We start from the raw sequence: 122,631 nt of genomic DNA, 5'->3' as shown, positions 1-122,631 counted from the left end.
ATACCCTTAAGGCTACTTTCACACTAGCGTTCGATCGGATCCGTTCTGAACGGATCCGATCATATTAATGCAGACGGAGGCTCCGTTCAGAACGGATCCGTCTGCATTATATTGGCCAAAAAAAGCTAAGTGTGAAATAGCCTGAGCGGATCCGTCCAGACTTTCACATTGAAAGTCAATGGGGGACGGATCCGCTTGAAGATTGAGCCATATTGTGGCATCTTCAAACGGATCCGTCCCCATTGACTTACATTGTAAGTCTGGACGGATCCGCACGGATCCGCACGCCTCCGCACGGCCAGGCGGACACCCGAACGCTGCAAGCAGCGTTCAGCTGTCCGCCTGTCCGTGCGGAGGCGAGCGGAGCGGAGGCTGAACGCCGCCAGACTGATGCAGTCTGAGCAGATCCGCTCCATTCAGACTGCATCAGGGCTGGACGGCTGCGTTCGGGTCCGCTCGTGAGCCCCTTCAAACGGAGCTCACGAGCGGACACCCGAACGCTAGTGTGAAAGCAGCCTTAGTCAGGCAAGAAGGAAAAGGCAGCGGTTCAGGATAAGAATGCAAGATCTGGCCTGCCCCAGGACTTCTCCCCAGACGACAGTGACGCACTACAAGGGTCGTCCTTGTCTGGTTTATCATCTGAAGATGAGTCTGTATCCAACACCTTTTTTCCTTCAGAAGATACAGACAAATTGCTGAAGGTTATAAGATCCACCATGAACATTGAGGATGTTAAGGAGGATAAATCTGTAGCAGACTCGTTGTTCGAGGGGTTACAGGAAAGGAAGGGCCGCTACTTTCCCGTACATAGCAGCATTCTGTCTTTGATTCAGAGAAAATGGAGGAAGCCAGGCAGGAAAGTATTTGCCTCTAAAGCTTTTAAACGAAAATATCCGTTTGAAGAAGCGGCCTCTTGGGGGAAAGCTCCTAAAATTGATGTGGCCATCTCTAAGGTGTCTAGGAAATCTCTCCCTTTTGAAGATACGGGCATGCTTAAAGAGCCCTTAGATAAAAAGGCGGAAGGCTTCCTTAGGGGTGCCTGGGAGGCCTCTACCTTGTCCTTTTGTCCCACTGTAGCAGCTACAGTTACGGCTAGGACTTTATCTCTCTGGTTACAGCAGCTAGAGGAGCAGTTAAAAGAAAGAGCCCCTAGGGATCAGATATTATCCTCGTTGCCAACGTTACAAAAAGCGGCTGACTTTCTAACAGATGCATCGGTTGATTCCATTAAGCTTAACGCACAGTCAGCCTCCCTCACCAATTCTGCGCGTAGGGCTCTTTGGTTAAAAAGTTGGAATGGGGTGATCTAGCCTCCAAACAGAGGTTATGTAATATCCCCTGTCAGGGAGAATTTTTGTTTGGGCCAGAGTTAGACGATCTGTTAGAAAAGGCAGCCGATAGAAAGAAAAGGTTTCCAGTCCCTAATCCTGCTGCTCTCTTTGGTTCCCGGAACAGGCAGTCCTTTCATCCCTATAGAAATTATGCAGGCAGAAGGCAGATCAGGAATAAGGATCAGAGGTTCCGATCCAGAAATTTTGGGGGCAAGGGATTCCTGTTCGGAAATCCTTAATCTACCAATAAGAAACAGCCCCAACAATGACGCCAGGTCAGAGGTGGGAGGAAGGCTAAAATTCTTTCAGGAAGCCTGGGGAAGGATTGCAGGGCCTTGGGTTCTAGATATTATTCGTTCAGGTCTAAAACCAGAATTCCATTCTTTGCCTCCGCAAAGATTCACCATTACAGAAAGCTTTTGTGTAAAAGGTCAGTTTCCCATAATAAAAGAAGGTTCAGACCTGATCAAGAAAAATGTTTTGATTCCTGTTCCTCCGGAAGAACAATTCAAAGGGTTTTTCTCCCACCTGTTTCTGGTTCCAAAACCAGATGGTACTCACAGGACGATCATAAATCTCAGGGATTTGAACAAATTTCTGGTGTTCAAAAAGTTCAAGATGGAAACAATGAGGAATACGATACAGCTTCTTTTTCCTCATTGTTTCATGGCGGTGTTGGATTTAAAAGACGCTTACTTCCATATACCAATGCACCAGCGGTTTCAAAAATTCCTGAGAGTGGCGATTCAGATGGATGGTCAGATTCGGCAATTTCAGTTACAGGCATTGCCCTTTGGCCTGACTATGGCCCCAAGAATATTTACGAAAGTGGTAGCGGAGATGATGTCGTTCATAAGAATCAGAGACATCTTGATAGTTCCATATTTGGACGACTTTCTGATTATAGCGGGTTCCAGGCTGGATTGCGAAAGGAATGTTCAGACTGTCATTCAGACCTTTCAAGAACTGGGTTGGATAGTGAATTACAAAAAGTCCAAATTAAAACCAGTCAGGATTCAGCGGTTCCTTGGCCTGATTTTAAACTCAGAGACTCAAAGTGTATCTCCCAGAAGAAAAAATTATACAAATCTGTAATCAAGTCAGATCCCTCTCTTCCACATCCCTGACTCTTCGAAAGGCCATGTCAGTCCTAGGATCCCTTACCTCCTGTATTCCGGCGGTAGAGTGGGCCCAACTTCATTCCCGTCAGTTACAGTCGGAGATCCTGACGGCTTTCAAAAAACACAAGGGGATGTTGAATGTCAGGATAAAAATTTCAGACACAACCAGAAGGAGTCTATCTTGGTGGCTGGACAGGGACAATCTAGTTCAGGGGGTTCCATGGTCCTACCCAGATCCTATGGTCCTGACCACAGATGCGAGCCCTTGGGGGTGGGGTGCCCACATTCGACAATACAATTTTCAGGGTCTTTGGTCCCCAGTCCAAAAATCATACTCTTCCAACCGGAAAGAGTTGGTAGCTGTAAGACTGGCTGTAAAAGCAGCTCTGCCACTATTAGGCACAGGCCATGTGAGAATTCTTTCGGACAATCAGACGACTGTGGCATATGTGAACCATCAAGGGGGGACAAGGTCAGCGTCCCTACGGTGGGAAGCAGAAAAATTATTAGCACTGCTAGAGAAACAAGTCAGACATGTATCGGCCCTCCACATAAAAGGGAAGGAGAATATTCAAGCAGATTTTCTCAGCAGACATCCATTAAAGCAAGGGGAATAGTCCCTGAACTCCTCAGTATTTTCCAGGATCAGTGCGTCATGGGGCATGCCAGTCATAGATCTCTTCAGTACAAGCCAGAACAAGAAGGTGGAAGTCTTTTGTTCCCTAAATCCAACAGAATCCCCATATGGGGTGGATGCTTTTCTACTGAAGTGGGATTTTCCCCTAGCATATGCCTTTCCCCCCTTCCAGTTGATTCCAGCAGTCCTGAGAAAGATCAAAGAGGACAGGGCAAGGGTCATCCTTATTGCCCCCTTTTGGCCCAAGAGGGCATGGTTTACCCTGCTCCGGACGATGTCAGTCTCAGAACCATGGATTCTGCTGGTCCTGCCAGATCTGTTGTCCCAAGGTCAAGTTTTTCATCAGGCGGTCAATGGTCTCCATCTGACTGCATGAAATTTGAACGGAGCCCATTGATTAAAACAGGTTTCTCCCAGGACCTTATTACGCTCTTGCTTAAAAGTAGAAAACCTGTTACCATTTCCATCTATGCCAGAACTTGGAAGAAATTTATTGAATTCAGTAAACTGAGCCCAGGGCATTTACCCTTGTCTGTCCCTATTTTCCAGGTTCTTGAATTTTTACAGAAAGGTCTTTCCCTAGGTCTTGCTAAGAGTACCCTTAAGGTACAGGTCTCTGCCCTGTCGGTTCTATTCGAGCATAACTTTGCCTCCAATCCATGGATCATTAGATTCTTCAAAGCGGTAGATAGGATGACGCCAGTTTCATCCCCTAGAGTTCCCCCGTGGGATCTTAATGTTGTACTTAACTCCTTAACCAAAGTACCCTTGGAGCCTATCGATTCTGTAAGCGTAAAGCTTCTTACTTTCAAGCTTGTTTTGCTAGTGGCCCTCACTACGGCTAGAAGGATAAGCGAGTTACAGGCAATTTCCATTAACCCCCCCCCTTTCACTACAATTCTGGAGGATAGAGTTATTATATTGCCTTATCCAGCCTTTTTACCCAAGGTGTCGTCTAAATTTCATAGGTCTCAGGAGATTATTCTTCCCTCCTTCTGTGACCATCCCAAAAACTCTGGAGAATTGACATTTCATACTCTAGATGTGCGGAGATGCCTAATTCAGTATCTCAAAATTACAAAGACATGGAGAAAGTCTTCTGCTTTATTCATCCTCTTTTCAGGACCAAATAAAGGGAAGAAGGCTACCAAAAGTACCCTGTCTAGGTGGCTTAGACTGGGCATTATACAATCTTACCTGGAGGAGGGCCTGTCTCCTCCAGTCTCGGTGAAGGCTCACTCTACTCGCTCTGTTTCCACTTCTTGGGCAGAAAGGTCAGGGGCCTCTATTGAGCAAATTTGTAGAGCAGCCACGTGGTCTTCTCCCTCTACTTTTTTCCATCACTACTGTTTGGATCTGCACTCTTCTTCTGATCTTTCTTTCGGTTTTGAAAGCGGTGGTCCCTCCCTAGGAAGGGTTCTTCCTCTGTAATTCTCTCTATGGTGCTGTCGTGGGGAGGGGAAAAATGATGATTACACTTACCGGTAATCGGATTTTCCAGACCCCACGACAGCACCCTTCCTAATTCCCTCCCTTGGTGGTGGTTTAAAAAAAAAAAAGAATAATTTTAATTTTCAAGATTTTTATTGTTTATGTGAATATATGCTGTTCAGCTCAGCCTGATTAATGGTGTAGGAGTCCCTCTCTTGCTCTGTAATCCACTGAATAGGAGGAGAGGCTCCACCCTTTTATTTCTGTAAGTTTCCTGTCCCTGGGGGTGGATCCCTCTCTCTATGGTGCTGTCGTGGGGTCTGGAAAATCCGATTACCGGTAAGTGTAATCATCATTATCAGAAAGTCGTGGATAAATAAATACATTCAAAGGTTATTACCACATAAAGTGACACTTGTCAGATTTGCAAAACTAGTCTGTGTCCTAAAGGGATTTTTTATGTTTTTTTTTTCTATTGATAGCCTTGGCTTAGCATCGGTTATTGATATCTGTTTGGTGGGGGTCCGACTCCAGCAACACTGCTAGTAAGGCTACTTTCACACTGGCATTTCTGGGTCTGCTTGTGTCATCCGTTTCAGGGCTCTCACAAGCGGCCCAAAACGGCTCAGTTCAGCCACAATGCATTCTGAATGGATAAGGATCCGTCCAAAATGCATCAGTTTGGCTGCATTTGGTCTCCGTTCCGCTTTTGAGACTGACATCAAAACGCTGCTTGCAGCGTTTTGGTGTCCGCCTGATGAAACGGAGCCAAACGGATCCATCCCGACTTAGGCTACTTTCACACTTGAGTTCGGAGCAGATCCGTCTGGTGTCTGCACAGACGGATCCGCTCCTATAATGCAGACGATGGGATTATATTTCAGAAAAAAATATTTCAGACAAAAAAAGTCTGAAAGTTAGTCAGACGGATCCGTCCAGACTTTGCATTAAAAGTCAATAGGGGACGGATCCGTTTGAAATTGCACCATATTGTGTTAATGTCAAACGGATCCGTCCCTATTGACTTGCATTGTAAGTCTGGACGGATCAGTTTGGCTCCGCACGGCCAGGCGGACACCCGAACGCTGCAAGCAGTGTTCGGGTGTCCGCCTGCTGAGCGGAGCGGAGGACAGACGGTGCCAGACTGATGCATTCTGAATGGATCCGCATCCACTCAGAATGCATTAGGGCTGTACGGATCCGTTCGGGGCCGCTTGTGAGAGCCTTCAAACGGAACTCACAAGCGGAGCCCTGAACGCTAGTGTGAAAGTAGCCTAACAATTTAAATCAATGAGGACGGATCCGTTTTCACTGACACAATATGGTGCAATTAAAGGCGGATCCGTCCCCCATTGACTTTCAATAATGCAAACGGATCCGTTCTGAACAGATACAAGCGTTTGCATTATCGGTGCGGATCCGTCAGTGCAGATACAAGACTGATCCGTACCGAATGCCAGTGTGAAAGTAGTTTTAGCTGTTCGTTAGTAGCTCAAACCTTGGAAATAAGTACTGTGGGGCTACATGGCCCCATCCACTACCTAGTGAATGAAGCTGGTTACCGCTGTGCTGCTCAAATTGAAATGACTGGAAGTAAGGGTACTTTCACACTTGCGGCAGAGGATTCCGGCAGGCAGTTCCGTCGCCAAAACTGCCCGCCGGATCCGGGGATACGGACCCAAACTGATGGCATTTGTCAGACGAATCAGGATCTTCATCCGTATGACAAATGCATTGAAATGCCGGATCCGTCTCTCCGGTGTCATCCAGTAAAAGCGGATCCGGCATTTTATTTTTTTCAAATTTTTTTTTTGGTCTGAGCATACGCAGACCGCAATGCTGGATCTGTTTTGCCGGAACATTCTGGGCTGGATCCGGCATTAACGCATTTCAATGGGAGAAAATGCTCTGAAAAAAGTGTTCCGGAATTTTTGACAAAGATAAAACCGCAGCATGCTGCGGTATTATCTCCGTCCTGAAAAGTCAAAAAGACTGAACGGAAGACATCCTGATGCATCCTGAACGGATTTCTCTCCATTTAGAATGCATGGGGATAAAACTGATCAGTTCTTTTCCGGTATTGAGCCCCTGTGACGGAACTTAATGCCGGAAATATCCCTGTCCTGGGAATTTGGAGGTCACATCCATATATTTAAAGGCTATGTACACTTTTGGAGGCAATTTTTGTTTGATTGCAGTTTACTGTATTTTTCGCCCTATTAGACACTGGCCCATAAGACGCATATAGGTTTTAGAGGAGGACAATAAGAAAAAAATGTTTTTCAGTAGACCTCAGATCAGCAATCATACCCCCAATATTAATCAGGCCTCAGCTCACAGCCCCAATCAGATTCCCAATATTAAGATCTCAGTACAGACTTCAGCTCAGACGCCAATGTGAATGACCCCCCAATCAGACCTCAGATCAAAGCCCAATATAAAAAAGACCCCCGATCAGACCTCAGATGAGATCCCCATGCCTCATATCAGCCCCCAGCCATCTGTGATTAGCCCCCAGCCATCTGTGATTAGCCCCCAGCCATCTGTGATTAGCCCCCAGCCATCTGTGATTAGCCCCCAGCCATCTGTGATTAGCCCCCAGCCATCTGTGATTAGCCCCCAGCCATCTGTGATTAGCCCCCAGCCATCTGTGATTAGCCCCCAGCCATCTGTGATTAGCCCCCAGCCATCTGTGATTAGCCCCCAGCCATCTGTGATTAGCCCCCAGCCATCTGTGATTAGCCCCCAGCCATCTGTGATTAGCCCCCAGCCATCTGTGATTAGCCCCCAGCCATCTGTGATTAGCCCCCAGCCATCTGTGATTAGCCCCCAGCCATCTGTGATTAGCCCCCAGCCATCTGTGATTAGCCCCCAGCCATCTGTGATTAGCCCCCAGCCATCTGTGATTAGCCCCCAGCCATCTGTGATCAGCCCCCAGCCATCTGTGATCAGCCCCCAGCCTCAGATCACAAAATGAAAAAAAAACCACTTACTTCTCCTGCTCCAGATGCCGCTGCTCCACTCCTCCAGTGCTCTTCTTCCTCCTGCTGTGCTGTGAACTGGCGCGCACAGCGTGAGGTCACAGAGCGCCCTCACGCTGTGCACAGCCGACAGCCGAGGACCAGGAAGCGGTGAATACAGAGTCCTAACCGCTTCCTGGTCCTCTGGTACTAATGAGCGCTTCCATAATGGAAGCGCTCATTAGTATTTACTCCATTAGACCCAGGGACATTTTTCCCCCCACTTTTTCCCCCACTTTCCCCCACTCATATTTTCAATTGGCCTTTATTAAAAATATTGAGCCGTTCTGTCACAAAGGGTTAACTGTGTGACAGGTACTTTCACTTATACTTTGCCCAGTCATCTAATAAACCTTATCTCTAAACTACTGAGGTAATAAACACTTATCAAAGCTCAATCCTTATCTTACTGAAGAATGTGGCTTAAATGAGTGTTTATAATGTCAGAGAGCAGAGATAAGGAGCCATCAGCTCCCCAACTGACTGGGAAAGAGAGAAATTTCAGAGGTAGCTACTACAGCATCTTAGCTATGTACAGAAAAAAAGTACTCCGTATTTTTAATAAAGACCAATTGAAAAAAAAAGTTTTTTTAGCTACAAAATGAGTACAATGCAATAATAAAAAAAAAAATGCCCCCAAAGTTGTACATAGCCTTTAACTCTTGTCCTGTTCCTCGGGCCATTTCTGGATGGGTTGCAGTTGGTTTGTATAGGTTTAGATTAGTGAATTGTGTCAAAATAACATCCACAGGAATGGCAGAGCTGATGGCTTCCCAGCAGAACACTTTTATTTTTTTTTTTCTTTCCAGCTTTGTGACAAACTTGACCATCACACGATGTTATAGAAAAGGTGACTCATCAGATTACTTACTTCCATTGCTTATCCCCTTCCAGCAAAAAGCAGTTTGGACCAAATGCCAAAGCTCCTTTTTTCAAATTTGACTTGTCACTTTATCTGGTAATAATTCTCGAACACTGATCCAAGCAATTCTAAGACTGTTTTCTCAAGACACATCGTAATTAACCACCTCAGCTCCCCTAGCTTAAACCCCCTTAATGACCAGACCACTTTTTACAATTCTGCACTACACTACTTTCACGGTTTATTGCTCGGTCATACAACTTACAACCCAAATGAATTTTACCTCCTTTTCTTCTCACTAATAGAGCTTTCATTTGGTGGTATTGCATTGCTGCTGACATTTTAACTTTTTTTTGTTATTAATCGAAATTTATCAAAATTATTGCAAAAAAATGTAATTTTTCACTTTCAGTTGTAAAGTTTTTCACAATAAAACTACATTTCTATATACATTTTTCTCAAAATTTATTGTTCTACATGTCTTTGATAAAAAAAATTGCAATAAGTGTATATTTATTGGTTTGCGCAAAAGTTATAGCGTTTACAAACTATGGTGCAAAAATGTGAATTTCCGCATTTTGAAGCAGCTCTGACTTTCTGAGCACCTGTCATGTTTCCTGAGGTTCTACAATTCCCAGACAGTAGAAACACCCCACAAATGACCCCATTTCAGAAAGTAGACACCCTAAGGTATTCGCTGATGGGCATAGTGAGTTAATAGAAGTTGTAAATTTTTGTCACAAGTTAGCGGAAAAAGATTTTTTTTTTTTCTTACAAATTCTCATATTCCACTAACTTGTGACAAAAAATAAAAACTTCCATGAACTCGCTATGGCCATCACGAAATACCTTGGGGTGTCTTCTTTCCAAAATGGGGTCACTTGTGGGGTATTTATACTTCCCTGGCATTTTAGGGGCCCTAATGCATGAGAAGTAGTTTGAAATCCAAATGTGTAAAAAATTCCCTGTGAAATCCTAAAGGTGCTCTTTAGAATTTGGGCCCCTTTGCCCACCTAGGCTGCAAGAGTGTCACATGTGGTATCGCCATACTCAGGAGAAGTAGGGCAATGTGTTTTGGGGTGTATTTTTACATATACCCATGCTGGGTGATAGAAATATCTCTCTAAATGTCAACTTTTCCAAAAAATTTTATACAAAGTTGTCATTTTAAAGAGATATTTCTCTCACCCAGCATGGGTATATGTAAAAAGACACCCCAAAACACATTGCCCAACTTCTCCTGAGTACGGCGATACCACATGTGTGACACTTTTTTGCAGCCTAGGTGGGCAAAGGGGCCCAAATTCTAAAGAGCACCTTTAGGATTTCACAGGGCATTTTTTACACATTTGGATTTCAAACTACTTCTCACGCATTAGGGCCCCTAAAATGCCAGGGCAGTATCAATTCCCCACAAGTGACCCCATTTTGGAAAGAAGACACCCCAAGGTATTCCGTGAGGGGCATGGCGAGTTCCTAGAATTTATATTTTTTTGGCACAAGTTAGCGGAAAATGTTTTTTGTTTTTTTTTTTCCTTACAAAGTCTCATATTCCACTAACTTGTGACAAGAAAATAAAATTTTACATGAACTCGCCATGCCCCTCACGAAATACCTTGCGGTGTCTTCTTTCCAAAATGGGGTCACTTGTGGGGTATTTATACTGCCCTGGCATTTTAGGGCAGTATAGAAGTAGTGAGAAGTAGTTTGAAATCGAAATGTGTAAAAAATGCCCTGTGAAATCCTAAAGGTGCTCTTTAGAATTTGGGCCCCTTTGCCCACCTAGGCTGCAAAAAAGTGTCACACATGTGGTTTTGCCGTACTCAGAAGAAGTAGGACAATGTGTTTTGGGGTGTATTTTTACATATCCCCATGCTGGGTGAGAGAAATATCTCTCTAAAAGTCAACTTTTCCCATTTTTTTTTATACAAAGTTGTCATTTTAGAGAGATATTTCTCTCACACAGCATGGATATATGTAAAAAGACACCCCAAAACACATTCCCCAACTTCTCCTGAGTACGGCAATACCACGTGTGACACTTTTTTGCAGCCTAGGGGCGCAAAGGGGCCCAAATTCCTTTTAGGAGGGCATTTTGATTCCAGACTTCTTCTAAGCTTTAGGGCCCCTAAAATGCCAGGGCAGTATAAATTCCCCACATGTGACCCCATTTTGGAAAGAAGACACCCCAAGGTTGTCTCACAAAGTCTCCCTTTCCGCTAACTTGGGACAAAAAGTTCAATCTTTCATGGACTCAATATGCCCCTCAGCGAATACCTTGGGGTGTCTTCTTTCCAAAATGGGGTCATTTGTGGGGTGTTTGTACTGCCCTGGCATTTGAGGGTCTCCGCAATCATTACATGTATGGCCATCATTAGGAGTTTCTGCTATTCTTCTTATATTTAGCATACAGGTAATGAAAGAAAAAATTAACGGCACAGATTTCTTCATTCGCATCGATCAATGTGGATGAAAAAATCTCTGCCAAAAAAAGAAAAAGGAGGGGAAAGGCATCTGCCAGGACATAGGAGATCCGCCCAACATCCAAACCCACTCTGCTCGTATGCCCTGGCAAACCCGATTTCGCCATTCACATCAATCGATGTGGATGAATAAATCATTGCCGGGATTTTTATTTTATTTTATATACAAAGTGTTTGCCAAAGCATATGAACACCGCCCCTCAGCTCATAAGCCTCGGCAAACGTATCTTTTTTGCTGCAGAGGAGAAATCTCGTCTTGCAGCACCGCATACACCGACTTTTGTGTAATCTGACAGCAGCGCAATGCTTCGGTCAGGATGCACATCAGTGCTGCAGCTGGTTCATCGGTTGGTCCACCTAGAAGGTAAAAAAAACAAAAAAGAAACAGGCCGCAATGCAATAAATTTATTAACATTAACTTTATATAACATTTGAACAGAACATTAACTTTTATAAACTTTATTGAACTTTTGGAACAGAACATTAACTTTTTTGCTTACCGGTGATTTTTTTATTTATTTTTTGCTTTTTTTACTTTTATAGGACAAACCTCTCCTTCCCCATGGGACAATGTGCAAAGCGCAAATCGCCCAGAGATGTAGCGGAGTACATTATACACTTTGTCCCAGGTGAAAGGAGAGGTTTACAGCAGCTGTGAGTGAAAGGGCCCTAAGAGCCCTGTGTGCCTGTCCTGTGTGACGCAATCCCTATGCTAATAGTGTACCTGTGTGCGGTACTTCCGTAAACACTCCCCTAAGCATAGGGCAGGGTGGTCAGGGCAGTCAGGACAGAAATAGCGGATGTCACGCCTTATTCCACTCCTTCTACAGACACGACATTTTTTTCGGGGAGGCAGTTGGTTTGAGGTACCAGCAACGACTTTGGGGAAATGTCGCTCGTGTAGAAGGCTCACTACACTGGTGGTTGGGGCCATGGAACCTCCTGGATACAGGAGGTTCTCGATGATCTCTTCCTGAAATTTGAGGAAAGATCTTGTTCTCCCAGCCTTACTGTAGAGAACAAAACTATTATACAGTGCCAATTGAATTAAATATACAGACACCTTCTTATACCAGCGTCTGGTCCTGCGGGAAAGTAAATAAGGAGCCAACATCTGGTCATTGAAGTCCACCCCTCCCATGAGCGAATTATAGTTGTGGACACAGAGGGGCTTTTCAATGACTCCAGTTGCTCGTTCAATTTCGATTGTTGTGTCTGCGTTAATGGAGGAGAGCATGTAAACGTCACACTTGTCTCTCTATTTCACCGCAAGCAGTTCTTCGTTACACAAGGCAGCCCTCTCCCCCCTTGCAAGATGGGTGGTAACGAGCCGTTGGGGGAAGCCCCGGCGACTAGGTCGCGCGGTGCCACAGCAGCCAATCTGTTCTAAAAACAAATGCCTGAAGAGGGGCACACTTGTGTAAAAACTGTCCACATAAAGATGGTACTCCTTGCCAAATAAGGGTGACACCAAGTCCCAGACTGTCTTCCCACTGCTCCCCAGGTAGTCAGGGCAAACGACCGGCTCCAGGGTCTGATCTTTACCCTCATAGACTCGAAATTTGTGCGTATAGCCTGTGGCCCTTTCACAGAGCTTATACAATTTAACCCCATACCGGGTTAAATTGCTTGGGATGTATTGTTTGAATCCAAGGCGCCCGGTAAAATGTATAAGGGACTCGTCTATGCAGATGTTTTGCTCAGGGGTATACAAATCTGCAAATTTGGTGTTAAAGTGGTCTATGGGGGCCGAATTTTGTGGAGCTGGTCAAAAGCTGGGTGGCCTCTGGGACAAGAGGTGCTGTTGTCACTAAAGTGCAGGAAACGCAGGATGGTCTCAAATCGTGTCCTGGACATGGCAGCAGAGAACATGGGCATGTGATGAATTGGGTTTGTGGACCAATATGACCGCATATCATGCTTTTTTGTCAGGCCCATGTTGAGGAGAAGGCCCAGAAAAGTTTTAAAGGGGAAAATTGGACGGGTTTCCACCGGAAAGACTGGGCATAAAAGCTTCCCGGGTTGGCGGCTATAAATTGAGTGGCATACCGATATGTTTCTGCCACGACTATGTCCAAGAGCTCCGCAGTCAAGAACAGCTCAAAAAACCCCAGTGCTGATCCGATCTGAGCTGTCTAAACCCGAACTCCAGACTGGGCGCTGAAAGGGAGAACTACTGGTGCGGCTGAAGTTGGGGGCTGCCATTCGGGGTTTGCCAGCACCTCAGGGACTCTAGGGGCTCTACGGGCCTGTCTGTGCGGTGGCTGCGACGGGGGAACTCATGCACGTGCCACCGTACCAGCTTCAACTGCCCTTCTGGTGCTCGCCACTTCACCATGTTGTACGGCAGTGCTGGTACTAGGTCCAGGATGGGCTGCGCTGCTGGTGTATGCCTCACCAAGTAATCCGACAGCGCCAGCCCCACTCTGCTGCCCTTGAAACGGATCCTGCGCAACCTGTGGTGTAGCAACATGGGGCCGGGTATGCCTGGTGATATCAGGGACCTCAACCTCCTCGTCCGAACTTTGGGTCAGACTGCCACTGCTTTCTACAGGTTCATATTCTGACCCGCTGGATTCGTCAGATGAGGGTTCCCATTCCTCATCCGACTGGGTCAGAAGCCTATAGGCCTCTTCAGAAGAATACCCCTTGTTTGACATTTAGACTACTAAATTTAGGGGGTATTCCCTGAGACTACCCAAGAAAAAAAGCAAGCCTGTCTTACAACTGGGAGGCTAGCGAAGTACCGGAGGCTGCTGCGATTGATAAAAAATATCAAAACAGATTTTTTTATCGCCGCAGCGCTTGTAAAGTGATTGTGCAGTGATCAAAAAATATATATTTTTTGTCACTGTGGCGAGGCGGACGTGAGTGAACGCACGTGTGGGCAACCGATCATGCCTGATCGGGCAAACACTGCGTTTTGGGTGGAGGGTGAACTAAGGTGACACTAATACTATTATAGATCTGACTGTGATCAGTTTTGATCACTTACAGATACTATAGAAGTACAAATGCTGATTAGCGATACGCGAATCAGTGACTGCGGTGCGGTGCGGTGGGCTGGGCGCTAAACGATCGCTAACTACCTAACCAAGGGGCCTAAACTATCCTAAAACCTAACAGTCAATACCAGTGAGAAAAAAATTTGACAGTTTACACTGATCACTTTTTTCCCTTTCACTAGGTGATTGACAGGGGCGATCAAGGGGTTAATTGGGGTGATCTGGGGGCTAAGTGTGCTGTTTGGTGTACTCACTGTGATGTCTGCTCCTCTGCTGGAACCAACCGACCAAAAGGACCAGCAGAGAAGCCATTTAACACCTTATATTTATAAATATAAGGTGTTATATGGCTTGTGATTCGTTTTTTTGAAAAATCATCAGCCTGCCAGCGATGATCATTGGCTGGCAGGCTGATGATGTAATACCCCTCTGACTTTTGCCGGCCCGCGATGCGCATGCGAGGGCCGGCTTTGAGCGTCATCTCGCGTCATCTGCGTTAGGCGGTCCGGAGGCGGTTAAAGGACCTGCTGAGATCATTTCAGTAATCGTCTTGTTAACTCAGGTGAGAATGTTGATGAGCACAAGGCTGGAGATCATTATGTCAGGCTGATTGGGTTAAAATGGCAGACTTGACCTATTAAAAGGAGGGTGATGCTTGAAATCATTGTTCTTCCATTGTTAACCATGGTGACCTGCAAAGAAACGCGTGCAGCCATCATTGCATTGCATAAAAACGGCTTCACAGGCAAGGATATTGTGGCTACTAAGATTGCACCTCAATCAACAATTTATAGGATCATCAAGAACTTCAAGGAAAGAGGCTCAATTCTTGTTAAGAAGGCTTCAGGGCGTCCAAGAAAGTCCAGCAAGCGCCAGGATCGTCTCCTAAAGAGGATTCAGCTGCGGGATGGGAGTGCCACCAGTGCAGAGCTTGCTCAGGAATGGCAGCAGGCAGGTGTGAGAGCATCTGCACGCACAGTGAGGCGAAGACTTTTGGAAGATGGCCTGGTGTCAAGAAGTGAAGGAGAGAAGCCAATTCTCTCCAAAAAAAACATCAGGGACAGATTGATCTTCTGCAGAAAATATGGTGAATGGACTGCTGAGGACTGGGGCAAAGTCATATTCTCTGATGAAGCCTCTTTCCGAATGTTTGGGGCATCAGGAAAAAGGCTTGTCCGGAGAAGAAAAGGTGAGCGCTACCATCAGTCCTGTGTCATGCCAACAGTAAAGCATCCTGAGACCATTCATGTGTGGGGTTGCTTCTTATCCAAGGGAGTGGGCTCACTCACAATTTTGCCAGAAAACACAGCCATGAATAAAGAATGGTACCAAAACACCCTCCAACAGCAACTTCTTCCAACAATCCAACAACAGTTTGGCGAAGAACAATGCATTTTGCAGCACGATGGAGCACCATGCCATAAGGCAAAAGTGATAATTAAGTGGCTCGGGGACCAAAACGTAGACATTTTGGGTCCATGGCCTGGAAACTCCCCAGATCTTAATCCCATTGAGAACTTGTGGTCAATCCTCAAGAGGCGGGTGGACAAACAAACCCACTAATTCTGACAAACTCCAAGAAGTGATTATGAAAGAATGGGTTGCTATCAGTCAGGAATTGGCCCAGAAGTTGATTGAGAGCATGCCCAGTCGAATTGCAGAGGTCCTGAATAAGAAGGGCCAACACTGCAAATACTGACTCTTTGCATAAATGTCATGTAATTGTCGATAAAAGCCTTTGAAAAATATGAAGTGCGTGTAATTATATTTCACTACATCACAGAAACAACTGAAACAAAGAACTAAAAGCAGTTTAGCAGAAAACTTTGTGAAAACTAATATTTGTGTCATTCTCAAAACTTTTGGCCACAACTGTAAGGGGGGGACACGATTAACCTATACAAATATATAAATGTGCCATACAAAAAATACAATGAAAAACTTCCATGTAAAATGCCCTCAAAAGACAAGGGGGCACTGCCTCTGATTGGAGAGGAAAAGTTCAGTCTCCGGAAGCATCAAAGCTTCTTTGCTGTAAGAACGGTGAAGCTGTGGAATAGACTTCCTCAGGATGTGGTCACAGCAGGAACAGTGGACAGTTTTAAAAAGGGTTTAGATTAATTCTTAAAAGTAAACATTAATGCTTATGAAAACGTGTAGAAATCTGAGTCTCAATTCCTTCTGGGATTCGCGTCCCCACCTATCCCTTGGTTGAACTTGATGGTTTTTTCAACCATATTAACTATGTAACTATGTTAATCAGTAACTTATGTGCAACCCAAAATGGCACCATTGAAAACTACAACTTGCCAAGCAAAAAACAAGCCCTCACACGGCTATATAAACGAAAAAAAAGAAAGTTCTAGCTCTTGGATCAGATGCGAACTAAAAATATGGTCGTTTGAATGGGGCCTTAAAGGCATATTTATGCTAGCCAACTATTGTCAGGATTTGTTTATTTCTGAGCCATCGTAATGATAATTGGTTGTTACTAATGCAGAAAATCAACAATAAGACCATACTGTATCATTGAGCATCAATTGTTATGCCGTAAAAATAATTGCTGATAAATGTTAATGCTGCTCTAAGTGACATTGATACAAAGCATTGCTGCCTAGTACACAGCTAGGTCCTGGAGTTCAGAGGTGTAGACTGTGCTCTATTAACCCCTAAGGGTCCATTCACAGGTCCGCAAATGGGTCTGCATCCGTTTCGCAAGTTTGCGTAACAGGTGTGGACCCATTCATTTTCTATGGGGACGGAATGGATGCGGACAGCACACAGTGTGCTGTCCTCATCCGCATTTGCGGAGCGCGGCCCCGATCTTCGGGTCCGCAGCTCTGCAAAAGATAGAACATGTCCTATTCTTGTCCGCAGCTGCGAACAAGAATAGGCCTTTCTTTAGGGGTGTCGGGCGTGTGTTTTGCGGATCCGCAACACACCACGGACACGTGAATGGAGCCTTAGTGACTAGCCTGTTTGGGGCTATACTGACCAAGCGATTTTTTTCATTTTATCATCATCATCACGTTCCAAGAGCTATAACTTTTTTTTATTTTTCCGTCTATGTAGTCATATGGGGGCCTGTGTTTTTGCAGGACAAGTTTTAGTTTTCAATGGCACCATTTTGGGGTACACATAACTTACTGATGAACTTTTATTAACTCTCTCGGGGTGGGGGTGGGGAGTCGGGGAAAAAAACAGCAATACTACCACCGAGTTTTTATGTTATAAATTTTGCGGAGGTAATTTTTCAACATAAATAATATGATAACTTTATTCTCTGGGTCAGTACAATAACATGTATTTACTACTGTTACACAATAAAAACCCGTTTTTGCATCGTGCAACCCATAACTTTTTTATTTTTCTCCCTACAAGCTGTGTGAGAACTTGATTTTTGCAGATGACTTCTAGTTTTCATTGGTATAATTTGGGGTTTTGATCACTTTTGTTATTTTTGTTTGGTGACAAGTAAGCAAAAAGCAGCAATTCAGTCTTTTTTTTTTAACGGTGTTTACTAGGCTCTGACCTGCCTTCGCTGGCATAGTCACACCATGATCTCATTTGGGAGTGCCTATGGGATACAATGGGAGTCCACTCCCTGTGTAACTGCTTACATGCGGTGGGCTCCATTGCCCGCCTCAAGTAAGGGATTAAACAGCGCTCCTGCTGGTCTGGGCTGTTAGATCAAGGGTGTGGCTCTCATGCAAGAGCTGAGCTCCTGCTCTCTGCTGCACGGGTAGACCCGTTTAAGTGCTTAGACTGGGCCCCGTGAAAAGGCATATGGGTAGTCACTAAGGGGTTAAGATACAGGGCACATCATACTGGACCAGAATATAAAATCTGTATTAAAGATGGGCGAACCAGGTTCGGTCTGAAGTTTGAAATTTTTCGGATTACAGATGAACCAAAGCCATTTCAGGTTTGTTTTTGATGAATCCAGTAAAACAGTGCGTAGCTCCATTTTACTGCACAGGTTTGCAGGGAAAAAAGCACTACGGAGGAAGAAGGGTGCTCACATGGCCCAGAGAGGAAGTGGGGGGAGGGCTTGTCCTGATTGGCTTCCAGGCCAACAGACAGCCTGGATGAGCAAATCAGTGGTGCAATAGGCAGGGAGGTGCCCTACCAGAATGAGTGGAACGTCATTTTGTGTCGGGCTGTGAACGAGTGTAAGCCATGTACCAGGGTGGGCTCCCCAGGATACAGTGAAGTCACGAACGAGGAAAGCAACCCCAACACCAGCTTTTGCCAAAACAGAATTTTACTTAAATGTGGCAATAAACACAACCACAAATGCTGGGAACATACAATAAATTTACATACACCCAGCCCGAAGGCTGAGACCCTTGTGCTGCACAGCATGGCGCCCTCCGATGGATGAAGGAGGAAAGTGAAGTAATTTAACTGTAACTGCCACACCTTACCTGTTATTACCCTAAAAACAAGAACTACTGTATGGGTGTGTGTTATGGGCTATCCTGTGGTGGAGCACAACAGCTTACAATCTTACCAAGTTCTACAGTATTCCCCCTCCCATAACTGGTCCTGTAGCACGTGCCTGAGTATTCCTCCTGAGCAAACAACGCCAGCCTTTGTGAGAATTTTATCAGCTCTCCAATGTGAAATGTCACTTTAAGTTATGGAGTCCTTGAAATGAACAGTAGTAACACTTGTGGCCTGACACAAACAGAAACCCTAACTAACTACTGGCCTGGTCTCAGTCTCTAGGCGCCAACACTGTGATGAGGTGCGTGCACGATCTTACCGACCTGGGTCTGCTTTGCATCCACTGATGACTCTGAACAGAACAAATGTCTCTCCAACAAGCATGCGGTACCGCAGTGTATGTTGCTTTGTTCCTCTGCTCTCATCAGCATTCCTGGCAGTAATTCTCCTTCCTCTGGACAGAATCAGGGTCTTGGACACGATCAGCTTCACTTAGCTGCAGCTCTCATATGAGGAATGCTCTCATACCTGGATTCTCAGATTCTCTGCTCACATGGTTCCTTAGTTTCACCTCCCTCTAAGATGGCTGCTCTCTTCTTCTCTTCTTACCAGACTCTGTGTAAAGCCCACCTCTCTCATGAATATGGAGATATATGTTCAGTCTGTAGCTGTGTTTAGGAAACAGCGGCATCTTGTGGCCAAACAGCAGAATGTCAGTCCAGAACATTTAATTTAATCTACACAAACAGTGTTCATACAAGGAGAGCTGTTTCCCCACCTCACATGAGGGTGGTTGGGTCTTGCTAGTGTCTGCCAGAAAAAGGATCTGAGGGAGTCAGGGACAGTGGAAACTCAATCTCAAACCAAACTCAAACTAAAGCTTATATTCTACTGCCAGGGAAAGTAAAAGGAAAGGACAGAAGTACAAAGAAGAAGAATTGTGTGTGTAGAATAGGGACAGGCAGGGAAAGCTGTCAGCCAGGGAGTGAGAAGTGAGGAGATGAGGCTGGCTTTGCCTCCAGGGACAGCTGCAGTTGATGCAAACCCCCAAAAGCAGCTACCTGAAAGGACATTACTTTTGCATAACTTTTTTTACATTAGTTTTACATTTTCCCCCCATTTTAACAGAATTTTTTGGGGGGAGGGGGGTGGAACAAGCACAAAACGGTACAACATGTATTCTCCTACTCCTCTTTCTGGCAGCAAGGCCGCATCCACGGGAAGTACGGTGTCTTTCACATCAACCTTTCCTCTTCTCCCGCTCAGACTCCTCCATCGGCAGCCATCAGTAACAGAATGCGTTGCCTGGAAACAAGTCTGCACACCCAGCAATCCAATGGTGTGCAAGCTTAATTCCTACCTGGCCAAATTGCTGGCGGTGCAGTTGCTGCCATACAATTTAATTCTGCTGCCTTTAGGGAGCTAATGGCGTGCGGTCATCCTCGCTGGAAGATACCTAGTCTGCATTATTTCTCCCAAAAAATCATCCCTGTCTTGTACTCTTTCTCGGCCTGGGTGAGAGTAGTTACAACGGCAAGCAGTTGCTAAAGTTAGTCAAGCAGAAAACATCCTGCTGTCACGAGGTTGTCACGACCTATCACTAACTGTTGTGCCTGGGGTCAGAAGTAGTGTTGGGCGCGAATATTCAAATCGCTAAATATTAATCGCGAATATTGGCACTTTGAGAATTTGTGAATATTTAGAATATAGTGATATATATTTGTAATTTTGAATATTCTAGATTTTCTTTTCATCGGTAACCTCCCTTCTTGCTTGTGGACCAATGAGAAGGCTGCAATGTCTTTGTTTGAGCTTAGTAACATCCCTAGCAACCAATAGGAAAGTTGCCTACCCCTTACTATATAAGAACCTCCCCAGCAGCCATTTTCTACATTTTTTTTTTTTTTTTAAGTTCTGAGAGAGACAGCAGTGTCATTGCTGTGCTATGTGCTTTCCACACTACATTAGATAGATAGTTAGCTTATATATATATATAATACAGATAGTTAGTGGGAGGTTATATCCTGATATAGTGTAGCTGTTGCAGTGAAGTGTGTTAGGTAGTGTGATAGGTTCTGCTGTCTATAAATACACGTATTGCGCCAAAATATTCGCATCATTAGTGGCGATTAGTGCAATCGCGAATATATTGGCGCACTCTAACTGCATATAAAGCCATTTTTAATGTTCTGCCGTGCCAACCATTTTCTCCAGTCTCGGGAAACTTTTAGCAGCTTGGAAAATGTAGCAAAAGTGACCCACGCCTGTTTTTTCTTGCGCATTATGCAAATATTACATTGCAGATTTTTCGCGATCAACAAAATAGTCTTGAATTCTCAAATATATGACAAATATTCGTGAAATATCGCAAATTCGAATATAGCCCCTGCCGCTGATCACTAGTCAGAAGGTCGCAGCGGGTGGCCTCTCACTCTGTTTCATGAGATCGCTCCATGACCTAGTGGTGGGAATGTATTCCAGTCCAGGCTTTCCTGCTTAGGTTTGCGATCCTTTTTGTCCCATTTAGGAATCTGTAGCTTTTCCTTTCAGCTGTTCTCTGTCAGCCATTCCCAGCTACTATATATTCTCCCTTTCTGCTTCCCTTGTTGCCAGATATAAACCTTCTATTCTGACCTCTGGTGGAGTTGGAGTTGCTGTGGAGGTGTTGGAACTGGAGCTGTTGGATCTCCGGTTCACTCCTGTGTGTTGTATCCCTTTGGGGATAGCTTGTGGTGTAAGCCAGGGACGAGGTACGTGATCGACGTACGGGTTAGCAGCCCGTCTAGGGACGTCAGGGCAGCCAGGTGCCAGTGCTAGGTGAGTTAGGGGTCACCACTGTTCCCTCTCCCTAGTGAAAGGGTACTCTCCTTCCCTCCCCTCTGCGCCGCATGTCTGTTACCTGCCATATCAGACGTGATACCCGCTGGCTGTCACCCACCGACTCTAACTGGGCAAGGTGGTCAGCAATAATAGGTGCAACATCCTGGCCTCCCTGAACCTGGGGGAAATAACCTATGCTCCCTGAACGGCACAAGTTATCAACCTAAAAAGGTACACTGGCTTGTGCAAGGTGCTGGAGACTGTCCAAGCATCTCAGCCATTCTTACGCGGTGAGTCTCCTGGACTTGCAAAACGGACTGCTGCTACACCGCTAAGGCCCCTTTCACACGGGCGAGTATTCCGCGCGGATGTGATGCGCGAGTTGAACGCATTGCACCCGCACTGAATACCGACCCATTCATTTCTATGGGGCTGTTCACATGAGCGGTGATTTTCACGCATCACTTATGCGTTGCGTGAAAATCGCAGCATGCTCCTCTTTGTGCGTTGCGGTGCGATAATCCACGCAACGCAGGCCCCATAGAAGTGGATGGGGTTGCGTGAAAATCGCAAGCATCCGCAAGCAAGTGCGGATGCGGTGCGATTTTCACGCACGGTTGCTAGGAGACGATCGGGATGGAGACCGATCATTATTATTTTCCCTTATAACATGGTTATAAGGGGAAATAATAGCATTCTGAATACAGAATGCATAGTAAAATTGCGCTGGAAGGGTTAAAAAAATATAATAATATTTAACTCACCTTAGTCCACTTGCTCGCGCAGCCCGGCATCTCCTTCTGTCTTCATCTGAGCTTTGTGCAGTAACAAGGACCTTTGGTGATGTCAGTCATCACATGATCCATCACCATGGTAAAAGATCATGTGATGGATCATGTGATGACCGGAGTGACGTCATCACAGGTCCTGTTCATGTATTTAATGCTCACCCCAGGTCCTGTTCAGCAAAGGAGCCAGAAGGAGATGCCGGCTACGCGAGCAAGTGGATTAAGGTGAGTTAAATTTTTTATTTTTTTTTATAACCCTTCCAGCGCAATTTTACTATGCATTCTGTATTCAGAATGCTATTATTTTCCCTTATAACCATGTTATAAGGGAAAATAATACAATCTACAGAACACTGATCCCAAGCCTGAACTTCTGTGAAGAAGTTCGGGTTTGGGTACCAAACATGCGTGATTTTTCTCACGCGAGTGCAAAACGCATTACAATGTTTTGCACTAGCGCAGAAAAATCGCGGGTGTTCCCGCAACGCACCCGCACATTTTTCCGCAACGCCCGTGTGAAAGAGGCCTTAATGTAGTTCCTGATCCTAGCACAGCCACTGCTGTGTCACCTGCGATGCTAGGGAAGCTTGTCTCCATCACAGCCTGCTATTGGCTAATCCCCCTCCTGCCTGTCGCCGGATGGTTTGATCCACACAACGGGGAGATGCAGCGGCGGCCATGTGGGGATTAGGGGCAATGCGGGTTCCAGGGAGCAGGTTAAGTATGATCTATAGTATATGAGGGGCCGGGGCATTGGGGGAAATGTTTTAGACATTAGATAACCCCTTTAATGCTGTCAAACGTGCGTTTACATATAGCTATGTATGTCAGGGTCACTCAGACATCCTTTACTATTGCTGTCATTGTGTTAGACAACTTGGGGAGGGTGGAGAGCAAAATAAAAATAAAAAAAATCATAAAAAATAAACGAAAAGAGATTTTTTTTTTTTTTTCCCCCTCAAGTATGTTATATACCAATCAATTAGAGCAACTTTGGTTCAGTCTGAATCGATTCGGGTCCGAACCGAACTTTTTCAAAAATTCTGCAAACCTGAACCAAACCAAATCTTGAGTGGTTTGCTCATCTCTACATACCTTCCCCCAAATAATTATACATATAGAGGCACATTTATTAAGACTGGCGTTTTAGACGCCAGTCTTAATAAGCCCTGTACCTGGCAGTGGATCCACTGGAGTTATGTAGAAGTGCCGGCCTCTGCATAACTTCAGCGGATCCTTCACCACTTCTAAATGTAAGACAGCTTCCTAGATGTCTTACACTTAGACCATTTTCTACGCCTAAAACAGGAGTAGAAAATAGTAAATGAGACGGGCCTGCCTGCCGTCCCCTTGCCTGCCCACGCCATGCCCACTTTTTTTAGACCTGGCGTGAGCGGGGAGAAGTCGCAGATCTTTGCGCTGCATTCTGCTCCGGAAATACGCCTAATTTGGGCGCATTTCGGTTTGATAAATGGGGGGTCATTTATCATACCGAAATGCACCCAAATTAGGCAGTCCGGAGCAGAATGCAGCGCAAAGGTCCTATGCGCCACAATCTGCGAGTATGGCAGAATTATTTAGTCAATATACCCCATAGGACCTTTGCGCTGCATTCTGCTCCGGACCGCCTAATTTGGGTGCATTTCGGTCAATATGGGGGTATATTTACTAAATAATTCTGCCATACTCTGTCTGGATGACACAACCATTCAGTTACTGATCACACCACCAAATAGTAACTAAATAACATCCCCATTCTGTCACTATATAATAATTATGGTGAAATCCAACGGACAATAAGAAGGCATTGAGCCAGATATTTTCTCATGTATGACCACTTGATGTCCCTATATTGACATCACAAGTAGCAAGTCAAACTGTTCTATGTTATGTAGAAATACCCCAAGTGTAAGCGGATAGGGTTTGTGACGTTTTCCTTGAGTTCGTCCAGGGGATGTAGATTGTTAGCGTACACTTTCTGTTCTAAGTTTCTCTATAGATAAAAATTGCATGTGGACAAGTCTGGGGAACGTGGTGGCCATAACCCCTTGCTCAAAGTTCGCTCCTCGGTAAACAGTTCATTAAACTGTGTCAGTGAGTTCCATGAGGTGTGCCTTGTTGCCCCATCTTGTTGGATAAAGCAGGACATTTCTTTCTTGTGCAGCATCACTGTTAACCACTTAAGGACCACAGGTTTATACCCCCCTAGTGTCCAGGCCCTTTTTTTTACAAATCGGCACTTCACAACTTTAACGGTTTATTGCTCGGTCATGCAACTTGGACCCAAATGAATTTTACCTCCTTTTCTTCTCACAAACACAACTTTCTTTTGGTGGTATTTCATTGCTGCTGAAATTTTTCATTTTTCTGATATTAATCAAAATAGACCGCAATTTTCTCAAAAAAAGTGTATTTTTAACTTTTTCTGGTAAAATTGTTCAAATATAATTACATTTCTATACAAGTTTGTGTCAGAATTTATTGTGCTACATGTCTTTGATAAAAAAAATCCAATAAGTGTATATTTATTGGTTTGCACAAAAGTTATAGCGTTTACAAACTATGGTACAAAAATGTGAATTTCTGCATTTTGAAGCAGCTCTGACTTTCTGAGCACCTGTCATGATTCTTGAGGTGCTAGAATGCCAGGATAGTATAAATACCCCCCAAATGACCCCATTTTAGAAAGAAGACACCCCAAAGTATTCGCGGAGGGGCATGGTGATTTCATGTATGATTTAATTTTTTTTCACAAGTTAGCGGAAAATGACATTTTCTGAGGAAAAAAATAAATAAATAAAGTTTCCATTTCTGCTAACTTCTGGCAGAAAAAATAATAATCTTCCACGGACTCACTATGCCCCTCAGTGAATACCTTGGGGTGTCTACTTTCTGAAATGGGGTCAGTTGTGGGGTGTTTGTACTGCCCTGGCATTTGAGGGTCTCCGCAATCATTACATGTATGGCCAGCATTAGGAGTTTCTGCTATTCTCCTTATATTGAGCATACAGGTAATGAGATTTTTTTTTTTCCGTTCAGCCTCTGGACTGAAAGAAAAAAATGAACGGCACAGATTTCTTCATTCGCATCGATCAATGTGGATGAAAAAATCTCTGCCAAAAAAGGACATAGGAGTGCTTGAAAAGTAAAGCTGCGATTGCTAATAAAGATCCAAAAAGCTCAAAAGTGATCTTTATAGCGGCGCAGCGATTTTACGAATATTCTGTCACTGCGGTGGGGCGGACTGAACGCAAGTGTGCGCACAAGATCAGGCCTGATCGGGCGAACACTGCGTTTTTTGTAGAGCCTAAGGTGACCCTAATGTACTGATATAGATCTGATTGCGATCAGTCTTGATCACCTACAGATACTATATAGTACTAGTGCTGATTAGCGACAGCGATGACGCTAATCGGCAACTAATCAGCGACTGCGGTGGGCTGGGCGCTAACTACCTAACAAGTAGCTAACTAACTGGCGGTGATAAGGGACCCTTAGGCCCCATTCACACGTCCGCAATTCTGTTCCGCATTTTGCGGAACGGAATTGCGGACCCATTTATTTCTATGGGGACAGACTTTGTCCCGCTCGGATCTGGAATTGCGGATCCGCACTTCCGTTCCGCAAAAATATAGAACATGTCCTATTCTTGTCCGCTTGTCCGGACAAGAAAAGGCATTTTCTATATAGTTCTGGCAATGTGCGGATCTGCAAAATGCGGAAAGCACATTGCCGGTGTCCGTGTTTCCGCAAAACACACAGACGTCTGAATGGAGCCTTACAGGGGGGTGATCAATGACAGAGGGGTGACAGGGGGGTGATCAGAGAGTCTATATGGGGTGATCAGGGGTTAATAAGTGACGGGGGGGGTGTAGTGTAGTGTAGTGTGGTGTAGTGTAGTGGTGATTGGTGCTACTTACAGAGCTGCCTGTGTTCTCTGGTGGTGGATCCAAACAAAAGGGACCACCAGAGGACCAGGTAGCAGGTATATAAGACGCTGTTAACAAAACAGCGTCTAATATACCTTTCTGATGCGATTTTTTAAACATCTACAGCCTGCCAGCCAATGATCAGCGCTGGCAGGCTGTAGTTTAACTTCAGAGCTGCGCGCTGCTGTGAGTGCGCGTTCACGCGATATCTCGGGTCTCACGAGATGACCCCAATAGGCGTCATTGAGACCTGAGAGCGCCGCCGTCCTGACACCTATCGGCGTTAGTGTGACGGGAAGTGGTTAAAGAGTATCAGCCAACATAATTGGACATGCCCAAAGATGCATAGACGTGAACAGGGACCACTTTCAGCATCTTTTGTGACTTGTGGGTAATTAAAAGAAAAACTATCTACTTGCTCGTTCATCTTGTCATACTATCACTGGAGGTGGGCTACGTTTTCATGGGCCACCCTGTAGAATTGTGGAAAACATGCATCATCCATGTGTTTGATTAGTGATTTCCATCAGTGATTCTGTACACATAGTAATGCCAACCGGTGCATCAGATAACGACTGTTGTACTCTTCACATGTGTACAGTCATGTTAGTTTTAAGACTAACACAAAGTTTGGTTTTCAAGTTTGCTGTTTCAGTGTTATTCAATCTTTTTTGTCATGTTTCTGTATTTCATAAGTTTTATTGACCAAAAAAATCAAGTTTATGTAGACTCAGTATTTCTAGTCTTGACCCTTCTTTTTCAAAACTTCTGCATTTCACCTTGGCATGCTGGATATCAGCTTTTGCACCAAATCCTGACTGATGGCAACTGAATCTTGTCCAATCAGTGCAGGGGTGAACACAAACAACAGAGGGCCCCAGAATGTACCCCCCCCCCCCCAGTACAGACATAAACATATACGTGCAAATAGAATATATCTTGTTAATGAAAAGACTCTTAGGACAAATCTGTGTGTGTGTGCCCACAGTGTTCCTATGTCTTGACGCAGCTGCATCAAGACATTCTGTGCGGGGCAAGAAGAAAAGGAGGAGGCAGCGCCGCCAGCATGGAGTCCGTGGCAGAGACATAGGGAAGTGTGTTGAGCGAACTTGTGTTTTAAGTTCGGCGTCTAAAGTTCGGGTTCGGATTATCAAAGTATCCCGTTATGGATTCCGCTACCACGGACCATAACGGAATTTAGAATCCATAACGGGATAATTCGATAACCTGAACCCGAACTTTAGATGCCGAACTTAAAACACAAGTTCGCTCAACACTAATAGGGAGGCACACTAAGGACGTAGGTAACACTACCACATTATCAGCACTAGTGTTATCTGTAGTTTTACATAGGACTGCAGGTAACACTACTACAATTTCTGTACTCAGATAACCATCACTGTGTTATCTGTGGTGTTACATAGGACTGCAGGGGACATCTACTATATTTTCTGTACTCAGAGAATTATCACTGTATAGGGGGACCCACTGAGACTTTATCGCCCAAGGGCCCACATGAGCCTGAAGCCGGCACGGTGCGATGTGGGTGGGGCTGTGTGTGGGTGTGGCTTGAGGGTGGGCGGGGACACAGGGGCCCCATAATCTCCTATTGCCCGGGGGCCCCATGAGTTGTCAGTCCGCCCCTGTGGACATGGCAAAACAGGTGCACACATATATGCTTTCAGCTACCACATATAGCAGTATTACTGTATTTCTGTATGGAATTCTATTGCTAGCTATGTATTACTACCTGCCATAGTGATGTGTCAGCAGATCCCGCAGGGGGAGAGGGTGTGATCAGGGGCATCAAAGATCGTGGAGACCCTTCAGATGCTGTGGTCCATATTGAACATTGCAGCTGGGATTTGGCTGAGCGGGCTTCATCTTTACCTCATTGTCCTCCTAAGCCCATTTAAAGGTGCTGCACTGATGCTAGTAGTAACAGCAGACAGAGGGGGCCCCCGCCACCTTCCTCCTCTTGCGCTAGTTGCAGCGCAGTGGTAGCGGCATCACAAATATATCTATGTAGTTCATGGTTTAGAATAGCCCCCTCCCACGCTGGGCGCCTGTGCAGCGGAATCAGTGCATGGCATTTATCACTATTTCAGAGTTTTTGTTTGTCCACCTGCTTTTTGAGGATTGACCACAGGTTCTCAATGGGATTGAGATCTGGGGAGTGTCCTGGCCATGGACCTAATATTTCAATGTTTTATTCCCCAAGACACTTAGTTACCTCTGTCACTGGATTGCGCTGTGTATATACAGTTGAGAAGAGGGCATATTCAACATTTACGGTAACATTTCTTATTATTTAGGAACATGTAGAATATTTTTGCATTATTTTTACTTTCTTTGGAAATTAGTTTCTCTTCCTCAGTCTTTTTTGCTATTTCGCTTTGTTTTATTTTTTTACAAATTTTGTATCAAAAATATTGAATGCCTTGTCACTGCCTTCTTGTTTTAGTAGTTTAACCCTTTTGCTGCCATGGATGTTTAAACATTTTGCACCTCTGGTAGCCAGGACAATTTTCAAAATTTAGACATGTACAAATAAAACCTATATTAAGAAATAAAAAGTTATACTAACCACCAATACCCATATATTTTTTTTAAAGTAGATACTCGGCACAATGTCAAAATGCTATTCAGAACTTTATACTCAGACACTTTCAAGCAATTTTTTGTCAAAAGAACTTTTTTTAAAAAAAGTTGATTATTACTGGGTAAAAGCACGCCTCAAGCAAAAAGTTATATGGGCTACACCTCCTAAAAATAAAAGTTCAGAAGCAGTAGTTATATACAAATTTGGACGCAAATTCAAATTTGCGACTAAAATGCGTATGCAGCCTATGATAAATAAAATATAATCTACAAAAAAACTGTAAGACGTGACATACCAAACATGTCTACACTCAATGCTGCATGTGGTAAAGAAATACAAAAATTGCAAAAATCCATTGTCCATTCCCAATACAAACTGTAATCCTAATTAGAAATGATACATTGATTAACCTAATATAATGCAGTAACTAAGGCCACTTTCAGATGGGTATAATATGGATGCTTTATGGCTCGCGTATTATGGACAGAAGATCTGAACCATCTGTTCGAACGTTAGGGCGTCATGACTCATGAAAAAGCTCATCTCTTACACATGTCCGAAAAGGGGCTGAATACTGTTAAAAAAAACAAAAACTATGGTAATTGAAAATTATTATTTATGGCAACGTCAGAAATATACAGGGAGTGCAGAATTATTAGGCAAGTTGTATTTTTGAGGATTAATTTTATTATTGAACAACCACCATGTTCTCAATGAACCCAAAAAACTCATTAATATCAAAGCTGAATATTTTTGGAAGTAGTTTTTAGTTTTAGCTATTTTAGGGGGATATCTGTGTGTGCAGGTGACTATTACTGTGCATAATTATTAGGCAACTTAACAAAAAACAAATATATACCCATTTCAATTATTTATTTTTACCAGTGAAACCAATATAACATCTCAACATTCACAAATATACACTTCTGACATTCAAAAACAAAACAAAAACAAATCAGTGACCAATATAGCCACCTTTCTTTGCAAGGACACTCAAAAGCCTGCCATCCATGGATTCTGTCAGTGTTTTGATCTGTTCACCATCAACATTGCGTGCAGCAGCAACCACAGCCTCCCAGACACTGTTCAGAGAGGTGTACTGTTTTCCCTCCTTGTAAATCTCACATTTGATGATGGACCACAGGTTCTCAATGGGGTTCAGATCAGGTGAACAAGGAGGCCATGTCATTAGATTTTCTTCTTTTATACCCTTTCTTGCCAGCCACGCTGTGTTTTTCTTGAAGGATGCAGACTTCTTCCTGTACCACTGCTTGAAGAAGGTGTCTTCCAGAAACTGGCAGTAGGACTGGGAGTTGAGCTTGACTCCATCCTCAACCCAAAAAGGCCCCACAAGCTCATCTTTGAGGATACCAGCCCAAACCAGTACTCCACCTCCACCTTGCTGGCGTCTGAGTCAGACTGGAGCTCTCTGCCCTTTACCAATCCAGCCACGGGCCCATCCATCTGGCCCATCAAGACTCACTCTCATTTCATCAGTCCATAAAACCTTAGAAAAATCAGTCTTGAAATATTTCTTGGCCCAGTCTTGACGTTTCAGCTTGTGTGTCTTGTTCAGTGGTGGTCGTCTTTCAGCCTTTCTTACCTTGGCCATGTCTCTGAGTATTGCACACCTTGTGCTTTTGGGCACTCCAGTGATGTTGCAGCTCTGAAATATGGCCAAACTGGTGGCAAGTGGCATCTTGGCAGCTGCACGCTTGACTTTTCTCAGTTCATGGGCAGTTATTTTGCGCCTTGGTTTTTCCACACGCTTCATGCGACCCTGTTGACTATTTTGAATGAAACGCTTGATTGTTCGATGATCACGCTTCAGAAGCTTAGCAATTTTAAGAGTGCTGCATCCCTCTGCAAGATATCTCACTATTTGTGACTTTTCTGAGCCTGTCAAGTCCTTCTTTTGACCCATTTTGCCAAAGGAAAGGAAGTTGCCTAATAATTATGCACACCTGATATAGGGTGTTGATGTCATTAGACCACACCCCTTCTCATTACAGAGATGCACATCACCTCATATGCTTAATTGGTAGTAGGCTTTCTAGCCTATACAGCTTGGAGTAAGACAACATGCATAAAGAGGATGATGTGGTCAAAATACTCATTTGCCTAATAATTCTGCACTCCCTGTATTAGATTCCTCTCTATGTATAAACTGTTATCGATATTACTGCAGCTTGTAACAGGTGTCACTAGAGAGTTGATCTGTATATTTTACTCTAAGGATGGGGTATGGACATTATAGGCAGTGTAATATATAACCTTTATTGATGTTATTAATGGCGCTGTGATCTGGACTGTGGTAAACATGAGTCATGAGTTTCTACTGCGAGTTTAAGGGACAGTGGGAAAAAGAAGGACACTCAATTACATATCTGTTAGAGTTTTCCAGAAGGTCTCAAGTCAATAAGAACATTTTCACGAGTCTGAAATGTTTAGTGTAAGCAAAACACAGCAAAATGCCACATCTATACCATAAACTGTGAAATACTGTGATGGCAGGATCATGATGAAAGGATTTTTCTCATCAGCAGGACATACAAGACTTCTAAACAGTACAATGAATACAACAAAGCAGGGGTGGGATTTAAATCTTTAACAGGTTCCCTACTCAATGGCGGACACACGGTGCCACGACACATGTTTACATAACATATGCAACACACACACACACACACACATAAATAAACCATATATACCCTACACACACATACCACCCAACTAAAGAGCTAAACTATCAGCGGTGCGTGAAGCAATGGAAGCGCTCATCTCCAGCTGCCGCCGCCAGAGCAGCGGATCAGGACTCAGCCGGTAACACGGTTCTCTGATCCTTTAGCACCTGGATCTGGAGAACTGGAGGGAACTGGCTGGATCCCATGCCTGCAACAAAGTACATCCTGGTAGAAAACCCTCTGCAGTCTTCAAGAGAACTGAGACTTTGGCATTATGTTTTATGTGTCAACAATTAAATAAAAAATCCCAAATAACTAAGTGTAAAACCAACTTTTGACCTTTAGGTAAGTCTATGTGCTTACCACAGAAAAGTTGACATTTTAATTGGCTCATAACACCCAGGTAAATCCACCTGTAAAGAAAGCTGATCCCAAACATTGTGGGGTCTGACACAGATACCCCCCAATCCCAAGAATGAGTGGTCCCTATTTTCCAAATCTGAATGGAGTGGTAGGGCATATGACAGTCCACTGGTCAATTGACTTCTATAGGATTGAGAAAGACAGCGCCTTTTGGTTGAGGCCCCCACAATCTGATATCATCACATATCCTGTGGATAGATAATAAATACTCTTTGTGCAATAATACTTTAAGAACCAGTTTAGTTCAAAAGAGTGAGATTTCCTGAGATGTTTCCTTATGCTTGTATACTTAATTATACTGCTTTTATACTTCTATATTTGGCTAACTGCTGGGGTATTAGATGCCAAATGCGCCCTTATATCACTTATTTCTGACCACTGCACACATGAATGTATCTGTCACATCCTGTATAAATATATGGCTCTTCATTACACAAATTGTCTCCCTTCCCCATAACAATGAGGAAGAGTGGAGGATAAAATGAAAGGGCAATTCTGGATGTTGCCAAGGAGACATGCAGAAAATAATAAAAGCAGCGGAGTGCAAAGCATTAATCACGTTAATGAGTAGTCTTCATGAGGCCCATTTGGTAAGAATAGGATATGCTATTAGGGATGGTATTTCTGACAAAGTCTGGGTTACTGACATTCTGCTCACCCTCCTCTCTTCAATATCTGCACATAGAAGGAATGCAGGCAATTGTACACAGCTTCGCTAATTCATTATTCTCTAATATTACAGTTTGTCTATATAAAGTGTGTGTGTGGGGGAGGGGGGGTTAGCTCTGGTAGATACTTGGTAGCTGTGCAGGAAGAAGGGACACAGACAGGATGAAGTCCGATTTAAGTGTTTTTATTTCACACTTATATATTTAAACATAAGCATAGCCTTAACAAATAGGCTTAAACAAACAAACCCTGCTCGGCTGAGCAAGAACCTAATACAACAAGACAGTCCCTGACTATACATGGGCCGGCTACCCAGCCCACAGGTACAAATGGCAAGTATTGGGTGGCACATGCAATACCTTCTGTAGTTCAGCAGTCAGCTTCTCCAGGTATGGCCACACTGCTCAGCTCTACAGGTGAAACTCGAAAAATTAGAATATTGTGCAAAGTTCATTTATTTCAGTAATCCAACTTAAAAGGTGAAACTAACATATGAGATAGACTCATTACATGCAAAGCGAGATATTTCAAGCCTTTATTTGTTATAATTTGGATGATTATGGTTTACAACTTATGAAACCCCAAAGTCACAATTTTGAGGTTCCCTTTGCTCAGGGGGTATGGAATAATTAGCTGACTAGAGTGTGACACTTTGAGCCTAGAATATTGAACCTTTTCACAAAATTCTTATTTTAAACTGGATTAATGCAATTCCTTTTAATTTGCATTACTGAAATAAATTGACTTTTGCACGATATTAAATTTTTCAAGTTTCACCTGTACACTGAGCTTTAAATTAGGCCCTAATAACCCATGTGACCCACAGCTGTGGGCTATGGAAGCTCAGGACCGAAGCCCGGGTGGAGTGAGCGTCATTGCCAACCTCACTCACTCCAGTATAAGCAGGTCCCAGTACGTTTTTTTACAATCTGTCATTGTTAGCTATGGGTAACATAGACAAAACAGATTTCCCAAACGATACCCTTCTCACAAAAGTAATAGTTATTCCCAGTTTAATCCTTTAACACCCCAGCCAATTTGGGCCTAAAACGTGTTCTACACCTGTGTGATCTTGAAAGCTTACCACTTAATGACTGGCAGAGATGTGGATAATTAAAGTAAACTGATACACAATGTATGTGTTCACATCATGTATCTAGCATCTGCTTAGGCTACTTTCACACTTGCGTTTTTGCCTGATCCATTAGGGATCAGCAAAAACGATTCCGTACACTTGCGTTTTTGCCTGATCCATTAGGGATCAGCAAAAATGCTTCCGTCTAGATAATACAACCATCTGCATCTGTTATGAACGGATCCGGTTGTTTTATCTTTAAAATAGCAATGACGGATCCGGCATTAATACCATTGTAAGTTTTCTATTGTGTCCGAGAAAATGGATCTGGCACTATTGACTTACATTGTGTGTCTTGCCAGGTCCGTTTTGCTCCGCATCCCATGCTGGACAGAAAACCGCTGCTTGCAGCAGTTTTCTGTCCGGTATAGGAACGCAGGCAAACGTTCTGTTAAGTTTTGTCCCTATTGACAATGAATTTTTCTCCTGTATTGAGATCCTCTGCCGTTTTTTTTTTTACTTTTTATTTATTTATAAAAACAGTTTTTAATTTATTTTTCTGTAATAACATCCACTGCAATATGTTTCCATGGAGCATAGGCAAAGGGAGGAGCAGGCCAGCTGGCTTCTGCCAAGAGGACTTGATTTGTGCTCAAGTGTAGGCCACCAATAGTGTTGTGGTATAAAGTTTACTGCCTTGTGGAGGCCTGTATGCCCAGCCATTTTAGCAAGGATCTGTTCTTAAGTAAGACAGGAGCTACAGGCATTATTCGGGGTGGATCAATGATGTGTTGAGTCTCCACTATCTAGTCTGTTGGGTCAAAGGACCATGAGGGGATCTGCCTTAATGTACTTCTCAGTAGAACAAAGTTGAAGTGGCAAAAAACAGACCACCTGGCTTAATGAGGATTGAGTTGCTTTAAAGTCTGGCTGATACGTCAGATTCTTGTGATTGGTGTAAGTAACCAAAGGGTGAGTAGCACTCTCAATAAGGTGTCTCCACTTCTCCAAGGTCAACTTTGTGGTGGACAGCTTCTGGACTTGGATGGAATAATTTAGCTCCGCTGACATGAAGGACTTGGAGAAAAACCCACAGGTAACAGTCTTCTCGCAGCAACTCTTCTGGGTCAGTCGCACTCCAGCACCTATGGAGGAGGTTCCACCTCAAGAAACTTGAAGAAAGCCTATTCAAGAGGAGGCTTGTTTGAGAGACTGGAATGAAGCTTCAGCCTCAGGTGCCCACTGGCATTTTCACTCTACCTGGTGAGGGCAGAGATCAAAAGAAACCTTAGTGAATGTGGGAAAATGTGGTATAAATTGCTGATAATGATTAGCAAAGTGCTAGAACCACTGGATGGATCTCAGGCCCTTGACTCCTAAGTCCAGAAGGAAATTTTAAAGAAATAAATAACAAGTTATGCTGACTCTTTTGCCACAAAATGATATATCAACCTGATCAGCTACTTCTGCTGTATAACATGCTACAAATAGGACTGCATGTACAATGTTACAGGTCCCATTTGAATATTAGCTATTTCTAAAGGTAACCCAAAAAATAAAAAGAAGAAAGGAAGGCCAGACACCTGTATATTTATTATAAATTAAACAAATTACAAATAAGCATATTTTAGTAGAATTAATAATGCGTGGTAGAGGTTGTAATTTATAATCAATAATAGAGGTTCCAACAGAAAAGAAAGTACTTCTAGTAATATCTTACATATTAAGCTATTGAGAGTGAGTATTTTGTCAGTATAAATTATCAGACCGTAATCTGCCACATGGAGCACTGTCCTTTGTTTCCCTTCAAGCTTAGTTACAAAGGTTGTCTGAGATAATTGATTTCAGACAAGCCCAGCAATAGCTTAAAATAAAAAAAATCATCTTATACTTATCCTCTTCTCCAGTGCCGTTCTCTGCGGTGCTGGTTTGCCACTACTTGTCTACAAACTGTAGCAGACGTGCTGGTATATGGCTGCATGACGAGGGTATTGGTTATCTACGTTTGCCTCTGCCGTTTACTTTCATACCCTTCTTTTACACCTCTAACCACCATTACACCTCCCCGCCACAGAGCCCAATCCCAATAAAACTCGGACCACCAACTGGAAATGTAATGGCCACAGCAGCCGTTTATTAAATAACAATTACAAACATACCATAACATAAATACAGTAAACCCCAATGGGGGAAGGTCCTTGAAGCCCCAAAAACCTCGAGCTGTCGAACCGGGGTGAGCCATTTTTGCCTCCAGCCGTACCGCCCAGCTCAAAGGCACCACCGAATGACCCCCCCCCCCCCTTGATTCACCATAACCGCTCGGTCCACCTGGGAGTCTAGCCCCCACGTGGGGCCCCCCCAATTGTCCTCAGATTCCACCGTGCCCAACTCCAAGGACCCCCCCCCCACCGCCACAAGCTGCCGTGACAAAAAACCAACTGCCCACAAAAACCCAACACCACAACCCCGATCCCCTCAACTCCAAACTGGCCAAAAAAGGGGAAGGGTGGGTGGGAGCTTTTCCTCTTTACCCAAAATGGCCCCCTGCCTTCCTCTTCCCTGCCTATTTAACCCCTTAACTCCACCCCTCACTCCACCTAACCTATCCAACCCTTTCTCCCTGCCATAGCCCCCTCCCTCACCCCTAGCCCGACCATTCCCCCCCCCCAGCTCACTAAACCAAACCCCCGTCATGGGGGCCTCCCCTAAAGGGGGTTCCGCCCCCCCTCAGTCCGGCCATTGCTTTACTGCTGTAGCTAATCACTGTCCTCAGCAGTCTAATGCTGGGGACAGTGATTGTCTGCAGCAGTGACATTCTACACACATCATCAATACTGTGACATGCAGGTGTACTGATTGGTAAGGGTGATTGGCAGCAGTGGTCACAACTGCAGTTTGTAATCCGGCAATGGTAAGAGGACTGGTTAAGCTCTGCAGAGAACAGCGCTGGAGGAACAGGTGAGTATAAATGATTTTTTATTTTAATTTATTGCAGGGTTTGGTTAAGATTGTTAATTATCTTGAATAATTCCTTTAACAAAATCTAGGTACTCAGTTGCATCCACCAGTGGCAGGTCTGACTTTAGGGGGTGGCATACTGAGCATATGCATCCACCTCTCACCCTATTACTCCTCTGCCTCTCCCCTTTGCCAATCCCTTCACTGGCTCCCCATTGCCCAATGAATTCACTTCAAAGTACTTACAAATACATACAAGGCCGTCCATAACCTGCCCCTCCCTACATCTCCGAGCTACTTTCCCGATACATCCCCACACTCACTCTCCGATCCTCACAAGACCTCCTTCTCTCCTCTCCTCTTATTGCTTCTTCCCACAATTGCCTCCAAGATTTCTCCCGTGCATCCCCCATACTCTGGAACTCGCTACCCCAACATATCAGACTCTCACCTACAGTGGAATCCTTCAAAAGAAACCTGAAAACCCACCTCTTCAGACAAGCCTACAACCAGTGACCCTGCTGCCTCCATACCGCCATGACCAACTTCACCGCACCTACTGTGTCCTTCTCCCATACCATGTAGATTGTAAGCCCTCACGGGCAGGGCCCTCTCTCCTTCTGTACCAGTTTGTAACTCATTTTGTTTATGATTAGTGCAATTGTCTGTATTATGTATGTACAGCGCTATGGAATGAATGGCGCTTTCATAATAAATAATAATAATAATGCATAGGGACCCAAAGCCTGGATAGCCATCTTCAGTAGTAGGGTAGAGCACTTATGTACACCTCCCTGACAATAGAGTGGAACCCTAAATCCACTCAGTATTATTTAGCGCTATATGGTGGATTATTTTGGGCACGGAACTGCAATGTTAAGTGAGAACTATTTGGCAGTATTAAAGGGAACCTGTCACCGGGATTTTGGGTATAGAGCTGAGGACATGGGCTGCTAGATGACCACTAGCACATCCGCAATACCCAGTCCCCATAGCTCTGTGTGCTTTTATTTTGTAAAAAAAACTATTTGATACATATGCAAATTAACCTGAGATGAGTCCTGTCCCTGACTCGTCTCACATACAGGACTCATCTCAGGTTAATTTGCATATGTATCAAATCGTTTTTTTTTACACAATAAAAGCACACAGAGCTATGGGGACTGGGTATTGCAGATGTGCTAGTGGCTATCTAGAAGCCCATGTCTTTAGCTGTATACACAAAATCCTGGTGACAGGTTCCCTTTAAATGCTGCGTATTACTAATTCCTATTTTCGGGTATTATTTAAGCACTGCATGGTGCTATTATTTGGCCACTGAATAGCCATGTTTGTGGACATGTTTGGTAGTAATAACCTTGTTTTTAAAAAGGATGAGGGCATTAAATATCAATCAATAGTGGACACTAGGGTATGGCCTGACGGTGCATCTGGCCGCATGTGGCCAAGCCACAGGCATCCATAGCAGCAAATGACTGCACGATTTTACCGCAATATCGTGTGGTCGTTAACTGCCACAGGTGGACAAGTGGCTGCATGAGGGCAGCTGCACTGTCAGGCAGTACCCTAATCATAATCTCTTTATCAGCTCAGTTCTGTTATATCTATAAGGCTGGGTTCACAATTTATTTATTTTTGTGGTCAAAAACTGTATTTTACATCGATTTTTTTTATTATTTTTTTCATACACCATAGATTACAGTATGGCCAGGTCTACGCAGGACAAAAAAAGCTTCAAATTTTGCATGTGGATTTACATAAGCAAAGTCTACATACATTTACATCACCAAATCTTATCCACATGCTGCAGAATTGTTTTACAAGGAAATTGACCTGCGGTGATTTTTTTTATAGGACAATCCACCATGTGTGGAAGTACCCAAAGGTGGGGCACAATAATGATTGTGTATGATTTTTGCAATATGATATCAATAAAAGAGACAAAAATGGTCTGTACGGGTCAACATGCTAAATGCTGTCAAACACTAGATGGCAGTGTACACTTCGTACAACTGCTTATGGAAAGAATTGTGTGTATTTGATCTTAAAAGAAAAACACAATTGCAGGTTAAAAACTTTTTTGTATAATACAACAATTGTTAGAGGGAGCTGAATGCTGGTGGGCCCTACTACGCCTGGATTCCTATCTCCTTTAATGCATTAGGGTATGTGGATATCATAGAGGGGGTTGCCCTGCTGGAGATAGTATACAGTCAGGTCCATAAATATTCGGACATCGACACAATTCTAACATTTTTGGTTCTATACACCACCACAATGGATTTGAAATGAAACAAACGAGATGTGCTTTAACTGCAGACTGTCAGCTTTAATTTGAGGGTATTTACATCCAAATCAGGTGAACGGTGTAGGAATTACAACAGTTTGCATATGTACCTCCCACTTGTTAAGGGGACAAAAAGTAATAGGGACAGAATAATAATCATAAATCAAACTTTCACTTTTTAATACTATTAATAACACCAGACGCTGGGTTTTATCCCTGGTGATGCTCTGCCAGGCCACTACTGCAACTGTCTTCAGTTCTTGCTTGTTCTTAGGGCATTTTCCCTTCAGTTTTGTCTTCAGCAAGTGAAATGCATGCTCAATCGAATTCAGGTCAGGTGATTGACTTGGCCTTTGCATAACATTCCACTTCTTTCCCTTAAAAAACTCTTTGGTTGCTTTTGCAGTATGCTTTGGGTCATTGTCTATCTTCACCGTGAAGAGTCGTCCAATAAGTTCTGAAGCATTTGGCTGAATATGAGCAGATAATATTGCCTGAAACACTTTAGAATTCATCCTGCTGCTTTTGTCAGCAGTCACATCATCAATAAATACAAGAGAACCAGTTCCATTGGCAGCCATACATGCCCACGCCATGACAATACCACCACCATGATTCACTGATGAGCTGGTATACTTAGGATCATGAGCAGTTCCTTTCCTTCTCCATACTCTTCTCTTCCCATCACTCTGGTACAAGTTGATCTTGGTCTCATCTGTCCATAGGATGTTGTTCCAGAACTGTGAATGCTTTTTTAGATGTCATTTGGCAAACTGTAATCTGGCCTTCCTGTTTTTGAGGCTCACCAATGGTTTACATCTTGTGGTGAACCCTCTGTATTCACTCTGGTGGAGTCTTCTCTTGATTGTTGACTTTAACACACATACACCTACCTCCTGGAGAGTGTTCTTGATCTGGCCAACTGTTGTGAAGGGTGTTTTCTTCACCAGGGAAAGAATTCTTCAGTCATCCACCACAGTTGTTTTCCGTGGTCTTCCGGGTCTTTTGGTGTTGCTGAGCTCACCGATGCGTTCTTTCTTTATAAGAATGTTCCAAACAGTTGTTTTAGCCACGCCTAATGTTTTTGCTATCTATCTGATGGGTTTGTTTTGTTTTTTTCAGCCTAATAATGGCTTGCTTCACTGATAGTGACAGCTCTTTGGATCTCATCTTGAGAGTTGACAGCAACAGATTCCAAATGCAAATAGCACACTTGAAATGAACTCTGGACCTTTTATCTGCCCATTGTAATTGGGATAATGAGGGAATAACACACACCTGGCCATGGAACAGCTGAGAAGCCAATTGTCCCATTACTTTTGTTTCCTTAACAAGTGGGAGGCACATATGCAAGCTGTTGTAATTCCTACACCGGTCACCCGATTTGGATGTAAATACCCTCAAATTAAAGCTGACAGTCTGCAGTTATAGCACATCTTGTTAGTTTCATTTCAAATCCATTATGGTGGTGTATAGAGCAAAGAATTTTAGAATTGTGTCGATGTCCCAATATTTATGGACCTGACTGTATTTCCTCGCAGTGGCCCCTGCAGGAGAAATGCCATGCTGGCAGTGGCCTCCCCAGCAAATTCAGCCATGCGCCATAGGGTGTCTGGAGCGGGACCAGGCGTCATAAGGTGATTGCCCTGGGAGAGGAGGCACAGGGTTGTCTCTAATGAAACAACTCCTTAACAAAACTGCTGCAAGTAAATACTCAATATCTACACTATTTTACATCTTCAGAATTTTAGGGGTTGTGGATACTTTAGCACAAATAATATAGCACTATAGTGACATTTCCACTACATTTGGTATTCTGAGCAACAAAGCTAGAGAAAATACTTGTCACTGATGTCTTTTTTGCATGTTGGTGTTCTTTTTGTGCGCTTGTCTCGAACAGTTTCAATGGTTGATTGTCAAACCATTGTTGAGGTACCATGCTCAACTTTACCGTGGTTGGTTTCATACTTTAGGTGGAATATTTCATTTTTCCCACACCACTTTTCTTTCATAAAAAAGTCACACATCCTGTTTTTGTGACTTTTTAAAGGCCTCAAATGTTGTCACAAGTTTTGTTTCTACTCCGCCCTTATCACTTTTCGAAAAGGTGGCCCGGCATAATTATCTTAATTTACAGCAGTTTTCTGGCTGATATCAATTTAGGTGCACGAACTGCTGAAGGATGCCCCTAATTTATGACAAGGCCTGCTCCACTTCATAAATTAGAGTCATCGTCAAGCAGCCCAGGGAATATTAAAAAAACATAATAAATTTCACCCTCTGCCTTTAAAAAAAAATTGCACTTTGTTTTTTGCAAAAAACTCACCACCCAATAGTTACCTCCTAGCCAATATGAAATACCTGTTTTTTGTAATTTTTTTATATCATGCTGTGGGTGTGGCATTTTGTTTTCAGATATTTTCCCAAAGTAATTTCTATTGTTGTGTGTGACTAAAAAATGCAGCCTCAAAAAATGCTTGTAAAAACGCCAGAATTTCATGAAGTTTTTACAAGCCAAAAAAAACAATACAGAGGCCGCTTTCAGATGAGCGAGTTGCATACTGCGGACTTGCAGAGTGAGTATCAGACAGCTCCCGCCCTGACCTCCCAGTACTGATGGGTCACATAGCATTATATTAATTTATGATGCTATGTAACCGATACAGTTCTGGAATATATTGGATAACAATGACATAATGCTGTCAGTGTTATCCAATACATTCCAGAACTCTAAGGGTTACATAGCATAATAAATCAATATAATGCTATGTGACCCCGGCAGTGCTGCAAGGTCAGGATGGGAGCTGTCTGATACTTACTCTGCGAGTCCGCAGTAGGCAACTCGCTCGTCTGAAAGCGGCCAAAGACATAGTATGGCAGCAGCCTTAGGGTGGGTTCACACTTAGCTTATTAATTGTGTTTTTCTGCACTTTACAATTTTTAGTGGCATTTTTTGTACCTGTGGTTATTGGTGCATTTTTGTGTTCATTCACACAACCGTGGTTTGTTTCCGAATCCGAGCCGCATTTTTTACGGCTTGGGTACGGACCCATTCAATGGGGCCACAAAAGATGCGGATAGCACTCCGTGTGCTGTCCACATCTGTTGCTCCGTTCCGTGGCCCCGCAAAAAATTATAGATCATGTCCTATTCTTGTCCGTTGTGAACAAGCCCTGTAAAAACACTAGCTCCAGCTATCAGCTGAAAGTCTATGGGAAATATGTAATGATGGGCCTGACTGTTTTTTGCTACTGGTGTTTTGGTTAATTAGGTGGCAATTTATGTGACTCTGGGGGGAATTTATCAATGACTGTCTTAAAAAATGGTGGTCTTTAATTTCCCCTGCACCACTGGAGGGTGATCTTCATGCCTCGTCAAAAATTTAACACATTCTCCAGCAGTCCATGTGCCTAAACTGAAATCTATACCAGCTCATAGCTGCTGTACATTTCAGTCTTCATTTAAGCCACAAAACTGGTCCAAAAGAATATAAATGTGCCAAGGTTGATGGCCTAGCCTAGTGATGGCTAACCTCCAGCATGCTCCATTAATTTCCATGAAGTTCTGAGAACAGCAAAGCAAGTGTAGATCTTGGGAATCGTAACTTTACCACAGCTGGAGTGCCAGAGGCTAGCCATAACAGGCCATCACAGGTTAATACTCTGCCCTGCCATGCTCCTTTTTCGGAAAATGTTGAGGGCTGTGTACAAATGCGACTTTTTTCTAGATTTAAGAAGTAAGAAATTGCAACTTTTTTATGCCAGAAAATTTGTGTAGAGGGATGATAATTACCCCCAGTGTGTTGTAAGTTTTTAGGTGTTTTGACATCTACGTCTGTAAAGGGAAAAGTGCCAGTAAAAAAACATGGTTCACACAGTTGTTTAGAAAAAGCTACTAAAAGAAGCCATAAAAGCCATAAAAAATGTACAGAGCAAAAACTGCAAGTGGTTTCTATGGTGGTCTTTTTAGTGAATAAAAAAAAACACACATCTGTAGAGGCCCTTAGTGAGCTTTTTTAGAGAAAGTTTTGAAGGTAAAGTTGAGCACCAACTTTACACATTAGGTGCATCACAAACTAAAAATACATAAGAGACCAGCACAACAGAAGGTCAAAAAAACAACAATTTTTATACATGTCCATTACCTGTATAGTAGAGATATGCATGAAGTCCAACAACTCGATACCCAATTCAGCTTTAAGTATTTGCAAACACTGGTCTTACCATATTATTGACTTCAGCAACAAAAGTCTAAAACACTTTAAACTTGTTTGCATTTTACACAAAATCCTAATTTTAGATAAACACTTGCATAGCATAGAATTAAAGGATGTCCCCACAACAAATAGTTCTGGGTGATGTTGGACACATAAAAGGACTGCTACCATCTGAGGGACCATGAAACCTTAGCAACAGCTTATGGAGTTACCCTTGTGTCATACATATAGGGGGAGATTCACCAAACTGGTCTAAAATAAAACTGGCTTAGTTGACCATAGCAACCAATCAGATTCCACCTTTCATCTTCCAAAGGAGCTGTGAAAAATGAACGGTGAAAACTGATTGGTTGCTATGGGCAACTAAGTCAGTTCTACTTTACAACTGTTTCGATAACTCTCCCCCATAGTGTTCAAGGTCAGGAGGTTCTACAGTATAATAAAATCATACTGCAGGTCAATGCTTACAACATCTTCCATAAATGTTTTTTTATTTTTTTATTTAAGTGCTTGTACAGTTATTAAATGGAATGATAAGTGAGCTAGCCGATCATAATAACACCTGATAAAAACACTAACACATGTAACACCAAAGATATACTAAAAGCCCTGCTAAATTGGGTTAGTTCACCTGTAGAAATGTGTGCTATATTGAAGTGGTATGTATGGCTTTTTATATTATGTGTAAACTATCAATTTCAGTTGTTTCAGTTTATTTTTAATATAGTGCAGGGACAAGGATGTTAAACATTTTTATAATATACTTTATTAGGCTACATGCACACGACCGTATGTGTTTTGCAGTCCGCAAATTGTGGATCCGCAAAAAAAGGATGACATCCGTATGACATCCATTTTTTTTTTGCGGATCCATTGTAACAATGCCTAAAACGGATAAAAATAGGACATGTTCTATTTTTTTTGCGGGGCTACGGAACGGACATACTGATGCGGACAGCACACAGTGTGCTGTATGCATTTTTTGAGGACCCATTAAAATGAATGGGTCCGCATCTTATCCGCAAAAAAAAAAAAAATGAACGGGCACGGAAACAAACAACGTTCATGTGCATGTAGCCTTAGGGAAAGGTGTTTCTTTGTACTAAAAAAAAGGGGAGTAAAGAGTGTTCTTAGAAAAGCTCTAACAGCATTGTTAAGGCTTCTTTCACACTGGCGTTAGGCTTGTTCCCCTGCCGGTTAAACCTAACGCTAGTGTGAAAGAAGCTGAAGGAGAGTCTGTCTTCAGTATTCAATTCTACTGAGCCCTAAATATGCTTGTGTGTAACATTGCCTCTTGTTACTACCCCAGTCCCTGACAATTTATTTTGCCCTATCACTGCCCATCACTCTGCCTACCTGACTTGTTACACACAGGTGTCTTCAGCGCTCAGTAGAACTGAAGACTAAAGACAAATTATCTTTGGCGATGCTCATTTAGAGCTTTACTAAGAGGAATCTTTACACCCTGTTTTCTAATACAAAGAAACACCTTTCCCTAATAAAGTATGTTACAAACATGTTTAGTATACCTCCAGTACAGATTGTTTTGTGATAGAATTCTGTACAGAGCAGTCTTGTTAGATGCCTACCAACTCCATGTGCAAGTGTGTGGAATTTATTTCGTTACCCTGTGGTTGCTCTACTCCTACAGCACGTGGAACGAATGCAAATCCCTAAAATATAAGTCAGTGTACCTCCAAACTGGAGGAGGACTTGTTTGTATAAATGCCATATATGATATTATCATTTCCTCATATTAATCACTTTCCAGTGGTCTCCCCACTAGATACATGCCTTCTGTGTGATCTTCTCATCATTTTTGATATGTTCATGGATAATTTACATATTTGTATTGTGACTAGTAACTGCCACAAGGCAACTTGTTCAGCAAGCATCAGGTGAACCTGCATTCATGGATTTATGTGCTGTATTAATGGAATTTTATAGTAATGGGACGTATGTCTTATAGGATAGTTTCCACACATTATACAGATAACTGTCACACCATTGCTCAGCATTAGTTTTCTATATGCTGAAATCTTTCTTGCAAAATATTTCCTTTGTTGACTGCTGTTTTGGAGGAAAATGCCCATCACTCACGTATGAAAGTACATTTTGAAACACAAACAACAGACCATGAAATTTTCCATTGCGTTCTCACTTCCTGAGGAGTTTCTAGCAGAGGAAAAAAGTGTTTCCCGAGGTGCTAGAGTCAGTAATGTCAGAGTACGAAAACAGTGAGAGAGTGTTTCTGTGAGTGCTTCTAGATTAATTTACACATTGCTCTTAATATCCTGCTAAATAAAAAACACCCAACAGAATCCAATCAGTTTAGTGTTCTGTACAAATGAAAGGCAACCAAATACATCACTGTCAGATGATTATTTGTATATGAAATCTCTTACAATATAAAAAATGTTTGCTGTGATTTTTCAAGATGTCTGTACTGAAGTATTTTTCATGCTTATTGGGCAGTGCTATGCTGCAATTTTCCTTGTTGTCACCTCTGTGTCAATATAACATGCCAATATATTTACACCTTTGTTCATTAAGACCCTTGTGATGTAATCATTCCTTGAACCTCTGGTTCTGAAGCTTCTTATAAAAAGGTTCCTCTGCTTCTTCACTTCCCTCCCTTTCTGCTACTTGGGGTTTCCTTCTTAGACTAGCTTCTCTGCTTGAAGGAATGCCAATAGTCTCAGCTATTAAGGGAGTTGGCACGCCTCCAGCAACATTTACAGTTGGACCGCAACGTGGTTCAGAGTCAGGTTCTAGGTCACTAATTGAGGATCCTGGAGACACACCTGCACCTTTTGGTGTCCTGTAGCCACGATAATCCTTACTCATATCATAGGTACCTGTTTCTTGGATCTCACCAGGCTTCTGTGCAGCTTTCCACTCCCATGGACCATTGCCTGACGAGAGATGAACTACTGGGTGGTGAGGTGCGTGGGCATCAATTGTGACAATACTTGAACTATCCCTCTCTGAGGGTGAACGGTATTGTGATGAATCAGAACTACTTGTTGTAGAAGATGAAGAGGTTTCTGAATGTTTAGGTGTGCTAGACACCAATGATGATACCTGCTGTTGTTGTTGTTTTGACATTGCAATCACCTGCATAAGTCTTGGAGCATTTGTAGAAGCTCGAGGTACTCCTCCTTTCTCTGCCATCATCATCCACTTAGCTCTAATAGCAGAACTGCCCTTGGGTGAACCAGTTTGGTTTTCTTCAGGAATGTGAAGAAGTGGTGGAGCTGCTGGCCTCGGTTGGATAAGGACACGTGGCCCTGCAGCTCTAGCCTGCACTGTAGGATAAAGTGATGGTGGTGCTCTGTCAGGATCTGGCTCATCAAGAATAATACCTGAAGTTTCAGATGCTGCCCGCCGATGAGCTTGCGCTAATGCCACTTCCTCTCCAAGTGTAAGGCTACGCCCTTCCAAAGGCTTTGGCTTCCATTCAGCTCCTGGGCCTCTTGGTGGACGTGTACCTTCAGCAGGCACATGTATAGTCATGTGGCGGCGAGCAGTGTCCTCCATAGATGGTGTGCTAACTCGTGGTAGAGTGTTACTAAAAGTTACCATATTTTCTTTTCCCATTGGACTTCTGGGGGCTAGTAAATCAACATCAACACTGGCACGTTTAAGGCTGCCCAGAGAATTTTTCTCACGTTGAACCTTCCGAAGACATAAGAAAAAGGTGTTAATACCTACAAATATTTGTCAAGATTAAAACCTTATTACAGCAGTCAATGTATGTGCAGCTTAATCACATATTTATGGAATATTCACAGATTATGCTATTAATGTCTGTATGACCCCCAACTTTTAGGAGACCGGAGGTCTCCTGACACATGTTCTACACTTTGAGGTTGCCACATACAGCCTCAGAGAAAATTTTGCAGTAGCTGCAGCTTTCTCCATTAAAGTCTATGAGATTAGATGTAGCTAGTGTCATCCACCTCATTTATCAAATATTTATGGCATCCTGTTGATATGACATAAATATCTGTAAAGCAAAAATAAACCCTTTAAATGGGGAATTTGAGCCAAATTTGAAATTAAAGATGAATCTTTCTGTCAATTTGTTGCAAACTATGAACCCCACACTTATTTTTTAGAGCATTAAAATGTGTGAGAACCCCAAGAACTGTGAACTGCGTATCACTAACCTGACGCTGGGTAGCCTGGGTTCTAGGAAGAGGAGTAAGTTCATCAGTGCTTGAAGATTTATTTTGGTGGTACACAGACTCATGTCCTCGATGAGTTAAAGCATGGAGAAGATCCTTACTGGCTTTTGGTGAAGTGTCCTCTGAGGATGCCCGGAAATTACCCACAGCATGATAAGCCTGCAAGATACATTATACCATTTTGCATGTTTGGAGATCAGCAGCACATTTACACAGGAAATTATCATGAAAGAGCTTTCGTAAGACATTTGTTCCTGATAATTGGCCCGATCTTCTGCCCATGTAAAAGGGCCTTAGTATCTACATTATAAGTACATTATATCACTACATTATAAGTAATAAATATTAGTTTTCATGTCCATATTCCTAATTTTTGTAGTTGCTAATGATTAATGTAGCTTAGTTGCATATTGTCTTGACTAAAAAAACAACATGAAAGATCATATAGGTCCTTGAATGCAGTGGATTTACCACAGATATCACCCTTAGGCTACATGCACACGACTGTATGTGTTTTGCGGATCACGTTCCGTATGGCATCCTTTTTTTTGCGGATCCGTTTTTTTGGCGGATCCTTTGTAATAATGCCTATCCTTGTCCGCAAACTAGAAAAAAAATAGGACATGCACTATTTTTTGGGCGGAGCAACGGAACGGACATACTGATGCGGACAGCACACGGAGGTCCGGATGCGTTCAGGGTGCGTTCAGTGAAACTCGCACCATTTTGCAAGCAAGTTCAGTCAGTTTTGTCTGCGATTGCGTTCAGTTGGGCAGTTTTTTCCGCGCGGGTGCAATGCGTTTTGATGCGTTTTTCACGCGCGTGATAAAAAACTGAAGGTTTACAAACAACATCTCTTAGCAACCATCAGTGAAAAACGCATTGTACCCGCACTTGCTTGCGGATACAATGCGTTTTTCACGCAGCCCCATTCACTTCTATGGGGCCAGGGCTGCGTGAAAAACGCAGAATATAGAACATGCTGCGATTTTCACGCAACGCAGAACTGATGCGTGACAAACAACGCCCATGTACACAGACCCATTGAAATGAGAGGGTCAGGATTCAGTGCGGGTGCTATGTGTTCACATCACGCATTGCACCCGCGCGGAAAACTCGCTCATGTGAAAGGGGCCTAACAGAGTGAAAGAATGAAGAGTGATAACTGTGGTAAAACCCAGTGCATTTCTGCAACATAATGATAATGCTTGTTCTTCCCCATGCCAAGGGGTATCCACATACCACCAGCACTTTTGTATGAAGCCCATGTTCATCTTGATAATATTTGCACTGAAACTGCATTTAGGCTAATTTCAGATTAACGTTTCCGTGTGCTCCCACATGTAGCATCAGGGGCGGACACAGACAGCAGAGGACTCCTGTGCAAAGAGTATACCTGCCCCCCCCCCCCCCAAACAACACATACAGATATAAACATATACTTGCAAATAAAAACATCTTGTTATTATGAGTCAATACATTTACAATAGGTATATATATTTTTTTCATACAAGGCCACTCCTCTAAATCTGTTAAATCACAGTAAGGGTAATTTTGGTGGTACACGTTCTATATATATATTTTGCGTCTCAGCCTCAAAAAACGTTAAAAGTGAAAATAATAAAGATTTTATTAGAATCAATAGAAAAAAGGGGGGTATAGAGAATTGATATAAAATCAGGCATACAGGAGATCAGAGATGTGGAGAGGGATTGGTAATTGACCATCCACCACTCTGATCGCCTGAATAATAGCCTGTTGCTTGCTACCACTCAGTATATTGGTGTAGTCTGATATAGGTGTAGTCTATAGCAACCAGGCTGAAATACCGCTACACAAATGGCAGGGACTCACATGTGCAGACCTAGTCCTATGTGTGTCTATCCCTATGCTACTTGTAATGAGCCATAGAGTGGAACGTCTGCAGAGTCTAAACAGCTGATATGGGTCTGAATCACTCCTCTAAATCTGCCCAAAACATAGCAATACACACCCAGTCCTCTTAATGCCCCCACATAGTAATTATTCCCTCTTTGTACCAGCACATAGTAGTAATGCCATCACTGTGCCCCCTTCACAGTAGTTATGCCCAGATATGTGCCCCCTCACAGTAGTTATAACAGATATGTGTCCCCTCACAGTAGTAATGGCCAGATATGTGCCCCCTCACAGTAGTTATGTCCAGATATGTGCCCACTCACAGTAGTTATGCCTAGATATGTGCCCCCTCACAGTAGTTATGGCCAGATATGTGCCCCCTCACAGTAGTTATAACAGATGTGTGTCCCGTCACACTAGTTATGGCCAGATATGTGACCCCTCACAGTAGTTATGCCCATATATGTGTCCCCTCACAGTAGTTATGGCCAGGTATGTGCCCCCTCACAGTAGTTAAAACAGATGTGTGTCCCCTCACACTAGTTATGGCCAGATATGTGCCCCCTCACAGTAGTTATAACATATGTGTGTCCCCCCACACTAGTTATGCCCAGATATGTACCCACTCACAGTAGTTATAACCGATATGTGCCCCCTCACAGTAGTTATGTCCAGATATGTGCCCCCTCACAGTAGTTATGTCTAGATATCTGCCCCCTCACAGTGGTTATGGCCAGATATGTGACCCCTCACAGTAGTTATAACAGATGTGTGTCCCCTCACACTAGGTATGGCCAGATATGTGACCCCTCACAGTAGTTATGTCCAGATATGTGTCCCCTCACAGTAGTTTTGGCCAGATATGTGCCCCTTCACAGTAGTTTTGGCCAGATATGTGCCCCTTCACAGTAGTTAAAACAGATGTGTGTCCCCTCACACTAGGTATGGCCAGATATGTGACCCCTCACAGTAGTTATGTCCAGATATGTGTCCCCTCACAGTAGTTTTGGCCAGATATGTGCCCCTTCACAGTAGTTTTGGCCAGATATGTGCCCCTTCACAGTAGTTATAACAGATGTGTGTCCCCTCACACTAGTTATGCCCAGATATGTACCCACTCACAGTAGTTATGCCCAGCTATGTGCCCACTCACAGTAGTTATGCCCAGCTATGTGCCCGCTCACAGTAGTTATAACAGATGTGTGTCCCCTCACAGTAGTTATGCCCAGATATATGTCCCCCTCACAGTAGTTATGTCCAGATATGTGCCCCCTCACAGTAGTTATGTCCAGATATGTGCCCCCTCACAGTAGTTATGTCCAGATATGTGCAACCTTACATTAGTTATGCCCAGATATGTGCCCCCTCACTGTAGTGATGCCAGATATGTTCCCCCTTCACAGTAGTTATGATCCACAGCAGCAGGGGCATAGCTAAAAGCTCATGGGCCCTGGTGTAAGAGTTCAGCTTTGGCCCCCGTCCCTCAGTGCTTGTTGGCAAGGGGCAGGGGAGCAAATATCCTTCCTGCTGCCTGAGGCAAACATTGAAAGGGCACCCCCTCATGCCAAATTCTTAACCTAACCCCTTCCCTCCAGCCAGAGGTGTAAATTGACCAGTATGCACTTTCTATAATGCCAGTGTCTTATGTGGCACAAGGGTCTTTGGGCCCCCTCAGGCTCCTGGGCCCGGTAGCGACTCCTACCTCTGCACCCCCTATAGCTACGCCCCTGCACAGCAGTAGCACAATGTAGCGTCACACTGCTCTGCTGGTCTGTGTAGGAGGAGGAGCACAGAAGATTCCCAGCCACACCGATTCTCACACAGACCAACAGTGTGTTGTGTGACACTACATCGTGCTGCCGCCGTGGAACCAGTGCCGTATTTAGATTTTATGCTGCTCTAGGCACTTTAGTGCTGGCTTCCTGCCCTCACTGAAGTAAGTATTTTTTAGATAACAGATAGTAAAATCCTCACTAGGCCTTCAGCTATCCCTCATACGCTTGCACAACTAATGGGCTGACGTGTTACACGTGCACTTGGCAGGTGAAGGCATCTGTGTTGGTCCCATGTTCATATGTGCCCGCATTCCTGAGAAAAATGATGTCTTATTGTATGCAAATGGGGGCGTTACCATTACACCTAGAGGCTCTATAACTGCCGTGCCCTCTGCACTTGGCCAGTTGTGATGACATTTTTCCTGCCAGGCACTGTCAACGTAGAAAGGGAGCGGCAGTTGCAGAGAAACCGGAGCCTCTAGGTGTAACAGCAACACCCTCGTTGCTCCTAGAGGCTCATTTGCATATATTAAAACCTAATTTTTCTCAGTAATGTGGGCACATATAAACATGGGAGCAGCACAGATGCCTTCAGCTGCCAAGTGCACCTGCAACAGGTCAGCCAGTGTCATAGGGACAGATCTGCTGACAGATGACCTTTAAAGCGGTTGTCCGGGTTCAGAGCTGAACCCGGACATATCCCCTTCTCCCCCCACTCAGCCTCTCTGAAATGTCATGCTCCGATGCTCTCCCCTGCCCTGCGCAGGGTAAGGGTTGTTTTGCTTACATTTTTATAATGCTAGGAGAAGACTTCTGCCTAGCAGTGTTCCCGGTGATGTCATCGGCACTGATGGGCAGCTTTACGTTCTAGGGCAGCGCTAAATCCCGTCCATCACTGCTAGGAGGAAGCCTCCTATAGTACCCTCTGTGGTAATAAGGCTCCCTACAGTGCCCTCAGTACTAATAAAGGCCCCCCTATAGGGCACCCCTTATAGTCTATATATAATCTACTGTATATGGCACTTCTATAGAGCCATCAGTAGTGGTAATGCCCACCAACACTGCCCACAGTATTTATAATGTTCCCTGCAGTGCCCCTGTAATTACAATACCTCCCGCCGTACCCCCTGGAGTTATATTCTTCTCTGTAGTGCCCCCATAAATTATAATGCCTGTCCTCTCCCTACAGTCTTCTATACAATACAGTCCCATGTAAATAACTTCACTGCTCTCCCTCCAGTCTTTAATACCATGCAGTCCTATGTGAATAACTTCACTGCTATACCCCCAGTCTTTTATACCATGCAGTCCCATGTAAATAACACATCTTCCTTACAGTCTTCTATAACATACAGTCCCATGTAAATAACTTAAATCCCCTCAGTCAGCCCCTCCAACACATAGTCCCATGTAAATAACATCACTCCTTACCCTCCAGTCTTCTATAATATCCACTTCCATGTAAATAACACCAGTCCTCTCCCCCAATCTTCTATATGATACAGTCCCATGTAAATAACCTCTCTTTCTTAAAGTGTTCTATAACATACAGTCCCATGTAAATAGCTTCACTCCTTTACCTTCAGTCTTCTATACCATGTAGTCCCATGTAACACCAGTCTTCTCTCTCCAGTCCAATTTAAATAACATCTCTTCCATATAGTCTTCTATAACATACAGTCCCATGTAAATAACTTCAATCCCCTCCTTCATCCCCTCCAACACATATTCCCATGTAAATATCACTCCTTACCCTCCAGTCCACTATGATATCCAGTCCCATGTAAATTACACCAGTCATCTCCCCAATCTTCTAACATACAGTCCCATGTAACTAACAGTCCTCCCCTCCCTTCAGCCCTTCTAACATACAGTCCCAGTTAAATAACATATTTCCCTCCCACTAAGCAGGGAGGAGGTATAACAGCGGAGAACCACATCTCCCAGCATTTCTCTGGCACTCATATTCATTCCATGGCATCACAGGTCTCCAATGCTGAGCGCTGCCTTTTTCTGCACTGATCACATGATGGTGGCCTCATCACAGGTCCTACCACCACTTCCACTGTTGAAAAGATCACATGACTATGATGTAATCGCAGGTCCTTCAGCTATGGAGTTTAGGCACAATGGGCAGCAGATTCACAGTAAGTCCTAATCAGGGCCCCCACGACCTGCACCCAGGTTACCCTGTTGCCAGAGGAAGGGAGTGAAAAAAATAATAAAATAAATAAATAAATAAAATACACCAAAGGGCCCTATCCCTTGCTGGGCCCTATCCCTTGCTGGGCCCCTGTGCAGCTGAACCAGCTGCACAGGCTGTATGTCCGCATGTTTTCCGCACTGGACACGCTTAAATTAGCCTTAAACTGTCTTTTGCATTGTCTGTGTCATTGTTAAGGAATGCAAATGAGCTCTTAACAAGCTCTGCCTCTAATGCCACCAGATGTAAGACAGCTATGCTATATACAGGGGTGTAGCTAAAGGCTCATGGGCCCTGCTGCAAGAGTTCAGCTTGGGCCCCCCTTCCCTCAGTGCTTTGTGGCCAGGGGCAGGGAGGCACATAGCAAAAATGTAAATGCCCCCCCATGCCAAATTCTTCACCTTTCCACAAGGGTCTTTGGGCCCCCTCAGGCTCCTGGGCCCGGTAGCGACTGCAACCTCTGCACCCCCTATAGCTACGCCCCTGCCTATAAGTCAATGTTTAACCCTTTAAATAGACCATCAGGACAGGGTCGTAGCTATGTGAGGTGCAGAGGTAGCAGTCAGTACCAGGTCCAATAGCCTGAGGGGCCCAAAATCCCTTGTGTCGCATAAGAAGACAACGGTATTATAAAAAATGCATGCTGGTATAGTTACACCTCTGGTGGGAGGGAAGGGGTTAAGTCAAGAATTTGGCATGGTGGGGGAAGATTGCTGTTTTAATTTTTGCCTCAGGCAGCATGAAGGCCATGTGCTTCCCTTCCTCTGGCCACAGAGCACTGAGGGAAGGGGGGCCCAAGCTGAACTCTTGCACCAGGGCCCATGAGCCTTTAGCTATGCCCCTGCCTTGACTACTGGCTCAACTGGGTGGGATGCCGATGTCAGGATTTGAGGGGTACTATCTCATTTTTAAGTCATGACATGGGTATTCTCTACAGTATACCTCTAAGAGCTGGTCAGGACAAGGAGGTGGGGTGGCTTAAACTAACACATGCTCTCTTAGAGGAAGGAAGTTGAGCAGTGTGTAGTTCAGAGTTCATCAGTTGCAGAGCAATGTGGTCTGTATGCAGGAAACAGCACCAAAGCTGCTGCTGGACTAATTAAAACCTTTCCCGGGTAGATGATAGTGTTGATACTGATAGTGCGGAATATCAGGAAAAAAATAAAGGAAATGGACCATTCACTGCTTTTTGGTCACTTTTCCTCCTAAATTTTTTTTAATAATAAAAGGGATCAAAAAGTTGCAAACTGTTATAAAAAAATATAGATCGCCCTACAAAAGAAGAGCCTTTACACAACTCTGTAGATGTAGATATAAAAATGTTTGGCCTAGTTGACACTTCAGTTATTTGGTCAGAGATTTCCATCAGTTATTGTGAGCCAAAATCAAGAGTAAGGCCCCCTGCACACGAACGCATGCTTCCTGTTGCCGTATTGCGGACTGCATTTGCGGATCCGCAATACACGGGTGCCGTTCCGTGGGCATTCTGCATCACGGATGCGGACCCATTCACTTGAATGGGTCCGCAAATCCGGAGATGTGGAATGGTACGGAACGGAAGCACTGAACGGAACCTTACGGAAGCACTACGGAGTGAATGGGTTAGCGATCTGCTGTGGCTGTCCCACGGACTGTGTTCGTGCATTGCGGCCCGCATTTTGCGGGCCGCAGCACGACCACGGGGCACTCACGTTCGTGTGCAGGGGGCCTAAAGCTTATATGAGAAGGTATAGCAGAACGATTTGCACCTGTTCTGATTTTTTTTACCCAAAACTGGTTTTGCCTCACAATAACTGTTGGAAATAACTGAAGTTTTAACTCAGCCTTAGGGTCCATTCACACGTCCGTTTTTTCTTTCCTGATCTGTTCCGTTTTTTCAGGAACAGATCAGGACCAGATCTGGACCCATTCATTTTCAATGGGTCCTGGAAAAAATCGGACAGCACAATGTGTGCTGTCCGTTTCCGTTGTTCCGTTCCGCATGTCCGTTTAAATATAAAACATGTCCTATTCTTGTCCTGAAAAATCGGATCCTGGTACAATACAAAGTCAATGGATCCGCAAAAAACGGATGACATTCGGATGTCATTCCGTATGTCATCCGTTTTTTGCGGATTCCGTTCCTGGAAACACATAACAATTTTTTTTTTATTTTTTTTTTATTATTTTTTTTCAATTTTTTTTTCAAAGAAATCCAAACAACTTTATTTGATTATTGAAATGTATACATGCTCCCGTTTTTTACGGATCCGCAAAAAACGGATGACATACGGAAACATTTTCAGGAACAACGGATCCGCAAAAAACGGACCGTTTTTCAGGATGAAAAAAAACAGGACGTGTGAATGGACCCTTAGGCCTCTTTCACACTACAGTTTTTTGCATTCCGTATACGGTCCGTTTTTTGCGTTCCGTATACGGTCCGTATACGGAACCATTCATTTCAATGGTTCCGCAAAAAAACGGAATGTGTTCCGTATGCATTCCGTTTCCGTATTTCCGTTTTTCCGTTCCGTTGAAAAGATAGAACATGTCCTATATTTGGCCGCAAATCACAGTCCGTGGCTCCATTCAAGTCAATGGGTCCGCAAAAAAAACGGAACACATACGGAAATGCATCCATATGTCTTCCGTTTCCGTTCCGTTTTTTGCGGAACCATCTATTGAAAATGTTATGCCCAGCCCAATTTTTTATATGAAATTACTGTATACTGTATTTGCCATACGGAAAAACGGAACGGAACAACGGAACGGAAACGGAACCACAACGGAAGCAAAAAACGGAACAACGGATCCGTGAAAAACGGAACGCAAAACACTGAATTCAACATACTGTAGTGTGAAAGAGGCCTTAGGGTCCATTCACACGTCCGTTGTTTCTTTCCTGATCTGTTCCGTTTTTTGCTGAACAGATCTGGACCAGATCTGGACCCATTCATTTTCAATGGGTCCTGAAAAAAAATCTGACATTGAGCTGTCTGTTTTTTTTCAGGACCCATTGAAAACGAATGGGTCCAGATCTGTTCAGCAAAAAATGGAACAGATCAGGAAACAAACAACGGACGTGTGAATGGACCCTTATGGGGGTCAGAATATGGCGATGCAAAAAAAACATTTTTTGTTTCAAAGTTTTTATTTTTTATAGTATTAAAACAAGAAAAATGATAAAAGTGTGGTATCGCTGTAATCATACTGACCTGGAGAACAGTAATGACCAGTTTGCAGTGTTCGCCGACGAACACATGGGATCTGCCATCTTTATTCCCAAGCCCGGCGATGCAGAGGCAAGTCCTTACCTGTGCCTGCGCCACGAGACGCTCGAAAACACATGCGGTCACCGGGAGCAGGCAGTTCCGAGAACAGCCCGATGAAGGCAGATCGCATGTGTTCGTCGGTGAATACTGCAAACTGGCCATCACTGCTGGAGAATCAAGTTAATAGGTCAGTTTTACCACATATGGAACGCTGTAAATATGAAACCTATATAACTAAAACTGCAGGCTATCAGGCTCTTTGTTTCATATTGAATCAGAATGAGAACTGCTCTGATCGCTGGAGCTGTAACCCTTATCTATAGTGTCCTAACTAAACGAGTGTTTATGAGCTGTCAGGAGTTCAGAGATAAGGGCTATAGATCCAGCCATCAGAGCAGTTCTATGACAGGTTCAGTGTGAAGCAGAGAGTCTGATAGCCTGCAGATGCGCTGACACTAAAAGCTGTAGAAGAAAGAAACTGCAGAAAATATTTAATAAACTATTGAAAAAAATTATTTTTAGCCCCAACTGAATAGAATGAAAAAATAAAAAACTGCTCTCAAAAATGTCCATAGCCTTAAACTCTGCTTGGGGTGTTTCATTCCACCATCCACCACCTTTCTGGTATACTCTATTAGCATCAGGGGTTACACCACGCCATAATACCACCACCCAGCCCAGGGAGAAGTACAGTGTGCAGAGCCTGTGTAAGAGGAGTTTACATCCAGTCACCAAAAGGGGTGTCTACCGTGACAGCTTTGCCCCAACACATCCTTTCTCCAGGTTCCGCTTACCACTCGTGTTTTAAAAACATGTTTTGTACTGTTATTTGCTGCAGATTTGCAGTGTGGAATCCACAGCGCAAATCTGCAACATTTGAACTCACCCCAGGAAGGAAATTAAGAGTGTCGTCAGTAAATGACTTCTGTTGAGAAGAATAAAGCTAAATAATAATAAAAATAATCATAATAAAAACAAAATATGAAAAATCTACCCAAGAGAATCTCATTCAATGAGATTATTTTTATGATGAACATACTACACATTTTTGTGTTTGTTATTTTTAAATAAAAATTGTGAATTGTGGTTTGCAGTTCACTTTGCAGCTTTCCCGTGGGACAGGGTCAACAGAGTAACTCATTATTATTGGCGGGTTGGGAAATTAATAACAAGTGACAGGTCTATTGTTTGCTAGATAAGGCAGTATAGCAACACTATACAGTTAATGTTCTGTATGCATTCTCTGGCCTCTTGGGGAGGAAGTTTCACTCCATCTTCCATTTCTTCCTGAAGAATGTCACATCATATGAACATTTCCTGTCTATTAAAGGAGTTTTCCCAGAAACAATACTTATCACAGCATTGGGAATATGTGTCTAATTGGTGGTGTCCTACAGCTGGGACACCCACCAATCACAAGAATGGGGATCCCCTGCTCCCCTATTAAATGGGGCAGTTGTTGCTTGTAAGGTCAGGCCCTCCTGCTCTCACACTGGGAGGAGTGCTACCATAGTGAAGAAGTGAGACAGTCATTAATATTGCAAAAAACATTTCATCAACGTTCTATACTATTCAGCCTCTACAACAACAGTCAACACAACAGTCGAACATTTCCCAGTCTGGCTGAGTGGCCACAGATTTTACACATTTTCAAACAGTGGAGTGGTCTATCTACAGTTCTCACCACACTGACACGTAGTCTGGAGTCTAGTTCCAGCCTGCATTTTTTTGTGCTTTTTATAATAAAAAAAGACCTAAAATAGATTCCTAGTTGGTAATAGATGAAGCAATGGCTATATATTGTCCACTAATTCCACCACTACAACTACATGTGCTAGTGACAGTGATCATCCAGGAACATGAAGCATCCCTTTTTTTTTAGGTGTTTGTTATGTCAGGTTTGTTATATTTACCCTGTGCAGGGTATGGTTTCCAGCAGCCGCTGTACAGTATGGAACACGATGGACAAGGCATAAAATGTGTGGTTGTTTAGGGGTAGTAGAAGCGACTGTGACGAGGGGACATCCTCTACGTCTAGAGGAAAGAAGGTTTGTACACAAACATAGAAGAGGATTCTTTACGGTAAGATCAGTGAGACTATGGAACTCTCTGCCTGAGGAGGTGGTGATGGTGAGTACAATAAAGGAATTCAAGAGGGGCCTGGATGTATTTCTGGAGTGTAATAATATTACAGGTTATAGTTATTAGAATTCTGGAGAAGTGTCTTTGATCCAGGGAGACATTTTTCCCCCTAAAATGAAGGAAATTGGCTTTTACCTCACAGGGTTTTTTGCCTTATGCCTCATTCACACTTCAGTGATTTCCATCAGTGATTGTGAGCCAAAACCAGGATTGCAGCCTCCACAGAGATAAGGTAGAAGGCAGGAGTGCACAACCTTTTCAGGTTGGGGGCCACATTGTCAGACTGAAGGAATCCCATGGGCCGAAAATAAAAGTTAAAGGGGTATTACCAGCTGATATACTAGCGCCACAGTGTATAACGCAGGCGCGCCGGACTGCAGACACTGCTGGCAGTTTGTGAGTTAAAATCCCACTGTCTTTCTGCTAAAGCTACATAGCTGGTTGTTGGTGTTCGCTCCCCCCCTCCCTTGGGGGGGCGGGGTAATGGGTGAAGATACCACCCTTAGAGTTAATAAAAAGGAGGGTCATCCCTGTGTCCTGCCTCTTAGTCTCCGGCACCTCTGGAAGGAAGCTTCCTAACAAGGTATGGCCGACGACAGAGCCCTCCTGGCAGCCCTAGCTGCTAGAGTCCAGGAAAACCCAGCTTTCCTAACATCCCTCATTGCTGGCTTGCAGGAGCCCCCTCCTGCTATGCCTGCAGGGGACTCTTTAGTTTCTGGCCGCCCTAAACGGCGTACTAGAGCCCCAGCCAGACTCAGCTCTCCCTCCCTCCCTCCTCCACGTGTGAGAGGTTCAAAGCGGGGGGGGGGGGGGGGGGGGCGCAGCCTCCAGCGTGTGTGCAGGAGTGTTATCAGCTCAGCCTGCAGCACGTTCTGGTCTCCCGCCCCCTGCTTCTTTCATTAACCCCCGAGCTCCCTCTGTCCCCTTGCCTGAGCTAGTGCCTAGTAACACTGCTAGTGTGCCCACATCTGCTGTGATCTCTGCCCCCACTCTGGCACTAAGTGCCCAGGCATCCCAGGTCCCTGCAGCGCAGCATACTGCTGCGCTCACCTGTGTTACTGAGCTGGGTAGCGATGTTTCCAGAGAGCTGGCCGGAGTGCAGTCAGTGCTTCCGGCAGCGTGGTCTGTGGCTCCGCCCCCCTCCAGTCCTCAGCAGTTTCCCGCTCCCTGGCAGGCAAGCTCCTCTCTCCTCAGCTCCCTGCTGCAGACTGTCAGCCCAGGGATTATGGGCAATAGAAATTCCAATGTGTCATCTGCAGATGAGCCCAGGGATGCCCCTCTACCGAGGCACAGGCTCCTGGGAGTGCCAACAGTTGCACTAATGCTCCTGCCAACCCACTCCCCCTACCCCCCAATCCCACTCAGGCCACCCTGCCTGACTTTATTGTAGCCAATCCCACCACTTCCTCATCGCTTATGGCACATTTAGGGCCCCCTACTGGGGTCTCTGCCCCTATTGCGCATATGGGGGAACGCCCCAATTCCAGAAGGTGCTCATCTGATGTATCCGACCGCCGTTATCGGCGCAGGTCGGCAGCTTGTCATCCACGTTGTTCCCGTCATCGTTCACGGTCTGCGCGGCGGTCCCACAGAAGTGCCCGCTCCAGATCGTCTCGTTGGCGGTCACCTTCATCATCGGAGGTCAGCTCCTGCAGCGATATCGCTGGCAGGTCTCATTCACGACGCAGAAGGGGTGCCCATGCATCAGCTGCACGGTCTTCTCGCGGGGCCAGCCGGGCCAGCGCGGTTCAGGATCCGAATCCTCCAATCGCTCCAGTCGAACCTCCAGGTCCTTCTACTACTGGTGAGTTGAATTTTACGGGGGCTTGGGGGGCCTCTTTGGGTCCTCAGTTGGTCCCGGTACTTAAATCTTTATTGTCGCACTTGGACGGGAGTGATGCTGCTGCAGGTAAGCCCCCTCCTGCTGCCCCGCCTAGGGCAGGTGATCATAAAGAATCGCTATTCTGCGGCCTGTCTCCTTTGGGGGCGCACTTGGACATGGACACTATGGAGAAAATTTGGGCTAACCAATACATAGACATCTGGTCATTAGTTACTGTAGACCAGCATACTGTAGATAAAGAGCGTTCCCCCAATTCAGACAGGTTCATCGATCGCCGGCCCAAGGTGGCGCGCACCATGGGTAATTGGCTACAGGCCTTCTCGGTCTTGGGTTATGTCATGGCACAGAAGCACCCGGAGCGCTGCGGTGAATTATTTCTGTATTTGGAATCCGTTTATAGCGCCTATAAGTCCCACGGCGGTTCCGCCTGGTGGCGCTACGACGAGGAGTTCCGTAGGCGATTGGCGCTTCTACCGCATATCGGTTGGGGTGTCAAATCCACAGACCTCTGGTTGCGGCTGATGCTGTCACAAAAATCTGTGCCCTTTCAGTCAGCGGCCCCCGGCCTCACTTCCAGCGGTCAGGGGCCTGTGTCAATCCGCAGGCCAGGATCCTGCTGGATGTATAACGAAGGCCACTGTAGGTTCTTCTCTCTATGTAAATTCAAACATGAGTGTTCCGTCTGCGGGGGATCTCATGCGGCCATTCGATGCCCTAACCAGCAGCCGGCCAGATCCAACGCATCCTCTACCGCAAAAGAGCCCAGTGAGCGTAGCAGAGATGTCCCCGTGGCTAGAGCTGTACCCCAATAAAAGGGCTTCCGCTGAGCTTAGGTTTGGTTTTTCCTTCGGTTTTTCCATCCCTTTTTGGTTATCCTGCCGCCCTAGCTGTGCGGGCAACCTTCCGTGTGCCCCCCGGTATTCAGAGGTTTTGCAGTCTAAAATTCGGAAGGAGGTTGAGTTAAGTAGAATAGTTGGCCCCTTTTTCATCCCTCCTTTTGATAATATCCGGGTTTCACCATTGGGCAGTTTTTAGACATCATTTGTCCTTCCCCAAAGGCGATTCTGTCAATGACGGGATTTCTAAGGAGGACGCTACAGTCTCCTGTGTTTCCTTTGACAGGGCAGTCTCTTTACTGAGAGCGGCAGGCCGGGGTGGTTTATTGGCGAAGTCGGACATTGTGTCACGTACGCTTAACGCTCAAGCTTAAATGGGACTTTCAGGTGGCGCAGTTTTCTGCTTTCTTACAACGGCCATACGTGCTGGCAGCTCCCGGATATTTCCAGCCCGACCTGTCCCTGTTTACTGACTCGGCGGGTTCTGTCGGTTTTGGTGCCATCCTAGGTACGCAGTGGTGCGCATCTCCCTGGCCTCAGGAGTGGCGCACGGCGGGCCTTTGTTCCAATATTACTTTGTTGGAACTTTTTCCCATTATAGTGGCCATCGAATTATGGGGACCTTCGCTACAAAATAGGAGGGTATGTTTTTGCACGGATAACATATCTGTGGTTCATTGCGTTAACCGGTTGTCTTCCTCATCCCCCCCGGTTTGGGCTTTGTTCGGCACCTGGTGTTAAGATGTTTACAGGATAATATTTATTTTCGTGCCTCGTGTTCCAGGTATCATTAACAGCGCTGCTGATGCGCTTTCTCATTTCATTGGCAGGAGTTCCGGACCCTAGTGCCAGCAGCTTCACCGGAGGGCTCCATGTGCCCGGCCCATCTCTGGGACATCCCGCTGAGCGAGTGACTCCTCATCAGAGCCTCAGTGGCTCCTAGGCCCTGGACGGGTTATGGTAAGGCCTGGGCTGGCTGGGTAGCGCTAGCAGGGACCCATCTGGTCCATTCCTCTGTGTCGGATCGTCTGAGCGTAACCATCGACTGTGCGGAAAGAGCTGTGCGGAAAGGCTGTGCGGAAAGGGCATCGGCGCCCGGTTTCATTTCATCTACTGGTCCAACTGCTTCAGGCCTCGCAACAAGCTTGCCCTTCCCCGCAAGAAGTCTTGTTGTTTTGCGCTGCATTTTGCCTTGCGTTTTTCTGAGCTTTTCGGATAAGCGAGCTCCTCCCCCCGTCCAAGTTCCAGCCAGGGGGTGTTTTGCAAGAGGATGTCCTTATTACGGATTCCTTGGTGCGCATTCGCCTCCGCCGGTCAAAAAAACTGATATTTTGGCCGGGGTTCTAGCGTGTCGTTATATCGCATTCCCGGCCCTGCTTGCCCAGTCGCGGCGACCTCGGAATTCGCGGCATCTCGCCCTCCATGCCCCTTGTTTTTATGCCATGCAACGTCCTCCCCTCTCACCCGCTTTCAACTTTGCTCGGTTTTCCGGCGCTGCTTAACTGTCCTCGGTTGCCTGCCGGGGATTATGGGTCACATTCTTTCAGGATTGGCGCGGCGACGGAGGCTGCCAGGGCGGGGTTACCTGATGCTGAAGTGCAACGTATTGGTCGCTGGAAGTCTAATTGTTTTGTGTCTTATGTCCGCCCTGACTTGCTTTAATTTTCTTGCAGATTCCCCTCGACCCACGGTCTGTTTTGTGGGGCATTCGTACCTGTTCTGGGCTTGTCAGAGAGCTGAATCAAGACCCGGCGGTCGGTGCCTGGGTTTCCAGAATGTGGAAGTCATTTGGCGTGGCCTTCGCTGGTCGCAGGTTTTGCCGGAAACGGTTCACCTCAGCACGCTTGCACGCTCCCCTGTGATTCTGGTAAACCATGCTGGGGGTAATGACCTCTGCTTGCTGAAAGTAGCAGAGCTCATTACCCTCATTAGAGCGGATTTGGAAAGAATTCCTACTTTCTTTCCCGAAGTGGTTATTGGATGGTCTGAGATGATCCCCAGGGTCACTTGGCAGGGTGCGAGGGATTCCGGTTCAATGGAGAGGGCCAGAAGGTCCATTAATGCTAGAATATCCCGTTCTGTTCGATCCTGGGGTGGAGTAGTTATTCGCCGCTACCAGCTGGAGGGTGACGACCAGCGTTTGATGCGGCCCGGTGGTGTGCACCTCAATGATATTCGCTTGGACATTTTCCTCTCTGGCCTGCAGGATGGGGTTAAGCAAGCCTTGTTTTTGCTGGGTGGGGGTCGGAGCGCCGTGTAGAGGTACACGGGCTCCTCCGTGGAGGTCGGAGGATTACAAGAGTTACAACGGAGGGGAAGGCGGACTTGCGCACCAATGTTTGGTGTGGCATAGCGCTTCTCGCACTCCGGGGACCGGCTTTGGGCCGGGCAGTTTATAGTTGATGGTTATTCTCAAAGGATTGAGTCTAAAATAATGAATAAGAATAAAGCTGTGACCGACCTTCCACCCACAAAAATTTGGCTGTTAGTGTCGTTTTTCCAGGCAGAGAGACAGGAGTTTGTGTGAGGTGTGTCAGTTGTCTGCAGTCTACTAGCGCCACAGTGTATAACGCAGGCGCGCCGGACTGCAGACACTGCTGGCAGTTTGTGAGTTAAAATCCCACTGTCTTTCTGCTAAAGCTACATAGCTGGTTGTTGGTGTTCGCTCCCCCCCTCCCTTGGGGGGGCGGGGTAATGGGTGAAGATACCACCCTTAGAGTTAATAAAAAGGAGGGTCATCCCTGTGTCCTGCCTCTTAGTCTCCGGCACCTCTGGAAGGAAGCTTCCCCCCCCTCCCTCCCTTTGGTTATTTTTCCGATTGTTTTGCATGTTTCTTTTCAGATCTGATTTAAGTCACAGCAGGAGGTCGGAGGATTACAAGAGTTACAACGGAGGGGAAGGCGGACTTGCGCACCAATGTTTGGTGTGGCATAGCGCTTCTCGCACTCCGGGGACCGGCTTTGGGCCGGGCAGTTTATAGTTGATGGTTATTCTCAAAGGATTGAGTCTAAAATAATGAATAAGAATAAAGCTGTGACCGACCTTCCACCCACAAAAATTTGGCTGTTAGTGTCGTTTTTCCAGGCAGAGAGACAGGAGTTTGTGTGAGGTGTGTCAGTTGTCTGCAGTCTACTGTATTTATTGAATATTGTACATACAGTATACACCATAAATGTCTGCTTACACTTCCAGGACTCCCATCTAATGGAAGAATACATGAAAAATGCATGTGAGCAGCCACAAGACATAGACATACATGTCTGTCACCAGATGGTTGAGGGCCGCACAGAATGATATCGAGGGCCGCAGGTTGTGCACCCCTGGTATAAGGGAAAGATCTGCACCTGTTCTGTGTTTAGAGCCACACCTGGTTTTGGCTCAAAAATCACTGATGGAAATCCCTGACCGAACACTGATGTGTGAATAAGACATTACACTGGATCAACTTGCAGGATAACAGGCTGAACTGGATGGATAGATGCAGTGGTATAGCGTGGGGGGGGGGGGCGTTACCCTGGTCGCAAAATTTCGGGGGGCGCCAACAGGGCTGCACTGCCAATTAGGCAAAGTAAGGCGATCTCCCCAGGCGATGCGGCCCTGCTGACAAGTGGCGGGGGCGGCGGCAGGGCACAGGGAGATGAGCGCTTCCATTGTAGTCCCGCTGGCCTATGATGCTGTGCGTTCCCGTGTCCATGATGTATGCCTCTCCAGCACATATGGCCCACTCACGGACCGTATGTCTCGGAGGGTATATGGTCGTGTGCATGAGTCCTAAGGCTACTTTCACACTCGCGTTTTGTGCGGATCCGTCATGGATAAGGCTGCTTTCACACTAGCGTTCGGTATTCCGTTCGTGAGCTCCGTTTGAAGGAGCTCACGAGCGGACCCGAACGCAGCCGTCCAGCCCTGATGCAGTCTGAATGGAGGCGGATCCGCTCAGACTGCATCAGTCTGGCGGCGTTCAGCCTCCGCTCCGCTCGCCTCCGCACGGACAGGCGGACAGCTGAACGCGGCTTGCAGCGTTCGGGTGTCCGCCTGGCCGTGCGGAGGCGTGCGGATCCGTACGGATCCGTCCAGACTTTCAATGTAAGTCAATGGGGACGGATCCGTTTGAAGATGCCACAATGTGGCTCAATCTTCAAGCGGATCCGTCCCCCATTGACTTTACATTGAAAGTCTGGACGGATCCGTACTAGGCTATTTTCACACTTAGCTTTTTTTTGCTAAAATAATGCAGACGGATCCGTACTGAACGGAGCCTCCGTCTGCATTATTATGGGCGGATCCGTTCTGAACGGATCCGCCCGAACGCTAGTGTGAAAGTAGCCTAATACAACCGTCTGCATCAGTTCAGAACGGATCCGTTTGTATTATCTTTACCTTAGCCAAGACGGATCCGTCTTGAATAGAGTTGAGCGAACACCTGGATGTTCGGGTTCGAGAAGTTCGGCCGAACATCCCGGAAATGTTCGGGTTCGGGATCCGAACCCGATCCGAACTTCGTCCCGAACCCGAACCCCATTGAAGTCAATGGGGACCCGAACTTTTCGGCACTAAAACGGCTGTAAAACAGCCCAGGAAAGGGCTAGAGGGCTGCAAAAGGCAGCAACATGTAGGTAAATCCCCTGCAAACAAATGTGGATAGGGAAATTAATTAAAATAAAAATTAAATAAATAAAAATTAACCAAAATCAATTGGAGAGAGGTTCCATAGCAGAGAATCTGGCTTCCCGTCACCCACCACTGGAACAGTCCATTCTCAGATATTTAGGCCCCGGCACCCAGGCAGAGGAGAGAGGTCCCGTAACAGAGAATCTGTCTTCATGTCAGCAGAGAATTAGTCTGCATGTCATAGCAGAGAATGAGGCTTCACGTCAGCCACCACTGCAACAGTCCATTGGCATATATTTAGGCCTAGCACACAGGCAGAGGAGAGAGGTCCCGTAACAGAGAATCTGGCTTCATGTCAGCAGAGAATCAGTCTGCATGTCATAGCAGAGAATGAGGCTTCACGTCAGCCACCACTGCAACAGTCCATTGGCATATATTTAGGCCCAGCACACACACAGGCAGAGGAGAGAGGTCCCGTAACAGAGAATCTGTCTTCATGTCAGCAGAGAATTAGTCTGCATGTCATAGCAGAGAATGAGGCTTCACGTCACCCACCACTGCAACAGTCCATTGGCATATATTTAGGCCTAGCACACAGGCAGAGCAGAGAGGTCCCGTAACAGACAATCTGGCTTCATGACAGCAGAGAATCAGTCTGCATGTCATAGCAGAGAATGAGGCTTCACGTCACCCACCACTGCAACAGTCCATTGGCATATATTTAGGCCTAGCACACAGGCAGAGGAGAGAGGTCCCGTAACAGAGAATCTGTCTTCATGTCAGCAGAGAATCAGTCTGCATGTCATAGCAGAGAATGAGGCTTCACGTCAGCCACCACTGCAACAGTCCATTGGCATATATTTAGGCCCAGCACCCAGGCAGAGGAGGGAGGTCCCGTAACAGAGAATCTGTCTTCATGTCAGCAGAGAATTAGTCTGCATGTCATAGCAGAGAATGAGGCTTCACGTCAGCCACCACTGCAACAGTCCATTGGCATATATTTAGGCCCAGCACACACACAGGCAGAGGAGAGAGGTCCCGTAACAGAGAATCTGGCTTCATGTCAGCAGAGAATCAGTCTGCATGTCATAGCAGAGAATGAGGCTTCACGTCAGCCACCACTGCAACAGTCCATTGGCATATATTTAGGCCCAGCACACACACAGGCAGAGGAGAGAGGTCCCGTAACAGAGAATCTGGCTTCATGTCAGCAGAGAATCAGTCTGCATGTCATAGCAGAGAATGAGGCTTCACGTCAGCCACCACTGCAACAGTCCATTGGCATATATTTAGGCCCAGCACACACACAGGCAGAGGAGAGAGGTCCCGTAACAGAGAATCTGGCTTCATGTCAGCAGAGAATCAGTCTGCATGTCATAGCAGAGAATGAGGCTTCACGTCAGCCACCACTGCAACAGTCCATTGGCATATATTTAGGCCCAGCACACACACAGGCAGAGGAGAGAGGTCCCGTAACAGAGAATCTGTCTTCATGTCAGCAGAGAATTAGTCTGCATGTCATAGCAGAGAATGAGGCTTCACGTCACCCACCACTGCAACAGTCCATTGGCATATATTTAGGCCTAGCACACAGGCAGAGCAGAGAGGTCCCGTAACAGACAATCTGGCTTCATGACAGCAGAGAATCAGTCTGCATGTCATAGCAGAGAATGAGGCTTCACGTCACCCACCACTGCAACAGTCCATTGGCATATATTTAGGCCTAGCACACAGGCAGAGCAGAGAGGTCCCGTAACAGACAATCTGGCTTCATGTCAGCAGAGAATCAGTCTGCATGTCATAGCAGAGAATGAGGCTTCACGTCACCCACCACTGCAACAGTCCATTGGCATATATTTAGGCCTAGCACACAGGCAGAGCAGAGAGGTCCCGTAACAGACAATCTGGCTTCATGACAGCAGAGAATCAGTCTGCATGTCATAGCAGAGAATGAGGCTTCACGTCACCCACCACTGCAACAGTCCATTGGCATATATTTAGGCCTAGCACACAGGCAGAGCAGAGAGGTCCCGTAACAGACAATCTGGCTTCATGTCAGCAGAGAATCAGTCTGCATGTCATAGCAGAGAATGAGGCTTCACGTCACCCACCACTGCAACAGTCCATTGGCATATATTTAGGCCTAGCACACAGGCAGAGCAGAGAGGTCCCGTAACAGACAATCTGGCTTCATGACAGCAGAGAATCAGTCTGCATGTCATAGCAGAGAATGAGGCTTCACGTCACCCACCACTGCAACAGTCCATTGGCATATATTTAGGCCTAGCACACAGGCAGAGCAGAGAGGTCCCGTAACAGACAATCTGGCTTCATGTCAGCAGAGAATCAGTCTGCATGTCATAGCAGAGAATGAGGCTTCACGTCACCCACCACTGCAACAGTCCATTGGCATATATTTAGGCCTAGCACACAGGCAGAGCAGAGAGGTCCCGTAACAGACGATCTGGCTTCATGTCAGCAGAGAATCAGTCTGCATGTCATAGCAGAGAATCAGGCTTCACGTCAGCCACCACTGCAACAGTCCATTGTCATAAATTTAGGCCCAGCACCCAGGCAGAGGAGAGAGGTCCCGTAACAGACAATCTGGCTTCATGTCAGCAGAGAATTAGTCTGCATGTCATAGCAGAGAATCAGGCTTCATGTCAGCCACCACTGCAACAGTCCATTGGCATATATTTAGGCCTAGCACACAGGCAGAGGAGAGGTTCATTCAACTTTGGGTAGCATCGCAATATAATGGTAAAATGAAAATAAAAATAGGATTGAATGAGGAAGTGCCCTGGAGTCCAATAATATATGGTTATGGGGAGGTAGTTAATGTCTAATCTGGACAAGGGACGGACAGGTCCTGTGGGATCCATGCCTGGTTCATTTTTATGAACGTCAGCTTGTCCACATTGGCTGTAGACAGGCGGCTGCGTTTGTCTGTAATGACGCCCCCTGCCGTGCTGAATACACGTTCAGACAAAACGCTGGCTGCCGGGCAGGCCAGCACCTCCAAGGCATAAAAGGCTAGCTCTGGCCACGTGGACAATTTAGAGACCCAGAAGTTGAATGGGGCCGAACCATCAGTCAGTACGTGGAGGGGTGTGCACACGTACTGTTCCACCATGTTAGTGAAATGTTGCCTCCTGCTAACACGTTGCGTATCAGGTGGTGGTGCAGTTAGCTGTGGCGTGTTGACAAAAGTTTTCCACATCTCTGCCATGCTAACCCTGCCCTCAGAGGAGCTGGCCGTGACACAGCTGCCTTGGCGACCTCTTGCTCCTCCTCTGCCTTGGCCTTGGGCTTCCACTTGTTCCCCTGTGACATTTGGGAATGCTCTCAGTAGCGCGTCTACCAACGTGCGCTTGTACTCGCGCATCTTCCTATCACGCTCCAGTGCAGGAAGTAAGGTGGGCACATTGTCTTTGTAGCGTGGATCCAGCAGGGTGGCAACCCAGTAGTCCGCACAGGTTAAAATGTGGGCAACTCTGCTGTCGTTGCGCAGGCACTGCAGCATGTAGTCGCTCATGTGTGCCAGGCTGCCCAGGGGTAAGGACAAGCTGTCCTCTGTGGGAGGCGTATCGTCATCGTCCTGCCTTTCCCCCCAGCCACGCACCAGTGATGGACCCGAGCTGCGTTGGGTGCCACCCCGCTGTGACCATGCTTCATCCTCATCCTCCTCCACCTCCTCCTCATCCTCGTCCTCCTCGTCCTCCAGTAGTGGGCCCTGGCTGGCCACATTTGTACCTGGCCTCTGCTGTTGCAAAAAACCTCCCTCTGAGTCACTTCGAAGAGACTGGCCTGAAAGTGCTAAAAATGACCCCTCTTCCTCATCCTCCTCCTCCTCCTCCTGGGCCACCTCCTGTTCCATCATCGCCCTAAGTGTTTTCTCAAGGAGACATAGAAGTGGTATTGTAACGCTGATAACGGTGTCATCGCCACTGGCCATGTTGGTGGAGTACTCGAAACAGCGCAACAGGGCACACAGGTCTCGCATGGAGGCCCAGTCATTGGTGGTGAAGTGGTGCTGTTCTGTAGTGCGACTGACCCGTGCGTGCTGCAGCTGAAACTCCACTATGGCCTGCTGCTGCTCGCACAGTCTGTCCAGCATGTGCAAGGTGGAGTTCCACCTGGTGGGCACGTCGCATATGAGGCGGTGAGCGGGAAGGCCGAAGTTACGCTGTAGCGCAGACAGGCGAGCAGCGGCAGGATGTGAACGCCGGAAGCGCGAACAGACGGCCCGCACTTTATGCAGCAGCTCTGACATGTCGGGGTAGTTGTGAATGAACTTCTGCACCACCAAATTCAGCACATGCGCCAAGCAAGGGATGTGCGTCAAATTGGCTAGTCCCAGAGCTGCAACGAGATTTCGCCCATTATCACACACCACCAGGCCGGGCTTGAGGCTCACCGGCAGCAACCACTCGTCGGTCTGTTGTTCAATACCCCGCCACAACTCCTGTGCGGTGTGGGGCCTGTCCCCCAAACATATGAGTTTCAGAATGGCCTGCTGACGTTTACCCCGGGCTGTGCTGAAGTTGGTGGTGAAGGTGTGTGGCTGACTGGATGAGCAGGTGGAAGAAGAGGAGGAGGAAGCCGAGAAGGAGGAGGTGGCAACAGGAGGCAAAGAATGTTGCCCTGCGATCCTTGGCGGCGGCAGGACGTGCGCCAAACAGCTCTCCGCCTGGGGCCCAGCTGCCACTACATTTACCCAGTGTGCAGTTAGGGAGATATAGCGTCCCTGGCCGTGCTTACTGGTCCACGTATCTGTGGTTAGGTGGACCTTGCTACAGATGGTGTTGCGCAGTGCACACTTGATTTTATCGGATACTTGGTTGTGCAGGGAAGGCACGGCTCTCTTGGAGAAGTAGTGCCGGCTGGGAACAACATACTGTGGGACAGCAAGCGACATGAGCTGTTTGAAGCTGTCTGTGTCCACCAGCCTAAATGACAGCATTTCATAGGCCAGTAGTTTAGAAATGCTGGCATTCAGGGCCAGGGATCGAGGGTGGCTAGGTGGGAATTTACGCTTTCTATCAAATGTTTGTGAGATGGAGAGCTGAACGCTGGCGTGTGACATGGTTGAGACGCTTGGTGACGGAGGTGGTGGTGGTGGTGTTGGTGGTACATCCCCTGTTTGCTGGGCGGCAGGTGCCAACGTTCCTCCAGAGGCGGAGGAAGAGGCCGAGGCGGCAGCAGCAGAATAGGCCGAGGCGGCAGCAGCAGAAGAGGTAGCAGGGGGAGCCTGAGTGACTTCCTTGGTTTTAAGGTGTTTACTCCACTGCAGTTCATGCTTTGCATGCAGGTGCCTGGTCATGCAGGTTGTGCTCAGGTTCAGAACGTTAATGCCTCGCTTCAGGCTCTGATGGCACAGCGTGCAAACCACTCGGGTCTTGTCGTCAGCACATTGTTTGAAGAAGTGCCATGCCAGGGAACTCCTTGAAGCTGCCTTTGGGGTGCTCGGTCCCAGATGGCGGCGGTCAGTAGCAGGCGGAGTCTCTTGGCGGCGGGTGTTCTGCTTTTGCCCACTGCTCCCTCTTTTGCTACGCTGTTGGCTCGGTCTCACCACTGCCTCTTCCTCCGAACTGTGAAAGTCAGTGGCACGACCTTCATTCCATGTGGGGTCTAGGACCTCATCGTCCCCTGCATCGTCTTCCACCCAGTCTTGATCCCTGACCTCCTGTTCAGTCTGCACACTGCAGAAAGACGCAGCAGTTGGCACCTGTGTTTCGTCATCATCAGAGACATGCTGAGGTGGTATTCCCATGTCCTCATCATCAGGAAACATAAGTGGTTGTGCGTCAGTGCATTCTATGTCTTTCACCGCTGGGGAAGGGCTAGGTGGATGCCCTTGGGAAACCCTGCCAGCGGAGTCTTCAAACAGCATAAGAGACTGCTGCATAACTTGAGGCTGAGACAGTTTCCCTGGTATGCATGGGGGTGATGTGACAGACTGATGGGGTTGGTTTTCAGGCGCCATCTGTGCGCTTTCTGCAGAAGACTGGGTGGGAGATAATGTGAACGTGCTGGATCCACTGTCGGCCACCCAATTGACTAATGCCTGTACCTGCTCAGGCCTTACCATCCTTAGAACGGCATTGGGCCCCACCATATATCGCTGTAAATTCTGGCGGCTACTGGGACCTGAGGTAGTTGGTACACTAGGACGTGTGGATGTGGCAGAACGGCCACGTCCTCTCCCAGCACCAGAGGGTCCACTAACACCACCACGACCATGTCCACGTCCGCGTCCCTTACTAGATGTTTTTCTCATTGTTATGGTTCACCACAACAACAAATATATTATTTGGCCCAATGTATTGTATTCAAATTCAGCGGGATATAAATTTGAGGCCTAGTATTTAGGCGCTGGGTGACCGGTATGGATTTAGTGACAGAATTAGACTTGGAAATGCACAGAAGCGTGTGTGTGAAGTTATTCTGAATGACCCAATGTGCACCTTGAATATTATATACACTTTTTGGGATAGATTTCAAATAGCTCTGATATAGCAGGAACCACTAAATTATGAAATTGCTAAATTGGGAATTGTACTTCAACCCAGAACAAAAAATGTGCTTTGACGGGCACTAAATAACTTTCCCAGCTACAACAGTACAGCGGTAACGAGAGATTTAGAGGGATTTAAATTTGAGGCCTAGTATTTAGGCGCTGGGTGACAGGTATGGGTTTAGTGACAGAATTAGACTTGGAAATACACAGTAGCGGGTGTGTGTGAAGTTATTCTGAATGACCCAATGTGCACCTTCAATATTATATACCCTTTTTGGGATAGATTTCAAATAGCTCTGATATAGCAGGAACCACTAAATTATGAAATTGCTAAATTGGGAATTGTACTTCAACCCAGAACAAAAAATGTGCTTTGACGGACACTAAATATCTTGCCCAGCAACAACAGTACAGCGGTGGGTAACGAGAGATTTAGAGGGATTTAAATTTGAGGCCTAGTATTTAGGCGCTGGGTCACCGGTATGGATTTAGTGACAGAATTAGACTTGGAAATGCACAGAAGCGTGTGTGTGAAGTTATTCTGAATGACCCTATGTGCACCTTCAATATTATATACCCTTTTAGGGATAGATTTCAAATAGCTCTGATATAGCAGAAACCACTAAATTATGAAATTGCTAAATTGGGAATTGTACTTCAACCCAGAACAAAAAATGTGCTTTGACGGACACTAAATATCTTGCCCAGCAACAACAGTACAGCGGTGGGTAACGAGAGATTTAGAGGGATTTAAATTTGAGGCCTAGTATTTAGGCGCTGGGTCACCGGTATGGATTTAGTGACAGAATTAGACTTGGAAATGCACAGAAGCGTGTGTGTGAAGTTATTCTGAATGACCCTATGTGCACCTTCAATATTATATACCCTTTTAGGGATAGATTTCAAATAGCTCTGATATAGCAGAAACCACTAAATTATGAAATTGCTAAATTGGGAATTGTACTTCAACCCAGAACAAAAAATGTGCTTTGACGGACACTAAATATCTTGCCCAGCAACAACAGTACAGCGGTGGGTAACGAGAGATTTAGAGGGATTTAAATTTGAGGCCTAGTATTTAGGCGCTGGGTGACAGGTATGGGTTTAGTGACAGAATTAGACTTGGAAATACACAGTAGCGGGTGTGTGTGAAGTTATTCTGAATGACCCAATGTGCACCTTCAATATTATATACCCTTTTTGGGATAGATTTCAAATAGCTCTGATATAGCAGGAACCACTAAATTATGAAATTGCTAAATTGGGAATTGTACTTCAACCCAGAACAAAAAATGTGCTTTGACGGACACTAAATATCTTGCCCAGCAACAACAGTACAGCGGTGGGTAACGAGAGATTTAGAGGGATTTAAATTTGAGGCCTAGTATTTAGGCGCTGGGTCACCGGTATGGATTTAGTGACAGAATTAGACTTGGAAATGCACAGAAGCGTGTGTGTGAAGTTATTCTGAATGACCCTATGTGCACCTTCAATATTATATACCCTTTTAGGGATAGATTTCAAATAGCTCTGATATAGCAGAAACCACTAAATTATGAAATTGCTAAATTGGGAATTGTACTTCAACCCAGAACAAAAAATGTGCTTTGACGGACACTAAATATCTTGCCCAGCAACAACAGTACAGCGGTGGGTAACGAGAGATTTAGAGGGATTTAAATTTGAGGCCTAGTATTTAGGCGCTGGGTCACCGGTATGGATTTAGTGACAGAATTAGACTTGGAAATGCACAGAAGCGTGTGTGTGAAGTTATTCTGAATGACCCTATGTGCACCTTCAATATTATATACCCTTTTAGGGATAGATTTCAAATAGCTCTGATATAGCAGAAACCACTAAATTATGAAATTGCTAAATTGGGAATTGTACTTCAACCCAGAACAAAAAATGTGCTTTGACGGACACTAAATATCTTGCCCAGCAACAACAGTACAGTGGTGGGTAACGAGAGATTTAGAGGGATTTAAATTTGAGGCCTAGTATTTAGGCGCTGGGTCACCGGTATGGATTTAGTGACAGAATTAGACTTGGAAATGCACAGAAGCGTGTGTGTGAAGTTATTCTGAATGACCCTATGTGCACCTTCAATATTATATACCCTTTTAGGGATAGATTTCAAATAGCTCTGATATAGCAGAAACCACTAAATTATGAAATTGCTAAATTGGGAATTGTACTTCAACCCAGAACAAAAAATGTGCTTTGACGGACACTAAATATCTTGCCCAGCAACAACAGTACAGCGGTGGGTAACGAGAGATTTAGAGGGATTTAAATTTGAGGCTTAGTATTTAGGCGCTGGGTGACAGGTATGGGTTTAGTGACAGAATTAGACTTGGAAATGCACAGTAGCGTGTGTGTGAAGTTATTCTGAATGACCCAATGTGCACCTTCAATATTATATACCCTTTTTGGGATAGATTTCAAATAGCTCTGATATAGCAGGAACCACTAAATTATGAAATTGCTAAATTGGGAATTGTATTTCAACCCAGAACAAGAAATGTGCTTGAACGGACACTAAATAACTCGCCCAGCTACAGCACTAGGGACAGATTTAGCTGGATATAAATTTGAGGCCTAGTATTTAGGCGCTGGGTGACCGGTATGGATTTAGTGACAGAATTAGACTGGGATATGGCCAAAAAATGAACAGACTATTGCTGGTTAAATGCACTTGGTGTGACAGCTTCACCCTGATGTAGGCTTTAGCCAAAAAACAACCACACCATTGAGGGTTAAATGCACTTGGTGACAGGCGCAGCTTGCCCCTGATTTTGTATATGGCCAAAAAATGAACAGACTATTGCTGGTTAAATGCACTTGGTGTGACAGCTTCACCCTGATGTAGGCTTTAGCCAAAAAACAACCACACCATTGAGGGTTAAATGCACTTGGTGACAGGCGCAGCTTGCCCCTGATTTTGTATATGGCCAAAAAATGAACAGACTATTGCTGGTTAAATGCACTTGGTGTGACAGCTTCACCCTGATGTAGGCTTTAGCCAAAAAACAACCACACCATTGAGGGTTAAATGCACTTGGTGACAGGCGCAGCTTGCCCCTGATTTTGTATATGGCCAAAAAATGAACAGACTATTGCTGGTTAAATGCACTTGGTGTGACAGCTTCACCCTGATGTAGGCTTTAGCCAAAAAACAACCACACCATTGAGGGTTAAATGCACTTGGTCGCAGCTTGTGCTGGCGCACCACAAGACACAAAATGGCCGCCGATCACCCCAGAAAAATGAGACTGACAAACGGTCTGTGCAGCCTAAAAACAGTGAGCAATTGAGGATCAGCAGCTCAATGATCCACAGCTGCAGATCGATCAGTTAATCAAGTCCTTTGGAGGAGTTAATCTGCCTAATCTCGCCCTACTGTCGCAGCCGCAACCTCTCCCTACGCTAATCAGAGCAGAGTGACGGGCGGCGCTATGTGACTCCAGCTTAAATAGAGGCTGGGTCACATGGTGCTCTGGCCAATCACAGCCATGCCAATAGTAGGCATGGCTGTGATGGCCTCTTGGGGCAAGTAGTATGACGCTTGTTGATTGGCTGCTTTGCAGCCTTTCAAAAAGCGCCAAGAAAGCGTCACAAAAGCGCGAAGAAAGCGACGAACACCGAACCCGAACCCGGACTTTTACGAAAATGTCCGGGTTCGGGTCCGTGTCACGGACACCCCAAAATTCGGTACGAACCCGAACTATACAGTTCGAGTTCGCTCATCCCTAGTCTTGAACACCATTGAAAGTCAATGGAGAACGGATCCGTTTTCTATTGTGCCAGATCGAGTCAGTGAAAACGGATCCGTCACCATTGACTTACATTGTGTGCCAGGACGGATTCGTTTGGCTTAGTTTCATCAGACACTCATGCAAGCAGCGTTTTGGTTTCCGCCTCCAAAGCGGAATGGAGACTGAACTGATGTATTCTGAGCGGATCCTTTTCCATTCAGAATGCATTAGAATGCAAACTGATCCGTTTTGGACCGCTTGTGAGAGCCCTGAACGGATCTCACAAACGGAAACGAAAACGCGAGTATGAAAGTAGCCTAATATGCACAGTCAATATTCCTTCCAACTGTGCACATTTACAGCATATCCTAATTGTCTATACAATAGTATCAAAAATTAAAAGGTATGTGGTCATACTCACCAAATAGGCAGCTATCCCCGAACCAATAAGAAACCCTGCATATACATCCACAGGGTGACTACGATACTGGGTAATTTGGGTTAGGCCACATACACCAGCAGCAATGGAAAAGGCAAAAACCAGAAGTGGCTTCAGAAGTTTTGTACTGTCTGATATGATGGAGTTAAAGTACATCTGGAAGAATAATGATACAGAAATGAATCTCATTACATAGTATACAGATGTCCCCACCATGTACACTGTGATGGTCTTCACTAGCTCTGGTCCATTCTTTAGTATATTGGCTATTCCCCATTTTTATCCATTTCCTTGTCGCACTTTTTTTTAGATATTGATGAACAGACAGATACTTACAGACACATAGACCGCTGCAAATGCTGAAAGAGTGGCGTGTTGAGAAGGAAACGTCTTCCTGAAGACACATAAAGATTTTTATTGAACACACATTAATATTTATCACAGCCACATCTGGATTATAGCTAGTAACTAATAAGTAGACTCCGTCCCCTGGAAATCAGGTGCAGGTGCATGCCATATTGTGTGTACAGCAGTTTTAGGCCCCATGCACACGGCCATGTGCGGGCCGTGGAACCGCGGCCTGGATCCCTCCTGAGAGCAGGAGCGCACGGCGTCACTGGTTGCTATGACGCCGTGCGCTCCCTGCTGCCGGCACAGTACAGTAATACACTGGTATAGATCATACCAGTGTATTACTGTATTGCGGCGGCAGCAGGGAGCGCACGGCGTCATAGCAACCAGTGACGCCGTGCGCTCCTGCTCTCAGGAGGGATCCAGGCCGCGGTTCCACGGCCCGCACACGGCCGTCAAACACGGCCGTGTGCATGGGGCCTTATCAGCATTACATAGCGTACAACTTTATGCAAATACAGTAATTCCGAGACTTCCTAATAGACTGGCTGAAAACTGCCCTACTACAAAAACTAAAAGCACATTTGCTTTTTACCCATACTTTAGAAAGTCAAATTCCATGTAACCCTCAAAAACACAACACAAGGCAAAGGGCATAAAGCTGAACTAGGAGGTTAAAGGGAACGTGTCACCAGAATTACCTATTGTTTAAATCAAGTTTTTATGTTAAACATGGTTTTAAAGAATTTTTGGTGATGTTATTTTTAATTTTCTATGTAATTATATTTCCCAAAAATTCTAAAATCTTGATGTTTTGCACTGGACATAATATGTTGAGACTTCCTGTTCTGCACAGATCACTTTTCAGCAGTCATCTCATCATTATCATCATCATCCCAGGCAGGATTACAATGAACAGTATCAACTCCATATAGATAACACAGGATCCACCATTCACAATAGATGATTGTCACACCTTATCTACTGCCTCCAGACTGCACAGGTCACAGTCCAGACCATACCTAGAAAACTCTCTCATAGAAGTCCTTGAGGTACCCTCAGACCATTGTGTCTATGGTCCAGGGTGGCTGCTGTAAAGCATATCTCTAAATACTGTTAACAGCTCAGTCAAGATGGCTGCCTTCTTAATCATGTTCAGGAAATAGAATAAAAAGTATACAATTATCGAATAAAAAACAGATAAAAAAGGATATGTGTAACTATCTGGTTTTAACTAGCAGAAAAAATTACCGGGGACACATTCCTTTTAATGGCCCAACCTAGAGGTGTTTGCTACTAAAGCAACCATTGGAAGTTTTCTTCATAAAAGGAATATAATAGATATTTATAAGAAAGGAAATGTGTACCAATTAAACGAATGATAACTATGACAGTCCAAACGGTTGTAGGTAGGTTGAAAGGTATGCCCTTCAATCGGCGACCCAACAGTTGTATGAAAATAAAAGTGTCACATGAGATGAGTGTGACTAGACATGAGTAGATGTCCATCTTATTCTTTACAAGGGCCCTATGGTACAGGGAAATAGTTATGGTATTCTTCCTCCCCTAGAAACCTAAAATCAACCTAAGGTTTTTATTTTCAGCGTACAAAAGTTGATGAAGCTTGGAAATGAACTTGGGACTCTCTACATCAAGTACAAGGATCCAAGTTGATTTCTTCTACGATGTCTGCATGAGGGTCATATACAATGGGGCATAAATACTAATCCTGTCTAAAATGTAGACAGTGTAAACTTAGGCTAACTGTACATGATGTGGATATGCACGTTTTTTCTGTACGGATTCCCATGTAGAAAAAGCACAGCGTAATACAGTACCAGCAAAGTGTATGAGATTAGACATCTCATGTACCCTCTGCTTTATTCTTAGGTGAGGAAACTGACCTGCTGTGCGGAATTTAAAATCTGTAATTGTTTGTGAAATTTTGCATTAATACCAGCTCCAAACATTGGCTGAAGGTCTATGGGAAATATAACTTTGTGTTTTTGTAATTTTGGTTGGAGTGTTTTGTGTTTCTGGCTTCTTTAAAAAAATTTGGCTTGTTGTAACTCTTGTGTTTTTTTTTTCCAAGCATCTTCATATCAGACGCCATGTAGAAAATGCTAATGGACAAACACAATGGGGGGGATTTATAAAAACTGGTGTAAGGGAAAACTGGATTATTTGCCCATAGCAACCAATCAGATTCCACCTCTGGAAAATGAAAGGATCAATCTGATTGCCATGGGCACTAAGCTAGTCTTCTTTTGCACCAGTTTTGATAAAAAAATAATAAATAAAAATGCATGTGGTTACTTTGGTGTCTTATGGATCCCCCCACCAAAAAAAAAAAAAAAGAAGTATGCACAGTGGTGTCACCCCCTACATCACACTGTGCCCCCTCATGTAGCCCCCCAACTGAAATTCCCGCATTAATTTCGGTGCGCACTGTGCAGGGCAGGACTGGCGGATCCAGGGGGGGCAATGGGGCAATTGTCCCCCCCCCGAGGTGCTCAAAAGTGGGGGGCGGCGGCCGCAGGGCACAGGGAGATGAGCGCTTCCATTGCGCTCATCTCCATAGTCATCTGTATCGCTGTCCTCAGGACAGCGATACAGATGTCTGTGCTAGTGCGGCGGAGCAGGGGAGGGAGAGGCGTGTCCTTTCCCCTTCTTCTGATAGGCTGCCGGCCTAGTGCCTGCAGCCTATCAGGGGCCGGTGCAGGCGGCGCACCGCTTGAGCCATACAGCGCGGGACACAGGCCAGAAGAGGCCTGCATCGCATCGCTAACAATCAGGTAAGTATAAGTATTTTTTTTTTTTTTTGATATGTACAATAGTTTTACAAGCACATTAGGGGGGCCATTGTTACTGGCACATTGGGGAGCACTTGTTACTGGGCTGGCACATGATGGGGGGCTTATTACTGGCACCTGATGGGGGCTCTTACTGGCACATTGGGGGGGGGCTCTTGTTAATGGGCTGGCACATTATGGGGGGCTTATTACTGGCACTATGTGGCACGTGATGGGGGGCTCTTACTGGCACACGGAAATCTTGTTACTGGCACATTGGGGGGCTCTTGTTACTGGCACATAATGGGGGGGTCTTGTTACTGGCACATGATGGGGGCTCTTATTACTGGCACGTGATGTGGGGCTTTTATTACTGGCACATGATGGGAGGGCTCTTGTTACTGGCACATGATGGGTGGGCTCTTGTTACTGGCACATGATGGGGGGCTCTTATTACTGGCACGTGATGGGGGAGCTCTTATTACTGGCAGGTGATGGGGGTTCTTATTACTGGCATGTGATGGGGGCTCTTATTACTGGCACGTGATGGGGGCTCTTGTTACTGGCACATGATAGGGGGGCTCTTGTTACTGGCACATGATAGGGGGGCTCTTATAACTGGCACATGATGGGGGGGCTCTTATTACTGGCACATGATGGGGGGGCTCTTGTAACTGGCACATGATGGCGGAGCTCTTATTACTGGCAGGTGATGGGGGGGCTCTTATTACTGGCACGTAATGGGGGGCACTTATTACTGGCACATTATTGGTGGGCACTATAGGGGCATTTACTGAGGCCTCAAAGAAGGGGTATTTTATATAGGGGGCTCTGTACAGTAGCATGTTATACTGGGACACATTATGGTGGGTACTATGGGGAAGGGGAGAGAGGAGCACTATGGGGTCATCTACAGGGGCACTAAGAAGGGGTATTTTATACTTTCAAATTATGGGGGACACTGAGGGCATCTACTGGGGCACTATATATGGGGCATTTTATACTGGTACATTATGAGGGGCACTAGGAGGAAGGGGGAGAGGAGCACTATGGGGGCATTTACTGGGGGGACTATATAGGGGTATTTTATACTGGCACATTATGGGGGCACTATGGGGACATTAGCTCAACTGGGGGCATTTTGAGGGTTATTTTTTGCACTGTCACATTATAAGGAGATTTATTTCTACTGGGGGGGGGGGGGGCATTATGGTGGGCTTTATTACTCCCCCATGGTATGACCCCTTAAAAGCAGCACCAGCCTCTCCCTGCTCTGCGACCCCACTGCCCCTTCTCCAAATCCTTATTATGAAATCTTTCTTATTAGGATAAAACACAACATCAGCTCCTCCGAGCCCCTCAGCCAAAGTGATGAAGTGGTGTCCGAGAAGGGCCAAGCCAAGTAATTGTAAATTTTCATGTGAAATATGTTTATGTTATACACATATAGCATACACTGTGCCCCACAATATACAGTATACCTCTACACTGTGTAGTCTGTTCTATAAGCACCATTGTTTTGTGGCAGCAGACAGAAAATAATCTGGAAGTGCCCCTCCCGAGACAAGGCTCTGGATCTGCCACTGGCTGGACCGCTCACAGGAGTGTACATTTCTTCTAAACTGTAATCCATATCCTCTGACCTGCAGAAATCAGCGCTCGCTCGGTAACAACTAACAGGCAGTGCCTGTAGGCTGTAGCCTGGCCCTGTTACCGAAGTTAGCTGAGTGGTGTAAGGTTAAGGTACTTGTAGAGATGAGCAGCCGCTGAATCCTGATTTAAAGTTAAAGTTACTACAGGATATGGATTACAGTTTAGAAATGTCAAATGTACACTCCTGTGAGTGGCGGGGAGGGAGACCTGTGGATGACACTGTTATAGGGAGGGGGATCTGTGGATGACACTGTTATGGAGTGGGATCTGTGGATGACACTGTTATAGGGAAGGGGATCTGTGGATGACACTGTTATAGGGAGGGGGCTCTGTGGATGACACTGTTATAGGGAGGGGGATCTGTGGATGACACATATAGCATAAGATGCTATATACAGTATGTGTCATCCACAGATCCCCCCCATAGATCCACAGATCCCCCTCCAAAACAGTGTCATCCACAGATCCCCCCATAGCAGTGTCATCCACAGATCCCCCCCATAGCAGTGTCATCCACAGATCCCCCCATAGCAGTGTCATCCACAGATACCCCCCATAGCAGTGTCATCCACAGATACCCCCCATAGCAGTGTCATCCACAGATCCCCCCCCTAGTAGTGTCATCCACAGATCCCCCTCCCTATAACAGTGTCATCCACAGGCAACTAGGACATATTGAAATCTGAGTGATAGTTTTTTTTAACCACAGACAGCAGGACTTTTCTTCAAGTATCGCAGCATTTCTAAGCATACTTGTGTAAATGTATCGTTGTTATAGCTGCTCCCCCTACTTTTGTCCTGGCCCCCAGTGTGCCCCCCAAAATTTGAAAAGCTAGAGACACCACTGAGTATACACATGAATTATGCTTTGATGTTTTTTCCACCAGTAAAAAACTTCAGAATAACTGTCTGTGAAGGTTCTCATTTATCCAGGTCATGGTATATCTGTAAAGAATAAATCAAGGCAACTGGACTTACTGTAGATTTCTTGAAAACGTTTCACTCGTTCAGAATAACTGCATTTGATTTATTTATTTTTGACCACCTACATTTTTTGCCACATTTTTGTGGTATTTATTGCAAATAGTGTGGGTTATTTATCAAGACGTTTGCAGAGGGCTTTCATGATCAGTGTTCAAAACACCTTGATAAATGACCTGCACTTGATTACCTACCCTGAGGATAGGTCAATACTGAATTACCGGAAAACCCATTTGAGTCAAATTCACATTAGTAAATGTGTGAGTTAACCATTTGTAGTTTCATAATATGCTACTTGTGAGTACATAAAAATCTCATTGAATTCAGGTTGTTACCAGAGGGTCAGGATTTCCACGTTATCTGGCTATTTTGCAGTCACAGAACTAAATCGATCTTGTATTCTTTGACCCTTCAATCACTCCCTCACTGTTTTAGGCCACTTTTACATGAGTGAGTTTTCCATCTGGATGTGATGCGTGTTGTGAACGCATAGCATCCGGATAGAATCCTGACCCATTCATTTCAATAGGTCTGTGTCCATTTTTCACGCATTATCTCTGCATTCAGGAAAAATCGCAGCATGTTCTATATTGTGCATTTTTCACGCAGCCTTTCCCATAGGAGTGAATGGGGCTTGTGGGAAAAACGGAAGGCATCCAGGTGCAATGCGTTTTTCACTGATGGTTGCTAGAAGATGTAGATTGTTATTCTTCAGTTTTTCTTCACTCTTGTGAAAAACTCATGCAGATATAATCTGGGCGGAAAAGACGCACACACTGAACGCAATCACTGAAAAAGCTGATTGACCTTGGGTGCAAAACCATCCGTTTTTTTTCTTGAACAGATCCTGACACATTTCGCTTCGCTCATGTGAAAGATGCCTTAGATGAGTCTAGAAAAATCCAGAAGAATAGAAGGACTATATAAGTGGACAATCATGATAATCCAAGGTATTTCCCAGTTTAGCCTCCTAGTATGAACTATGATCTTCTGTTGCTTAGATGCCAGCATGGTTGCTTGGTGACTGTTGACAGATATCTACTTGGTGAATACTCTGCTACATGTTAGAATATTTTATCCTGGATGCAGGATAATAGTAGTACCGTAATATTAATATTGCATAAAGGAGCATTCTCAACCCATTTATAGCAAATCTACAGGTAGCCGGATGCCTCACCCCATCCACCTGACCGCCGACCTGTAAGACGTAGCTCGGGTTATGGGAACAGTCAAGCCGGTTGTTCTAGGCGTAGATGTGGTTCTCAGAGACAGGACCCCCATCTATCAGACATTTCTCCTGTGGAGATTAGTGCGCTCCTTTAACATATAAATATATGCTTGTTTTTTACAGCTTCACCTTACTTACCTGGCGGACAAAATAGCATGATGGTCATTACCCGTGCAGATGTCTTGGGTGATATAAGGATTGGTAGCGCATGAAGCACCAAGGCGGGTATAGTTAGGTTTACAGACAGTGAGGAAGAAAGGAGCATGGTAACCTGTTGCAAGCTGAATGACATCCGTGACCAATGCAGTGGCGCACAGTCCAAAAACATGGACACCTGTGTAACAGAAAGAATCTCTTTAAAATATGACCACAGTATTAAAGGGGTTTTGGCACTTCAGCAAGTGACATTTATCATGTAGAGAAAGTCAATACAAGGCATTTACTAATGTATTGTTATTGTCCATATTGCTTCCTTTCCTGGCTGGATTCATTTTTCCATCACATAATATGCTGCTCGTTTCCATGGTTATCATCACCGTGCAATCCATCATTGGTTGCTATGCTTGCACATTACAAAAATAAAATTCGGCCTCTCTGGTGACAGGGACCGTGGGAGCTCACATAGGCCAGTGCTTTTTTATAGTGTGCAAGCACGACCACCACTGATGGATTGCAGGGTGGTCATAACTAGAGATGAGCGAATTTTTCAAAAATTCGATTCGCTGGTTCGATACGAATATATTATTGGCAAATTACGTTAAAAAACGGCTATTTCCTGGCTGCTGAGAGCCTTCATAGTGGTGTACAAAACTGTGCCTTGCAGAAACAAGCATAGGGAGTCTGCTTTGGTAGTGAAACAATACTGTGAGTCCGTATGACATGCAGATGACAGGCATCGCACTTAGGATCACTGCACACTTCACTTATTTGGGCAGTCATGGGGCCGACACTGATCAAATAACTCAAGTATGAACTTAAAATTGCAAAGCTTCTGAAGCGTGATCATCGAACAATCAAGCGTTTCATTCAAAATAGTCAACAGGGTCGCAAGAAGCGTGTGGAAAAACCAAGGCGCAAAATAACTGCCCATGAACTGAGAAAAGTCAAGCGTGCAGCTGCCAAGATGCCACTTGCCACCAGTTTGGCCATATTTCAGAGCTGCAACATCACTGGAGTGCCCAAAAGCACAAGGTGTCCAATACTCAGAGACATGGCCAAGGTAAGAAAGGCTGAAAGACGACCACCACTGAACAAGACACACAAGCTGAAACGTCAAGGCTGGGCCAAGAAATATCTCAAGACTGATTTTTCTAAGGTTTTATGGACTGATGAAATGAGAGGGAGTCTTGATGGGCCAGATGGATGGGCCCGTGGCTGGATTGGTAAAGGGCAGAGAGCTCCAGTCCGACTCAGACGCCAGCAAGGTGGAGGTGGAGTACTGGTTTGGGCTGGTATCATCAAAGATGAGCTTGTGGGGCCTTTTCGGGTTGAGGATGGAGTCAAGCTCAACTCCCAGTCCTACTGCCAGTTTCTGGAAGACACCTTCTTCAAGCAGTGGTACAGGACGAAGTCTGCATCCTTCAAGAAAAAACATGATTTTCATGCAGGACAATGCTCCATCACACGCGTCCAAGTACTCCACAGCGTGGCTGGCAAGAAAGGGTATAAAAGAAGAAAATCTAATGACATGGCCTCCTTGTTCACCTGATCTGAACCCCATTGAGAACCTGTAGTCCATCATCAAATGTGAGATTTACCAGGAGGGAAAACAGTACAATGTTGATGGTTGATGGTGAACAGATCACTGACAGAATCCATGGATGGCAGGCTTTTGAGTGTCCTTGCAAAGAAAGGTGGCTATATTGGTCACAGATTTGTTTTTGTTTTGTTTTTGAATGTCAGAAATGTATATTTGTGAATGTTGAGATGTTATATTGGTTTCACTGGTAAAAATAAATAATTGAAATGGGTATATTTTTGTTTTTTGTTAAGTTGCCTAATAATTATGCACAGTAATAGTCACCTGCACACACAGATATCCCCCTAAAATAGCTAAAACTAAAAACAAACTAAAAACTACTACCAAAAATATTCAGCTTTGATATTAATGAGTTTTTTGGGTTCATTGAGAACATGGTTGTTGTTCAATAATAAAATTAATCCTCAAAAATACAAGTTGCCTAATAATTCTGCACTCCCTGTAGATGTCTATAGAACCTGTTCTATTAAACACTTATACAAGTAGAGCCCCCCGGACAGAGTGGAGAGGGTGTCAGCAGTAAGTTTGTGTTGACGTCACTGATTAATTTGCCCTTCCTCTGATCCGTCAGAACAATAACCCACAAAAAAAACGGATCCTGTCTGTGGAGCATAAGCCTTCACTCGGTCAGCATTTGCTCAATAATCCATCAGTATTGCTAATGCAAAAAACTGTGGATCTAAAAACAGAGATGACACGTGAATGGAATATTTGCATGTCTTCTGTGTTTTGTACCCACTCCTGCTTTTGGCTAGCAAATCATAAGCCAAATCTGATGGGACCATACAGGCCTTACAGCTGCTACACAGACAGGATCCGTTGTGTGTCTAATTTTTCGTTCCTTTTGACAGATATGAAGAAAGGTCAAATAAATTATGATGTCAGCCAGGCCAAAAGGCAAATTAGTGGCCCAGTCATGAAGTGGGGAGGGTGGGAACAGCATGAGAACTCCACAGAGTGGACTGATGACATAGTGGTGAGGTGGAAGCAGCATGAGGACACCATAGAGTGGCCCAATGACAGAATCTGGAGGTGGCGGCAGCATCAGGAGGCCGCAGAGTGGCACTAAACAAAGTGTGGAGGTGTCAGGAGCATGAGGAGGCCAGAGTAGCACAACAACAATAGATTGTGGAGGTGTCAGCAGCATGAGGAGGCCACACAGTAGCACAACGATAAGAGATTGTGGAGGTGGCAGCAGTATGAGGAGGCCACAGAGTGGCATGACAACGAGAGATTGTGGAGGTGGCAGCAGCATGAGGAGGGCCAGAGTAGCATGATGATGAGAGATTGTGGAGATGGCAGCATGAGGAGGCCACTGAGTGGCACAATGACCTAGTCTGGAGTTGGCAGCAGTATGAGGATGCCACCGAGTGGCACAACGACCGAGTCTGGAGGAGACGGCAGCATGAGGAGACCACAGAGTGGCCCAATGACAGTGTGGACGTGGCAGCAGCATCAGAAGGAGGAGGCCACAGAGTGGCACAATGACCGAGTCTGGAGGTGGCGACAGCAGCAGCATCAGGAGGATACCACAGAGTGGCAAGGTGACATAGGGTGGTGATGGCAGCAGCATCAAGATACCACAGAGTGGCAAGGTGACAGAGTGGAGATGGCAGCAGCAACATCCGGATACCTACCACAGAGTGGCAAGGTGACATAGCATGGATATGGCAGCAGCAGCAGCAGAATCAGGATACCACAGAGTTGCAATGTGACAAATGTGGATAGGGCAGCAACAGCATCAGGATACCACAGGGTGGCAAGGTGATATAGTGTGTAGATGGCAGCAGCAGCAGCTGCATCAGGACACCACAAAGTGACCCAGTGACAGAGTGGGGTGGTGGGTGGCAATACCAGTACCCGCTGACGAAGATGGGTGAAAGAAGGTGCACTTGGCATCAGATGTGTGGCAGCATCAGAGTAGTAGCTGAGGCAGGTAGCCAGAAGAAACCGGTCTCTTTTGTCAAAGTGTTGGTGTAGCACCATAGATGATCTAGTCTGATGCATCAGGAATTAGTGGTTGGAAATCCTGGCTGATCCACGCCTGATTCATCTTGACAAAGGTAAGTCTGTCCACATTTTGGGTGGACAGGTGAGTTCTCCTTGGGGTAGCTATGGCCCCGCCGCACTAAACACACGCTCTGATGCCACACTACTGGCAGGGCAGGACAGCTTTTCCAGGGCAAACTCCCAGTTGCGGCCACAAATCCAGTTTGGCTGCCCAGTAGTCCAGCAGATCTTAAATGTGGGTTGTCAGGGTGCTGTCCAAGTATGCCACCACCTGCTGGTTCAGGTCCTGCTCCAGGTCTACCTGCTGCTGTTGGTGAGTAGTTTATTCTCTACGAAGGTGAAGAAAGCTACTCATCAGCGACTGTAGACTCAGGCTGCTGCTGATGGAGCTGGTACTGCTCCTGCCACCCCACCCCTCCCTAGCAGCCATGGCAGTGGAATGTGAGCACAGAGGGCCCCCTCGGTCAGACCTGCGAGAGGCTGGACGATGGTGCAGATAGGCAGCGGCCAACTGCTTACATAGGATGTCTCTGTAGTAGTTCAGTTTGTCCTCGCTCTCAGTGGGTGTAAAAAGGGCCCCCATGCTGGTCCGGCCAGAACTCATCCCTCTGCCGAATGGTGACAATTCAGCTGTTACTACGCAAGCAAGTGAGCATGCATCGGGCCATTTGTGCAAGTGACTCATAGGGACTCCCTGCCTCCATCTCCACTGCATACTGCCACGGTGTGTCTGGGTCATCTGTTTCATCTTCCTTATCGCCCTGTAGCTCCTCTGGCTGTTCTTCCTCTCCTGTCACTTAAGTAGAAAAACCACCCATTTCGCTACACATTGCCTATGCTTCAATGTCCTCCTACCCCTCCTTCTACTCTTCCAGTTCAGCCCCCCACAGGGCTCATGTGGCCGTGAGATCTAGGCGCCACGTCTCCAGTCCCCTGACCAGCCATTGTTACCACCATCTGTTCCAGGACATGAAGCAGTGGAATGACGTTGTTCATCCCATAGTCTGGCGAATGACAAATAACATGGCGTCCTCAAAAGGCCAGAGGAAACGGCAGGTGTCACGCATGAGCTGCCACTGGCTAACATTGAAGTTACACAGGGGAGTACTCCTGTCTGCTTGCATAATCAAGAAATCATTGATGGCCTTTCTCTGTTCGTATAGTTGGTCCAACATATGGAGTGTGGAATTCCAATGGATGGAAACGTCGCATATCAGCCTTTGTTGGGGGATGCCGTTCTGCCGCTGCATCTCAGGGAGGGTATGCTTTGTGGTATATGAGTGGCTGAAGTGCATGCCACGTTTCCTGCCCATTTTTAGAATGTCTTGCAAATAGGTGGAAGACTTCAGGAACCGCTTGACAACCAGATTGAACACATGTGCCATGCAAGGCGCATGGCTCATCCCTCCTCGACGCAGCGCCGACGCCATGTTCTTCCCATTGTCGGTCACCATGGTTCCGATTTTGAGTTGAGCAGTTCCTCCCCTGTGTGACTCCGTTCGCCCAGGAAAACAAGGTGCAGAACAGTGTGATACCGCCGTGTCCTGCACATGTGGTATGCTGGAGGGGCACTGTGACTTGTCCCTGCAGTGGAGGCTGAGGACATGGTGGAGGATGAGGAGGCAGAGGCGGACATTGTCACAGGACCAACGGCGTGACAACGTGGAGGCGGAAGCGGCGTCACCTGGCCAAGTTGCTGGTGTTGCTGTGCAGGAACCACAATCACCCAGTGGGCCGTAAAGGACATGTACTGTCCCTGACCGTAGTTACAGCTCCACACGTCGGCGCTGCCGTGCGCTTTGCCAGACACCGACAGGCGCAAGGACTGACCCACCTACTGTTCTACATATTTGTGCAGGGCTGGTACTGCCTTTTTCGCAAAGAAATGACGGCTTGGGACTCTCCACCTCGGCCCGACACAAGCCATCAGTTCTCTGAAAGGTGCAGAGTCCACCACTTAGAAATAGAGGGACTGCAGCAGCAGCATCTTGGACAGGAGCACATGCAGCTTCTGCACCATTGGATGCATGCACGCACACTGCTGTCTCTTGGCAATCACTTCGGTGATCGATTGCTGAAGGAATGACTGACGAAGAGTTGGAGGAGCAGGAGCATCTGGACCAGCAGAAGATGGGAATGACAGATAACTCCCTTCAGTTGAGGTGGTGGAGCCTTGACTGTCTGAAACCGGGTGCATGCCACTGGGTGATGCAGCAGTTGCTGCGGCAGGCTGGACCACCACATTGGACCCATGGTTCTCCCAGGCCACTGTATGGCGACGATGCATATGTTGATGCAGGGTTCTAGTGCCAACATTGGCACCCTGGCCGTGCTTCACCTTCTGCCCACAGATTCTACATATGGCCATGTTCACCTCCTCTGGCGGCTTAACAAAAAACTGCCACACCACCAAGTAGGTGATTTTCCCCCCAGTCTGCACTGACTGCTACCGCCGCTGCCTCTGTGAACCCCTGCACCACTACTTCTCGGGCAGGTAGGCTGCTGCGAAGCAGGTGGTCTGCCCCAGGCATGTTTGGCTCCCGACCTCCCACTGCTGCCACCCTGCTGACTCCCGGCCACCCCATCGACTTGCTGGCTCCGCTGCTGGCTCATGGGCAAGCTGCCACCCTCTTCTCCTGATGATGAAGCCCCTTCTGCACCTGGCTCCCAAGTGCAATCGGCTTCATCATTATCAAGTATTGTCGGCATGTCACTGATGTCCTCCTCAATGGTCTCTGGGTCAGGAGCCTGTCCGCTCGCAACACCACCTCCCACACCACTCTCCTCATTATTACTTGCCTGCCTAGCCGAGAAAGCGGTGGATATCTTCTCCAGATCTTCGCTGGGCAGTAGCTGCTGACTGTCCTCTAGTAGCTCATCCTTGCTGTACAGTGAAGCTGAGCCCACAGCATACAATACTTCTGAGGCTGAGGGAACAGCAAAGGACAGAGACAGGTTGAGGACAGGTGACGGCATAGGGCCTGCTCTCGGACCATGCCAACTAAGGGTTGTGTCTGACTAACCCATCGACTGTTGGCTGGTGGTGTCTGATGTCACTTGGGATGAAGTGGATGACCGAGTTAACCAATCAAGAACCGCTGGGTTGCTGGTCAAGACACGACGGCTAGATGACACCGGGAGCTCAGGCCTCTCGCTGCGACTTCTGCTGCCATGCCCCCTTACTCTGCTGTGACCTCTGCCTGCGCCACAAACATTTATGCCTCTGCCACTCCTCTGTGGATGGTCTGGCACTTCTCTGTCTGACATACTTTTAGCTGAACTAAATAAATTAAAAGCAAATTAAAACACCCCTAAAAGCGACAAAAATATTTTTATTTTTGTACTGAAATAGGCCACTAAACGCTTTTCCCAGAAATAACTGCACCAATGAAGTGCATATACATTTTTCTTTCTGTACTAAAATAGGCCACTAAATGCTTGTATCACAAATAACTGCATCAGGGAAGAGCATATATATTTTTCTTTCTGTACTGGAATAGGCCACTAAACGCTTTTACCAGCAATAATTATTGCACCAGTGAAGTGCGTATATATTTTTCTTTTCATACTGAAATAGGCCACCAAACGCTTTTACCAGAAATAACTGCACCAGTGAAGTGTGTATATATTTTTCTTTCTATACTGAAATAGGCCAATAAATGCTTTCAGCACATATAACTGCAGAAGTGAACTGAGAATATATTTTTCTTTTTTTTACTGAAATAGGCCACTAAACGCTTTTACCAGAAATAACTGCACCAGCAAAGTGCGTATATATTTTTCTTTTTGTACTGAAATAGGCCACTAAATGCTTTAATCAAAAATAACTGCAAAAGTGAACTGCGTATATATTTTTATTTTTGCACTGAAATACGCTACTAAGCACTTTCACCGCAAATAACTGCAACAGTGTACTGCGTATATATTTTTCTTTTGCTACTGAAATACATCACTAAACGCTTTTACCGCAAATAACTGCAACAGTGAAGTGCGTATATATTTTTCTGCTAGTACTGAAATATGTCACTAAACGCTTTCACCGCAAATATCTTCAACAGTGAGCTGCGTATATATTTTTCTTTTTGTACTGAAATACGTCACTAATCGCTTTCACCTCAAATAACTTCAACAGTGAACTTCGTATATATATTTTTATTGTACTGAAATACGTCACTAAACGGTTTCACCGCAAATAACTTCAACAGTGAACTGCATATATATTTCTCTTTTTCCACAGATATAAGCCACTAAAGGCTTTTCAACATAGCACTTGCACCCCAAGAACAAATTGCTGGAATGACAGAGCTGTATAATGGCTATTTGGATCCCCAAATAATCTTTCCCTGCACTTGTATGGTAAATCACTTTTCTAGCACTGTCCCAGGCGCCTTCTGATGTCTCTCCCTGCACTAAGATGCTGTGAAATGATTCCTCCCTATCCTTTCCCTGCACTTGTAAATAGCTTTTCTAGCTCTGTCCCTAGCGCCTTCTGATGTCTCTCCCTGAACTAAGATGCTGTGAAATAATTCCTCCCTATCCTTTCCCTGCACTTATAAATAGTTTTTTCAGTTTCTTTGCTCGCAATGAGGCTTTTCCTATTGCTGTCCCTAGTGCCTTCTCACGTCTGTCCCTGCACTTAGATCACTGGAAAATGACAGAATCTAAAATGGCTACCATATTTATAGGGCTGTGACATCACAGGGCTGGCTGGCTGCTGATTAGCTGCATGCATGTCAATCTGGGTGATCCCACCTTCCCAAAGTTCCTTGCCCCATGTCCTCAGTCCTTACATGTGTATCCTCCATTTTGCGATTCGTTACCACGAAGCGAGAGAAAATTTGCATTAGTTGTGAATCAAATTTTTCCTGAAATTCGTATTGAATTCCACTTCGTCTGATTCGATTCGCTCATCTCTAGTCATAATCATGAAAACAAGCAGTATATAATGTGATGGAAAATGAATCCAGCCAGTAAAGGAAGCATTATGGATAATAACAATACATTAGTAAGTGCCTTGTATTAACTTTCTCTACATAATAAATGCCATTTGCTGAAGTGACAAAACCTTTTTAAGAGTCATACTGAGCATATGATATACAGTATTTTATACACACTATATGGCCAAAGTTATGTGGAGTCTGGACCACCAATTATTTTCAGTTTTTTCAGGCACAGCAATTGCAAACAGGTGCATAAAATTAAACACAAAGCCATACAATCTGCATAGGCAAACATTGGTAGCAATATGGATCAGGGATGAGCAGATCGATTCTAACAAATCAATTTGTCCAATAGCACTGTCCTCACAAGTGACGAAGCACCCACCTGCCTGTTCTTTGACACCTAGCCTGGTCCTGTGCCACACGCCAAGGCTCAAATTTGGCTTTGGTAGTAGCGACTTCTCATGCACCATAGTCGCTGCTCTCGAAGCTTGATTTTGGTGCCTTCAGCAGCGCATGGTTAATGAGACAAATTGACTCATTAGAATCGACACACTAAACCATATTATGGATCATACTGAAGAGCTCTAAGACTTTATTCGTAGCAATGTCATTGCATGCCACCTCTGCCACAAGTCAGGTTGTGAATATCTAATCTGCTGGATGTGCTCCAGTCACTTGACAGTGCTATTAATGTGGGGTGGAAGAGTCTAGGAGAAACAGTTGCTCAGCCAAGAAGTGGTAGCATACTGGATTGCAAATGTCTACTGTAACATTTGATGGAGGAAGAGTCTGTCTTTAAAGATCAGCAGTTTATAGAGAGAGAGAAAGGTAGATATACCTTGTGTGATGTCATGCAAGTTAAATGGCAGAGAAATCTAAATTTTAATCCTCCCAGCACTGTCATGGTAAGTGCCCAGGAGGTGGTCTCTTCATGCTCAGTGCCCTGGACTCTCTGCACTGTATGCTTTCCATCCCCTCCCTCTGTGTTCCAATTAGGAGACTGCAAGAACTGACACCCAAATCACAGGGCAGAGGCTGGGAAACATTCAGTGCAGAGAGTCCAGGGCACTGAACATGTAGGGACTGCCTCCTGGGCACTTGCAGGCATGGTTGATTTAACTGCTGATATAATGCTCTTCAGGGTTTTAGTCTGGCAACTTATTTCTAGTAAAGGGTAATATTATTCCTACAGCATACACTTTATGGAAGGCCCTTTCATGTCTCAAACTGAGGTCCAAGATGTGGTTTGACAAGTATGGTGTGGACTGGGGGAACTCAAGAGGCTTGCACAGAGCCATGGACTCAATTACATCACCTTTGTGCAGAATTGAAATGGCAGTAAGCCAGACCTTCTCGTTCAACCTCAGTACTTGACTAAATATTATTTTGACTGAATGGGCACAAATTCCCATAGCCCACCAACAATATTGCTGGGAATGGACGGTGGGTGTGCATTCAAGAATGCCCTTAGTTCACTTTGGAGGCCCTGTTCTGGAGAAAGGAGTGGGACCCATCCTGCATCCTAATGATATGCCATCAATGTTCCAGATGGGCCAACTCCTTTAAAATGGTTTTTGGAATGGGATGTCCAACAAGCTCATATAGGTGTGATGGTCAGGTATATGGGTTTATTGAGTTAAACTTACCCACAAAGCGCACTGTCCTGCGTAGGAAGGAGTTGAAGTTGCAACCGCCTGCATTAATGCTTCCTTCTGAGCTTCCATGGCCCTTCAGTTTGGACTGTATACAATATAGGACTCCCTCTCCAACCATAATCTGATACAGAACATAAAAACTTTGAATATTAACACTAATTTTAGACTTCACTGAATCTCTTGAATTAAATTATTAAATGTATTCACTTACAGAGGCTGCAGGGGCCGCAAACGCAAGACTTAGCAACATGAGAAGAGGAATGAGCTCTTCATTGGTTTCAACATAAGGCATAGAAAGCGAACGGTCATGACACTGGAACCCACCCTGAGCTGGCCGGAATACATCTGTCAGCTCCAAAAAATACAAAGAAACTATGGAGGAGGCCACAATGGGAAGCTAAAGAAATCAAAAAGATGTTAAATTAGTTGGGTACAGCAAGAGTCATATATCATGCACTATGTCATATATCATATATTATGCACAACTATGCAGTAGAATAGTGTGACAATCCACTTCTTTAGATGTAGAAGACTCTCTTCCATTTAACTGTACTCTTTGTGGTTTTAGAGGATTGGGAAAACATAGCTTCTTTCTGAAACAGCTCCACAGTTGTCAATGGGTTTGTCTGGCATTACTCTATCAAAGTGAATTAGTTTAAGCTGCAATACCACACACAACCTGAGAGAAAGTGTGGCCCATGGGAGCCACTTAATCCCTGATCTTGGCCATCAGCAAAGGTACATAAAAACCTGATGCTCTCTGCATTAATTAATGTAAGGAGCATCAGGCACTTATGCACCTGGCCAGTGGCCGCAAGAGCTCTCCAGAATTCATGATATTGCCATCCTTAGGACAATGATACAGCTTCATACTGTGAGGCAGTCGGCAGTCTTTTGTGCTGCACTGTGGTATTTAGTTTGGCTGATACAGTATTTTGTGTTGTACTATGATATCTGGTTCTGCTAGGGCAGTATGTTGTGCTGCATTATGGTATTCGTTTTTTTTCTGGGGTGGTATTTTGTCTTGCACTACGGTATTGCTGGCCACAGCCGCCTTCTATCAATTTGGACCTGCCTACAACACAAGGCCAATTGTAGTTTTATTTCTAGGGCCACTTTAAGTTCCAAGTCTGCCCCTGCCCAGAGCTTGCTGCATTTTATAGCAAACACTGTGTATGGTTAGGAGGAAATCTTTCAATATACCTCTGTGCAGGCTTCACTCCTGGTTTTGGATCACAATCACTGATGGAAATCACTGACCAAATAACTGAAGTGTCAGTTAGGCCTGATGGGCAGAACAATTCCACTGTCATGCAAAAAACACTGCAGAATATTGCAAGGAATTTCTTGCTTTGGAGAATCCTTCTAAGGTCTGTTTCACACTTACAAATACTGATGCAAAAATACTGACTAAATACTGACTGTGTGAAAGAGGCGTAAGGATACGTCCAATTCTTTTGTAGGGCAGTATGCAACTTAGAGCATACCAACTAAACCACAGGTATGCATCTGTAGTCAACTACAGTTGTGTTCAAAATAATAGCAGTGTGTTTAAAAAAGTGAATAAAGCTCTAAATCCTTCTAATATCTTTTATTTCCATACACACAAATGCATTGGGAACACTACACATTCTATTCCAAATCAAAACATGAAGAAAAATATATCAAATTTGTGTTGTTCCTCTAATTTTTTTTAGTGAATATTAGACTGTTAAAAAAAAAAACTGTTTGTATTCTTCTTTACAAACTCAAACATTCATTATATAAACAGAAAAATGTTTGAAGATTTTGCTTTCCTTTGAATCACTTCACTAATATTTAGTTGTATAACCGCTGTTTCTGAGAACTGCTCGACATCTGTGTTGCATGGAGTCAACCAACTTCTGGCCCCTGTGAACAGGTATTCCAGCCCAGGAGGATTGGACTACATTCCCCATTTCTTCTCTATTTCTTGGTTTTGCCTCAGAAACTGCATTTTTGATGTCACCCCACAAGTTTTCTATTGGATTAAGATCCGGGGATTGGGCTGACCACTCCATAACGTCAATCTTGTTGGTCTGGAACCAAGATGCTGCATGTTTACTGGTGTGTTTGGGGTCGTTGTCTTGTTGGAACACCCATTTCAAGGGTATTTACTCTTCAGCATAAGGCAGCATGACCTCTTCAAGTATTCTGATGTATTCAAACTGATCCATGATCCCTGGTATGCGATAAATAGGCCCAACACCGTAGTATGAGAAACATCCCCATATCATGATGCGCCACCATGCTTCACTGTCTTCACAATGTACTGTGGCTTGAATTCAGTGTTTGGGGGTCGCCTGACAAACTGTCTCCGGCCACTACACCCAAAAAAAACAATCTTACTTTCATCAGTCCACAAAATGTCTCTTTAGGCCAGTCAATGCGTTCTTTGGCAAATTGTAACCTCTTCAACAGATGTAATTTTTTAAAAAGTGGGACTTTGCGGGGTGCTTCTTTCAGATAGCTTGGCTTCACATAGGCGTCTTCTAATTTTAACAGTACTCACAGGTAACTTTAGACCTTCTTTGATCTTCCTGGAGCTGATTGTTGGCTGAGTCCTTGCCATTTTGGCTATTCTTCTATCTATTCGAATGGTAGTTTTTTGCTTTCTTCCATGTCTTTCAGGTTTTGGTTGCCATTTTAAAGCATTTGCAATCATTTTAGCTGAGCAGCCTATCATTTTCTGCACTTCTTTATATGTTTTCTCCTCTCCAATCAACTTTTTAATCAAGGTACGCTGTTCTTCTGAACAATGTCTGGAAAAACCAATTTTCCTCAGAATTTCAGAGAGAAATGCACTGTAACTAGCATGTACAACATTTGCTGCCTTCCTTCCTTAGATAAGAACAATAACTGCCACCTGTTTTTCAAAGAGTGAATGACCTCACTAATTGAACTCCATACTGCTATTATTTTGAACATGCCCCTTTCAATTAGTGATTCAATTACACAGAATCAGCAGCATGCATGTCATGACTGTTGGGTCTGGATTTCTAATACTCTACTACACCAGCTAGTAAATTATTTGCCATGTAGAAATATTATTTGTACCAAAAACACTGATTGATCAGATTAGTGATGTCTGACTGCTATTATTTTTAACACAACTGTACATATAAATACAGGTATACACACACATACACACCAACTTATGTCAGTTGATGTATAGTTTACTTTCTGATGCTGAAGTTCTGGGGTCACAAACCTCTCATTTGGAAAAAAAAATAAAGGAATAGTTTCTTGCCCACTCTGAATTCTTTGATGCCTAAAATTTTAACAATGAAATTAAGTGGCTTAAAAGGATTCTGTCACCAAGTTTTGGGCTATAGAGATGCAGACATGCACGGCTAGATTGCCACTAGCATGTCCGCAATATACCTGTCCTGTAGGGCTGTGTGATTTTATTTTCTTTAAAAAAGGATTTTAGAGATATGTAAATTAGTCTTGTAGGTGCCCAAGGGGCTATACGAACCTTCCTGGTGCCCAGCCACGCCGCCTGTGAAGGAGCCCAGCACCGCCTATGTCCTCCGAATCTCCTCCTTTCATCAACTATAGATTGCCGTAATCACATAGCCCTATAGGACAGGTATATTGCGGACATGCTAGCGGCGATCTAGCCGTCCATGTCCGCATCTCTATAGCCCAAAACTTGGTGACAGAATCCCTTTAAGGATAAAGTCATGGACCTAGAGGATAGGTCATATTGAATCTCTGAATACACGTTGCCACTAGAACTTCTGAACTGCACAACTACCTGCAGCTTCTATTGAAATCAATTCTGCCTTTGTACAACCACAGTGATTTCACAATCTACTCCTGGAAATGCACAAATAAACATTTGGCCAGAATTTACTTTTACCATGTGAAAGAGCATCTCATACAGAAAGTCAGAAAAAAGAACACTCTTTAAGCAAAATATAGATCTTTCCTGATCTCTCCGCTCTAATTTTGCAAGGCCGCAGGTCCCTGATGCAAATTACCAAAGTTCTTAGAGATTGTGAATTAAAATATACTATGTATTTGGAAAGTCTTCCGACCCTTTAACTTTGACATTTTGCTATGTTGCGGCCTTGTGCTAAAATAAATTTAAAAAATCAAGTTTCCCCATTGATCTGCACTCGATAACCCATAGTGATCAAGTGAGAACAGAATGTTAGAAATCTTTGCTAATTTATTGAAAAGGAAAACCTAAAATCTTGCATTGACATAAGTATCCAGACTCTATACTCAGTACTTCATTGAAGCATCTTTGGGAGTGATTACAGCTTCCAGTTTTCTTTGATGTCACAAGGTTTGCACATCTGGATTTGGGGATTTTCTGACATTTTTCTGTGCAGATCTTCTCAAGCTGTGTCAGGTTGGATGGGCACCCTCATTGACCAGTTATTTTCAGGTCTCTCGATTGAGTTCAAGTTAGGCCTGAGCCTCTCAAGGACAGTCACAGAGGTTTCTCAAAAAACACTCCTGTGTTGTCTTGGTTGTGTGATGAATGTCATTGTCCTGTTGGAAGGTAAACCCAGTCTAAGGTCCAGAGCACTCTGGATCAGGTTTTCACTATGCATTTCTCTGTACTTTGCTCCACTCAACTTTCTCCCAACCCTGACCAGTCTCCCTGTCCCAGTCTTTGAAAAACACCCTACAGTATAATTCTGCCACCACCATTCTTCATTGCAGGGATGATATTGGGCAGGTGATGAGCAGAGCCTGGTTTCTCTAGACGTGATGCTTAGAATTAAGGACAAAAAATTCAATCTTGGTTTCACCAGACCAGAACATCTTGTTTCTTGCAGTCTGAGGGTCCTTGAGGTGTTTTTCTTTTTGTTGCAAACTCCATATGGGCTTTTATGTGTCTTTTACTGAGAAGAGGCTTCCTTCTGGCCACTCTGCCATAAAGCCAAGATTGGTGGAGTGCTGCAGTGATGGTTGACCTGCTGGAAGTTTCTCACACCTGCACATAGCATCTTTGGAGTTCATCCAGAGTGACCATTGGGTTCTTGGTCAGCTCTCTTACCATGGCCTTTCTCCTTGATTACTGAGTTTGGTGGGGTAGCCAGTTTTTTGCTTTAGCCCAAGGCAGCTACATAACAAAATGTGAAAAATGTGAAAGGGTCTGAAGACTTTTCGAATGCAATGTAAATGGTGCTTCCCCACAAAGCTCATCATAAGCAAAGATTGCACCACTAACATAATTTCTAACTTAGAAGATAAAGAAAAACTACTGAAGAAACGCTCAGCACCTCCCTGAAAACTCAGCCACCTCCTAACCCTGATCAGGTTGCAGAGCAAATGTAGGGTAGTCAGGAAAAGAGGAAATCAATTTTTAAATAGGGTATAACCAGGTAGATTTTCGTTAACCTATTTTTCTCACATTGCCTCTTTGTTAAGAGTAATTCATGACTGGGCTTACTGCCTCCTGATTGCAGTGCTGCCTATTCACCTAGGAGCAGACTGATAATTTTTTCTCTATGTTTATGTTCTCTTGTTTTTATCTTCCAAGATTACCCTTTACCCAGTGGACATGACAATCCCCTAAAAGGGTACTCCGGGAATTATATGGCTGCGAGCAACATGCCCTAGAAAGTGAACAGGACTGGTTGCCTCCACTTGCAGAGTTGCCTAGGAGTGTGAGGGAGCGGGTCCTCACTACACCCTACACTCTGGCAATTGTATATACTACAAATTTGTGAGTGTTCCTGTCAGGCTGCACAGCCATGATGACATATTATAGGATGGATTGCATAATTAGCATCTATTGTAGAGCAGCGCAGTATGTAGTGAGATATTGCCCCCCCCCCCCCCCCCCAATCATTCCCTGCAGTGGAGGAGCCAGTCCTGCTTACATTCTAGGACAGGTTGCTTGTGGCCATAAATCCAGGAGGAACCCTTTAAGCTGTGCCTTGCAGAAGGTTATTAAATTATGATTGTTATGAACTGTATTGTATATTATTCACCCTGTTTATAGGACATCTGTACATGTCTGATTTTAAACTCTTGTCACAATATAACGATCAACATTTCCTCTATCAAGGCTCAATTGCCCACAAAAAATACATTTAGATTAAAAAGCTAATACATATAGCTGGTTTCTTTATAATCATATAGTGTTCTTGTGAATAAACCAGTAATAGGTTTTAGGTTTCTAAGCAAAAAAAAAAAACTCTGACTATCCCACTATAGGGATAGTGCATTGCATTTTAAAATCAATCAAAAAGCTGTCTGTTATAGTCCCCTTGTGGGACTATTATATGGTTAAAAAAAGTAAAAAAACAACAATATGTATTCAATTTAAAAAAATCACATAAAAAATTACGCTTTTTTTCCATTGAAAATACACTTTTCAATAAAAAAATTGAAAAAATAAAATTTCCCTTATATGTTTGGTATTGCCGCATCTATCATTTTACACCAGTGAGAGGGTTAGTAAGACTGCATAGTGCACCTGTTTTTGTTATATTATTTGTATTGCTGCATCTGTAACAAACTCGACTACATAAATATCACATAAATTATCCCCTACGGTGAATGCTGTAAAAAAAAATAAAAAAGACAGAATTGCTCATTTATTCTTAGTTGCCACCGAAAAAATTTAATAACAAGCAATAAAAAAGCGTTGTTTGTTCCAAAATGATACCAATAAAAAATAAAAGTCGCCCCACAAAAATTCAGCCCTCACACAACTCTATAGAAAGAAAAATAGAAAAGTTATGGGTCTTGAGAAGGGGCAATGCAAAAAAAAAATTTCTTTAAAAAAATGGGGTTTTATTGCAAACAAAGTTGTAAAACGTAAAAAAAAAACATATGTATTTGGTATCACTGTAATCGTACTGACCCAGAAAATAGAGATATTATGTTATTTATACCGAAAAATTAATAATAATACAATCTCAGATTTCTCTGCAGCTGTTTAGCATACAGACAAAAAAGGTATTGTTTGAATCAGCATGATGAACCCTACCAGGCAATATATCTGGATAGGTTGCAGATGGTGGTTTTGCCCTAGGATTCTTTCTCCTCTTACTGCTATGTTTTTTTTTTTATCACTGTGTAGGGCAAGTGATAATGAACATTTTTCCATTTTATTTATAGATTTTTATTGAAGTTTTAGCTAATACGTCTTCACAGCGCAGTGAAGACATTCCTCATTCACTGCGTTGCCCTGACTTTCTCCTTCAAATATGGCCAAAGGTGGCCATAAATAATATATACACAGTATATGTATCTATTACCGTGTTTGACATCAGTACACTGTCAGCAGTGAGTGCTGACAGTGTCCGAGTGGTCTGTATGCCCACCGTGCTAACTAATGAGCCGTCAGGAGATGCAGGACAGCCGGGCAGTATATAGACAGGGTGGTATATAAATATATATAGGGGAGATTTATCAAACTTGGTGTAAAGAAAAACTCTTTTGGAAACTGAAAGGTGGAATCTGTTGGATTGCTATTGGTTTTCCTTCACACCAGTTTTGATAAATTTCCCCCATAGTATTTATGGCCAGCTTTAGCCACATGTGAGGGAGGCAGTGAGGGCTGTGCTAAACAGTGAAGACAGGCAACTCATTATCAAAATTCTAATTCAGGGTCAGTTTTTTCATAAAAAATGGGAAATCATTAAATAAAATATATTGAAAAATGTTCACTATCACTATCCCCACAGAGACTCTTTAAATAATCTTGTCAAAACAGATCTGTTGCCTTTGTCCGATTTAGCTCTATCCTTTTTTCAAACTCATCAAGGTATGCAAGAACTGTAAATTCACATGTTATTTTAGCAACTAGAAGTGCAATAGCCAAAAGTTGGAAAAACCCTGAAACACCCTCTCCCCTACATACCCATCAGTATTATTTCTTGAACCTTTTATCTGTATTTGGGATCAGAACGAGTAAATTGTTATATATAATTCATTAACCCTACTCTCTGAACTGAAAAAATATTGTTCCTTAAGCTACTGTATTATAGTTAGACTTGTATTCTATTATACTTGCAGCATGCCCAGGAGAGCAGAGGATAGGAGTGGTAGTAGCAAGAATTGTGGTTGTAGTTGTTAGTCACTCTAAAGCTTCCCTGGGCCGTGCAGTGATGGGAAGGGGACACCTTTCTTCCCTTTGCGGCACACCCTGGTTCTGGGGTTCCCCTGCCTGATGGTGATGCCAGTAATGGAGGCAATGATGAGACAGTTTTGCAGTAGAACAGTTCTTTATTCTAGAATTAAGCTCAAGTACACCAGTTACAGTTCTCAGAGGCATGGACTGGCAGTTTGTATACAAGTGTAACTCTCACAGTTCTCACAGATTACATGGCTACAGTTAGAATTATTTTTTTGATTGCGAAAAATCGGCAAAGTAATAGTCGCGTAATGTGCCAGAAATACAGGCGTGGGTCACTGTTGCTACATTTTCCAAGCTGCTAGAAGTTTCCTGAGACTGGAGAAAATGGTTGGCACGGCAGAACATTACAATAGTTTTATATGCAGATAGAGTGCACCAATATATTCGCGAATGCGAAAATCGGCAATTAATGATGCGCATATTTTGGCACAATATGTGAAGCTTCACATTTTAGCAGGTCTGACTACATATTACTGACTGGTGCACTATGTATTGTTGTGACATCACAGCACTATGTCTATAGCATGTATGTATGGACAGCAGAACCTATCACACTACCTAACACCCTGCACTGCAACAGCTACACTATATCAGGATATAGCCTACACTGACTATCTGCATTATATATATAAGCTATCTAACTATCTATCTAATGTAGTGTGGAAAGCACAGAGCACAACACACTGCTGTCTCTCTCGGATCTGTAGAAAATGGCTGCTGGGGAGGTTCTTATATAGTAAGGGGTAGGTAACTTTCCTATTGGTTGCTAGGGATGTTGCTAAGCTCAAACAAAGACATTGCAGCCTTCTCATTGGCCCACAAGCAAGAAGGAAGGGATTATGGGTTCAGATAAATAAAATATATATATCACTATATTCTAAATATTCTCGACGTGCCGATATTCACAATTAATATTCTCGATTTCAATATTCACGCACAACACTACTAATTACTAATTTTTTCATCACATTATAAACTGCTCATTTCCATGGTTATGACCACCCTGCAATCCAGCAGCGGTGGCAGTGCTTGCACGCTATAGGAAAAAGCACCAGCCTCTCTGGTGGCTGGGATCAAGGGAGTGCACATAGTACAGCATTTTTTATTTTATGTGCAAGCACAACCACCACTGATAGATTGCAGGTTAGTCATCACCATGGAAACGAACAGTGTATAATGTGATGGAAAAATTGAGGCAATATGGATATTAAAAGTTCCTTGTATTAACTTTCTCTACATGATAAGTGCCATTTTCTTACTTACTCTACCCTGACTTGTATGTCTACATTTCTCCCTATGGGGAGAGGTCCACAGCCCAACCTAGTGGCTGGTAATTGTGGCCTATTAACTGTTATCTACACAGTTGTACTATGAATCACATTTTCAATCTTTTTGTAGTGTTCATATAAAAATTGAAAGTTAAAAACTCTTTTTGTGTTTTATAACCCTTTCACAACCTACCCTCTTTCGAAGTCCACTCTGTCCACATCTTCTCTCTCTCCCTGCAACCTTCAAATAGCCGTCATCTACCGTCCACCAGGCCCTGTTTCTACCTTTTATTGACTATTACAATACCTGGCTTCTTCAATTCCTCTCTGCTGACATGCCCTCCATCATCATGGGGGATTTCAAAATCCCTATTGACACACAAAACTCAAACGCCCTCAGACTCCTATCTCTTACTGCCTCCTTCGGACTCAGACAATGGTCCTCCACAGCCACCCACCCAGACAAACACATGCTAGACCTTGTCTTTACCCGCCTCTGCTCCCTATCTAATCTCTCAAACTCTCCACTCCCCCTCTCAGACCACAATCTTCTTACATTTTCACCCACTCTCTCCTCCACTGCTCCTCCAGTCCATAAACTAACACACCCTCGTAGAAATCTCAAACACCTCTCCATTCACACACTCTCTTAGACTCTCTCTCATCACTATCCACCATATCTTCCCTTCATGACACTGACACAGCCGCTGCTTTCTACAACACCACAATTACTTCAGCCCTTGACTCAGTGGTCCCTCTCATACACATCAGAACCCGGCAAATCAGTTGACAACCCGGAACACTAATCAGACAAAAAAACTGAGACAAGCTTCCAGAGTTGCAGAATGGCGCTGAAAGAAAACCCACTCCAAGCACTCGCCTCTTCTAAACAGGACTACTTCACTACTCTCATATCATGTTTCTCCTGTAACCCCAAACAACTGTTTAATACCTTTAACTCTCTACTCTGTCCCCCGTGCCCCCTCCCACACCCCTTATCTCAGCTGAAGACTTTGCCTCATATTTCAGAGATGAAATCGATAAAATCCGTGAAAGCATTCAACACCCCCCATTACACCCCTACACAGCCAACCAAAGCTCTTCCCACATAACCCAGTTTACCATGATCACATAAGAAAAGCTTTCCAACTTAGTCTCCAAGTCATACCTCACCACCCTTGACCCAATCCCATCCCACTGCATCCCTAACCTCACCACTATAGGTATTCCTGCCCTAACCCACCTCTTCAACCTATCACTAACCACTGGCATCCTCCCTTCCTCTTTTAAACATGCAACCATCACACCCATACTCAAGAAGCCTTCCCTGGACTCATCCTCTTTATCCAGCTATCGTCCCATTTTACTGCTCCCATTTGCATCTAAACTCCTAGAACAATATGTCCATCTCAAATTGTCCTCTCACCTCTCATCCCACTCACTTTTTTTATCAGATGCAATCCTGCTTCAGACCAAATCACTGCACTGAAACTGCCCTAAACAAAGTCGCCAACGATCTGCTAGCTGCCAAAGCTCCTTCTTAACCTTTCCTCTGCCTTTGACACTGTTGACCACTCTCTCCTCCTACAAATCCTCTCTTCCCTTGGTGTCAAAGACCTAGCCCTCTCCTGGATCTCCTCGTACCTCGCCAACAGAACCTTCATCATTTCCTATTCATACACTACCTCCTCATCATGCCCCCTCTTTGTTGGGTCCCCTGCTTTTCTCCACTTATACATCGGCCTGGGACAGCTCATAGAAACATAGAATGTGCCGGCAGATAAGAACCATTTGGCCCATCTAGTATCTAGTCTGCCCAATATACTAAATACTATGAATAGCCCCTGGCCCTATCGTATATGAAGGATGGCCTTATGCCTATCCCATGCATGCTTAAACTCCTCCACTGTATTTGCAGCTACCACTTCTGCAGGAAGGCTATTCCATGAATCCACTACTCTCTCAGTAAAGTAATACTTCCTGATATTACTTTTAAACCTTTGCCCCTCTAATTTAAAACTATGTCCTCTTGTAGCAGTTTTTCTTCTTTTAAATATTCTCTCCTCTTTTACCTTGTTGATTCCCTTTATGTATTTAAAAGTTTCTATCATATCCCCTCTGTCTCATAGAGTCCCATGGCTTCCAATACCACCTCTATGCCGACAACACTCAAATCTACCTCTCCAGCCCAGATGTTGCTTCCCTCCGTGTCTGTCAGCATTATCTTCATTCTTCTCCACCTGCTTCCTAAAATTCAACATGGAGAAATCTGAATTCATTGTCTTTCCCCCATGTCACTCAGCCCCCCTACTTGACCTGTCCATCACAGTTAATTGCACAACACTTTCTCCAGTCTCGCAGGCCCGCTGCCTGGGGGTAACATTGGATTCTGCCCTGTCCTTTAAGAATATAACAAAACAATAACAAATACAGGTGCACTCTGCAGTCTCACTAAACCCTCAAACTGATTTTAAAATTGAGAGATTAGTCAACATGTCCTACGGTGTAGAACATGTCTAAGCCCGGGCACCACGTCAAGGTTTCTCAAGTAGCCCGAGACCTAACGCTCTCCTACCTCTACACCGTAGGACATGTTGACTAATCTCTCAATTTTAAAATCAGTTTGAGGGTTTAGTGAGACTGCAGAGTGCACCTGTATTTGTTATTGTTTTGTTATATTGTTATATTGATTATGACATACGCACTTGTTACCTTGTGTGAGATGTCTATTGTGGTACTTGTGGTTCGCCGCGGGCATCCTCCACCGTATGCATTTTGCTGGGGATCGCCATTAGCAACGGGCCACAAGTGCAGGATTTGCTCCCTTGTATATATGCACGACTGCATGTGGGTTTGAGCACCTCCTGCTAATGCCACCCTGTCTTTTTAGCCTGTCCTTTAAGCCACACATCCAAACCCTTACCTCCACCTGGCGTTTCCAACTTAAGACCATCTCTTGTATTCACGCCTTTCTCACCCCTGAGTCAACTAAAATACTAGTGCATGCTCTCGTCATCTCCCGCCTGGACTACTACAACATCCTCCTGTGTGGCCTCCTATCCGGCACTCTCGCTCCCCTCCAATCTATTCTCAACTCTGCTGCCACCTCTCCCCTCGTTTCTCCTCTGCCTCCTCCCTCTGCCAATCTCTTTACTGGCTCCCCATTGCTCAGCAAATTTAGTTTAAAATACTTACAACTACATATAAGGCCATCCACAACCTGTCCCCTCCTTACATCTCTGACCTGCTTTCTCGATACATTCCCACACATAATCTCAAATCCTCACAGGAACTCCTCCTCCGTGCTCCTCTCATCTGTTCCTCACACAATCGACTACAAGATTTCTCACGTGCCTCTCCCCTATTCTGGAACTCACTACTTCAACACATCAGGCTCTCCCCCCAACATCCAAAGCTTCAAGATTAACCTGAAAACCTACCTTTTCAGGAAAGCCTACCATCTGCAATAAGCATGCTGCCACCACACAGCCACAAGAGCAGCCTATACCCTCACCTACTGTGTGCTCCCCTTCCTTTATAGATTGTAAGCTCTTGCGGGGAGGGTCCTCTACCCCTCGGTACCAGTCTGTTAATAGTTTCTTGTTTACTGTGTTTTTAAATTCTGTGTAACCCCAGCTGGATGTACAGCATCATGGAATTAATGGCATTTTAAAATAAATAATAATGATAATTAATAGACACTTACTATAGTATTTGATGGCACAATTTATTTATTGGAAACACACCCTTCACCATTCTACTTCTCTTTCCCTTCCTTTAACCTTTCCTCCTTTATACTGGCAGCTCTCTAGTAGGCATGTTTAATGCTGGGCATAAAACTTTTCCCTAGGCTTTAATTGATTCTATATGCAATTGTGCTATTGCTTGTTTCCATTCCTTCCATGTAACTAAAGCCCATAAAAGTTCAATAAACCAATATAATACTATTTCCAGTACTGCTAGTTTACATTGTTCATTACTAGTTTTCTTGTGTTCCAATCCTCATAGTATCTTTAAAGATACATGTTCACATTATTTATAACAAATAGGGACCTAATTGAGTGTATATGAAACACCTTGATTTGTATGCTCAACTCAGTTGTACATGGATCTTTGTTGCATTTGTTTATTTATATCTGAGAATAGAATTGTATTGTTCAAAATGAAAACAGTGTATTTTCTTGCAGCAGCCACTTGGGGGAGCTCAGTGCTAAGAGATTTTTACAACTTCCTTTGTAGTCAATAGTAACTGTATAAATTCTTATACACTGAGCTCCCCTAGAGGTGCTTCGTCCAGACAGTTTTTAAATACTGTGCATTGTGTGAGTAAAGCAGCAGACATAGAGCTGTATGGGGACATACTGTATGATAGTTGTAAATGTACTGAGAAATCTAGTGTTCGCAAGGAGCACCATATTTAGGAAGCACCAGTTCCACATTCACTAAGTAAAAGTTAAAGTGGGGGAGGGAGAAGGCAACTTTTTTTAAATTACATTTTTTTATTGAAATTTCTCCCAACAGAATTCTGGGGGATCACGCTTTACATTCCACATTTTCTGGGAGTACTTGACGCAGACACACTGGGAAAGTTGGTGGGGAGAGGGGTCCATACTAGTTTTTGCTATGAAGCCCTCTAAGACCTGTGCACAACCCTGTATGGGTGTTCCTAAAACTCTCACAGCATGCCCCTGATTGTTTGCAGATTATTGTATTTTTCCTGAACAATTTACTATTTTATTTAATGGCCACCCATACACCTTCGGTAGTTTTCAGATGAATGCTTGTTCGGCCGACACCTCCATACACCTTCGGTAGTTGTCAGATGAATGCTTGTTTGGCCGACACCTCCATACACCTTCGGTAGTTGTCAGATGAATGCTTGTTCTGCCGAGACCTCCATACACCTTCGGTAGTTGTCAGATGAATGCTTGTTCTGCCGAGACCTCCATACACCTTCAGTAGTTGTCAGATGAATGCTTGTTCGGCCGACACCTATCTCTGACGACTCTTTCATACACATACATGACCGGTTTGGCTGAGCATGTATGTGTTTTCAATAGGGAGAGAAAAGAAAGTTGCTACCAGACAGACAGTTCTGATCGTGGCCTATTTTCCGGGAGAACAAAAGGATCCAGGAAAAAAAATTCAATTCGCCTGATCCTTCTCTTCTTCTGACATCATCAGTCGGGAAGATTCGAGAGCTTTCTATACTGCTTTCTAGATTGCTGCTGTTCCTGCTGAAAATGTCCGTTTTAGACCAACACTAGAGTAATGTGTATGGTGTCTTTTACTATCTGGTTATACTGTATAAACCCCTGAATGAGCCATGTCATCAGCAAGTGTATGGATTAGAAAATGTTTTCTATGCGTCATACCTGAGGTGCACATCTGCCTGATTATTCACCATGAAAATAAAGAGGGAAAAAAAGCTGCATTATGTACAAACATAGTGTAGATTTTCTATTAAATGTCTATTCCTAAATCTTGTCTGTGCCAATTTTGTATAGATGAGCTCACGGTATGATTTGGCAAACCGACAACTAACCTACTTAGCTTTCTAATAGTGGAGTTCTCTACATGAAGATGCAACTATTTTATGATTTACCACATTGATCACAGTCTGACAGAGGAGGCCACTTACTTCTATGGGAAATCCATGCCCATGCTGCAGAAACAAATCCATTTAAATGTGCAGAGCAAAAATGTCTGCAATAAATCTGTCACATTTGGACCATTTAATCACGATGGCCACGATTATCGATCACTGCACACAGCATTGGCCATCTGCATGCAGCAAGTGTCACTTGAACACAGTGTCAAATGGTTGGTGAATACATGAGACTCTAGGTTTATAGCTCTGGGCAATATTTGTTAGTATTACCCTTTGCATTACTGATGCATAATTGTGCAGGAACATGCAATAAATATTTACATTGTGATATACAAATACAACATTGTTTTTCCAAGAGCATGTTCACATTGCGAGGTCAAAACACAGTTTATTGTTGGATTTCAATTACTGCAAAATTAGGGCAAAACAATGGGGCAGGTTTACTAATCCTAAAGATGGCATGAGCTTAGCCAGGCTGTCTAGACCTGCACCAGATTTATCACAGGAGCTCAGGCTGGTGTGATAGATGGGGTGCAGGGATAGACACTTTTCTCTGACTCTATATCAACTATTGGACGGCATAGTCTGAAGCAGAATTTTACACCAGAATTTTGGCTCAATTTTAGTGTCAAATATTGTATATTAGATCACACTCCTTGTCACAAAGCCACACATACGTTCCAATAAGCCACATTCCTTGTCAGTAATTTCTCAAACCTTAGCTGCCCCAAATTGCGCCACATTTTGGCACAATTTACAACCAGAATCAAAGCAAATATATTGCATTTCTGTGATACTGCAGTAATCATGGCAATAAACAGCATATTTGACTGCACTATTCGAATATGCCAAAACATTGAAAGATTTGGTTTTTACTCACCTCCACAAAATAGAAGCAAGGCAACAGAGTCATACTGTTTTTCGGAGGTGGAACTTTGCTCTTCTCCTTAGGGGATATCATGGCACCCGATGGGGTGAATGGTAGGATGAAAGGGCCCTTAGGACACCTGTGGGCAAAAAATGCAAGTATGAGTTTTCATTTGTTTATCCTGTTTAGTTTTTTACTATATAAAGAACAGCAGTGCCATGAAGTCTAGACTTTTCAATGTTCTGTACACGAGGCTGTAAGGACAAAACAGTAGTAAGAAGTAGTGGGGGACCAAAGGCCAGGGTCACTAACTGAAACAGATGACAACTGTTTGGGCTGTGTCATATATTCACGGGTGCACCTAGCCTTTCTGCTTCCTGGGGCGAAAACTAAAACAGTGCCCCTCATGCCAATTTCTTAACCTAACCCCTTTTCCTGAAAGCGCTTATTGCCCATGGCCCTTTGCTGCCCCCCTCTTTCCCCTACCTGGTGCTGCCTGAGGCGATCGCCTTACCTGGCTTGATTGGTGGTGCACTCCTGGATATATTATCTTTTTCTGTATCAAACTTTTTATTAATATTAATCCAAAAAGGGTAGAGCAGTAGTGTACATACAGAATAAAAGCACATAAAAGCTTAATCAGCAATATACAATAAGTCACAGATAAACGAAACATTGACAAAAAGAGAAGGTCAGCACAAAAATGTAAAGACTATTGACATGGTGTTGAAGTCTATGCAGTAATCCAGAGTCTCTAGAAAAGGCAGTAATGAGAAAACATAAGTCCTCCTCACAAAGATAAGACATCCCGATAGTGTCGGAAAGAAGTGTAACGTCCCCGAGTGTCATTACCACTCTTATGCTTTGCTTCTATCTGTGTATGCTAATATAATTTCATCTATGCATTTATTCCAAGTCCTCCACATTGTTAATTTCCTATTTCTTTGCAACTGTATATGTTCATGTAATGTACTTGGTTCACCAGTAGGTGGCAGCAAGCATGGCAGAGCTACAGTTAGAGAGAATGGAACCCTTCTTTCCATTCTAAACCTCTCTCTAAGGAAGGGTGGAGACTAGTTAGTTAGAGGTCAGTCCTAGCTTACCCCAAGGTAAGGTCTCTTTGGGACGTACCCAAGCCCAAACCAAGCCAGCCAGAGCACCCTAAGCTCAGCTGGACATGGAGGCAGAAGCTTGAAGCCTCAGAAGCCAGGAAGAAGTCAGGAAGAAAGTTCTCTGGTATAACTTCAGAGACAGACTACAAAAGGAAAGTGCAGCATACAGCAGAAGCTGAGTTAAATAGCCAGCCTGTCAGTACAGCAGAGCCAGTGAGCAACAGATGTAGCAGAGACGAGTTTGCCTGCCAGTTTTAATGCTAAAGCCTGACGGAACCAAGACAAAGTCTGTAAACCGTTTTGGAGAGACGTTTACCAAAGTAAAGCTGCTTTTAAACTTCATCACAAGGTCTGGACTCGATTTATTCTTCATCCCACAATTAAACTACCCCCTTTGTCTTCTTCGGAGCAAACGCCTGGGTTCCAGTCGTATCCAGGTAAGAGCATTGTGACACACTCAACATAAAGGAACATTATAGGCCACCCTACACCACTCGGCCATTCCTACAACTGGGTACCCCTGTTCTACATCTAGTTGGGCCCTGGGAGGCAGCCCATTGCAAAAGTCCATTTATTCCATTTCACTGTAAAATATGAAAACTGAGATTTTCGATGTTGCATAGCGACTACCAGGTGTTCCATAATGCAGATTTTATTCACATGGTTTATCAAAACTTGACATCTTGGGATAGCACTACTTTTCCAGTTTTTGGCAATTAAGACCTTAGCAGAGAATAACATATGAAAAGCTATTGTTATATCTGAAGGAGGAAGATCTGAAATACCTAAGTGCAGTAGAACGACTGTAGGTGACCATGGAAAGTTCGTACCAAGGACTTCAACAAGAAGATCCCGCACCAGTTTTCAAAAGTATTAAATAGCACTACAGCTCCAAAGAATATGTTGTATGTCACCAACTGCACCACAGCATCTTCAACACTCATTATAGGATTGTGGCTATATTAATGAGAGTCGATAAGGGGTCATATACCAACGAAAGAGTACCTTTCTAATGGCTTTTAAATGTGTAAGGGTACTTTCACACTAGCGTTAAAGTTTTCCGGTATTAAATTCCGTCATAGGGGCTCAATACTGGAAAAAAACGCATTAGTTTTGTCCTAATGCACTCTGAATGGAAAGCAATCCTTTCAGTATGCATCAGGATGTCTTCCATTCCGTCCCTTTTACGGTATTTGGCGGGAGAAAATACCGCAGCACCTTGTAGGGCCCCTGCCACCTAGTCAGGAACTTACTGTCCATGGTTGGCACCAGAACCAAAACCCGATCATCCGGGTTAAAGATCCGGACCCGAGCATACCGATTATAGACCCGACTCTGGGCTCGCTGAGCTGCCTCCATATGCTCCCTAACAAGAGGGAACACTGTCTCTATCCGATCTTGCATCTGGGTAACTTGCTCAATGACACTTTTATGTGGAGTGGGTTGTTGTTCCCATGTCTCTTTAGCCACGTCCAAGAGACCGCGAGGGTGTCTGTCATATAGCAGTTTGAAAGGGCTAGAAACCAGTAGAGGCCTGGGGTACCTCTCGCACTGCGAACATGAGATAGGGCAGAAGGAGGTCCCAGTCCTTCCCATCTTTAGACGCTACCTTTTTCAACATATTTTTTAATGTTTGGTTAAACCGTTCTACCAGACGTTTGCAGATGGTAAACGGACATCCGTAGTTGTTTTATGTGCAGCAACTTACAGAGTTCCCTCGTCACCTTGGACATAAAAGGGGTCCCTTGGTCAGTCAGAACCTCTTTAGGTAGTCCCACTCGGGAAAACATCTCCATTAACTTCTTAGCTATGAGTTTGGCCGAGGTATGTCGCAGTGGCACCGCCTCCGGGTACTGAGTGGCGTTGTCTAGAATGACTAAGATGTGTTGATGCCCTCTGGTGGACTTCGGTACTGGGCCTATGAGGTCCATAGCTATTCGGTCAAAAGTATGTTGCAGTGGCACCGCCTCCAGGTACTGAGTGGCGTTGTCTAGAATGACTAAGATGTGTTGACGCCTCTGGTGGACTTCGGTACTGGGCCTACGAGGTCCATAGCTATTCGGTCAAACGGTACTTTGATAATCGGGAGAGGTACTAGGGGACTACGGAAATGTGGCTGGGGGCTAGTTATCTGGCAGGTCGGGCAAGACTTACAAAACTTTTCCACTTCTTTGAATATGCTGGGCCAGTAAAACCACTGTAGAATACAATCCTGAGTTTTCTACAGCTCCAGGTGACTCCCGAGAACGTGTTGGTGGGCTAGATCTAACACAAGCTTGCGATAAGCCTTGGGGACCACCAACTGTTCAACAGGTTCACCCCGTAGTTGGTTTTCCCAATACAACATATCCTGATGAACCACAAAACGGGGAAACACTGACTCTGCCCCAGGTTGTTGTGGTTCACCATCTACTATTAACACATTTTCCCAGGCGCGGGATAGGGTTGGGTCCCGACGTTGTGTGATACCAAAATTATCCCTGGAGACATTGAGGTCTGCCAATTCAGGACCAAGTCCTCCATGTCTCCCATCATCACACTTAGTGGGGTTGTCTTCCCCTCTTCCACCGAAGTGGTGGTCACCCCTACCGCTGGCTCTTCGGTCTCAGGTTCCCAGGGTTCTGGTCTCCCCCCTGAGCCGGGCCACTCTGCTAGGGTTACCCAACTTACCCCTGTCTCATGGGTATCAGTCACTCTCATAGCAGGCCACAGTTCTGGGAAGCCTGGGAAGTCTCTCCCTATTATAAATTCATAATGTAGATTTGTGGCGACAGCCACCTCGTGGGTCCATCTACCAGCCACTGTGGTTAGAGACACCAGCGCAGTGGGGTAGTCTTTTAAGTCTCCATGGATGCACATCACCCTGACTTTCTGGCCAGTATACTCAGTGGACCACACCAGGGTAGCCCTTACTAGGGTCACCAGACTCCCTGAATCCAGTAGAGCCTCTGCCGGAGTGTTTCCCACTTCCACCTGGCACAAGTGATCTAGAGACTCTGGGGTACCTGTTGCACACAGCCTCCTGGCATATAGCTACTGACGATACCCATAGTTAGTGTCCATGGGCTCAACCCGTGGGAGACAGTCATCCCTTACATGGCCAAGCTCCTGACACCGCCAGCAGACTATCGGAACCAGGTCAGCCGTTGGTACATCCCGGGCGGGTTTTATCTACTCAAATCTCCGGGCCTGGGGTGGAGATTTGCGAGGTTTTCAGACTCCGCTCCTGACAGAACCCTCCTTTAGATTCCTGGTAGCTTCATAGCATTTCACCAGGTCCACCATCTCAAGGGCATTGCCAGGAGACACCTGACCGATCCAGTGCAGGAGAGGGTATGGCAAAGCACTCCAGAACATATCGGCTAACAGACGATCCAGCATAGCAGTGGGACTCAGCATGTCAGGCTGTAGCCATTTTTACAAGAGGTGAAGTAAGTTTTAATACTGGGGTCTTGCAGGCTCAGCCGGGTTGAACCCCATTGATGCACCCGCTGGGCCCAGACCAACACATTCAACCCCAGTCTTGCCAGAATCTCACCCTTGACTTTCTGTTAGTCGGCCGCTTGATCGTCCAGCAAGTCGAAATATACCCGCTGGGAATCGGATGCCAGGAACGGAGAAACGACCTCAGCCCACTGGTCAGGGGGTAGCTTTTCTCTGATGGCCACTTTCTCATACATCGCCAGGTAGGTTTCAATGTTGTCTGCAGGGGGTCATCTTAGGAATCGCGGCACTGCTTTCCTGCTGTCTGCAAAGCCATCACGTGTTGTAGCAGCAACTGGTTAGTCTCCTGCTGCTGCTTATTAGCCTCGCATTGCTGCAGGTTTGTCTCTTGCTGCTGCAGATTAGCCTCCATGAGGGCCTTCACAACAGCCTCCATTTTTTCATGGGGCACTGGTTGTAATACAGCCGGTTTAATATACGACATACAACTGTGCCTGAAAAATGCAGAAACCAAAATTATCGGCATTCATGCCAGCCTCACTGCTGTTGCATGCATCCTCCACCAATTGTTGGGTTTCGCTCTGGTAGACAGGATTAGTGGACGCAGTATAAAGGCAAAAACAAGTTCTTTGGATCAAACAGTTTAGTGTTTTATTCACACTTTGAGTGAGAAAACATGCAGTCATAAACAAGCAAAAAGTCACTGTCACGGCCTTTGGTGTCCGCCGTGACACAGTTGCTGTGCATGCTGTTTACAGCATGTAGGTGCCTCCTCCTTTCTCCCTGGGCCTTCCCTGTCTGGTGCCGGAGGGGTTAATTATCTAGCTGGTGGGGATTTAGGTGTGTCCTGGGTGTGGCCATGAGGTTTATATTACCTGTGGCGCACAGGCTGGAGTCAGTTGTACTCCAGCCTTGTTTGGTGATGGAGCTCTGCTCCTTTCCTGGGTGAACCTGCTCAGTCCTAGTGGGCCACCTTGTTGGACATAAATTGTCTTCCTTTTGTATCCTCCTTGTACCCTACCTCACTTGCTGTATGTTTGGTGTGGGTTTGCGTTCAGGGTGTTTTGTACGTCTTGTTGTAGTTACATGTCTGGTCTGTTGATGTTGTTTGTCCCAGCATGTATGCTAGACGTTCCCCTATGTGTTATTCCTCCGGAAGGGGGCTTCATGGTTTCCCGGACGGGTGAACCAATAGTAAAGTCAGTAAGCTGCTATCATCCTGTTACAGCGGCATGTATGTGTTTTGTTTCCCAGACCTGTTATCCAGGTGGGATTCAGGTCACTGGGTTTTTAACTGCTTATTCCGTTGAGGGCTCACTGTCTTGTCTCTCTTACTGTTGTGGTGTTGTTCTAGGGGTCAGGTGGACCCACTATAGAACATGACAGTAAGAGTAGTTTACTTTCTAATGTTGCTTCATGTACAAGGGGTCAGGTGGACCCACTCTTGTACATGACAGTAGTTCTGTTGTTTTTCCCTTTGTCTTTGGTTGTTTGGCCTGTGGAGACTCCGGTTCATCTGTGTCCTTGAGGAACCAGTAATCTCCTATTCCTGACCCCTATGCTAGGGATTGTTAGGATCAGTAGGGCCCAGGTTACAGAGTATGAGTCCTCCCATCATTAGGGGGCGCTCATACGGTCAGGAGATCAGGGCTAGGATGAGGGTTGTATTGGAGGTTTTCATCTTACCTATCCTTGCTTACAGGCCTGGTTACATCCTTTATTCCCTTCGTTATACGGTGGGGGGTTTCCCCCACTCCCCACCGTGACAGTCACCTTGCGGTGTTGGTGGCAATTCACACCATGCGGCAATTCTGCCTCAAAAAGTCCTTAAGCATAGCAGCACCAACCTGTTTTCACGCCAAACAGCTAGAAAGCCTTCATCCAGACACAAGGCTCCCAGATCCCAACACAGAGACCTGGCTTCTGAGCCCAGCTGCCTATTTAAGTACAGCCAGGTGCTTCCAAAACCCGGACCGGGACTTAAAATCCGGTCTGGTATTTGACCTCACCTGGCTGTATATCAGCCCAGCAGCACATGCTGGGAGTAAAATACCTGTTTTCCCAGACCAAACCTCTCACTGTGTCACACCTAATACAGTGAGAGTACGTTGTAGGAAGGATAAATGTGACAAGCCACTAAGAGTAATCAATATCAAGATTGAGATCTTGTTCCCATCTCTTTAATGATAGAAAACTGGAGAGAAAGTGCTTCTCTCCTAGTTCAGATTAAATAAGAGACATATATTATCTTTTTCTTATTTCCATATTACTATCCAATTGCTGCTTATTTACCCAGTATAATAGACAATGTGCTATGGATACATTAACATGGTTCATGCATGCCAATGGCCATTCTCTTTTACTGTGAATTCAAGTAAAATGTGAATTATTCTTCTTTGTACCCAAGAGTTTAAGTTGAACTGTTTTACTTTTATTTCTTGTGTTAATTATGTAACACGCTGCCCCAATTTTCTCTATTGCCCCAGGTTACATCTTCATAGTTTCATACTTAGCACAGCTGATAAAAATTCTATGTCTATCACATTCAACCACTTAATGGTCGAGGAGGTGGATAACAGGAAAGCAGAGGGATAAATGCTAACCTTTTGTAAAATGGCAATGTGGATGGATATTAAGAGGAACCTAAGGCCATCGGTGAAAGCCTCCAATATGGACATAAGGTACTTGAATAAATACTCAACCAGTTAAAGGGGTTGTTCAATCTTGTCACTTCCTGGGCAAGATGAGACTAAGCTTTGGGCTTAAAGGGAACCTGTCACTGGGATTTTGTGTATAGATCTGAGGACATGGGTTGCTAGATGGCCGCTAGCACATCCGCAATATCCAGTCCCCATAGCTCTGTGTGCTTTTATTGTGTAAAAAAAAAACCTAACATATGCAAATTAACCTGAGGGACAGGACTCATCTCAGGTTAATTTGCACATGTATCAAATAGTTGTTGTTTTTTACACAATAATAGCACAGAGAGCTATGGGGACTGGGTATTGCAGATGTGCTAGCGGCCATCTAGCAACCCATGTCTTTAGCTCTATACACAAAATCCCAGTGACAGGTTCCCTTTAAGTTGCGGGACTTACAGAAACAGGCTGGAGCTCCAGCATTTCCTTAGCTCCTATTGCATTGAGTGAGAGCTATGCAGATAGCGTAGCACAGCAAGCTACAATGCTTCTGTAACTCCAGGAGTTACGGAAGCAGCTTAGCTTATTCGGCTATGCTATTTGTTAAGGCCTCATGCACACGACCGTGCGTTTTTTTTGCGGTCCGCAAACTTAGTTCAAGCTAAGGATTGCCGTCCAGTTGTCCCCTGTCATTAGGACTCGCGAGTCCTAATGACAGGGGACAACTGGACGGCAATCCCTAGCTTGAACTTAGTGCAGGGATGACAGACAGACAAACAACAGAACATGAATGGACCGAGTCAATACCAGGAAAGCTACAAAGTACAAATGAAGCAAGCAGAGAATAGTCAGGAGAAGCCGGGGTCATAAATACCAGGAGAGTCGTGAAGCACCAAAAGAGTAAGCAGAGGATCGTCAGGAGGAGGCCGAGGTCAGAATACCAGGAGAGCAGCAAAGTACACAAGGAGCAGGCAGAGGATCGTCAGGAAACAGCAGGAGGTAAGTATGCCAGGAAATACAACATCACAGGTGGAACCTAAATTAACAGGCAACCTGTGGCCAGCAGGCTGCCTGTATTTATAGTGGGGAGTGAGGGTCATGTGACGTGGCCAGCGTCACATGACCGACAGAGCAACCAGTCGAGCACCGAGTAATCAGCTCAGCGCTCAAGGCAGACTTAGGAGCAGGGAACCTCCCAGCTAGCAAAGCCGCCCTGGGAACGAGGTCAAGCACAGACCCTCGCTCCCGAAGCGAAGCAGCAGGTCTGCGGCTAATGGGAGACCGAGTGCACCTTCGGAACCCCGTTACACTTAGGAAACAAGTAATCTTTGTAAAACTGCCCCCCCTCCTTTATTTCTTTATTTTATTACAGTATCCAGAAGAAGATATGCACCTGAACTAATGGAGTCATTTGTCAAACTGGTGTAAAGTAGAACTTGCTTAGTAGCCCATAGCAACCAATCAGATTCCACCTTCCATTTTCCAAAGGAGTTATCCAAAATGAAAGGTGGAATCTGATTGGTTGCTATGGGCAACTAAGCCAGTTCTACTTTACACCAGTTTGATAAATGACCGTATATGTTCCTTTCACATGTCACAATGCAAAGGTCACTTTGCACATTGTCGACTGCACATGCTCTGTTACACAGTGCCAACAAACAGCAATGCTAGCTGCCGCATGGAAGATGCAATCACCCGACAAAGAGCGTTTTTCTTATGCTACTTTCACAATAGTGTTTTTGCTGAATCCGTCAGGGTTCAGCAAAAACTTTTCCGTTACTGATAATACAACCATCTGCATCCGTTATGAACGAATCCGGTTGTATTATCTTTAACATAGCCAAGACGTATCCGTCATGAACTTCACTGAAAGTCAATGGGGGCAGGGCCGGCGCTACCATAGAGGCAAGGGGGGCAATTGCCCCCGACTCCTTAGGGGCCCCCCAGCACCGGCCCGGCCGCAACTACTATATTATCTATAATTCTATTGTGTGCCTGTGTGGTCTGGAGACGGGCCGGCGGCGCGCTGCAGTAATGTAATTAAAACTAACTGGGCTGAAGTAGTCTGGAGTGGAGGGGCCCCCCGGCGGCCGCTGACTGTGTCTGCACTGCGCTGCCGCTGCTTATCTCTTTAAGAGATTCGAGACTGGAGCAGCGGCATGCACGGCACAGGCAGGCACGTCTAGGGTCTGGCTGACGTACGTTGCCACATGCTCCGCCCCCCCGCCCAGAGAACTTGGATTGAACTTAAGGAGCAAGCAAGCGCCATTGGCAGCCAGCCAGCCACAGCCCAGTCTGACTCTGCCAGCAGCGCCAGTCAGAAGGCAGCCAGCCCCCAGCCAAGTTCCAAACTTCCACTGACTGTCTGGTAGGTTCATTGGTTATATTGTTTTGTTGTTAATTAAACTGGATCGGATCCATTATGATCCATCCATCCATTCCCAGTTTCCCAGTCGCTGACTTACTTAGTCCCAGGCACCATCTCACCCGTCCGGGCCGTCCCAGTGTACTACTAGCCCGCCCTGCGGCCCTGGTTCTGTTTGTGTTTGGAGTCAGTTGGACTGGAGAAATGTGCATTTGGGAGGGCAGTTACTGGTACTACCAGTAAGTGCCCCCCCCCACCCCCCACAAATGCACATTTCTGCAGTCCAACTGTCCAAACAAAACCGGGCTAGTATACTGGCACTGGGACGGGTGAGATGGTGCCCTGAATGGGGGACGGATCCGTTTTCTATTTTGTCAGATTGTGTCAGTGAAAACGGATCTGTCCCTATTGACTTGAATTGTGGATCATGACTGATCTGTCTTGCTCCGCATCCCGTGACGGACAGAAAACCGCAGCATGGTGCAGTTTGCTCTCTGGTATGGGACCGCAACCAAACGGAATGTAATGCATTTTGGAACATTCCGTTCTATTCAGTTCAGTTTTGTCCCTATTGACAATGAATGGGGACAAAACTGAAGCATTTTTCTCCAGTATTGAGATCCTATGACGGATCTCAATACCGGAAAATAGAAACGCTAGTGTGAAAGTAGCTTTACTTGTTGTGTGATTGGAGACACCTTTACATCAGCAATGAGCATTTTTATGAACGTTTTATTCATGATAATTGGCCCGATCTTTAGATCATGTAGACCAGGGATCAGCAACCTCCGGCACTCCAGCTGTTCTAAAACTACAACTCCCAGAAGCCTCCTTTCACTTCTGTGGGAGTTACAAGAACAGCCAAGTAAGTTTGCATGCTGGGAGTTGTAGTTTTACAGTAGCTGGAGTGCCGAAGGTTGCTGATCCCTGATGTAGACACTACTTAGTTGTAATTGTGCACTGCACCATAGTCATTCTTCTAATATCTACCATAAGTGGACATGTAGCTGTATTTTCCAACATGAAGGATTCCAGCAGGAAAGAAAAACAAATTGGGAAAGATATCAACCCCTGTGGCAGAAATATGACACCAATAAGTCATACATTTCTGCTACTTTTTTGTGTATTTAGGATGCTTTTGGCACTTAAAGGGGTTTTCCAAGATTTTCTAACTAATGTCCTATAGTCTGATCGTGGGGGTCTTACACCCAGGATGCCCGCCGATCAGCTGTTTGAGAAAGCACTGAGTTCTATTTCAACTTTTCCTACACTAGTGACATCATGTTTATCAGTCATGTGGTCTAGGAGCAGCTCAGCCCTATAGAAGTGAATGAGGCTGATCTGCGATACCACACAGGTGCATCACTGGCTTCTCAAACAGCTGATTAGTGGGGGTCCCGGGTGTTGTTACATAGTCCGACACTATCCAATTACTGCTACCAGTGGCAGACTGTGCAGGGACACCCCCAACTGGTAACACCCAGCCGGACCTTTATTGCAAACCCCTAGCAATTCATTTATAACTTTTAGTAGGAATAATAAAGGAATGGCACATCATAGAGCCATAACAACAGATGCTCCAGAATTATTATTACATGTGGAATGCAAGTAGTTACTAAGGCTACTTTCACAGCCTGCCGGAGTTCTCCGGATTTGGCATTGCTGGATGCTACTGGAATGCCCGCCGGCCCTATTAACTATAATGGGGTTTGGTGGTGATCCGGCCTCAACCCGGCAAATATGTCAAGAACGGACAAACTGCTGTGTGCCGTGTTTTCTGCCTGGCTGATTTCCTGTATTCTATGTCGAAACAGCGTGCCGGACGGCTGTACGGAGTATGTGAAGATAGCCTAAAACAGACATCTGAGGAGAGGTGACAGGTCCCCTTATATATGAATGTGAATGCATTTATTTTGTGGTTCTTAAGATGCTAACTTTTTAATATATCATACAGATCATCAGATTTTCATGATCTTCATAAAAATTTGTGAATAGACATGAACCTTGATTATGCCATGGGATGCACAGAAGTTTACTGTTAACCCTTGATAATACCAAGTCATTTGCCAGTAATTGATTTCTCTGATATTCGTTTAATAATGTTAGATTTCTCGCTTTTGGAGGAGCACGCTTGGTAACTTGGAGCTATCTGTCACAGAGCAGGGGTCAACAACCTCCAGCACTTTAGACGTTGTAAAACTACAACTCCCAGCAGGCACACTTGCTTGGCCTTTCTCAGAAACACCTGCAGAGGTGAATGGAGCATGCTGGAAGATGTAGTTTCACACCAGCTGGAGTGCGGGAGGTTGGTAACCCCTGTAATAGAGCATGTTATCCTGTCACTTCGAAACCCTTACCACTAGTGCAGGCTCCAATATTGACATTTTTGGACATTTTGGTTAAGGTCTCAATTCTTTACTAAAGTAAATTGGAGCAGGGTAGTAGCTACAGGTAAACGCGGCCCTGGTAAGTAGGAGGCCTTTGCACTGGAGCAAACAATCAGCACCTTACAGAGACTGGTTATTTCAATACCTTAGCCCAAAATATGTGTGTAGATTTTCCAGACAGGACCAGTATTTGTAGTGGAAGTGAGAACTTGGGCCATGAAGTTGTTCTCCTAGATCCTGCTAGATCCCTTTAATGCTAGGATATAAACAGGGCCGTCTCTAACAAGGGACAAAAGGGACAGCTGCCCTAGGCCCAGTTGCTCCTTGGAGGCCCTAGGCAGCTCCCTGCTGACCACTGCCCCCGGTGTCAGGCTGTCAGCTACACAAGGGGGTGCTGCCATGCCTGCCTGCCGGCACTCCAGGCAGCGAACTGTGAGAGCTGTGATTCTCTTAGGAGAAAGGACCTTAGATGACATCACCATGTGACCAGTAACCTAGCAATATTACTGGTCACATGGCTATGAGGTAATCAAAGGTCCTTTCTACCAGGAGTGCTGCTGCAGGAGAAGTTTGCCTTACCTGTGGAGCTTATTTTGTGAAGATTACATCAGGAAAAGGTGACAAGGGCTGTTATACTAATATACTGTAAGCTACTGTATACTGTGGTGTGCTCTACTGTATACTATGGGGTGCTGTTTACTGTGGGGTGCTATACTGATTTACTGTATACTGTGGGGTGCTGTATATTGTGGTGTGCTATACTGCTTGACTGTATACTATGGGGTGCTATATACTGTGGGGTGCTATACTGCTCTACTGTATACTGTGGGGTGCTGTATACTGTGGGGTGATATACTGTGGGTGCCTTATATTGTGGGGAGCTATACTGCTCTACTGTATAGTGTGGGGTGCTGTATAGTGTGGGGTGCTATACTGCTCTGTTGTATACTGTGAGGTGCTGTATACTGTATAGTTTGGGGTGCTGTATACTGTGAGGTGCTGTATATTATGGGGTGCTATACTGCTCTACTGTATACTGTGAGGTGCTGTATACTGTATAATGTGGGGTGCTGTATAATGTGGGGTGCTGTATACTGTGGGGTGCTATACTGCTCTACTGTATACTGTGGGGTGCTATACTGCTCTACTGTATACTGTGGGGTGCTATACTGCTCTACTATATACTGTGAGGTGC

At 44.8% G+C, this 122,631-nt stretch overlaps 1 protein-coding gene across 2 annotated transcripts; it reads right to left on the bottom strand.

The window, feature by feature from the left end:
- Window positions 1-45,230: 45,230 nt before the first annotated feature.
- On the bottom strand, window positions 45,231-109,582 carry PLPPR3 (phospholipid phosphatase related 3). 2 transcript variants are annotated; one of them, XM_044269571.1, is made up of 8 exons: window positions 109,502-109,582; window positions 93,823-94,008; window positions 93,603-93,732; window positions 83,383-83,578; window positions 76,566-76,633; window positions 76,222-76,460; window positions 46,963-47,139; window positions 45,231-46,468 (listed from the first exon to the last, which is right to left on the bottom strand). In XM_044269571.1, the coding sequence occupies exons 1-8, from the start codon at window positions 109,580-109,582 to the stop codon at window positions 45,359-45,361; spliced, it is 2,187 nt and encodes a 728-aa protein (XP_044125506.1). In that variant the 3' UTR covers window positions 45,231-45,358. The 2 variants fall into 2 exon arrangements, with proteins under 2 accessions (XP_044125506.1, XP_044125513.1); XM_044269578.1 differs by having other exon boundaries at window positions 76,222-76,395; window positions 76,576-76,633.
- Between the last annotated feature and the right edge of the window lie 13,049 nt (window positions 109,583-122,631).

This window comes from Bufo gargarizans, chromosome 1 (genome assembly GCF_014858855.1).
Source record: "Bufo gargarizans isolate SCDJY-AF-19 chromosome 1, ASM1485885v1, whole genome shotgun sequence".
In the NCBI taxonomy this organism is placed as follows: Eukaryota; Metazoa; Chordata; class Amphibia; order Anura; family Bufonidae; genus Bufo; species Bufo gargarizans.
This window is presented reverse-complemented; position numbering and strand designations above follow the sequence as displayed.

What these genes read in the sequence shown, in the direction of transcription:
- PLPPR3 (XM_044269571.1), bottom strand. Translation starts at nt 109,582, where the DNA reads ATGATATCCCCTAAGGAGAAGAGCAAAGTTCCACCTCCGAAAAACAGT. An exon ending in CTTGCTTCTATTTTGTGGAG is followed by an intron (nt 94,009 to 109,501) that starts GTGAGTAAAAAC and finishes TGATTTCTTTAG; the next exon opens with CTTCCCATTGTGGCCTCCTC. An exon ending in CTATGTGTCTGTAAGTATCT is followed by an intron (nt 76,461 to 76,565) that starts GTCTGTTCATCA and finishes AGACCATCACAG; the next exon opens with TGTACATGGTGGGGACATCT.